This window comes from Rattus rattus, chromosome X (genome assembly GCF_011064425.1).
Source record: "Rattus rattus isolate New Zealand chromosome X, Rrattus_CSIRO_v1, whole genome shotgun sequence".
NCBI classification, from domain to species: Eukaryota; Metazoa; Chordata; class Mammalia; order Rodentia; family Muridae; genus Rattus; species Rattus rattus.
The window spans coordinates 24634460-24778638 of record NC_046172.1 but is presented as its reverse complement, the minus strand read 5'-3'; the positions used below and the strand labels follow the sequence as shown (position 1 = coordinate 24778638).

Genomic DNA, 144179 nt, shown 5'->3' with positions numbered 1-144179 from the left:
GTTAATTAATTTTATATAGTTTTAATCAATCCTTGGGTATATATTATTGTTATATTTAATAACGGCAGGGTGTTGGTTCCTAACTTCTCAGTGCATACAATCTGAGCACCAATCGTTTGAACAGATTTTATAATTTCTTGGTCCAAGATGACAAATTTGTCCATACAATGAAAGCCAGAAACAACAGACACATTGGCACACATAAGACCAGAGGAGAGTACAAATCTAATAAGTTTTTATTGAGGTCTGCTTTGTGTTCACCATTGCTCAGACCCTGTGAGAGAATACAAACAATTTCAGAGACTGGGCTCCCATTTCACAGGGTGAGCATTCAGCTGGAATTTTCCCTTACTCCACAGTGAGAGAATAATGGAAGCAAGTTTCTGTCAGGCATGCTCTGGGTTCATGGAGTTTCCTGTGCTAGCTGTGTCCTGTTAGAGAGATGTTGTTCAAGCAGTTTGAAAGAGAAAAAGGTCATGTTATCTACCTGATGTCCGACTTCTTTCTCCTTTGAAGCTGTACCTCCAAAGAAGGGACAGTCCATTTCAAGTATAACTGTCTACAGATCCCTACAGTATTTGAAGTGAATTAATGCAGAAGCCACAGAGCGTGATGCCACACTTGGAGTCAAGTGAACAGCGAGCACCATTCTCAACCTCAGCAGTCCCACCAGTTCACAGGCCAGATGCCAACACCTCCTCCCAAGATACATCACTTCATCTTCTAACTCCAGTTGCCCGACAGTATCTCCCTGGATGGACTGTGAGGCCAAAGGCACATTTCCCTCTTTTACTCTAAGATAAACATCCCTATTAATAAACAGAAGAGATGTCAAGTCCTAAGGTAGAAATAAATACTGAAAGCAATGTCAGTGAAGATGTCCACTCAAGTCTGATGCTCTTTGGACAACTTTTACTGAACAGATCATAGTTTTGATGGCTAAGGACATGGATATAATCTCATATTTTGGGTACTATGAAGTTAGCATTTGCATACAGTAAAATGACGAGTGCTTTTCTAGAATGAAGTCTGAGCATCATCACTGTTTTGGAATCCTGCGTTACTTTCTCCTTTGCCAATGTCCACGGAGTCATAAGGATTCTCTTCTCTTTTTGTTTCATTTTTCCTGTCGAATAAAACAAAGCCACCTTAATAAAGTGATGTTAGAAAGACACTTACACTGACCCAACGGATGACTATCAAAAAGTCTGATGGTCCCCTGTGCTAAGGATGCTGAGTTGTAGAAACTTTCATAAGCTGGTGCTATGTTTATACATACATTCTGCCCCTATGAGAACAGTTCAGAAGTTTGGATTAAAATTAAAAGTTCATGTTGATCTCAACCTTTCAACCTTTCAAGTTGAGCAGCCTTTCACCTGCTGGGATTTATCTTGCACAAACATTAGCATGCACAGGAAATTGTCTATTTGAAATCAATGCATTTTTTTAAAAATAGACACAAACATTTGGTAACCATGGGAGAGGTCATTGCTATAAAATAGGAACGTACCCGGCAAAAGAAGTGCTTTACACAGCCAATCTGAAAGAATCTCTAAAATATATTGCTTGGGAAATTTTTTTAAAATCTCAAAATATCTCTAAAACATACTAGGTGGTAAATAATATGTGGCCCATAGTTCCTATATATTAAAAACTAATAACTTTGGTTAAAACAAAACTCAGGAAAAAAAAGGAACTCTATGACTCCCTTGTATTTTTGAGAATTTTAATCACATTGACTTCACTGCCTAGAAAGTGTTTTGTGCCCATCTGTGTATGTGTGCACATGTGCATGTGTGTAAGTGTGTATGCTCCATCACCCGTGTGGAGATCAGACAACCTCCGGCACTGATTCTCAACACCCACTGTGAATGAGATGGGATCCGTTTGTTGTCTCTGCTGTGTACACCAGGCTAAGTGGCCAAGTGACCTACAAACTTCTGGGGATTTTCCCGCCTCGGACTCCCATCTCCCTGGAAGAGTTCTGGGATTACAGATGCTTGCATCCTGTATCTGGTTTCTATATTGGCTATGTGGATTCAAACTCAGGTCCTCATACCTGTGTGGCAGTGATTTTACCCATCTCCACAGCATTGCTTTTTCAAATGAAGTTATTCAGTAGAATTGAGAGCTCTCTATAGTAAAGAAAATTAAATAAAATAGACTAATTTGTGTAAAGATTCAACTGAGGGCTGGAGAGATAGCTCAGTGGTTAAGAGCACTGACTGCTCTTCCAGACGTCCTGAGTTCAATTCCCAGCAACCACATGTTGGCTCACACCCATCTGTAGTGGAATCTGATGCCCTCTTCTGGTGTGTCTGAAGACACACACAGTGTGCTCCCATATATAAAATAAATATTTGTTTTAAAAGATTCAACTGAGAGTATGTTTAAACAACTGGAAACATGCATATAATGTTGTCAGGTGATACAAAATACTAACTTATTTGATAAATCCAACAAGAGTCAATACTTTCTCAAGTCAGGAACTAGAAGTCAGGTCTCTGGTGATTAAAACCCTCAATCAACTCAGCTCTAGAACAAATTAGAGAGTGCCTGGCCATGAGCTCAAATGATAAATTTGAGTTTCCCAAAGAGGAATAAACGTAACTGAAGAGTAGTAGTTTGGGTGACATTATGCTTCATGCTCCATGACAGCCAGTCCTCTGTGGATGAAGCAAGACTCATCGGTTAGAACAATGCTTTACTGAGTTTGCAGTCAGAATGTGACACTGTGGAGAGAATGCATTTGACTACAGCATTCCAATAAACCTCAGGCTAGACATCTAATATGTGAGCTTGCTAGGGTGGCAAAGTACTGCTAACATCTGCTAAGTTTCTAAAGGATATATTAGAATATTTAGGTAGACGAGTGTACAAATAAGTAATTGTCCTGTGTGTATAGAGTGCTATTTGCTGAAATTTTTCCAATTCATGCATTCTAAAAAGACAGATACATCTAGGAAAGGACACTTACTTCTTTCGACCTTTGATCCCAGTGACGATCAGGATAACAATGCCAACCACTACCATTCCCATCACGACACCAAAAATAATCAGCCATATGGTGACAGGAGGCTCGTAAGGTGGCTTAAGTGTTGGGTAGATCCCCAGAAACTCCAGGCTGTTATCATTCAGACCAAAAATATCATTGATACGGCCCCGAGACATCCTATTTGCAAAAGAGAATGTAGTAAAGGGGATGCTTAGATCAAATAAAATTCTGCACCGTTATTTTCTCCTTATATCCGGGTTCCCAAAGGGAATCTTGTCATAAGAATGTACAACAGAACTTTGTGCAATGGCGCATGCCTGTAAAGCCAGTGTTTTAGAATAAGGACTACACGAATTTGAGGTCAACCAGGTCTGCATAGCGAGATCCAGGACAGCCAGGGGAACATAGCAAGCCAGTCTTTTTCAAAGCCACAAAAATATACACCTAAAATAACAATAAAATTGAAGTAGATTGGGTCAACGAAGACATATAAAGATTTGACAGTGACATTTCTTTCATACCTGGTAACCCGAATTAGGTTTATCAACAGCCTCATTTGAAGTTTGAGTTAAAAATGTATAAAGGGGTTGAGGGAAGGAGGCCTAGAGAGATGACTCAGCGGTTAAGAGTTTTTGCATGGCTCTTCCAGAGGACCTGGGCTTGGGCAGCTCACAAAAGTGCCTGTAACTCCAGCCCCAGGGGATGCAAAGCCCTCTTCTTATTGCCTCCCAGGCACTGCTCACATGCACTACACATACAAACATGTAGGCTCACACACTAAAACGTTAAGAGAATAAAGTTATCATACAAATGAATAGGTTTCATTATAAAAAGAAAATTTTAGAATGGACAAATAGCTTAGTATTTATCATATATAGGTTCTGCATTTTAAAGGTAAAGGTAGCATGTTCCGAAAGAATTTCTCGGCCTTCAGCGTACATCTAAAGTAAGTACAGACAGCCAAGCAGTGGCGGTGCAGGCCTTTAATCCCAACATTCAGGAGGCAGAGGCAGATAGATCTCTGTAAGTCTGAGGCCAGCCTGGTCTACAGAGTGAGTTGTAGGACAGCCAAGGCTACACAGAGAAACCCTGTCTCAAAAAAAATGAATTGTTTTTTTCTAAATGACCTTACAGCAAACAGCGGAAAAGCATAATTGACTAAGCCCTCTTTATAAATGAATCTTATCCTTTACTCAAATCACTGAAGGAGCTGTCCAAGTAAAAGGAACTGACATTTGAAAGCAGCATCGCAGCTGAACATGAGGAAGAGACCTCTGCATTTCTCAAGCACTAAGATGATAAGTAGGTGAAGTTGACAGACTAGGAAGGATGAAGATGATTTACAACAAAAACAATATAATGGAGGGACATTTTGGTTCATAGACTAAAGTGTCTAGCGCCACAGCTTCCTATTGAAGGGTGTAGCTCAGGTGACAAGGTCAGATTCCATCAGAGAGGACAAATAGCCACACAGAATTAGCCACAAGCTCTGGCAACCTCAAGAGTTTCTCAAGTCATTTTACAAGAGTCATTTCCTGAAGAAAAAAAAAAAGTCTGAGATTCCCAGTAGCTTATACCTTGGAATCCAGGAAAAGACGGCACTTTTATGACAATCTCAGCCAGCATTTTGTCTAAGACTGATATTACCCTTTTTGGAGGAGGAGAATGAATCTTTGGGCACAATTCACACACCTCAATCAGGCCAAATTTTCTAGGCACACCCTATTCAGCAGCTCTGCAATCTGGTCTGAAGGGTAAATAGAATTCCTGGTATAGCACAATATCGCCATCTAGTGAGCTGTCAGGTACAGGAAATTCATTAAGCCTCCTTCCTCCAACCCCCTCCTTTTTAAGTGAGAAAGAGAACCGTCCATCTTCCATTCCTACTATCTTGTTTAAAAGAGCCGAGGAAGTCTGAACAGGTTATTTCTTATGAGTGATCACTGCTCCATGGTAAATTCCTCTCTTGGTGTAAAAAGAACCTAATATTTACCTTCCTTATTTCCTGCTTTGGGCGGTTCAATAACTCTTTCATAACGTCCCCGTAAAAATGGTGGCAGTGTGTGCCCATTTCTTGTCTGCACTTCAAGCATGCTAGTCAAGCTTCCTTTAACCAAAGATGATTTCCCTTGCTTTATCTGAGACCAATGTCGAACTAGAGAGGCTAGGGAATGGGTATCACCAGAAAGACCTCTTGGCCAGTGACTAGTGAGAAGTGGTCAAACTCTGACCTCCCTCAGTTCTCTGCTGAGACATTTCAGGTGCACATTCTGCCATATGCCAGAGTTGTCTGACAGGACTGCCTAGCAGAGACTCTAGCTGCTGACGATGATAGCTTGTTTGAGATCTTGGAATCTGTCACCATCCACCAGGTCTTTGTTTTCTGTCCACAGTTTCGGTAGGAAAAAGTCCACGCTTCTCAGCACGGCCTCCCAAATCAAGTGCTTATGCTGAAACCGTTGTCTAAAGGCCTCCACGCAGGCAGTCCCCAATGAAAAGCAGTTTCCTGCTGTTGAATTGTAATAGAATTAAAATCCAAGTTTGTGCAGCCCAAGAGAGGGTTCTGCCAGTAAAATGCCCGCTGTCCAAGCATGAGGACCTGAGTTTTGATGCCCAGCACACGTATAAAAAAGCTGGGTGTCGTAGCACCTAGCACGTCTCCCCTCCAATGCTGCAAGTTGGGGGAGATGGGCAGATCCCAGAAGTTCACTTGCCAGCCCAGCTGAATTGATTAGCATTGGGTTTAGTAAGACACCATGTCTCTAAAAACAAGGTGGTGATGAATCAAAAAAGACAGCTATGTCAACCTCTGGCTTCTACAGGTATAACCATGTCGCAGGTACACACCCATACGCAAATCCATACATATACCACACATACCACTCATCACCTCAGCCACAAGAATAACCCATGTTTTGAGATGAGGTAAAAGACATAAATGACTTTGGACAATGTCCAGCACACAAAAATATTGCAGGGAATGTAAGCTATTGGGGCATTAGCTAACCCCTTCATCTTTATATGGTTTGTTTGAAAGTAAAATGTCACCTGATGGCCTCTTCAACTTCACTTCTGGGAATGATGTCAGACACATTTTTGGGTGAAGTGACGAAGAAGTTGAAGGAGACTCTTGGTTTCAAATCACTCACCCATACGTCTGCCTCCCTGTGGGGGGAAAACAAAAGAAACATTTTTCTTCTTTCCTAATGAGAGAACACAGTAAAGAAAGGAAGTACTCCCCCTGCCAGTGGAATGGAGAGTAAAACAAAGTTCCTGAATGAGGAGACACAGGATAGGGAAAACAGTAGAAGGATAGAATTGACTAAAAGTCTTTACACTATCCAAAGCACAAAGAATCAATTGCCTAAGAGTTGTAGTAGCCCACGTCCCAGGCATGGTGATGCATGCTTTAATTCCAGCACTGAGGAGACAAAGCTACAAATCAAACTCCAGGACAGCCAGGGCTGTTACAAGAGAAATTCTGTCTTAAAAACAGAACCAGTGCGAGCAAGAGAGAGAGAGAGAGAGAGAGAGAGAGAGAGAGAGAGAGATCACCTTTTGATATCGTTTTTTCCCCAACTACCACATAAAACCTACATCTGTTCAATTCTTTATAATGTCAACCTAAAACACTAAGAGAATCAAGAATGCTAGGCAGTGGCGGCACATGTCTTTAATCCCAGCACTCAGGAGGCAGAGGCAGAGAGATGTCTATGAGTTCAAGGCCAGCCTGGTTCATAGAGTAAGTTCCAGAATAACCAGCAATACACAGAGAAACCCTGTCTCAACAAATGAGAGGGGGGGGAAGGGAGTCATTGATGATCTAGGAATATGAGAGCATGGTGGACAGTAATGTTTCAGTGTCATAGTCAGAGATAGAATGTTAACATTCTCTGCCTTGACTCTATCCAGCAAGTGTTGTGTAGCATCTACAGATACAGGTAAAAGTAGGGATCACTACCCAGTGTGACAAAGCAATGCTCACATAGCTCCTGGAGTGATCCTAGTAAAAACTAAGGTAGATCATGTGGAGATCTATAGTCTTTGAATAACTACTTGACCGTCTCAAAGGCCTACGTCTTGAGGCCACAATGAACTTTCTGTGCTCACTTTTACCCACCTATCCCGCCCTAACACTGTCCTGACCCCCATCATCTATTTGCCCTCTAGTAGGTGCTTTCCCACCCACAATGGCCTTGCTGTTCCTTTGGCATGCAATGGCTATTACCTCATTGGACTTTGTGCCTGTTGCTGCCCTGCCTGAACACTTTCTCCCATTGTCCGCACTGTTGACTTTTCTGCTTCTCTCCCTACTTCTTAATGTTAGTGGTGTCCTTTCTAATTGCTAACTCACTTAAAGTTAAACATTCCCCCAGCCTCATTCCTCTTTCTGTCCTATTGTGTGTTTTCCTCTATAGCAAACATTTATCTCTCTCTCTCTCTCTCTCTCTCTCTCACTCTCTCTCTCTCTCTCTCCCTACTTTACTTCTAATGGTGGGATGAGAGTGTATGGAGGGAGAGACAAAGAGAGACGGACAGAGAGATACAGAGACAGAGAGACAGAGAGATAGATAAATAGAGACAGAGAGAAAGAGAGAGATGTTTAATAACAAAAATGTTGATGCCATCTACAAGTTAAACCGCAAACATCTTAAAAGGAAGGGACCCAAATTCCAGGATGCCAAATAAAATTCTAGACTATGCTTATGCCAACAACCCTAGTTTAGATCAGTAGATCCCAAATAAACAAGACAACAATAGAAAAAGAGGTACAAGGCAGCAGCCTCTGCCCCCCAGACCCCATGGGAGACAGACCTCCTGGTCCACCCTGAGGCTGCAGAGCCCACCAACACTGCTCACCCCTGCCCACATCCCTGGCCTCCAAGAGGAAACTGTATAAGGCCTCTGGGCTCCCCGTGGAGAAGGGCCCAGGAGCCGCAGGAGCCCTGCCTGAGACACCGCCCGAACCTGAAGGAAACAGACGAGGATAAACAGTTCTCTGCACCCAAATCCCCGTGGGAGGGAGAGAGCTAAACCTTCAGAGAGCAGACACGCCTGCGAAACCAGAAGAGACTGCTCTCTGCACACATTACTGATTCCAGAGGAAAACACCAAACCCATCTGGAACCCTGGTGCATGGAGGCTCCCGGAAAGGGCAGCGCAGATCTTCTTGGTTGCTGCCGCCGCAGAGAGCCCGTGGGCAGCACCCTGCGAGCGAACTTGAGCCTCTGGACCACAGGTAAGATCAACTTTTCTGCTGCAAGTGACCTGCCTGGTGAACTCAAGACACAGGCCCACAGGAACAGCTGAAGACCTGTAGAGAGGAAAAACTACAGGCCCGAAAGCAGAACACTCTGTCCCCATAACTGGCTGAAAGAGAGGAAAACAGGTCTACAGCACTCCTGACACACAGGCCTATAGGACAGTCTAGCCACTGTCAGAAATAGCAGAACAAAGTAACACTAGAGATAATCTGATGGCGAGAGGCAAGCGCAGGAACCCAAGCAACAGAAACCAAGACTACATGGCACCATCGGAGCCCAATTCTCCCATCAAAACAAACATGGAATATCCAAACACACCAGAAAAGCAAGATCTAGTTTCAAGAAAAAGAGGTACAAGAGTAGGAGGAAGAAGAAGGGTTCAGTGGGAGTCCCATGAGAGCACTACAAAATGCAGTATGCAGTATATAAATTTATGAAATCATCATTCAAAAAATATAGAAACTAAAGTCTTCTTGAATAGACTCCTTGATTTGATTTGAAGAAAGTTTAAGCATGTCTCCTCAGGCTCTAGAGTAGTGAAGCAGAGAGTTATGTATAGAACCTATCAAATTGCCTAGTCCTGAAATGACTTGACAAGTCTGGAACAAGGTGATACCCATGGGGGGATCCCCCCTTCTCAAGAAAGAAGGGGAGGGAGGAGTCGGGGAAAACCTGTGTGACAGGATACTTGGAGGAGAGGGGCTGATATTGGGGTGTAAAGTGAATAAATTAATAAATAATAATAATAATCACCATCACCGTCACTACCACCACCACCACTATCATCATCATCACCATCACCACCACCACCACCACCACCAACATCATCATCGTCGTCATCATCTAGCAAATCAACTTACCCAAAAGGAACTGTCTGGTTCTTTTCCCTTGAAAAATACTCTCTCATGGCATAGGCAACAGATGATCGGAATAGGTACATTTCGTTGTCGGTCCATTCATACTGCAAATTAAGAGGAAAGACAACACTCAATGGGGGGCATAGAACAGAGGGAAATGGGAAAGTCCTCATCACTATTCCAAGGATTCTGGCCATCAAGTCTTTGCCCTCCAATGTGAGCAGGCATCAGCATTTGGTGGTTGGAATGGATTAAATTGATTATTAACTTTATATGAAAAGTTTCTGATTTTGACAATCTAGGATAAGAACCAAGAATTTGCATATCTACTACCCCATGCGGTGCTAGTGCTGCTGGTCAGGCAACCATCCCTGCTTCAGGAACCAAGGGGTCCATCGGTCCTTTCACTTTGGTTTACATGGATTGAAATACGAACCCTGAGGATAGATTTATAGATAGGAGACAACCCAAAGCTGCATGGTTTGCATGGACTGTCTGTATTTTGTAGGCAGCTCACCCTAGCTTTTACTGTTTCCATAGAAGTTCTCAGGTATTTGAACCATACATGGACGTGCATGTTGCACTACCACCATCATTAGAGGTAAAGGCATTCGCTATTTCTTCCAGTGGATGGCAGTAGAGATCAATAAATGACAAAGGAGTTTCCTTTCTCCTTTCCCTTTCTGAGAAAAAGCAATACTAAAGCTTAGGAATACACTGTTTTCACTCAAGCTTGGTTTTGCCCATATGTAAAATATAGGGTTTTTAATAACAATAGTCATATATAAATGTTGTTCCTAGTAATTTTCTGGCTAGGACTTCCATATTCTAAAACACTGAAAAGCTAAATTCTTAAGATGATGCTATAGTTCCAGTTGATGTCTAACCCTAAAATGACTTGAGTTGGGCAGACACTCTGGCCCTGATGCACATGGGCACAGAAAGTACATCTCATCAATGATCAACTTTGTCACACCATCAAATTTGCCTGGAAAGGGAACATGGATGCAAATGCCAGACAAGAGACTCGAGAAGTTTCCTGATCTACCAGGAGTAATCTCAATGTGTTAAGCCAAAGAAGAGCTAATCAAAGTATAATGAAGATAATGACGAAGATAAACATTCTTGTGAGCCTGCAGTGCACATTAAGAAATGCGAATTTGAACTTGGAGTTGAGAAGCAATGGACTTGTGTTTCTATAATTGCTGTCGGATAGCCTGCACTTCTCTAATGAGAGACAGAAAAGGAGTGGATCCTGATGGGAGGGGTAGCGGGAGAACAGTGAGGAGAAACTCTAATCAGAATATAATGTATGAGAAAAGACTATTGTCAATAAGAGGGGGAAATTGCTTTCTTGTATTTTCACTTTGAAATGCTTGTGTTATGTATATTGGTATCTTATTTATCTATAAAATATAGCAAAATTTGTCAAGTCTTGGGAACTATTTAACTTTTCAGGAAATGGAGAGGTAGTAACTGAGTCTTTGGATCTATACACTGACACGTCACTCTTCTGTAGCACATTGGACTGTTTTATCTGATTGTCCCAGGGTTCCAGAACACACCCAAGCTGTTCATCCAATCTCCCCGAGGCAACATGTCCTCTCCCCTTTCCTAATCAAAGCTGCCATTGAAAAGGAGACTATTTGGAAAGAGAAAGAGAAAAAGTGAAGGTGGGGTGGGGAAGAGAGTACATGAAGGGACGAATTATCATCAAAGTAAATTATGTAAATGTATGAAAATCTCCCAATGAATCCCACTTTGAACAATTATTACATACTAATAAAATTGTCTTTCTTAAAGGCTTGTGCTTTCCAGGGCTAGATCAAGTGAGATAGATGTTCGGGGGAGAATGGTAACTAAATCTATAAATAATAAGATTTTCTATTAAATATTTTGTTACTGGGGGAGGGGATGGGCCAGGAAAACTGGGAAAGGGAATAACATTTGAAATGCAAATAAAGGAATATATCCAATAAAAAATAAAATAAATAAAATGAAAAATTATATTTTGTTACACAAAAGTGTACAAATCTTTAAGTCAATGATTCTCAAATGTGCCTGTACTTAGAACTTCTGGGAAAATTTAAAACTCCTTACATTTTAAAAATGCACTTATTTTTAGGTGTATGAGTGTTTTGCTCATACCATGTGCGTGCCTGGTGTCTGTGGAGATCAAAATAGGGCACAAGAACCCCTGTAACTGGGGTTACAAATAGTTGTGAGCCACCATGGGGGTGCAGCAAACCGGGATTCTCTGCTAAAGCCACAAGTGCTCTTAACTGCCAAGTCATCACCCTAGCTCCAGATTTAAAAACTCTTAATGAGGCTGGGGGATGGTGGTGCATGCCTTTAATCTCAGCACTCAGAAGTCTTTCTGGGAGTTCGAGGTCAATCTCATCTACATAGTGTTCCAGGCCAGCTGTAACTACACAGTGAGACTCAAACGAAAAGAAAACTCTGAATGCTCAAATCACGATGCCACACTTCAGAACAATTAAACCAGCATCTCTGGAGGTGTAGCCATGCTCTCAGATTCTGAAGACTTCCCATGTGGTTCCAATGTTGAGCCAAGTTTGAGACTCTGAGTTTCCCAGTCACTCCAATGCATGCAAACCACATGGAGGGCTTACAAAAGTAGGAATCCTGATTAAGCAAGTCCAGGGCTGGGACCTGAGATGCTACACTTTTAAAATAAGCTCCAAGATTTGAAATTTTTTTCCAAAACCAGACAGTTAATAAAACAAGAATGTAAATGATTAAGGAAACAAAATCAACCAAAAACCTAAGAAAAGAAACAACCCCTCATCCTATAACCATGACCTTGTCTTTCAATACAAGTCATGGTGATGAGTCAATTGGGGAGGGGGCTGTTTGACAATTACAGTACAGATGTTTCAGTGCAGATCTTCACAACGCACTCGAGTGAACAGTAGATATTGCCTATTCAATGAGAGATAGATTACAAAGAAAAGATGGAAGGGAGGAGAGAGGAAGAAGGGAGTCAGTCGGCGAAGGGTGAGTCTACAGTTTTAGTGAACCATGTGGCCTTCTTCTTAAAAGTAAGGCCACACACTGGAATGAGATTTCCAAGGAAGAGAATGCACTGAGGAAAATAAAATCAATTATATAGAACAATACCACCGCATTTTCCCTAAGAGCTGATTTAGGCTTATCCTCACTTTAATGCTTTGGTCGGCATCTGGTTAAAGAGAAATTTCAGACAGCTGGTTTAGATGACAGACTGACCACACATTGATTTTTCTCCCTTTTCAAGATTGCAGTAAGGTAATAGCAATGGGGTCTTTTAAAGGGTACAGACACCGCTTTTACAAAATGAGGAATGACGAGAAATGATGAGAAACTGGCAACTGCTTTCTGAGAGATTCATAAGTCACTGCTTAATGTGTACACAGAGATTACTGGTCAAAATAGAGAGAACCCCAGAGAAAGCTTGGGATTCTGATGCAGCTGAGGTGGAAAGAGAATGGGAAATTGGTACTGAGATTTTGGTTAAAGCCACTTTGGAGATGGCATGGTTCTGCACACCATCATCGCTTACTCAGAAAGCCAATTGGAACTTGTTCTTCAACAGAACAAGACGTAAACCTGGAAAGAAGATATGGAACCCAGGAAACGGGATTCAACCCAGAAGAACCAGGAGGTGATTCTGAAGGATGGTTATGGTCAATGCTAAGATAAAAGTATGTAATACTCAAGGGGAAGTTGGGGGAAAAATGGAGCTGAAAAATAGATAAAATTCTACTAGTTATTGCACAAAGAAAATGCCTTTTGCATGCCAAAACCCGGAGGAGAAAACTCCTGATACAGACAAACCACTTAAGGAAAGGATACAGCATAGTCACGTTACTTGGCTGTGCAGGTGGCCAGACATAAATGTTGATAACTGCCTTACTAAACATCCCATGATTGAACAGTGGAGGTGGAAGAGGAGCTGGGAGAGGCATTCTAACGTTGGTCATAAGACAGCAAAAGAAACAAGGTTTAAGAGTTATGAAAGTGACTGTCAGAAACACCTGGTCTAACTGATGACAGCGTTTGTCTTACAAGAGCGTCTTAGTTAGGTTTTGTTGTTGTTATTATTGTTTTTGTTTTGTTTTTTGGTCAACTTGACACAGAGTTAGCTGGGAAGATAAACCTTAATTTTAAAAAATGCCTCCATTCGATGGGCTTGTGGGACATTTTCCCGAATCATTGATGTGTGAGGTCCCAGCACACTGTGGGAAATGACATCCCTGGGAAAAATCAAGCTGAGCAAACCATGGAGAGCAAGCCAGTTAGTCTTCCTCCATGGCTCCTCTTCAATTCCAATCTCCAGATTACTGCTTTGAGTGCCTGACGATGAACTGTAATCTATAAGCTGAAATAGACCCATTCCTCATGTTGCTTTTGGTTATAGTGTCATCATCACAGCAATGGAAAGCAATCTAGGGCAAAGAGCCAGGTTCAAAGGCAGTAGGAAAGTGCTAGACTCTTAATGTGAAGGTGAAACTAATAAGAACACTTGGCAGAGTTTGTGACACAGTCTAAAGAACACAGATTGAGCGGTGCCACAACCCCTGCCAGGCTATAGCTAAATGACACTAAGAGAAGCAAACAAGGAACAATGCACAACGTGTGTGCAGTCAGTGAAGTCACATGGGCTCCAGTCAGTGTTCCACCCCACAGTAGAATTGCTGTTCTGCTCTTTCAGCCAGACAAACAATGGTTGGAAGTAATTGAGCAGTGGTTTTACATCCATATTCCTTGATCCTACCACATTTTCCAAGGCTAGGGTCCAGGGCCCTGAGTTTCCAAGACTCAGCATATTGCTACATGCAAAAAGAAAACAGAATGTGGGTCATTTTTAAGGGTTCCAGGTGGGCACACCTTTGCACTTATACTCTTTATACTTCTGTTGGAATTGCCTGAAGTTTCTTCTGGCAGACTGTGAAAATAAGGCATATTTTCAGAGGGATTCAAAATTGCTTCCAATTGTTCAAAAGAGAGCCCTGAAGTTATCACATAGAGACAAGAGGTGGCCCATCCAGGTATCTCATGACCAAGATTCCTGTCTCATTCCAAATTGAACATTTATTTAAATGATTGGTGGGGAGGGAATTCAAAGTTCTAATTTTTTGGAGTTGAGGGATAGAGAGGCAAATAATTTAAATCAGGGCATGGAAATTAGTAATATAGGGTGCTAAGAGTTCAGCATTTTGAGGCATTTCTTACAGCAACTTCTGCCCAGCTTCAGTGGAATTTGAGATGTCACATTTGTGTAGAGGGCCATCATGTTTAGCTGCTTGACAAAGAGCTTCTTGAAACTGGAATTGATAAATGGTCCTTGTGTAATATCTGTGCAAGTCACAAAGAAACAAACACAAAGAAGGCTCATGTTTTATGGCTGTAGTAGAGTCATGGATCCAGGGAAATCCCTGACCTAAGTAATTAACACAGGTATCGGCTAAAAGTCTTTCTCCGCCATGAACTTTTCAGATGCAGCACACAATATTTGTATTGCATATATTTAGTGATAGAGCAGTTTTTCTACTATGTCACAGGTTATTCACATTTGGATTGCTATGCCGGAGTTATTTATAGCCCTTTCCTATAAAGTGGTATCAAGCTAGTCCTCACGCCAGGTAAATACATCCCCATTTCTACAGATCCAGAAGGTGAGGCCTGCACATGCCTGCATTCCAGCATTCAGGAATTTAAGGCCAGCCTGGGGCATATAGTATGTCTCTGCCTCAAACAGACAAAGTCAACGATAATAAAAACACTCCTTAGATGCATAATAAACGCTGCTAGCAATAAGATAGACTGAAAGGTTTTGTTTGTTTGTTTGTTTGTGTTTATTGTTTTTTTGTCAACTTGCTATAAGCTGGAGTCATCTAGGAAGAAGGAACCTCAATTGAGAAAATGCTTTATTTAGATTGGCCTCTAAGCCAGTTTGTGAAATATTTTCTGGATAAATGATTGGTGTCGGAGGGCCCAGGGAGGCCCCAGCCCACTGGACGAGGTACTACCCCGTGAGCAGGTGGTCCTTTAAGGTACAAGAAGACAAGGTAAGCCAGCCATGAAGAGCAAGACAATAAGCAGGGTTCCTCCCCAGTTTCTGCTTCAGTTCCTGCCACTAGGTTCCTACCCTGCTTGAATTCCTGTCTTGGCTTCCCTCAATGACAGACTGTGATTGGGACAAAAACGTCTTCTCCCAAGTTACTTTTTTTTGATCATAGTATGTATCACAGCTTAAGGCAAAGCAAAAGTGGGACAATCCTTAAAACAATGGGCAAAAAGATCTCCCACATCAGTTTATTTAAACCCGGATAACTGATAGTCTACATTAAACTTTGGGTAGGAGGGAGATAGAAAAGCCTTGTAATGGTCACTTCATTGACCCCTATTTAAGTTTCTGTTATTAGTTACAGCTATCCTTTAAGCCCTAGATAGTAAATAGAGAGGAGAAAATTGTCATTTACCGAATGAATGAGTAATCATTAGAAACATGGAACAGAGATGCAGGGTCACAGTATGTTTCATCATGAGGCAGAGGCTCCACCACACCAACGATCTCCCGCCTTGGGAAGAAAAGGGAAGTATGCATTAGTTAGGGGTGGACCATCATGAGACGGGAGATCTCAGCTCAACTACAGCAGTTTCACCTGGCAATAGTATTTATATTGGAACTGACTATCAGTTAAAACAAAATCATTGTAAAACCCAGAAAGCAAAGTGTTTTGTGCACTTGCCTCATCTTGCCTTAATTCAACCAAAACCCACCATTGGAAATTATATATCTCTTCTAAAACACTAAGTTAAGAAAGTCCATAAAGTACATTGTATACCTATAAATATGCGGTGAGAAACCTATAAATTCCTCTCAGGCATCATATGTTATGTACTCCTGTTGGACAGAATTTTGTAAAATTGAACTCTTACTCTTTTGGAAAGCCTACCAACCACTTTCCAATGGAGTTAATTCCTTAAGCTCCCTCAGCATCTGGGTCTTCTTTTAGTAATGCTTTATTCTCTTACATTTTATTAGTTATATAAAATAATGGTTTTTGTGACATCATACCTCTATGTACTATACTTTGTCATCTTCAACTCCTTATTATCAGATCCTGTCATCCTTTCCACTGTTCCCCTTCCTGTCCCTCGGAGGCCTCCTATTTATATACACTGCTTTCATTAATTCTTTACCATTTCTCTCCCTGAGCTGTGTGGCTTTTCACATGTAAACTCTTCCTTGTCACTGACACAAGAGCTCTGAGAGGAAGCAACTGTGTCTTAGTCATCTTTCGAGTTCTAGTAATAAGTCTGTGCAAGAATACTAAGGAGAAACTTCTCTTCTGATTGATAAGTGACCAAATGAGCAATCAATACATTGATGGATTACTTTAAAGATCTGATTCTATGATAATTAAATAAATTAGCAGGGACCCAGTCAGAAAATAGGTAGAAAAGCCACATAAGACTTTTTGGACTTTAGGTAAAAGGAATATAGTTTTGTCCTTTATTGTTGATATTTTTGTAGGCAACTTTAGCTCTTTGTGGACAGCTTTGCTTATACACAAACATTAGAAACACCCCTAGTTAATTCCACAATTCTTGTCTTACCTCTTGGAAAATGACTCTTGAGATAGTATCCTAGGAAACTATTTTAGGAACCATAAGCAAAGGGCTGAGAAAGGAAAGTAGGCCTCCTCCTCAAAGGATATGTTATCAAAACATATCCGCATTCTAAACCCAATGTGAATGATCCCCGAAGTCTGGGACTCCGTGGACATGACTCAGGAAAGCAGAGGAGCCAAGGATTTATCCACCAACAGGCCCATCTGTCATTGATTGAGACCCTGATAGGGATGACTTAGTATGTTAGCCTCCTGCCGATGTGTGTGTGTGTGTGTGTGTGTGTGTGTGTGTGTGTGTGTGTGTGTGTGTGTGTGTGTGTGTGTGTGTAGGCTAGCAATGTGTTTTAAGCTTTTAATTAAACACTAAACCCACGAGGAAACATTTTGCAGATTGCAAAGTCATTGACTTACTTCATCTCCCACCACTTTTGGGTCCACTGTTCTCTGGGAATTTTATCCTGAAAGACCATCCACCTCCACTTCTCTAACATGTAAGTAAATGGCAGCGTTCCAACAATTATCAACGCCTGTTTGAGTAGGAAGTTTATTTCTGTTTCTGAAAGTAAAATGGAAAAGACCAAATATTAGGATGGAAATAAAAGCATGAGTTTTATAAGAGAACTTTCCCAATCCTAAGCTATTATTCCTCCCCAAAATAGACTTACTACAGGATAATTACATGAAAAATATTGGCAGGGGACATTAATAGTGTGTGTTATATGTTTATCTTCTCGGATGATGGATTTGGAATAGGCGAAAGCCCTATTCCAAGTAAGTAAACCCAAGTAAGTTAACTAATCCTTACTTTTTACTAGTTACAACTGCCTTCTTTAAATATCCCCTTATCAGAGTTAATTAGGGCAATTTCATCTCTTTTCCAAGGCATACTGTTTATTCTTGAGAGCTGCATGTAGCCAGTGTCTGTTAATGTCTTATTCAAGACTGTATACCCAGTCCAGTGTCTGCTCTGTAATGCTCTTTTGTGAGTCCTTAGTAAATAAGCAAACATTAAACAGATGTGGTTAAACCTTGTAAACCAGGGCGGGGAGATTTTTTTTAAAATAGTGTTCTTTTGCACAATAGACTGGCTACATAAATGACGACAATGTCTCGTACATTTCAGAAAGATGTCTATCAGTGACAGAGTGCCAGAAAGATGTCTATCAGTGACAGAGTGCTTTCTTAACAAGTATGAGGCCCTCAATTCCTTCTCCAGCACTGAAAACTAAAGAAAATAAGCTAGAAGAAAGGACCCTTCAAAGTTTCACTCTTGGTCAATGATATTTGTAGAGGTAAATGAGTTTGCTGTAATATAAACAGTACATGGTTTATACATGTATCATAGCATCATGATACTCCATTAACATTGACTGGTGTGTGTGTGTGTGTGTGTGTGTGTGTGTGTGTGTGTGTGTGTATGTGTGTGTATGCCAAAATAAATTTAACCACACAAAAATCAAATGGACACCTCTAGAGTGTACCATCCACTGGATAATCAAAAGTACAATGTACTTCAAATGGATGCTTTTACAAGGTATGTATGTTCATTGGCCTAAAGAGGAAGTAGGGCTGCGTCCAACACAACACAGAAGCTCAATATGAATGCAGAGTTTATTATCTACTCTGTGTATCTAAGAAAAAATGCCTCACACATGGTAGATGCTCATTAAATTTGTTTAGAAAAATAAAGAGACAGGCTGTGGCTCATCCCTAGAATCCCCAAACTCAAGAGGCTGTGGAAGAAAGATGGCTGTGAGTTCCAGGACATCCATGGCTACGGAGGAAGACCCTTGTCTTCAAACAACAAAACATACAAACTCCACAAGAGAGGGACAAGATGAAGGGAAAGAGAAGAATGAAAGATTCTATTTGATCTAACATCATTTACAAATCAAAGCCAGAGGCAAGAAAAAAATTTTTCAAGCTAGTGCTTTCATTGTGTGACATCATGAGAAATGTAACGATTTCATCATCTTTGCACATTCTCAAGGCAGATGTAAAAAAAAAAACATAAAACAAATCATTGTCTGTTCATTGGCATGAAGGAATTATATTTTAAAATTACGAAGTAAGTAAGGTTACCATAAACTGCCTTTCCCATCAATGCTTTCTTCATCAAAAAGCACCACTAAATACTGTCTTGCTAATAGTGACTATTTCAGACATGACGATGAGTCTCTACTTGGCTGCTACTAGGCCTTTGTCAGATCACTAAGAGCAAGAGATCAAGACAAAGAGAATTGTGCACACGAGGATGGAACTTATGACCTTGACTTCACTGACGAGATGTTTCCTACAGGAGAATCAAGGCTTGGATCAAATGCTAAATAAATGCAGTGGGCTACAAACAAACAAAAAGACACAAAATGGGAGGGACATTTGTTGGAAAGCCTGAGTTTGGAGAGAGGAGACAGGAATAAGAAAGAAAATGATGGAGAATAAGAATGAAATGCATGCCATACATATACATATATATACATACATATATATACATATATATGATAAATAAATAAAAATATTTATTTTTTGAAATAAATAAATTATAGAAGCTTTTTAAAAACTAGTAAAAAGAGGGGTGATAAATTCACAAAAGAAGCAAAAGCCATGGCAACCTCACTGGATAATCTGGGCCTCTTGAAAAGTTGTACTGTTTCCTCAAATCCACCATCCCCCCCAAAAAAAAGATGGGCGCTGGTGTTAAGGGATAGGATGGGTCTTCTGTTCACATTTCTTCTCTGTACAAATAGTTTCAGAATGACAGGTTCCTACTCTAACATTCTGGGAAAATTGTTTGTTTGTTTGTTTGTTTGTTTGTTTGTTTTTAACCTAAAATGATAGCCAACTATTTAAAATCCAAGAATTGATTAGCTTCATGCCCTTTAACAAACCATCTAAGTTCTGTGGGTTATTTCCGCATCTTTCAAAAACCCACCAAGCTTCTGTTAGATCATTTGTAGGGCATTCCTTCATATATCACTTAATTCCTGTTTAAACCACAGTTGGCAGACTCCGACCCACACTTAAAATAAGAAAGGAAGAAAAGGAAAGGAAAGCTTTTTACCAGTAGCAAGTCCCATAAGCATTTTTTACCTAGGTAGCATAGAGTAAAATAAGCATTTTTCTATAGATGATATTAAATATATTTCTCCATATCAGATTACCGACAAAACAAGCCAAAGGAAAGCGTACCATCGTCTTCTTGAAAATTGGATGGCAGAAGACCAATAGATTTCAGATGTTTGGGGGTAGCTGCAGAAAGTGACATGATTTCTCCAACGGCTTCATGGAACCCTTCATTGGCTCCGTTTCTTAGCAGGAAAGGTTGCTTGGCATATGCCATGTCATATTGGATGTGTCCCATCTCATGATGGGCTGTCAAGAAGTTGTCCATTGTGACCTTTGTGCACATCTTGATTCTGCATAGAAGTGAACAAGATTAAAGCGAATCTTAATTTCCTTTTATCCCTCTAGAAGAGTTTTGTGAGGATAGGCTACATGAAGACTTATTCATCACTGAAGTTTTACTTTTTTGCCCCTTATGAACCATTCACTCAATATAAAGGGCTAAGTTCTGTTTTTGTGCTCTTACACTAACAGAATGTGATAGAGTTCTATGCTACATACTTCTGACATGAGTAGTGAGGAGGTGAATACAGACATGATCTTCTCTAAGGACTATGTACAGCCAGGATAAAGAAGGGGCTAGACATTTAGAATTGAATATCCAATGTACATCACAAAGGTAGACATGATGGCCCAAGAAGCAGGAGCAGGGTAGCAAGAAAGAAATCAAAGCCAAAACCGGAGGAGGTTCAAGTACCTAAAATTTTGGAAAGACTGGGGGTACATAGAGGAAGTGCTATTAGAGACATCATAGAAGTCTAGAAGACCATGACCACCTGAGATGAGTCACCAGAGTCAATGAGGAATGGTGTTTACGGACAAAAGGTAAATGTTGTCTGTGTACCACAGTGCTGTGACCCAGTGAGAACAGAACTTCCTTATGCAAACACGTGGTGGTCCTTCTCCACTTGACACGCACATGCTCACTTAGAAAGGAGTATTATATTTTCAAAGATTTCCAAATAGATTTCCCTACCGTTCTGTTTGTGTGACCCTCATATACTGATAAACACTCTTTAGAGACTCCCCACAGTTTAGAATAAGGTCAACCTCCATTATCCACCCCAATGTGACCACAACTTACTTTCTCAATTTGTTTCTCTCTGTCTTTTTTTTCCTAACAGCTATAAGAGTTGTTATATATCTACTCTCTATTTTATAGAAGATTCTGGACTAGGAAACACAAATATGCTCTCATTATTTCTCACAGATAAGCCTCACTGGAGGATTTGGACTGACCACCTACAGACTGCTGCCTGTTTTGGGGGATTCTGTTTGTCTGTTTTTAAGCTTAATTAGCACACAGCACCAGTCATTTGTTTACATATCATTTATGGCTTTTTAATGCTACAAGTACAGAGCTGCTTGATTGCAACAGAGGTTTTCAAAGCCTGAACTTTTTACTATCATTACAGGAAACGACTACTGGCCTCGACTCTTATAGGCATTTTGGAACCAGTTCTCAATCCCCAGGTAGATCTACTGTCTGTCAGATGCCCAAGTGATAGCTATTAAAAATCAAAAGCTTGGATTTCATTGCTTTGGCCAAGTGGGTGGTGCCTCGAGGAGGGGTTTTCTTTTCTTGTCTTAAAATACTTTGATTTTATTTTACGTACATTGTTGTTTTGCCTGCATGTGGCTGTGTGGCTGTAGGATCCTCATGAATAGTAGTTACAAACAATTCTGAGCTGCCATGTGGGTGCTGGGAATTGAACCCGTTATCTCTGAAAGAGCAACTGGTGCTCTTAACCACTGATCCATCTCTCTAGTGCAAGGAGAGGTTTTCTTAATATTTTGGTGCAATCTACACCCAATGGCTGACTAACACAGGGTAGATATAAATGGCCAGCCCCTTGCCTCAAGGTACGACCAGTCCTGACTCAAATCAGGCTTCAGAGTGGTTCAAGAGATCAGGCTGGAGTCAAATCTCTATCACAGGTTGCATTCTTACCTGCTTTGCTTGTCCTGAGCTATTCACTCACTTGCCTTCGCCCGAGAGGGTCTCCTTTTACATAAAATTGCCAGTTCAAGCCAGGGAACAAACCCAAGATACAAACTTGCAACCTGGGTATTAGGGTTCTGCTTTATAGATAAGGAAACTGAAACCCAAGATACTTTGCTCAAGGTTGCCTGATTGTTCAGTGACAAACCTAGGATTCCAAAGCCTATGATCATTCTGTCACGTCAGAGACTCACACTATCCTGCACATATTTTTTGTTGTTGTTGTTCCAATCTAAATCTGCCAACGTCAGCACCCACACCAAGTCCTGTCTCTCTGCACCTAATCCCTCTGTTCTTCCAACTTGCTGTCCTCCCAGGAGTCCGTCCAACCTCTTCTTGCCATTCAAGCTCAATTCCTAAGCCACATACAAAGCTCCTGTCTGACCCTATCTCCTTAGTCAAGGAGCTGTCCATTCCCTTCTCTCAATTCCTAATAGAGCATACTCTGTGTCTCTCCTATGGCATGTACTGTTTTCTCCTTTTTCCCCCCAACTTGTTATTCATTTGTCCTATCTCACCAAAGTGAGAGACAGTGTGTGAGTGCTAGGTTCAATTGTCATAGTTCTCAGCACTAAACTTTTCCTAACAGAGAATTCACCAACCCTGTGATCATGAGACTCTAATGAACATACAAATTTTCAAGTAAGCTATGTTCTTTAAAAGTGCAGGTAGGGAACCATGGACCATCTTCTTCTCCCAAATGAGAGAAATGTACTCCTGTGGACTTCTGATCTTTGTTTGCAGATCCTTAAATCATATGCTCAAAGAAGCATAATGGATCCTTCATTCATTGTTTCTCATTCAGTACCTTCACTGTATGTAGTACAAGCCCAACTACCTGAAGTCTCCATGTCCCAGATCCCAAGCTGTGGGGTGGCAGACAACTTTCCGGTCATCTCCTGGCTCAGTCAGCATGGAGTTTGTCCAGAATCCCGGAGTCATTTGAGGAAGGCCAACAGAAACAAAGAACTTCTCTGCCTCTTTAAATATTCTTTCTGCATCCCAGCTCTGGGGGAGAAGAAAAGAATACTGAATCCCTGTACTATAACAGCGATTCTCCCTGTTGAACATATCCATTTACAACTTTTTAACAGAGAGGCGGTCTTTTGTATGTTTATCGTCTATCTTCACAAAACTGCCTCTAGGGAATTAATCTAGGAGGTTATCAAAAATTATGTCAAAGAATTACATTGAATATGATCTTTGTATAATCAAAGAGGAAAAAGCCATCAAAATGATCAACCAATGAGACTTTTGTAGAATGGAAATTGTGCAGACACATAAATTATATTCAAAGAAATTATGGGGGTATATTAAAAGAATAAGTGAAGAAATAAAAAATATAAATCACTTAGTTGGTATTGATCGATCTTAATGAAGAAAAAACAAAAAATGTTAACAACAGACTGAATTATATGTAGGATTTTTGTCCTTATTCTTGAGGTTTTGGTGCTATGGACTTTTCTGTATAGTGATGTAAGGCAATACAAAAGCCTTACATATGTCATACAAACACTCTACCTCCAAGCTACATCCCTGATCATCTTTCTTTATATTCCAAAGACAAACAAGACAAAACAAGACAAAAAATAGTGACCCAATTGCTAAAGACTATTCAACCCAAGCCAGCAGTTGTTGATTGGACTTCTTTAAGGGTCAAGACCCCCTGCTAGACTCAATGGAAGAAATGAACTAATATAGATGACTTGAAGGCATAGACCTTTGGAATAAAAAAAGCTTAGTTTTGGCCTAACATGCAAAGAGTATTTTAGCTTCACCATAGCATCTGAACTTTCAGAATGTTTTGAAACTATACAGAGATAGAAATAGGCATGTGTTGTCAGTAAATTCCTTTATAACCATGTTTTAGGAGACAATGAAGCCTGCCGAGGCAATGAAGCCCATATCAGACAAACAAAGCCATCATATTTATTATATGATATCATGAATCATTTTTAGTAACAGAAGAATTCTTCTTGTCTTAAATATCAGTCATGTTTAGTGTTTCTCCTGTGTCGGTCATAGCAATAAGAAATTGAATATGATAGTAAATTCCATTATATTGTTACTATGACTGACTTCTAAAGACTTAATGTCAAAATATTGTTACTAATTGGTATGGCAGCCTTTTGATTTAAACTCATAGTTTACTGATACACAAGATACACAAGAACACAAAAGTAACACGTTTGGGGGGTATAATGTGTGTTGTCATATACATATACATTGTATGATGTTCAGATGAGGATACACATATCTTTTTTTCTCATTTGTCCTTTGTGGAGAAAAAAAATTCTTTCTTTCTTCAGAGTTATTGAAATACGCAGCATATCATCACTATCTGCGGTCACTCTGCTTTGCACCAGCGCATCTAAATGTTCCCATTGAATGATAACTTAGTCCCTCTCCTTCCCCTCCTTCTTGCATGCTTCAGCCTCAGGCAGTTTCCCTTCTCATAGCTTCCATGAGATCAGCCCATGCACTCCCACATGTGAGTGAGATCACAGGTACTTGTCTTTGTATGTCCAACTTATTTCACTTACTACAACACCCTTCAGTTGCACCCATGCTGTTATGAATAACCGTTCATTCTTTTATGACTGAAAAGCATCCCACTATGTTCAGGTGTCATGCTTTCTTTTATTCATCCCCATACAAAGACGGAGTTTGTTTCCATTTCTAGGCTATTATGAATGGCATTCCCATAAATGTAGTAGTCTTGTTAGCACTTCAACATACTCATTTTATTTCCGTTGCATATACACCCATGGATGGGGTTGCTGGACTATATAGCGGTTGCATTTTTAATTTCATGAGGAAGTGACTGTCTGTTTTCTCTCATGAATGTACTAAGTTGCATTCCCAAGTTAGTGTGGAAGGTTCTCTTTACTCTGTGTCCTCACCAGCACTCTGTGGGATTTTTGTCTTTTTTAAATTAGCCATTTTAACTGGACTGAGGTTGTCTTCCATTTGGTTTTCGCTTCCATTTTCATGATCATTGATGGCATTGAGCAATTTTATTGAACAACTAACCATTTATGTGCCTTCTTCAAAGAAATATCTATTGCTCGTGTTTTAATCAGTTTAGATGGAGTTTTGCTGTTGTACCCTTTATACATTGTAGACATTAAGTCTCATCACATACGCACATTTTAAACATTTTCTTATGTTCTGTATGTTGTTTTCTCTCCTGTGCAGGAGCCTTTTACCTTCATGCAATCTGTTTGTCTATTTTAGTTTTGGATTACTGCATTTGGGGAGTTTTGCCCAAAAATTTCTTATCTATTCCAATGTCTGGGATGATTCCCGTTTCATAGTCTCAGGTCTTACAGCTACATCTTTTGTCCATGTTGAATTAATTTTTGGAACTGGTAAGAGGCAAAGGTCCTAGTTGGTTCTACATGTGGACATCCAATTTTCCCAGCACTGAGTAATTATTAAATAGACTCTCCTTGCTCTAATGTAGTGCCTCACATGTTGACATTTTAGCGCCTTTGTTGAAAATCGGTTGGTTATGAATGCGTGGGCTTGCTTCTAGGCTTTCGATTCTGTTCCAATGGTCTGTGTATCTATTTTTAATGTTTCTTCTTCTTATCATGTTTTGAAGTCAGAGACTGTCACATCTCTTTGTTCCTTATGGTCAAAATTGCTTTGGTTATTAAGGGCGGGAGCTTTCAATGTCATATAAGTCTCTAGGCTGTTTAATAAGGTATTGCTTAAGTTGAATGAACAAAACAGCACAGACTGGTAAGCATTGTCGACATATCTTGAAGAGTAAACAAATAAAAAACAAAAGTAGGGGGGGAATCATTAGAGGAGTTAGTTACCCCAACTATCTTTGTGACTTCAGGTGCCTCATCCATCTAAGCCTTGTGTCTTATAGCATGGAGCTATCACGATACCAAGCCTAACACTTTCAGAGTTAACATTAAGGAAAGCAGCAACTATGTAGCCAGTTTGGAAGACAGCAAATGGAAGTATGGTCACTCACTATAATCAGAAATGTAGAATTTAATTAAATTTAAAAAATATCTAAGACGGCAATATGATTTCATTGATGGAAGGAAGCACAGTTTAAACAATTATATCAAGATGGTAAAAAGGGTTTAATACTAAGAGTAACAAAATTAATATTAATAAAATTAAAGCAACATTTAATAATATTTCAAGGACAGTGATTTTTAATATCTAAAATAGGATGTTTCTGTTCATCACTATCCATAGAGATTCCACACTGATTACTTAGTAAAAATGACTTTGAAAAATGTGATGGCAAACAATTGATAAATCCATGTCTTATTGTTTATAGGGGAAAAGGTCATCTCTATTTCAAATGCCTCTCAACAAAGCAGAGTTTCTGTTAAGGTACTTGAGATCACTGATATTATAAACTACTTTTCATGAAAAATACGTAAGAACTAAGTTGAAATTAGCTTGGAGTTTTATCAACAGGATTTCACACAGAAGATCAGAACAGAAAGATGCAGAAATGAAAACTGCAGTTGAAACATCTCATTATTTTTAGGCTCCTTTGTCCTACCTGATTCACCATTGCATCAGTAACATCTATGTTTGGTTTCTGAAGAAAGGGAGTAGTCAAAGGGTACAGATTTGTCCAAAACCTACCCCACATATCACCTGTTTACAAAGAGAATATATTAATATTTGGATAAAGCAATGAAAACACAGATCCAGTCTTTCATAGCATATGAGGTTGGCTGGGCAAAGCAGCCACTCAGTATTTATAATCAGTCTAAATTCTGCATTGCCTTTTCACCCTACTCTCGCTTCTCTTTGGTCCTTCTCTTATGTTAACTTTGCAGATAAGCACTTTTACCCACCACACCATTTTGCTAACATTGGTGGAATAAAGATTTTTTTTAAAACCTTAATTTTTAAAGGATTCAATTTAATAGAAGTAAATGTGAAGTTCTAAAATTAAACTTATAAGCATTCACCACAAAAGTGAAGCCCATCCAGTACATACTGTCCTTCTCAGTGTCCCACTGAGCTGTTTCCCTTCGACCACATAATACCAAAATCCCAGGCTTAGTCAACCAACTTGAATAAATACATTTTAAGCTAGAATTCTTTCTCTAGGTCTCTTCACAGAGAATAGGTTTTAGAGACTACATTCATTTTAAATAGAATAGATAAGATAATGATTTTAAATGGACTTTCTGCTGAAAATGTGCTTTTAAAAATATTTCTGTAATGATAGTAATGTTATTTTCAAACATTCTCAAATGCTTTAGATTGAGCCTCGCTTCAAAAGACAGCTTTAGTCATGGAAATAAAACAACAAAGAGCACAAAGAACTCCTACAATTCCTTACCAAGCAAATGAGCAGGGAGGCATCCAGTAGGGCTGATGTAAGAAGGGTACACGTCCATCAACTTCGTTCTCACATAGGCATGAAGTTGCTCATACAACGGTTTGATCTGAAAAGCCCAGGAAAAAAGTTTTAGAGCAAGAATACTTCAGCCTCCAATACGCAATTCTAGAAATAAGAATGTCTTCGTACAGGCCAGTTTCTTCTCCTCTCAAATATTCTGGACAGTTTGGGAGCATTCCTTCTTCACTGATATTGACTCTGACTAGCCCCACTGCATAAATCAATAGGCGCACTCGGAGGAATGCAAGGCCCCAGAGGAAAACTGATGCCAAAAAATAAGTCATTCTGGGATGTTACTGACTTTTTTTGTCATAGGACTCTTTCTAGTAATCTAGTAAAGAGAGAAAAAAGAAAGAGAAAAAAAGAGAGAGAGAGAGAGAGAGAGAGAGAGGAGAGAGAGAGAGAGAGAGAGGGGAGGGGAGAGAGGAGAGAGAGGGAAAGGAGGGAGAAAAGGAGGGAAGGAAGGAAGGAATAAAGGGGAGAGGCAGAAACAAACAAACACACTTCCATTGTCAAAGACTGATGAAACCATAGTCTTAATAATTAGAGGAAGGAAAAAGCCATGGTCTTTCTGCTAAGAAAAGCAAGACCAGGCTGACTGCTCAAATCCCCTAATCTTTTCTTTTATAGTCTCCCTATTGGTAATTACGAGTCAGTGAGCAAAAGAGGGAAGCTTCGCACTTCTGATTGTCTGAGGGAACTCTACAGATTATCTCAAAAACATTCTCCACAAACTGAGGATGTGGCTCAGTTAGCAGGGCACTTGCCAAGCATGCACCAAAGCTGAGTTTGATCCCTAGCCCTGTATAAATCAGGTACGGTGTTGCACACCTGTAATCCCAAAGGAGGTAAAGACAGAAGGGGTCAGGAGTTCAAGGTCATGCTTAGCTTCATAGCAACTTAGAGGCTAGCCTGAGTTGCATAAAACCCTGTCTCAAAAAAAAAAAAGAAAGAAAGAAAGAAAGAAAAAGAAGAGAAAAGGAAAGAAAAAAAAAGAGAGAAACAGAGAGAGAGAGGCTTTACAAACACTAATATACTATAGAGTTCTGTGAGAACTGGGAATGGCCAACTTGCATATTTAAAACAATAGCCCTCACTGGGCATGGTCCTTTGATCCCAGCATCTGGGAGGCAGAAGCAGACAGATATTTGAGTTCGAAGTCAGCCCAGTCTACACAGTGAGTTCCAGGACAGCAGGACTATGTATGGAAAATCTGTCTCTTTTGAAAAGCTACTTTTGTTGCTGGTGTTTAGTTGATGTCCCTGAGAAGCCTGCACTTTTCTAAGGGGGAGGTGGATCTGGGGGAGAAGGGAGATGTGGGGGAAACTGGGACAGGGGAGGGAGGGGAAACTGCAGTTGGGATGTAAGATATGATAGAACTAAAACAGAAAAGAAAAAGAAGTCTTCATCCATTGCTATTATGGCCCCTGTTTATTGCCCTGCAGCCTCTCTATTACCTCTTTGAAGGTATTTTCTACGTCTTCGATCAACTGGTTTCGGTTGTAGTTGTAACCTTCTACTCCCTCTGCTTCATAATCCCCTCGCCAATAATCCCCATAGTCTTCATAATCTGTTTTTAAGGGAAAAATAAACAAGGGAATACAGTTTATACAAATTAATCTTAATGGAAATATTTTTAAAATGGCCTTAAGGATTTTTTGCCCTTCTACCTGTCAACTCAAAAGAATGCAAATGAAAGGCAAGACTTGCTAATTCTGTTAAGCCATTGCTCTTCATCATCTTCCTCAGGAGTTCAAAGAAATTATGTAGCTGAATAAGCACAGAAACCATGGCGTACTGCAACAAGGGTAAAGCCCTTTGTGCTGATTGACAGCCTGTGCTATTTAAATATATTCTCTATTAATTCTTGAAACTTTTACACAATGTATTTTTATCATATCCACACTCCTGCTCCTTTCCCTAAGTCCTCCCAGATCAGAAGGTTGGGTAGAAATACATTTTAAGAGTCAGAGTTAGGGAGGGTTATGATTTCTGGACATTCTCGACATAAGATTGCTGTACTTGTGAACCTACAACAGCTGTAGCTCTCTGCATGAGACCTGCACAGCCTGTGGTTTTTCAGATAATACGTGTTACATATGTAGCATAAAGCTTATTATAGGGAAGTACATCAATGTCTCACAGAGTTACCCTTTTTTGCCTTATGACAAGAGCCATGATAATGCGCACATTTGGGGAAAATCCTGAATACAGTAGGGTATTTTTCACAGTAGTCCTCATATTGTACATGTGATCTTTAATCTTGTCCATCCTGTTAAGTGTAAAGCTCCCCTTTTCCCCAAAATGGCAGTGTTGGTGACATTGTCCTAAACACAAGGACTTCAGCCAGGTACACAGGATTGTTACCCTAACCCTAATCCTAACCCTAACCCTGACCCTAACCCTAACCCTAACCCATCATTAAGCAAATGATGTTAGTATAGGGGAATCCAAATAGTACAGGTGCAAGCTTGGTCATAAATGAGAACTAGTCCCATAACCACCCCCATGGAGAGCATCAGAGCCTAGAGAGAGCAGACTTACTGTTTGCTCTTGCCATCTCATTTTTCAGGACCACATACTCTTCATATAACGGCCTCAGCTGCTTGCCGACCTCAGCCCTCCAGCCCTCCCAAGCCCAGAGCCTACGGTTGTAGTCTGTGCTTGTTGCCATTATTTCGTCCAATCCTGTTGTTCCAAAGGAAAATAAACACAAAGGTGAAACATTTGTATCGACCATACAAATAATCTGTATTTACAATTATATGAACTTTAAAGAACTCAAAGGTTGGCAGGCATCCTTGTCATTTACCAACATGTCACAGTTAGTATCCTTGGACTTATAAGGTCCACATACGTCTGCAAAGGGGGAGAAAGCACTGAAGCAATTTAGTTACAGGCTTAATCAATTACTTGAATGTAATAAGATTTACAGTGTGTGAGCTTTTCTTTTTTTCAGTTAGAAGGATATCTATGAAAGACTGTAGATAGGGCTCAGGGAATAAAGAGTGCTTGCTCATAAACACAAGGACCTGAGTCTAAATTCCCAGAAGCCATGTAAAAGAGGAGACTGAGGAGGATTTAAAGGGAGGAAAGAGAAAGGAGAAATGTAAGTTATAGTCTCAAAAACAAATCAGGTTGGGTATGGCCATGCATGCAACTGTCACCCCCTGCTGTGAGGACAAACACAGCAGGATTGTTGGGGTTCATTGGCTGCCAGGTTAACTCCAAAGTCAGTGAGAGACTTGTCTAAAGGGAATAAAGGCAGAAAGTGATGGAGTGGGGCACCTTCCTTTGTCTTCCTACATGGGCATACACACTTGCACATACACATGTACATATACCACACACACACACACACACACACACACACACACACACACACACACACAGTGAAAAATAAGTACAGATCTTTCAGAAGGAGAACCTGTGAGCTGCAACACTTTGGAACAGTACCACTGTGTTGTTGTCAAAGGTCTGTCTCAGGCTGAGGAAATGGCTCAGTCCAGGAAGTGCTTGTCGTACAAGCGTGAGGACCTGAGTTCAGTTTTCAGATCTCACACTCAAAATCAGGCGTGGTGGTATACACTTCTAATTCCAGCCCTGAGGAAACAGCCTTGAAAATCCCTTGGGCTTGCTGACCAACAATAATATCTACTTGGTGAGTTTCCATCTAGGAGTGACACTGCCTCAAAGAAAACTGTTAATGGTTTCTGAAGAGGGAGGAATTGCGGTTGTCCTCTGACTTCTGTATCCATGTGCACTTGCACAAACATGTATATCTGCACATACATGAGCATGTATGTAGATACACACAAACATGCACATATATCACACATTTAAAAAGTCTATCCAATTCTTACAATTTGGAAGAAAATATAATTTTTATAACTCCTAGTGAAAACAATACCTACTGAAACCTACCTGGTTCAAGTACAAAACATTCTTGTGGATTCATTGAGTTGCAAACTTTTCCAGTACTGTAAATGGTGCTCATGGTGTTTAGAATTGTGTTCAACTGCAAATCAAACATAATGAATATGGGTAAGCATGTAAAATGTACCATAACAGGTAGTGGCATAAAGATATCCTTTTAGTTATGGGATTTTTTTTAAGTAATTTATTTAATTTTAATTTCACGAGCATTGGTGTAGGGGTATCAGATCCTCTGGAACTAGAATTACACACAGTTGTGAGCTGCTGTGTGTTGGGGATTGAACCCGGGACCTCTGGAAGAGCAGCCAGTGCTCTTAACCACTGAGCCATCTCTTCAGCTCCATGGAATATTTTTTACTCTTGTTTTCCTTTTACCTAAAATAAATTCTTTTCTTATACAATATATATACTGATTATAGTTTCCCCTTCTACTTTTCCAAGTTCTTCCCCACCTCCCCTCCCCACTGGAATCATGCCCTTTTGTGTCTCTCATTAGAAAAAGAGCAGGCTTCTTAGAAATAACAGCCAAGCAAGACAAACTAAGATATAGTAATAGGAAGCAAGTCTCTCATACTGAAGTTGAACGTGGCAATCCGACAGGAGGGAAAGAGTCCCGACACCAGACACCAGAGTCAGAGAGGCACTGATTCTCATAGTCAGGGTTCCCATAAAAACAGTAAGCTAAAAGATGACCTGTGTAGGCCCTATGCTTGCTGCTTCATTCTCTATGAGTTCGTATGGTCATGGAATTTTTAAATACCTCAAAATATAGCAATTCATATCTTCTTTGCCAAGTATGTTCCTATGCATAATTGTCTCTGCTGTCAACTATCCCAGAATCTTGAGGACTTGGAATAAATACATATAGATTAACATATAAATAAATATGTCTGCCCAAAGTCCCAGGGTCATTTCTCATATAGGCACAGAGATCGCACTTCTGTTTTATTTAAAATTTACTAAGCTGCTACTATGTTCTACAGCCTGATAACTTTGAAATACACAAACCTCTAATCTTCAAAGACCCCACAGTCACGAAATAATAAGGCAGCCACGAAATAGATCTCAACACAAAGGAGTGACGGGTACTAGTAACCATCATCAATGCATGATGTAGCAGGACTAGCTATGGAGAGTGGGAGGGTAGACGAAGGGGCACTTATAACCTGGAATTTTAGAAATGGCTTCAGAAAGAAAGTGCTCCTAGAGCTGCATGTTCCAGAAGTAGAAATTGGTCAGGTAAAGGGAAGGAAATGGTGGACCCTAAGAACGGACAAAGGTGTGAAAGGGAAGCCATTTTTATTTTTATTTATTTTTGGATATTTTTTATTTACATTTCAAATGCTATCCCCTTTCCCGGTTTCCACTGAAATGACTAAAACTCCAGCGACCGTGCTCACCGAAGGAATGGAGACCATGATAACAGAGAGATAAGTGGGCTCCAGATCACAAGCGGCAATCCATGCCACCATAAAGAATCTAAACTTTACCCTGTAGGTAAAGGGGGTGAAGATAACCTGGTACAGCCACGCTGCTCAAGGATATCAGTAGGTACAGCTCAGCAAAAGGTTTACTTCGACTCCAAGATAAATACAGGGGTGAAAAGAGTTAAGTGTCTGGACACCGTTTTTGGAAAACTCAATAGAAACCAATAAACTTACCCACATGTCCATCTGTGATGGTTTGGAAACAGAAGAAGAAAGGATAGAAAAGGAGGAAGGCACAGAGAAAGGCTGGTTCTTTCATACAAATCATTTAAATGCTCGATTTCTACTAACACCCTCATGTAATTATTTATTATTACCATCATCATTGTTATTATCATTATTTCACCCTGTAGCATCTTATGTTTAGAAAACATAAGCTAAATCCCATGCATAAAACTTCCACAAGATCTCATATGCTAATCCAATACATCTACCTTGGCACAAAATCCTTCAGGGTCTCTCTCTACCTGCTATTCAATCTCCCCTCTTTCCTCTCCAGGCATCCTGAACTCCCTTCTGTTCTTAAACAAATTAAGCTTTCACTCGCATTTAAGTGGATTTCGATCACAGTTACACATTAGAATTATTTGGAGAATTTTTTTAAAACTAGGATGTCCAGGATTTCTCATGGAGTCCTCATTTAAAAAAAACAAAACAAAACAAACAACAAACGAAGAAATATGGACGAGATAAGGTAGATTAATAACTTAGTGGAATAATTAAATCCAAGGAATGTACAATAATAAAATATCAACTTGTAGAAACAAACACCATATGGCTTTATCTGTGTTCTTATCGTGTGCTCTTATTTTTATAAATGCAGATTGAGACATATAGAGTTCCAGAGGCTGAGCAACTGAGAAAGAAAACTTTGATGTGAAAGAGCTGAATGTTTTAGATAAAAATATTTCAAAAGGCTATATCGGGGATGTGCTGTGTGCTTTTATAAAGCCTTGTTGGAAGACAGCCACATCCATTCATCTATGTATTATCCATGGCTGACTTCCTGCTCTGATGGCAGACCTGCCTTGGTGTGACACAGACAATATGGCCTGCAAAACCTAAGATATTTATTTTATGTCTCTTTTCAGCTCCCTTTCAACTTTGCTGGCCCCTGGACTGGGGGGCATGGGATGAGAGATGGTGTTTTAACAGGATAAATATAAGAATTCTTAAAATTATCTCAGCATAGGAAGTTTTTTTTAAGTGTCCTTTTACAGCTGTGTTGGCACAATAACCTTGGGGTATAACAGTGAGGTTAATATGAACTAACCATGGGATTTAGCAATAAGAACGAACAAAAGTGAAAATTGCTCCAGCACACATACTCCTAGCCTGCTTCAGTCAGTACTGACCATGGTGTAGCAAATGTCATATTCCTGCTCACTTTTGTGCAGATCAGAACCCAAGTGTCTTCTTTCACCCTCAAAATGATTCCAATTTGAATTATAAATTTTATAGTCACTCTACCTAGGCCCAGAGCTGGTATTACTAACTTTGCAAAGAAAGGAGTCATCCACATGGACTATAAATGTGTATTCCCTCTCAAACATTTCAACGCCTTGAGATCAGGACCAAAATGTTTACAAACATACCTGTTTGTTCTTGTCTGGTGACAGCGCTGAAGACCCGCTCTGCTGAAGGGCCTTCAGTTGACGCTTGATGGTCGCATCCTGAATTTCTTGTAGTGAGAAATTTTGGGCGATCTTGGACTGTTCTTCATAAAAGGCAGACCATTTGGCCGCAGCCTCGTTCTGAAAAATAAATAAAATAAATTGAAGCTGGACAGAAGATATAGTCCAAAGAACATCTGGTGAAACATCTACTACTTCCTGCATGGCTGAGTCCTTTACTGTGCTGAGGGTCAAGGTTTAGGTTAAAAGTAACCAGGCCACTCTTGGGCCACTTTCTTTCTGGCCCAGTGCCTAGTTTTCCCAAGGGTCCTGTCCCAAGAACTGGAAGTAAATTCTCACAGATAATTCACACTGTGAGGCCCTGGAACTTATGCCCTCAGTGCTGTGACGTGGGTAAGTTGGCTAAAGATTCAGGGATGAGTGGTCTAAAAGGAGAACCTTGCAGATCTGAGTCGACAGACACAATGGGAATACAGTCCCTTGTGACCCCCGGAACCATGAGAAATGAGAAGCCGATCAAGCAAAGCTCCTGGGTGCCATGGTTTAGGGCAAGAATTTTGACCATAAATTGTTATCTCTAAGGAAGGCTTCCTGGGACCAGGTCACTTGGTAGCGTGATGATTTCCAGACAGCAGCAACAACAGAAGTTGACAAACAGGTGAAGATGCTGGGATACGCCTGCCTCCCTGCAGCCCCATATTGATAATATGTAGAAAGATAGACTTCTCCTGACTTTTCTAGAACAGACTTCTCTCAACACACAAGTTCACTTCCACTTCTCAAAGTATAAAAGGAACGACTGTCTTGTACATAGCATTGTTTGGGGGCCAAGCAGCAGAGGTGGCATGTGAGCTCCAGTCCTGGAGTCAGACACTTCTGGCTAGTTGTGTGACTTTGAACACCCAATCTCTCCGAGCTGTGCTTACAAGATTAAAGGATACTAACACTGTGACTTGGGACTAAAGAATTCTTGTGAGGATTAGGACAAGAAACAGACAGGAAATGCTCAACAGCAGGCCTGACACATTGTAAGCATTCAATAGATGTTCTTTATTTGTGTAGAGAGAACGAATGTTTGTTATTAAGTTGCTCAGAATTGTATCAAAGGAGTAGGATACATGTCTGAAATCTTTCTCAATGCAACACAAATATATAATAACATAGGTACCACAAATGAGTCAATAAGTTACCATACTAAGAAAGTAAAAAATCCAAGGGGTTCCAAATGTGTTCAAGTGTTCACAGAGGAGATGAGACTTAAGTAATCCTGAACTAGCTTGGAGTTAGGATGACTGTAGATTGCTTTGAAAAACAATTTGCCTCCTTTGGACTTTAAACAACCCCATGTGATGGAAAATCACTGTCACCCATTTTATGTATTAATCAAGGGACTTGAGAAGGTAGTGGAGCTGGTAGTCAATCCAGCACTCTCTATCCTAGAACCTATGGCAGATGGATGCTGTGATGGTTGCACGATGCAAGGTCAAAGCCCTGTGTGATATCCTCTCCAATTACATGGAACAAAAGTAGGCAGACTGTCATTTTTATCTTGTTAGCAGGCTCTCTCTTTTGTGAAATAGAATGCAGCAAGATACCAAGTTATGAACTATCCCATGGATAGGGCTGCATGGCAAGAAACCAAGGCTAACCACCAACTAATATGATGCAACAAACCAAGAACCAAAGGGCAGCAGGATGCAAAGATCTCAATGTTAACCTTGGCCATATCTGACTGAGCAGTGCAATTGGCTCCATTACTAGTCAGGCCTCAGATGAGAACACAGCTTCAGTTAGCACGTCAAAGCATCCTGATGAGACCTAGAAACAAAAGGAGCATGCTTGGATCCCTGGCCCACAGAAACAGTGGAACAAATGTGTATAGACTGTGTGTGTGTGTGTGTGTGTGTGTGTGTGTGTGTGTGTTACACATTATGAGACTTAAAAAAATTACTTTACCTTGATTTGCATTTTACCCCCTGAATAATGCTCTCCCCCCAAGCTATTCTTTTGCATTTATTTTACAGTTTATTCCAAATCCTCAAGGCTCCCAAGCCTAAATAAAATAGCCTAGCTATTACACAGAGATTCAAAGCCGGTTCATATACACCCAGTTCATATAGGCCCAGAGAGTGGCTGATGGCTCCATGTAAATTGTGGACCTGACCGATTTATGAAGTAAAACATAGCAGCTTACACAGCTCCTTATCTTAAAGGAGCAAACTCGGATGAAGTAAGTAGCTTTGCCCACTTCCTTTGTGTAAAGGCAAACCAGAAGCAACGAAAACGCCAACTTTTCCACAGCCGCCCATAGAGGTTTGGGGACAAGACACATAATTTTTAGGACAACCAGGAAGACGTCCACTCTCTGACATCTATCTATAACTGTAGAGAATACTGTATGTCTATTCCATGGCCAATCTTCCTGGCCAATCCAAGGAGTGCAAGTATGAACTAATAAATTCTACTTTTAAATGTTCAAAAACAAAATTCCAACTATGCGTGTAAAATACATCCAATAATTTCTTTATGTTCTTAAATGTGTTCATGAGAGCTTTGTCTTAGACTTTAGGTCTAGTAGCCCCTATCCAAATTGAGGTTATTTTATTTAAACAATAATTTTGATAAATACACATATTTTCTTTTGTATAAACACCTAAATCTCTCTGTGTCTTTGTTTCTCTATCTCTCTGTCTCTGTCTATTTCTCTCTGTGTGTCTCTGTCTCTCTGTCTCTCTCTCTCTCTCTCTGTGTGTGTGTGTGTGTGTGTGTGTGTGTAAACTAGAAAGATGATCGTGACAGAGGAAAAACCATTTTTTTCTTTTTTCTTTTTTTTTCACAGCTGGGGACCGAACCCAGGGCCTTGCGCTTGCTAGACAAGCGCTCTACCACTGAGCTAAATCCCCAACCCTGGAAAAACCATTTTAAGGGAGGAGAAAAAGAGAGAGGTTACGACATGAAGGCAGAAGGCTGCCCTCTAGGGGCGGGGAGGATGGGGGTAAGACAGACACCAGCAAGAAGGAACAGGAGAACGGGGAAGAGAGTGGGTGCTGACTATGAGCAAAGTACACGTGAAAACACCACCATGAACCTCCTAACTTTGCATGTTCTCATTTTAAAAATTAAAAGATAGTGAAGAAAACACTATGTTGTAGAGTGATGAAAAACAAATCTAGTTATCCATGCCATTAATATAATTATATAGAATTACAGCTATATAAACTTCTTATTTCCTAGGCAACTCTTTATGACCTATATTTATTTCTTTTCAAAACTGTAAATCAGGGCTTCTTCCTTTAATCAGGGCTGATAAATTATAGCCCTTGGGCCAAGCTCAGATATCACCTGCTCTTTCTTAAATACGGTTTTATTGGTCAGCCACACATCCATTTATACCACACTGTTTATGGCTGCGTGCGCTACACAACTGCAGGGCTCGGTGGTTCTGAAGGAACCATAAGACCTTCAAAGACAAGACCAAGTGCTCAACACTTAACTAAAAAGATTGTTGATCCCTGCCTTTGATGGCTATCATACTTTTTAAGGCCCGTGAAGTATTTATATGCTAAAATATGCAACCATTCCATTGAATACACATTGCCACATGAATGAGTGGCATTTCTTCATGTGATAGTTTGCTTGAGATATAAAGTGCTGGCATTTTGTTGTCTCTTTTTCTAGAGCTCATCATCCCCCAAAAGAAGCAAAACCATCTGTAACCTCCTGGCCCTAAACCTGTGGCGAATCTCTGAAGACAAAAAAGGAAAAGCTGAGAGAACCTGAGCATCCATCAGATGCTGCTACAACCTCTGAGGCAAGCTCTACCTTCAAGCTCCATTAGCTGCTCTGGTTTCCTGATACGGCCCTCAAGGCTACATGATGCTCAGAGGATAAAGCTGCCTTGGTCACTTTTTCAACATATTCAGAGATTTGCAAATGAAAAAGAAGTGCATTCTATTCAACGGAGTACGTAACCCAAGTTATATGAATCCTGTCACTCCATCCTAGAACTCCAAAACCTTTCTACATTTTGCATGAGAGGGTTGACATTTTAAGCTTTTAAACTTCTGAAAGCATTTTTGTTTTTTCCTGTCTCTTAGCATCTGGGAAAAAAACTACTCAGCCCTGAGTTCTGGTATCCTTGTATCATGGAGATGTTCCTCTACTCGTGTGCTCAGATAAGGGTGTAGCTACGCATGTGCTGAAGTATGGTATGGAACCATTAGAGACAGGGATTAAATCGACTTCCTTTCCTTGAATGGAGATTATCAGTTTATTTAGCATCACAAGCCCTGAGTTCCCCTGGGGCAGGAATAGGAAAGGGTAATGGGTTTGCCCAGAGATGCTGAAAGACCCAGCAAAATACTGAAGGGGCTCAGAGATCACCAAGAGAATAAGCACTGGTTTCCTACTGTCTCTAAACAACTTATGATTTAAAAAAAATAGTTGTAAGTCAATCTTCCAAATGCTGTTCAGGGACATGGACAAGAGTAAAGGGGTGGTTGCCATAGTTATTGCTAAATACTTGGATCCTCTTGCTCTCTCTAGGATTAAAATGATCCAGAGACACTCTATGCTGCCGGAGAGCTACTGAGCTTTTTGTTCAAAACCAACCGTGACTGTTTTGAAATTGTTGTTCGGAAGTCTTGATTTTTCCCTAAAACATCTTTGCGTGTGGGAAAGTCAGGATGAGTTGAACTACAAATAAAAAGGATTTGTCAGGGCCTAGGACATGGCTTAGAAAGCAAAGAGCTTGACTGTGCAAGCATCAGGACCTGACTGTAATTCCCAGAACCCACGCCAAGAAGTCAGGCACAATGGCGCTCACCTGTAATTTCAGAACAGGAGTGATGTAGCCAGGAAGATCCCTGAGCATTTTAGCCAACTCGTTTAATCAAAGGGTGAGTTCCAGGTTCGGCAAAAGACTCTGTCTCCAAACTAAGGTGGCTAGACTCTGGGCAATGATACCCAGGGTTAACCTCTGGACACGCACACACAAACTCACACAAGCACACTCCTACTCATAACTACACCTGTGCCCTCGAGGAAGACCTACAAAGAACCCTATCTCAAAAATCAAACCACCATAAACCACAAGGAAAGAGTAATGCCTTACTGAGGACGTTAATTACACTTTAGCTGCTGGATACTCAGTCTACATTTCTTGTGAAGTTTGGTTGTGCAGCCCATTACAAGAGTTTGTCATGAATTTTCACTGAATTTCTGAACTACCTGAAAACCTCTTTTGTTTTTTTTAAGACAAAAGTTTTTACATGTCAACTGCTGGACTAACTAACCTACTAGTAGAGAGGCATAGGTGCAAATAGAAAAATCATCTTTTCTGGGAAACAGTTCCAATTGTGCAGATAGTGATGAAGTTTTCAGCTAGAGATGTTCAGTGATCGTGAGTTGAATATAGCTAAAATATGTGTGCCATGCTTCATTATTGTCCTGGTTAGATTTTTGTCAACTTTTGTCAGCTAGGGTTATATAGGAAGAAGGAAAATCAACTGAGTATACGCCTCCATCAGACTGGCCTATAGTAAGTCTGTGAGTGCTGCTGTCCTGTCTCTGGGTAGGTGGTCCTGGGGTTTCTAAGAAAGCAACCTTAGCAAGACACCGGAAAGAAGCCAGTAAACAACATTCGTGGCTTCTGCTTCAGTTCCTGCTTCCAGCTTCCTGCCTTGAGTTCCCCTGCCCTGACTTGCCTCGATGATGGACTGTTACCCAAACAAGTAAGATGAAATAAACTCTTTCCTCCCCAAGCTGGTTTTGGTCAGTGTTTTTATCATAGCCAGAGAATCTAACTAAGAATCTTACAGACCCAGCGTGGTTATTCTCCAATAACTCCCATTAGAATTATATATGATTTTTTTAAACCAGTTTTCATCCAAATCCATTGAGGAATAAAGTGATCCTTGATTTTATTTTTTGGCTAGAAATAATATAATCTCAAAAGCCTCATCAGAAGACAAGAGTACAGTTGGAGTTAGCCATGCATACCACTATGGCAGAGAAAAGGAGGGAGCTCTAAAAAGCTGTTGTGAGCCAAGTTTTTTTCTTATCCCTGCTTCCTTGTTTCTGTCTCACTTTGGGTAAGCATCTTTTAGGACATCATATGGAATAAATGTATGGCTTTCTTTTATTTTCAGGCATGCTCTCACAACTTTAAGGAACATCCTGACTTCTGAAACTTACCTCAGGGGACAATAGAAAATAGCAGGCTGCCCTCAGTAATGTTACCACGATAGGACACGAACACAGAAATGTCATACAGTCTAAATTCCTGTTCTGTATCAATTATCGGTTACAATAATAATACTATCTAAGAAACAACAAAAAACGTCAATAGCATTAATGTTTATTGTTTATGTGCCTAAAATAACTTGGAGTTGGCAGACACCTCTGTTGATCTTGGCTGCATTTGCATCCAACTCTGGAAGTTGGCTTCTGTTTGGGCAACTACTCCAAGTCTCTCACTCGCTCGCTTGCTCCATTAGAGTTGGCTAGTCCGAGCAGGTTCTCTTGGCAAATTCCTAGGTGTGAAGGCTGAGCCCCATTGTTCAGATCCATTAAGCCACTGTTTTCCTCAGCCTTGCTTCACAGAGATCGGGACAAATAATGAAGGACACGCTCCCCAAACCTGCACTAGGATGGCACTGCACCGTGACTTGACCTTAGATATCATTATAGGAAAGGATGAAGACTCCAGTCCATCAGTGCAATGGACCATACTTCCTTAACTCACCGTAGAGCTGCCAGCCACGTGTGTGTTTGTTTAAATGCTTTGAAAGCCTGCTTGGAGTTGTCCATGTCTCACATTTTTTAGATTAAAGTTTTACAGGTCTTATCAGCTTCACCACCTGTGGTGCAAAGAGCGCTTCCCTCTATTTACTCTGAATTTATCTCCGTGGAGCTTTCAGCTCTATTGCCTTTCAGGTGGAAAAAGACGAGCCAACCCAACTGTCAACATCCTCTCCTTTCTTGTTCTAGGTCACACTTTTCCCAGCCCTCTCTGACTCCGTTAACTCATTCCGACTATCCTTTGGGGGTGGGAAAAAGCAAGAATCCATTTCTGACTGGTTTCCCCCCCTTTTCTTCTTCACATCTTTACTCCGGCATTATGGTTTTAAGGGCTTAGAACAGTGTTCTCTCTTTATCGTCCAGACCATCTGAAAAATGGCAATCACTGTCATCACAAAAATGTATGTAGTTATTCTCTTCAGGAGACACTCCTAACTGACTTCTAGGTTCTCTTCTGATCTGAAACTACTCCTTATGGCTCATGTGCTCCTTAGAATTTGGATTTTCCAGACTAATTCCAATTTACATCTTTCAATAATATATGACAACTTTTGGTGGTAAGTGTTTTTGTTATAGTTAAGATTAGTCTTATCAAATACTTGCCTATATGCTAGTGATCTTTTAAAAACTTTCTTTGGGCATTCTATAAACATTTATTTTATGGGAGAACTCTTTTTCAACACTTGTATAAGCTCCCTGAAGCAATAAATGCATCATGAAACTAAGATCAGAAAAACCTAAGACCTCAAACACATCGGTGGTAATAGCAAGTCTTTAACTTGTTTTCAATTAAGGGCCAGTTACTGCTGAGCACACATTGAACTCCGGGAATTCCAGAACTTTTTCTTTTATCTGTTCAAGAAGTTCATTTTCCATTAACTCCTGAAGAGATAAACTAGATCCTCAGATAATCTCATTCAAGCAAACTCAGTCTAATTCTGCAAGTCAGTGCATATCTAAGAACAAGTGTTGATCTACAATAAAACTGAGTAAGGTCACTATAACGCAAATTTATGGGGACACAATCTCCCCTTTGCCCAGTGAAGGCTTACTGTGAAAATATACAGACAAAGGTTGATATTTCTTAATTCTTGACCCTGAATTCTCCACTGACAAGGCCAAGAGGCAGGCAAAGGAAGGAACACGATGGCTTTTTCCCAGAAACCTTTTTCCCAGCAGCTGTTCTGTGAATATCGGAAGAGCCTGAGAGCTTCCTCCAAGTCTGACCTTTCCAGGGAAATCTTTATTCAAAAGCACCTGGGCGCAGCATGAAGCTCAGCGCTGAGCACTTCCCTGGCATTCTCAAGGTTCTGGGTTAGATCACTGTGCCATACACCAAAAAGTCTACAAATAAAAACTGCACACTCGAGACACCAGTGAGACAGTTGGACTTTTCAAAATGCAAGCCCACTGAATAATATGTTAGATGAAGGTCAAACTAATGCCAGCTACAGTATCCAACTACACACACACACACACACACACACACACACACACACACACACACAAACACACACACACTGTGTGTTTTCTAAATCCAGCATTCCCTTATAGTGCATGCTATGTTATTAATACTGTGACCATAACTTTATTCAGTTTACATCTGACTTAAATGGGTCTGAAGGAAGTGAAAAGCAGGCTTCCACTTGCTCAGGCAGATGGGAACAAATACAGAGACACACAGCCAGACATTATTCAGAGAATGAGAGACCTTGGAACTCTCAGCCCTAATTGAGATGTCTCCATCAAACCCCTTCCTCCAGAGCCCAGGGAACCCCGTGGAAGAGGAGGCAGAAAGAGGGTAAGAGCCAGAGAGGATGGAGGACACCAAGGAAACAAGGCCCAATAAATCGTGTGAATCAAAGCTCACAGGAACTCACAGAGACCGAGGTAGCATGGGCAGGGCCTGCACAGGTCTGCACCAGACGGGGTCCTAGAGATGAAAGAAGTCCACACGTGGCCCCGTCCCTAACCTAGCAACATTTCCAGTTGATAACCACTTGCGGGTGTAAATTTACTCTCCTCCAAGGGAGTCACACTGGGGAAATAAACTACTCTTCAGGGTAGGCGGCACGTTCAGCAGTAGATGACCAAAGGGGTTGGGGGGGAACACAACAGCATTTTTGTAGGGTTTTATCTCTTAATGTAGAGTACGGGCGTTTCCTTTTCTGTTTTGTTTTGCTTGTTCGTTTGTATTTTGATTTCATTTTCTTTTTATTTTAAATACATCCTCCCTGCCTCCTAAAGGCCCTTTGAGTATAGATTACAGCTTCCAAGTTAGTGTTTTCATGAGATTGCTGAGTGTACGAATGAGTGACTTTCTGCAGCTCTATCTGGGGTTTGTCCCTTTTCTTGGGCTCTTTCTTTGTTTGTTTTGTTCTACTCCAATATGTTAGTTTTTGTTCTATCTTATTGCATTTCATTTTATTATTTTCTTTTCGAAGTCTGTTTGTTTTCTAATGAGAGACAGAATGCGGGTGGATCCGGACGAGTCGGGGAATGGGGAGGAACTGGGAGAAATGGAGGGCGAACTGCAATCGGGATATAGTCTGTGAAACAAGAAAATCATCTATTTTCAATAAGACACTTAATCGAGATCATCAGTTTCTAACATTCAAAGGAGGGGCTGAACCCAGGTTGTTTGCCCCAACTTTGTACTTACTATGTGATGGTCACATCCCTGGTCAACTTATTGCCCTTATAGCACAGCGTATGTCAGTAACCTCCTCTAATGCCACTGCCTAGTGTATAAGAGAATCTCAACACATAAAACTAGGAGAGAATGGAGAGAGGGGCCGTTTCCCTCCCCCACAACTGCCTCCCTCCTCAGGCCAACCCACAGCAGTTCACCTGAGTGCTTTGGCACACCTTTTACCACATAAATGTTCTTTTCCCCCCTTTTCCTTTAAAGGCTGCACACTTTTCTCAGGTTTAAAGCATCAGGTCATTTATACTCTTCCATTTCTAGTTTTTGCTCTAATAAACCTGTCTGATTAAAAATAACTTTTTTTACACTGAGCCAAACCCCAGCGCCATAATAATCTCAGAGATGGTTTCAGCAAACAGCGTTGCATCTCCCTCTATAATAGGCCTTCTGCATATGTAAGCCCTTGAAAGAACTTTTATGTACCTTTTGAAAAAACCCTAACTCCCTCCTACACGAATAACAATGATATCTTCATTTTCTCCTAAGCCCATAAGCATCATGCATTATTCTGGTATCTTTGTGTACCTGACGAAGCATATGTAAGTGTCATTTTTAAACTGGGGTGGTAAGATGGCTCAGTGGTCAAGGTTGTGTACTTCCCTTGCAAAGATTGTACGTTCCCAGCATCTAAGTCTGGTGGTACACAATAGCTTGTAACTCCACTCCGTGGGTATCTATAATTATATGCATGTGCACACACACACAGAAGCACACCACACACACACACACACACACACACACACACACAATTTTAAAATAATAAAAATACATCTTAAAACAAAAAGTAACTAAGACCCAGATTGTTCATTTAATGAACTCAAGTTTACCCGGCTAAAAAGTAGTTCAGTCAGGATTTGGATCTCAGTAGTTAAGCTCCAGGCTCGCGCTGGCTTTTAAGTATAACATTAGTCTCACTATGAACCATTCAGCTGAGAAAAATCTACAGTACACATCAGTGACCTCCAACAGAAATCAAATAAAAACTGAGGTTTAAAAATAATTACACTAAAAGACCAAACTGTGAGATCAGATAAAAGCAAGTCTTTCGGCAACTGCATTGTCAAAATCTCTGTGGTTTTCTTGAACTTTAGAAAAATGGGGAGCGGGCAGGTAGGATTTCAAAGGAGACAGGTATCCTCAGACTATATTCTATGAATGGCAATAATTTAAACACACAGCACCCTGATCACTTGAAAGAAAGGACACTTCAAGCTACAGTTTTGAAGGAAAGCATTGCTGGAAGAAAAAAAAAAAAAGACACAAAAGTCTTATCTTAAATGGTTGCTCAATTTTCCACCACTTAACTATACTTAAAAGGTACTTTAGGATCTGTGAGAAAAAAAGTTCTAAGTCCTTGCACTTGTCAAACAAAATATGTTGCTTTCCCAGAGTAGGCTGGGATTTTTTGGGGACTGGTTTAATTATAGCTTTTCTTCTGTGACCTTTGGAAATTCCTCAGAGCTCTGGGACAATGAAAGAAGGAATTCCTAGGTCCAGTTTCACCTAAGCCATGGTTACCTTAATTACTAACCTGCTGCCTTCAGTAAAGCCCACTTGCATTTTTCAGTTACTATGTCATTTGTAATCCTCGGATAGTCTGGTTGGCATTATAAGCTAAAGAAAATTATTGCATCAATAACGACTTACAACATTTCCATGAATGCTTTTCATACCAAATATAATGGGAATAGTGATGGCAACTTTATCAAACATTTTCCCTCATCTCTGGAGTCTGGGCAAAGAATTCATTCATAACTATTTTCCCGATGAACTCCAAGGTCAACTGAATTTAGTCATCTGGGAGACTAGGATCAGAGCTACAGAGGCAGTCATTCATCCTCACACTCTAGAGATCTCTGATTTCCTTATCCAGTTTTATAGATAGTAATTCTAATCTTTAAGAAGCAAACAATAACCCCCCTAGGTAGCCTGAAGAACTTACCATCTTTTGGGCATTCTCCTCCGTAATGTTGGTATTATAATTCCAAGAAGCAAGCGAACTTTGATAAGACAGGTCTTCAGCTTCCTGGTTAAACTTGTTTAAAAAGCTCTCGGCCTTTTCCTCGATGAGGGACTGAGCAGTAGCAACAGCAACAAGGCTGAGAAGGAGCCAGGGGGAGCGTGACATCTTTCCCCGTGCGCCAAGATCCCATCCACTGAGCAACTTTCCCTAGAGTAAAATCTCTTCATGAGTTTTTCTCTCGCATCAGCCTTTGAACTTGGGTTGGGCACTGAGAAGGGAAGAAAAAAAAATGCTGAAGAAGAAACAGAAGAGAACAGTAAACAAGCTGCTGGACCAATATGAAGTTAATCCTGGAGAGGACAGATATGTAAACAGATATTTCAGAATGATTTTTTTTTAAGTAAACTAAATAAAGACATGTTATTCATTAATCCTAGAAAACCTTAGCTCTGCTAACATTTTATGGCCAAATCAAAACTTGGACATTTGGTTAATATGTTCCTTAAAAGCTGATAAAGATACACCGCAGGGTATACTATGATTTTACAGTAACAAAAAAAAAAGGCCAGAATTAGAAATCATGGACACACATTGGAACTTATAACGTTTTCTGACAAGTCTCTCAATAAGCAACCCATCCTCTTCCTCTCCTCTTTCTCTCTTCCTTAGGGTTTTTAGACAGAGTTTCTCTCTATAGCCTTGGCTGTCCTGGAACTACCTCTGTAGATGAGGCTAGCCTCTAACTCAGAGATCTGCTTGTCTCTGCCTCCTGAGTGCTGGGATCAAAGGTGTACACCACCACCACCTGGCTGAATCTTTTTTTTTTATAAAAATCCGATAAAAGTAGAGGCAAAGTTGCTTACTTGTAAAGGAAGCTGTTAGCCAAGAAATGAGCTTTTAAAGCATTCACTTAAAATTAATGGAGAATGGGGCTAGGTGCCTTTAATCCCAGCACTCAGGGGACAGAGGAAAGCAGTTTGAGGACAGCCTGGTCTATCAATCAAGGACAGCTAGGGCTATACAAAGAAACCCTGTCTCTAAAAACTAAAAAAAAAAAAAATGATTTCTCCACCCATTTAAGAAACTGTAAGACTATTCTCCACATATCGGACTGACACTCCCCATTTGGCTGGGGTGAAGTTTCAAGCTGTCAATTTCTGTTTCTCAGGAGACGTGGTAAACTCCAGTTCTGTGGCTGACTTCATCGGGTACCTCTTTCCCTTTCACTTACCTGCTTACAACTAAGCTGAGACCTCAAGGAAGTAATAATGACTCCGCATTATGAAATCCAAAGCGTATCCATGTCAAGTCCTTGGCATCCATAGGCATGAGATCGTGGCACTATGAACTCCGAAGAGATTTTAATGGTTATCCTGGTGAAGTTCAGCAGCTGGCCCCGTGTCCTCATTCCCAGAGTGGAAGAGAGGAGCCACTTTAAATGGCAAGGCTCATAGGCCTGCTTGATTATGATTATGAAACCTTCACACAGAGCAAACATTTCTCCATCCAGAAAAACGAGTCTTCCAGGTTCAGAAGAAATGCTAATAACCAAGCCTGGAAAATAATTCCACTACTTCACTTTATTCTAAAGCTGGGCAGACAATTGTAGAATAAGAAAAAGTGGTAATTGCTCAAAGTGCTTTGTGTGGTAACATTTTATTTAAGCATCCCAACATACCTGTGGGCAAACATTTACATCACCATTTTATGGAGTGTGAAATTGAGCTTAACTAGCTAAACCTCACTAGGCTAATGAGTGGAAGCAAGCCATGGATCCAGGCTGTCCGGCTCTAGAACACAGGCTCCGAGCTAAGTTGTATGGTACAGGAGTATAAGAACAGGTTTGGAGCCATACATAGCCAAAGGAGAAGGACCTACTTCTTTAATGAAGATGATGGATCTGGTTCGATAACATCCATGAGAGTCAAGATAAAGCAGGGGCTAAATTTCAAAAATTGAAAAGAAAATGGCAGGAGAGAAGAATTGGTACAGATGTGGCTGTGATGCTTTTTCATGCACAGGATATGCAACCTCCTTGCTTCCCACGGGCTTAAGGGGAAAATAAATCGGAGAACACAGTGGGGCACAGCATGTGAGTCCCTGAATTCGAACATTGAATGCAAAAAAGGCAAGCTAAGAACACCTCCTGAATGAATTGCTTGGGGTTAAGACAGAAAATAGGACAGTTCAAATTCAGTTTACTGAGACAGAAAATGAGATTCACAAAATCAAGTTAAAATGTAGAAAACAAGATACAAAATCCAAGCTAAGAGTAGATGGACAAGAAGACTAAACTAGAGATGAGGCAGGAAAATGGCGGAAGCCAAGAAACTGAGGAGGCAGGGAAATAAATGGTGGAATTGCAGAGAGTGATGCTTTACAAAAACTGGCCTGCGATGGCCAGTAGCGAGTACTCAATGAACTGCTGGGATTTTAATTCACTCTTCATTGGGAAGATAATCTCAACACCTAGAAGTATTATCTTCGAGCCCATTCTGAGAATAGAAAGGACTTTCCAGAGATGGAGGACATATGACCCGGAAAACAAGTGGCCTCAAGGAACATATTATCTTTAAGGAAAGAGAACCAGAAAAAAAAAAGATGAAATGATTAGACAGGCAAGAAGCTATTCTAACTTTTAAAAATGTTGCAGTCGGGGTGTGTTTGATAAAAAGCAAAGAGTTTGACCTCGATGTTTAACAAAATTGTAAAATATAATTTTTATTATATGACTAATAAGCACTTGGAAAGTGTCTATCTGGTCCATAAGGGATTTTCTAAGAAGTCAGGTGCTGCCTCCCTGATTACCCCTCTAATGAAAACATACAGACTATTTCTTATATAAGAAAGATTCCAAAGATAAAGGTTTTCATCTCAATAAAGGATGTATGTATGTATGTATGTATGTATGTATGTATGTATGTATGTGTAAACTGTGTGTGTGTGTGTGTGTGTGTGTGAGAGAGAGAGAGAGAGAGAGAGAGAGAGAGAGAGAGAGAGAGACTAAAATTGAATGTCCCTGAAACAACCACATATTACAGGATTGGGCAGTTGCCTGATGCACAATCAACAAGAATTCGTCTGGTATTTATTGGTGGCCTAGTATGGGCTCCGTGGTACTCTAAATATTATATACAAGCATTAATGCATAAGGCAGCAAAGATTCCCATAGGTGTTGTATTATCTGATATTAGGGTATAGAGCACAATTGAGTAGTCTGTGATAAATACTATGGCTTCCATTAATCAGAAAATAGAAGAAAGGAAGGAAGAGGATGATGAAATAGGGAAAGGGGTTTTCTGTTAAAAAGGGGGAGTGTCTCTGAAAAGGTGTCAGCTGAGCGGAGGTCCAAAAGGTTGTGTGAAAGCCATCTGGGAGAAGACTTTTCCGGATAAAGGTGGTAGCCATGCACAAAGAGTATAGGCAGATCTCAAAACCATCAAAGGCCTATGTGACTAGCCATGAAGCTGAGAGAAAGCTTTGTCTCACACCAGGAGGGCCTTCAAGAAAATGCCCTCTTTGGATTTTTACCCTTAGGCATGCAGGAGGAGAATGGAAGCCTTCAAGTAGAGAAGTTATATGACAGAAGTCTTTACGTGCTCTGACTGCTGCTTAGCGAGCATACTAAGGAGATTGAGCTGTGTGGCTTTAGGCCTTTGATATACTAGTACTTTGTATGCAATTCCTTTACTGAGAAGCTACTGGTCTCAGGGAGATGGTGTATTTTATGAATTCATACCTGCATAGTAATAAAAGCTACTCACAATGAAAGCAGCAGTGTAATAACTTATAAATTTCCATACTGAGATATTTAAGCAAACTGTCGGACAATCCTTCATCGACAGTCATCACATCAGTGCTTGACTAAGGGCTTGATTCCAGGGTCTATTTGGACGGCAGGATCCTGATTTGTTGGTTTTTTTAAACTGACCTATGCTAAAATAGGAGGGGAAAAACACCTGTGGAGGAAGCAGGCTCATTTGTGAAAGTAAAGAATTCAAAGAGAGAAAGTCTGAGCCCCGCCATGGAAAACAAGCCAGGTGCTTTGATAGCCTAATAATCACGTGCAGATACAACACTTCCTCCATACACAAAGAAGAATAGTGAGTGCTTCTTGAGAGAAGAAGGGAAAACAAATCATAAACATGATGGCCTCCTCCTGATATTTCCAGATACTATCTCTGTGGTTATGCTTGCTTTTGCACCAGGCCTCGCACAGAAACTCTTCACCATAACATTTATAAATGGGAGACCCTGTTACTACAATTAAGGAAACAACTTCCTAGTGATCTCAGGACTGATCTAAATTCCCATGGACTGACAGGAGTGGGTTGCAGGCTGTTGAGATAGATGCCTACTGTCTGTTGCATTGTAGCTTCAGTCACCTAGGAACTTCAAGTATCTGGTAAGTCCTCATCGGTCTGGCACGTTCTCAGAACAAGCAAGCCCACACAAGCAAAGCAGAAATGCGATACTTTGACTACACCAATTTTAGGCTTTAAACCTATTTAAAGTAGAAAGTGCTCTAGGGCAGATTCCATACTGATTCTGATTTGCTTGGGTATTGCTTTGTGTGGTATTATTTTGCTGTTTTCTTTCTTTTGTGAATACTAGTTACTGGCTAGTCCAGACCGTGGACCTGAGGGCTTACAGTAAATGGCTCCAAGTACTTTTATTGCTAATAATTCTGCTGTCTCTGCACACATGGCTTCTTGGAGTATCAGCTCTTAGTAGCCCCACCCACAGCAAGTCTCCCTGCTTTTGATCTGCTGTCTGCTGAGACCTTAGTGGAAACTACATAATCATGAGGTTCTGTCAGGAAGCTCCCCTTGCATAGGTTCATACCTGTGGGTGGGTCTCCAATCTTCTAGAACAAAGTACATAGACTTTGAGATCCAGGTTTCCCTTACTGATCAACTTTTGATGTGCTTCCCACTGAGTCACAAGCAGTAAGGTTGCCAAACAGCTAGAGCAAAGCCATCTTCTACTTCCCCACACTGAGAGAGAGGGGGGAGAGAGAGAGAGAGAGAGAGAGAGAGAGAGAGAGAGAGAGAGAGAGAGAGAGAGAGAATGAATATTTCTGATAACACTTTATCTTAAAATCGATTGACGCTTCTGACAGAAACAAAAAGGGTGATATTAGGAATACAAAACAGAGAGAGATTTAAAGTTTACATGACCAGGAATGATTTATGCTTAGTACAATTGTTTTTAGCTACACATTGGTCACATACAGTAAGTTCATACATTCTTTAGAAAACGGACAAGTTGGTTTCTGTCCCACTATCTCCTTTTTCTGTATTTAATTTCACAGTAGACCATTCCTCTTACAGATAATCTCCATTAACCAACTTGACAAATCTTTCCAACAGAAGTCAAATTTGTAGGAATAGTGTGTTTTTCTGGGAAGTTATATCGATTATGAGTTCCTGAAATTTATGGTTCTGTCTTACTTGACACAGTAACACTAATGTATCTTCACATATAAACTATAAAATATCACACAGCACTGGATCAGGGGAACCACTAATCAATTTGTCTAGGACCGTAACAACCCTAAGTTTCTACAATTTAGAGCTTTCTAAAATACTGAGGCTTTATCCTACATGGAACAGAATACATGACAAGGGTAAAATAGAAACGTGACATGATCTTTTTTATATTTTAGAGAAATCACTTTGGCTGATATTCCAAGAGTATACTCTACATTAGGTAAGGTTATGTGCAGAAATCAACAAGGACTGCCTTCATCCAAGTAAGGTATGATAGGGCCTTGGTGGTAGCAGTATTGGTAAAGTATGGTTAGGTTCTGAATGCACTTTGTAATTTTTTTTTTTAAGGATTCTTATAAGTTGAAGGATCATCAGAGTCTTTGGAGGATAAACAAATAAAAAGGTCAAAGGTGAAACAAATAAAAGGGTCAAAGTTGAGATCGATTTAGAAGGAGAAGATTGCTAATAAACAGTTTTGGAGGTATGATTAAGAGTCTGGTGGAGCTTGTGAGAAGATGCTGAGAAGGCAAATATGAAGTTTGGCAGAGAGTTCAGGGACAGGAATTTAAATCTGATAATTGCCAACTAAAGATGGTAAATTAAACTCATCCTGACAATTAAGACCAAGTGATCCCAGTGTACTGAAAGTTATTACTTAGTCCAGACTGAAGAAAAATAAGATACACAAATAAGATCCAGGTGTGGTGGTATCTGTCCTCGGGAGGCAGAGGCAGGTGGAGCTCTGAGTGCAAGACCAGCCTGGTTTACAGAAACAACCAAAGTTACACAGAGAAACCCTGTCTCAACAAACAAACAAACAAACAAACAGACAAATAATAAGAAAAAAATCACAATGTCCCTAGAGGAGTCATCTGAGCAATACGAGTGGTGATGATGCAGGGGACTTTTAGGAACTTGAGCACTAGTTTTCAGCCACATTACAACTGTCTCAGAAGCACAGAGATATTGAGCTGACATAAGATGAATATCCAGGAAAGGCAACTAATATCAAAGATAATCGAAGTTAAGTGACTTAGAGCCAATGCAAAGAAAGCCTTCAACTTTGGTGGGCATTCAAAACATAGTACAAACAAACAAAATAAAAAACAACAACAAAAGAAAACTCATTCGAGAGCCAGATCCTGTCTCAGCTAAAGTTTAAAGTTGACTGAAGAATTTTCCATGTTTGTTAATGCTCCCAATTTTCTCGAAATATCTTAGAAAAGCCTTCGCTTTTGTTGGCTTCTATCCCAGGCTACGAGTCATGCTTTCTGCTCCAACTGGAAATGTTCAATGGTAGTTGTCTTCTTGACAGACTGTGCCTGGAGACCTCATTGTGCTCCTCCTCATTCATCTAAGGGAAGTGTCTGTTCTAGGTCATCAGGGGGATCCTAGTCAAGACCAGTTACTAACTTTCCCCCCTATCTCCATCTATTCAGAGTCCCTCTTATCAATCTGAAAGCTGGATCCCCCTGCAGTACCTAGTAATACCAGATGTCTCCCATCCAAGAACTAAACAAGCCTGACCCTGCTTAGCTTCTGAGATCAGATGAAATCAGGTGTGAGAGTCAGGGTGGTGTGACTATAGACAGGATGAGACTCCTTTAAAGCTAATAAAATATTGTGTAGCATGGTGGTTTAAACTTTGTCAACTTAAGTAAGCTTTGAATCACCCAAGAGACACAAGGTTTGACTGTAAGCATACCATCCCATGGAACCTGAAACCTTATAGAAGGAGGAAGTCAGCTACATAAATGCCATCCTCTGTCTCTCTCTAATTCTAGACTGTGGATGCCATGTGACCAGCTGCCTCATGTTCCCACTACCTTGCATTCTCCGCCATGATGGATCGCATCCCCCACAACAGTGGCCCAAATTAAACCCTTCCTCTCTAAACTGTTCCTTGTCAGGTCTTTTGCCACAACTATGAGAAGAGTAACTAATATACCTAGATTTTCCCAAATGTACTAACTTCCAGAAGAAGTGATGTCCAGCGGAAATGCTGATAAAGGCTGTGATGAATTGATTTTCTTTTTTGCAATTTGCCAATCTGACAATTTGAAATTTTTCAATGTCATAATCTTCTTTTTAATGAATCAAGAGATAGAACTCCACCTACACAGCCACATTATTAAAACTGCTCCTCACCATCACCACATACACATATATTAGCAGTATTTAGACAATTTCTATCCTTTATTTTCTCCCACATCACTTACCACCACATGTGGATAATTACATTCTATTAGTTTATCTTTAATGTCGCCTGCCCCACTAGAACATCAACTCAAAGAGGTTAGAGAGTTTTCTGCTTGGTTCACTACTTATTAGCTTCAGCTGCTTTGAAAACTGGACGTCACATAATAGACACGCCAGAATAAGGTAGAGGGCGGTATCAACTGAAAAGGGGCAGGTAATCATACAAGATGAAATTTGGATGAAAATTGTAATTTGAATTAATGTGCTGAATGACATGAGAAGAAAAATAGCACGATTATTCTAAGCTAGATGCCTTATATGTGTTAAGTCACTAAAGACAAATAAGTGATCCTATGAGAAAGAAATCGGCACCAGCTTTTGTAAATGAAGACCTATGTCCATCAAACTACCACTTCGAAGATCATAATATTAATTTGGGAAGTTGCAAGTGTAAATGCTGAAAATAGGACTTGACCCAGATATCTCAGTCACCAAACAGTGAATTAGGCAGCAAAAGGAGTAAGGACACGCTGACATTGTATGAGACAAAATATTTTTCTGTCACAATTACCACGATACCAAACTCATTGCTGTCTATGAAATTGGGATGTCAAGGAATGATATAACACATATGGAAATCTTGACAATTCATCCCATTAATAACTTTTATTTGAAAAAACATTATTAAATTTACTCATTCATTTTAAGTTTTTAATATTACATGTATTCTTCAGTCCTCTTTAGCACTGTCCCATCTGTAGGCATAAACTTGAATTCATTTTCCCACAACTACATTTATCAGAATCCTTAGATGAGGTAGAAAGTACTTTTCTAATAGTGATAGCAAAATGAAACACTCACTAAAATAATAGAATTGCAGAGTGTAAATATAAAATTGTCTCATATGCTATAAAATAAATGTTGTAGAAAAGTCATCAGGATATGCTCTTAAAATTCAGTCAGCAAGACATAGGACTAGTAATTATAACAGTGCTAATTTATTTATTCCATAATCTAAGAGTACTATGAACTCAGAATGTTAGAATTCCATTAAGAGTCCATACCATTGTGAACAAAATGATGGCTCAGCAGTTAAGAGCACTTGCTGCTCTTCTAGAGGACCAAAATTGGTTCCCAGATCACATGTTGGAAAACTTACAAGCGACTTTAACTCCAACTCCAGGGGACTGACACCCTCTTCTGGACCCTCAAAGGCACACACAGTCACATAAATAAAAATAAATCTTTAAAGTGGGTTTTCAGAAACAAAAACAACAAAAAAATGAGTGCCTCCCAGAGAGGTCATTATGTTAAGGGAAATACTCTAGGATGCAGGAGAGGGGGGAGGGAGGGAGGGAGGGAAGGAAAGAGGGGAGGAAGAGAAGGAGGAAGGGGGGAGGGAGAGGGAGAAAGAGGTGGAGGAGGAGGGAGGAGGAGGAGGAGGAGGAGGAGGAGGAGGAGGAGAAGAAGAAGAAGAAGAAGAAGAAGAAGAAGAAGAAGAAGAAGAAGAAGAAGAAGAAGAAGAAGAAGAAGAAGAAGAAGAAGAAGCCATATTTTCATTCATTTGTAAAGACCAATAAATCAACTCAATTTTGCAGAACAGGATGGAGTAGTGGTCACAAGAGACTGGGGGTAGGGCAGAGATGGAGAGCCAATAAAGTTAATGAGGACCACTGAAACAGAATGGGGAAATTACTCCCAGTTCTTTAACATGGTAAGACAATTATTAGTTAAAGCAAACTATGCTATCTTTTAAAATGACTAAAAGAGGAAGAGTTTCCCCAAACATAATGATGATTCCGATTTGAGTTAAAAAATAGTGTTTCTCACCATGATTTGATAATTACACAGTGTATATATGCATTGGATTGTCATAATGTACCGTATAAACATGTACAAATATTCCGACTCCATAAAAGATAAGGAGTCCCGGTCATTGTTTTAGAAAAGATGAGATAGCTAAATAACTGTGGCACAAATAAGCTAGAATGCTGGTTAAACTTAAAGGCTTCTGTAGCAGCCATGTTGGATGTACTCATTCCTACACTCAGTTTGTGAGAACAGGATGTAATAGTTATGACTGCAGCTGTGAGAGGCGCCACACCTGCTAACAACAATTGTGTCATTGGAATGGGTGTATTTACTTCATAATAAATAGCTGACATAAATTATAGAAGCATAGGTAACCATATGAATCACGAGGTCTTTGGGATTCTCTGACACGTATGACCCAGATGTCTGCTCATCCTCTGAAGTACCATTTCTTCCTGTAGTGCATGGGATAATTACATCACCACAGCTCTTTTATATTATGTGGTTGAGTAGTCGGTTTAAAGTAAAATATGTGATTAATATAGGGGAAACCCAAATAAAGTCAAGATACTTCATGACTTCATAGTTTAGTCCATTATGAAAATATTAATCCTAAAGTTCTGAAAGAGAAGAGAAGTCAGAGTGTGTGGCTGACTCTACAATGCATAGAATTCTCTCCATTTGTGTCCCTCACACACGATATCTCAGCTAAGAGCATCAGTGATGCTGTAACAATTATAAGCTTCAAGGACATGAGACTTCTGGAGAGCTAACACAAGCAGGGTGAGGTTTGTCTATAGGGCCAGTGAAAGAAGCTTCATCAGATCTCCAAAATTTTATCCTGTAAAACTAGTACTGTGCCCAAGGGTGCTAAATCGGAGAGATGTGAGGGAAAGTGTGGGTGATTATAGAACCACCCCATTTCCCAATATCATCGAGATGGTACCTAGATATGTCACGTTGTAACTCTTCAGCATCATAATAGTCTAACTTCAAGGAGGACTAGTCTAAAAGTCGTAAGTTGAAGGTGTGGGCTTCAATGCCCACTCAAATACTTGAACTTGGAATTATAAGAAGGTGCTGATGTTTTATGTCTTCTTATGTTTTAAGTCAATATCTCTTGGCTTCTCCAGTGCTGGAGATGTGATGTCACCATGTATATTATATATATTAAACACAGGAAGTTGGGGAGCGTTGGCATTCGATTTAATACCCAAAACTGTCCATTGAAAGATATGCCACCCTGTCTTCGATCCTATCAGAAAAGAGTCTTTGTAAGTCACAAGTAATGATTAACATTTACATGCAGGAATTCTTTGTGAGGCATTTTACAATCATGCATATTTTAATATATTTTTTAAAAACAAATTACATCATCCCACCCCCTTCCTTTTCCTCCTCCCTGATCCTCATCTCCTTCTCAAATTGTCGGAGTGTTTTCCTTTGATTGTGTTGTACTTTGGATGCATAGAGTCACTCCACGAATGAGGAGTCCTGATTTTCATTTTGGGGGAGTATAAATGAAGACTGAAAAGAGGTTAGCTAAAGAGCCTAAGTCCAACTAACAAGTGAAGGTGCCTGGATTTGAGTCTATAAGTTCGCCATGAAGGTCAACTAATTAGAGAGGGGGCTGTGTGGATATGTACTGGAAAGCATTGGTGTTCATTGAAAAACTCCTTCTTTGCTTCTTCCTATATTTGTGCCCTTGTACAGCATGACTTGGAGATCTCTCCAAGCATCATTGAGTATAGTTGATTTCTCCTCTTTGGAATGCTTTGGTCAATAGAATACAGTAAAATTGTGATATGTCAGTTCTGAGTTTAGGCCGTAAGACGTCTAACATATCCTCCCCTCCCCTCACTAGGTTCTGCCCCTAGTCATCAAACCTAAGCTGAATTCCAGGAATGTAATGGACCACTGGAGCAGAGATGAAATATCCAAGCTGAGACCATTCTGGACCAGCTAGCCCCTAGTCTTCTTACACTGACCACAGCTGCATAGAAGAAGCCCTTCTTCTAGAACTTCTCAGTTAATTTCAGACCAAGTCATCAACCCCACAGAATTCGTGAACTAAATTTACAACTGTTGTTTCAAGCCACAGAATTTTGCGGTGACAAGCTACATAGAAAAAGCTAACTGATGATATGTGAATAACTTCATTAAGCTGTTGCTTTTTTGTGTTTGAGGCAGGGTCTCATTATATATTATTCGATTATATATTATTGAATTCTGATAAATCCACTTGCCTCTGCCTCCCAAGTGCTAGGATTAAGCCATGGGCCACCACATTTTGCTCACTAAGCCCTTTTTAATGAAGTATTCAGTTTGGATATCTTTTATATTTTTATTGAAAAATTTCTATACATTATATTCTGATTATGCTTTACCCTCCTGCAACTCTCCCTGGATCTTTCCTATCTTCCTACCCACTCAACTCTAGGCCCTTTCTTTCTCTATCTCCTTAGAAAATAAACAAGCAAACAAATAAGGCAAACAAGCCAGAATTTAAAAAATTAAAATAAACACACAAAGACACAAAAAGAAAACCCATAAAAACCTAAAATCAGAAACCGTGATATATAAACAACAACAAAAAATATGGTGAGACCCAAAAAATGTCCAAAGAAAGTAATATGAGACAAAATTTCTGCAAAAGTACCATTGAGTTCATTTTGTGTTGACTGTCTACTACTGGCATGGTGTCTCCCCTCAAGTTAATATAATGAGTGAGACTCCACTGAAAAAAATATTTTTCTTTTCCAAGCAGATATCAATTGGAGATAGTGTATTAGTTAGGGATGGGAGTAGTGCTTCTTTAAGGCTTTTTTTTATTTACATGTTTGTGTGCCTGGGTGGATTTATGTGTGCCATGTGTATGAAGGTCTTCATGGAAGCCAAGAAAAGTTGTCAGATGCCCTGGAACTGGAGTTACAGGCAGTTCTGAGCTTCCAGGTGGGTTCTGGAAACTGAGCCTACATCCTCTTCAAGAACTGTGAGTGATCTTAACTACTGAGCCATCTCTCTAGACACTACCTTGGTTCTGTCTTAAGGAAATAGGAAAGGATACCTTTCATACAGGTCATTATAAATACTTATTCCACCCTCTGTAGGAATATTCTGAGGAACAGTTTCTATAGAGTCTTCATCCCAACTTTGATGTTACCGTTCTTGAGAACTTCAGACACCAAAGGGAAAGCTTGCAAGGTCACGTCTGTGACCTTCACCTCTGTCCAGTAGCCCTTCCACCTTAACATCAACAACTTCTTCGTATTAATTAAATCTGATATAATCAGCAAAGAATGCCCAATAAGACAAAGCTCTGGTTAGAGAGGAGAGAGAGTTCCTAAAAACACTATCGAAATGTTTTCCATGGCTACAAACCCCCCCCCATGTGGTGTTAACAAGCACTACTATTAGAAGTAGACTTGAGAGTGGACATCACATAGACCACACTGATTCTGTTGCTGGCAACTTGTTCTCAGATGATGTAGATAAACTATGATGTGGGTGAGATATGATCTGTACAGTTACAAGACCTTCCCTGATGGGATGTCATTAGGAGTCCAGTGGGTTTTCTATGGGAGACAAAGAGTTGAGCCACAGGAACTGCTTGCTACTGTTGCTGCTGAGAACTTAGGTTCCAAAAGCCACTGAGTGCTTGCTGGCACCCAGACCCTTTTCCTGCTTTATTGGGGTATGTCAGTCACTGTTACCTTTCTGAGTGCACCAAACCCATATCTTAAAGTTCAGTGTTTTGCTTAGTGCCTAGTCTGTGTCGCCCGGTATGAGAAATGGGCTTTAACCTATGAGTGTGTTTTACAATTCAACCCCCACCTCTTTCTATGGAAGGTGGGAAGAGGATCAGAAAAATGAAAAGGATTTCGGAAGGAGAAAATAATTATAATTTTTAAAAATGGACAGAAATAGCAGAGCACTTTTGCCTTGGAGCTTGTTGACGTCAACACGCAAAAGACATTGACCAGATACCGAAGCATCTCTTGAGACAGGAACAAGAGGAAATGACTGAGAGGGCACTGCACAAGCTCATGTTTAGCCCTAAGGGAGAATCGCCTGACAGTTGTAAACACTGATACACATTTCTAAAACTGCATCTCTGGAAGGTTCCGTTGGATCGATCCCCAGCTCAGAAGTTTAAGTATAGTCCTGACTATAGTGAAGGGACATGGAGAACCAGAGTTCCAGATAAACAATGCTCTGATACAAGCCACGAATACCTCCCCTTACCACTTGTGCCACTTCTATTGCTGGTATAAGGACATCAGTTCCCTAGGCAACAAAGCTTATCCCCACTTTATCTATAATGTGAGAAGAATTAAACCCCCTGTCCCTGGATCCCAGCACTCTCAGAATACAGACTCCCCTTAATCCTCATTCAGGTTCAGTAACGACAGTAGAAAGGCACATGTTTGTTTGTTGCACTGATTTTCTACCTTTGCTACATGTATGAGCATGTTTTATGATCTAGAGAGGTGGAGGGTTTATAGGGAGCTAAGGACGGGGGGGGGGTGGCGCTTCCTACCCTGGAGACACCTGGGCTTCTCTCCTAGAAGAAATTAGTAGATGCTTGAGAACGAGGAATGGTGTAGCCTAATTTTCTGTTGTAACAGGAAACACTGGGATTTTCTTTCTCTAAATTGGTCTTGGTATTCAGATGAAGAGAGTTACAGTTCTGAATGCAGCTCTTTCTAGATCCCCTGAAGCACACTCTGCACCACAGACAAGAAAAACACAAGGGAAACAGAGCTCCCCTCAGCTCATGGCATAGGAATTTGCAGCAGGCAGTTATCCACACAGCCATCTAAATTGGAGAACAGAGTAATAGCTCTCTTTTTTTTGACTTCTCCAGCTCTGAAACACAGCCCAACTGCCCACGATTCTGCTTTTGCTCTGCACCACTGTGCATGGCACCCAGTGTTGTGTCCCGCAGTCCTCTAGCAACCACCTCAAACACTCTCCAGCCATGGGGTTCCAGACACCCCTCCCAGTTCCTGCCCTCTGTCAAGTGCGCACCTGGCATGATATGCTCCAGTTACTCCAGGAAGAGAAACTGATGATGAAGCACTTTTTTTTTTTTAACTAGAATAAGATAAAGGTAGAACAAAGGGAATCAAAACAGAAACAAGACCGGACAAGCTGACTTCTGCTTGCAACGTTAGTCTTGGGCAAGGCTAGCCTCGGCTACACAGGAAGTTCAAGGACAGTTTGGACTATAGGAGTTCCTTTCTCAAAACATCAAAATGATAGTTGTTGGGATGGCTGATCTCTGATGGCAGAGAATTAGTTGCTGCCAAGTCTGATGAACCGAGTTCAATCCCCAAGTCCCTTATTATGGTAAGACAGAACCTACTTCTGGAAGTTGTCCTCTGGCCATTACATGTCCACCATCATACTCGCCCCTCCCCTGAATGCAATTTTATAGATTTTTATTTAATTTTATGGATTTAAATATATTTAAAATATATTTAAATATTTGTGTGCTGTGTGAGTACAGGAACCTACAGAGGTCAGAAGAGGTATTGAGTTGCCTCAATAAAACAAGACAAGACAAAACAAAACAAACGAAAGAACAGTAAACCCAAATGAAAAAAAATAAGACCAATAAATGACATTTTTATATGATTTATAAGACGTGACATGGAAACTTCCTAACTCAAATTCACAAAGAAAAACAAGGAAGGGCTTATTTAAGGAAATGGGTTAATCTTCATATCCACAATGACTAAATCTTAGGGGTAAGATAAGTCCCTGATGGGAAAGATAGGGAGATATGTCAGAAAGGTGGCAGAAGGGAATGCACAGCTAGGAATCTATTTCACTTCTTAATGCAGGCAAAAATTACGCAACTCAGAAAAAGTGCCATTGTGATGGTTCCTGGCCCTTCGCATGACTGTCAAGCCTCCACCTGCCCTGTAGAAACAAAACTGTCTTCTAGTCCTCAACCAAGTTTCCTGTGACGTATTTAGTGGACTGCTTTACTGGAATGTACGTGTCCAAGCACTCCCTTCTGCAATCATGGCACTTACATAAGCCTCGCTATTCTCTCACTGTAGCTGCCCAGGTGATAATCCAGCAAGCAAACAATGTATGATAGGAATTAAATCGAAAGCCCCACTCACTCAAAATGATGGCAAACGTATTAATTAACATTGGCCACCTTTTGCCACTTTCGAGTCAGTAGATTCTAAGTCCTCTACTCATTGGTTTAAATTTCTTTAGCTATTCAGAGAGCAAGTTGGGCCACCTGGGATCATCCCACACGGAAGCCCCAAAGGCTTATCCTGTCTGTAAAAACCTATTCCTCCTTTTGCAGGGCCCTGTCCTCACAGGGACCATTGAAACCTTGCTCATAGGAGTTACAAGTGACGAAATAAGACGGGTGAGTCATCCCCAGGTATCTGGCAAGCAAGACAAAGTAAAAGAGACAAAGTGTCATTTGCCTTTGACCTGGTGCAATGCTTGACTACTTAATCACGAAACAATTTGTCCAGTTACTGGGTAAAACTTTCAAATTGGATTGGTGACGAGGAAGACAATTTATTCAATAAATGAAAAAATGGAATGATTCTAATCAGAAGCCGGGATGGGGAGAGCAGTAGAAAGGAAAAGAAGAAATGTTGGTTAAAATCTAAATGAAGGCCACTGTAGCTGGACATGATAATGCAGGTCTGTCGTCCGTGCTGTTCTGGAAGCTGGCACAGGTTGATCCCAAATCCAAGGACTTCCCAGCCTACAGAGTGAAGTCAAGGCCTAGCCAAACGCCTCAGTGAGACCCTGTCTCAAATATAAAGTAAAAAACAAACTGAGGTCCTAGCTCATTAGTGGAGGAGTTGGCCAGATGGGGACTGAGGAGAGAGAATCCTGAGCTATATTTATGGGTGTTGGCGCTGTGACACCAACCTCACAGAGGCTCAGGAGAGGTGAAGACAAGGAAGGTTGTGATCTTAGCAAACAAAACTCCAGTGACCTTTAAGGGATCAGCCTCGTCAGAGTGCAGAATGGACGTCAGCAAGCAGAGCTGCAGAGAAAGTGGAAGGCAATAAAGGCAAATATGAACTGGACTGACTCTTTTCATGAAAAAGGTCTTGCGTGTTGCCTTAACTGCTCTTAAACTCCTGAGATCAAGCCATCCTCCCACCTCAGCCCCTGCTGTAGCTGAGGTCACCAGCAGCCACCACTGCAGCTGGCTGATAGGCCTACTTTTTAATGTTCTGAGATCAGTGTCTGCGGAAGGTCTTCATGCCTGTCCTTGTTAGTATTTCGTGGGTCTCACATGATTTCATGAATGGAGTGAAAAGCATCAGGCACATGAAAGAGAATAAAGAAATAGAGAAAATAGAAAAGAAGCAAAAAAGAGTTTTGTATGTGCTCATCTAAGGAGAGAACAGAATATAAAGTATAATACAGAATCTTATGGAGATTCATGGGTTTTTAAATAGAGCTCAATAGAGTAGATGCTTAATTTCTTCTTCTTTTCCTTTTTTTTTTCTTCCAAACTTGTTTAAATCGATTGCAGACTGCTCCAGCAACTTGTTGGCTCCGCATGTTCCCTCTGAATCTGCGCTCCAGGTTTTGGCACCAGATGAATGAAAGAAAGAAAAAGGCAGGATATGCGTGCTCTTAGGTAAGCTGGAGGAGGTTCATTGTAGATAAGAGAGAGCGTACTCAGAAGCACAGGTGTCTTGGCGAGCCCAGAGTAAACATGACTCTGAGTTGAGCCATGTAAGGAGACAGGGAATGGAAGAGGAGCTGCTGACCAAGATGGGGGGCGTGGGCCAAGAGACTGGCATAGCCAAAATGGCTGAGTTTCACAGGAAGCAGGGGAGCGGTTGAGGATGGAAGTTCAGCCCAATACTTGGGAAGGAGAGTTCAGGGTAGTGGGCAAGGGTATGCAGCTAGGAGGACACTGTAACAGGTAGAGACCGAAGGATGATGGGAGAATCTGGCTACCAGATCTGCTTTGGTATGTTAATGGTACCTCAGCCATTCGCTCTGGTTTTAAGACATAACACTCTTATTCCGTGATACCCAGGAGTGACAATAAATGTTCCCAGTTCACAATATTATATATGTAATTATATATAAAATATGGTAATTGTTCTAAATGCCAGAACTCCTGAACTCACTATTCCCCACTGTGTGTGTGTGTGTGTGTGTGTGTGTGTGTGTGTGTGTGTGTGTGTGTGTGTTTTGCTGAGGGTGGAACTTAGAACCTTAAGCCACCCATACATTAGGCAAGCACTGTACCACTGAGATATACCCCACCCCACTCTTTCCTTCTATGATCATTTATCTTAGTTGCTTTTTACGAGAAACATGTATGTTAAAAAATATTTTCAAAGGCCAAGGTAGCAAGCAGCATTTCTACTTCTTCTATGAAATAGGTCCAGATGTCACCATCCCTGCTAAGTGCTTCTATGTTGTGTTGATTTTCAGGTGCACCGTTTCCCCAGTTTCACTGAGGAGTTTGCGCTAAGGACAGAGAGTAGAAAAGCAGTTCCATTTCCACCAGCTTTACATTTGCTTTCCAGTACATATCACCTCTCAGTAGTTTCCTACATAGTGCATTACGTGATCATTACATTAAAAAGAAGAAGCGGGGTTGATGATTGACTCCTCTCTCTTAGCCAGGGTGTTTGTCAAGGCAGGAGGCAGAAGCTTCATTTTGCTGTTCTGGTGATTGTCAAGGTTACGGCACATTTCTGTTAGCATAAAAATCTTTTCAAACAAGGCGTTTAATGGAGCAGACCTTTTCCAGAGGGAGAAAACCCTCCCTGTCAGGATAAACAGTAGAGAAAATGGGCTAGTGACCAAAATGAGCTCATGTCTGTCTTTCAAATAAAACACATACCGGTATTAATGTCACTTAATCTCTTTCTATAACTAAGACATTTTCCTAACAGCTGTATATTATATATTATGTATAATATATGTATTATATTGTATATAATATACAGCTGTAATATTACAATTATGTAATATGTAATATGCATAATGTTCTATAATTTTTTGGATGGCTGTAAACCATTGTAACATTGTAATATCTCAAATTTCACCACTACACCACCCCTAATTAAAGACACTGCATACCTTGTTACAAACTCACCTCTTGGGTTCTGCTTGCTAACACACTCTGAGTAACATTCGGATGATGTTTCACTGTTAAAGACTTTTTTATATAAAGCCACACTAGAGTGTTTCTAGAGTGTCAAGCTCAAGAGAGTGAAAGATATAAAATTGCTCTTTCGGGGACTGGAGAAATGGCTCAGCAGTGCTGAGTACTGGCTGCTGTTCCAGAAGAACTTAGTTCATTCCCATCAGCCATGATTATCTCTAACTCTGGTTCTAGGAGACCTGAGGCGCTTTTCTGGCCTCCTCAGGTACTGCATGCAAGTGGTGCACAGACTCATACTCGGGCAAAGCACCCACACACACAAAATATAAGAAAAGCTTTAAAAATTTAATAAAATAAAAAAAATTGTACTTTAGTAAGTCAAATGTTGCTAACCGAATGATTAAATCTGTTCCTCTCATAGAAGTTGTGAGTTGAGTGTTGGGGACCTAGTTCAGTGGTATGGTGGTTTCCTAGTCTATGCAAGGCCTGGTTTCAATACCTTATACCACATACCAAAAAAGAAAAAAGAAGTTGAGAACACAATAATTTTTAATTAAAAATTTTAATTTATTTTTATTGGATTTTTTATTTATTTACATTTCAAATGTTATCCCCTTTCCCAGTTTGCCCTCTGGAAACCCCTTATCCCATCCTCTCTCCCCCTGCTTCCTTGAGGATGCTCTCCCACCCACCTACCCACTCCCGCCTCACCGCCCTGGCACTCCCTACACTGGGGCATTGAACCTTCCCAGGACCCAGGGCCTCCCCTCCCATCATGCCTGACAAAGTCATCCTCTGCTACATATGTGGATGGAGCCATGGGTCACTCCATGTGTACGCTTTGGTCCCTGGAAGCTCTTTGGTGTCTGGTTGGTTGGTATTGTTGTTCTTCCTATGGGGTTGCAAACCCCTGCAGCTCCTTCACTCCTTTCCCCAACTCCTCCATTGGGGACCCCATGATCAACCCAATGGTTGGCTGAGAGCATCTGCATCTATTTGTCATGCTCTAGCAGAGCCTCTCAGGAGACAGCTATATCAGGTTCCTGTCAGCATGCACTTCTTGGCATCCGCAAGTGTCTGGGTTTGGTGGCTGTATATGGGATGGATCCCCAGGTGGTAATTATTATGAGAGTAGCAGGGAGGGAGGAACAGAGGAGGGTCAATCAGTGGGATTAACCTAATAGTTGGCCAGGAACATGCAGTTCTGGTATGCCATTGCACAGTGGGGTAACTACAGATAATGCTGTGTTTTATATTCTAAAAACACAGAAGAAAATGTTTTGAATGTTTTCAACAAAAAGAAATGATGTTTTTCAAGAAGATGGGTATGCTAAATCTGCATTAAGCATCACATAGTTGCATACAGATAACAGAGCATCATGCTGGGTGTTCCAGGATGCCTCTAATCCCAACACTCTGAAAGCAGAGATAGGTGGGTCTCTGGGAATTCATGAGGTCAGTGTGGTCTACACAGTGAGTTCTAGGCCAGCTAGAGTTACATAGTGAGATCCTGCCTTAAAAATCATGCTGTATATAATGTAGTGTTATGAATATGTTGTAGATATGCATCACCATGCCTGTATTTTACATACATAAAAATATATACAAGTAGATGGATTCGTGGGTAAGGCTGCTCACTGCAAACCCAGGCAACCTGAGTTCCATCCTTGAAGCCCATATGGTGGAAGGAGAGAGTGATACCCCAAAACTGTCCTCTGGCCTTCACATACCATATACATGCTATGACACTTGTGGGCATGCACACACACACACACACACACACACACACACACACACACACATTATGCACACTAAAATAAATGTTAGAATTTTAAAATATACAGTTTTCTGTTTTATGCATGAACTTAAAGATTAGTTTAAATTTTAAAAATGTGTGTGAAAATAAAGTGTCTGCAAGCAAGGATGTACACAAATAACGCCAGGCAGTGTCGACACACTCCTTTAAACCCAACACTCAGGAAGTAGAGGCAGGCAGATCTCTGTGAGTTTGAGGCCAGCCTAGTCTACAACGTGAGTTCCGGGACAACCAGGGCTACACAGAGAAACCCTGTCTTGAAAATAAAACAAAACAAAATGGGTGTATACCCATAAGACCAACACAAATTTCTAGGGCTTTAGATCAAATTAAATATAAATAATAAAGTTAGACTCAGTATGTTCCACCATGTGAAAATGTCTCAAAGCATAGTCAGCCACACAATCAAAGTGAGATGATCACTACTTTTATTATATCAGCGTAGATAGGACTTGTACAAATTGCAAATAGCGAACAACAAAAAGATCCGCTTGCCCTACTAAAGGCTAAAATGTATAAAATATACAAGCAACTGTTTGTGTGAGAACAGAATAAAATTCCATTGCCATTTTCATCCATCTCACGTTTACTTTTCCTTGCCTATCATGTACAGACTAATACAAACAGTATTCAAAAAGATCCGTTTTTAATTATTTCTGTGCCATGCTATAGTCATTCTCCAGTGGTAAGAATTTTTCCTTAGGTCTTCAAAATATGAAATATAGTTATAGCCCTGACTTAATTTCTAAAGATGCTCAAATCAGTAACTACAAACACGTGTAACTACATTTACATATTTGGTTATCAAAAAGAAAATTCTAGAATATTTTGAGAAGCCAACTAACTCCTTATGATTTCAGTGGCCTATTGCTGTCTATCACATTCAAGCATCTTGAAAATTTCTTACAAGACTGTCACTCTCAGAGAGGGGTGAGGCGCTCATCTTCTGTCAAGAAGCCATCATTAATGTGCCCTCCCTTCATGTCCAAGGGATCACAAGGGATGCCATTTTCAATTGTGATGATGTTTTCACACTTGTCTTCTGCATCCTCCACTCCAGGTGGTCCTTTCTTGTTCCTGAAAGAACATGAAAAGAGAGAGTGGAATCTAGGATGAGGAAGCTGTGGATGAATATGGTGTTGTTTGCAAACGTGACAAATAGAAAGGGGCATAAGAGGATATGAATGCTGAAATAATTGCTGTGTGCTTTCCAGGACTATAACAGTTAATGGGGGTAAAAAGACTACCAAGATAAAGATTCCACATTAATGACATGTACATACTAGTTAGAACAAGTAGTCTTATTTAAAACACCAGCCTAAGAAGCGTAAGAATAGGTATATTTAATATACGACACACATATTAATTCATTTGCAAATAACTCCATGCAAACAAGTTGCATGAAGAAATATATAGTGCACTGGCAACTTTTTAAAAATTAGTTCAGCCATGCAGTGGCGGTGCATGCCTTTAATCCTAGCACTTGGGAGGCAGAGACAGGTGGATCTTTGTGAATTCAAAGCCAGCCTGGTCTCCAGAGACAACCAAGGCTATATAAAGAAAAACCCTGTCTCAAAAAAAAAACCAAAATATAAAAAACTGAGCTCTAACCTAATTATGTAACATATGGAATTTCAAAAGGCAATAAATTCCTCTCATGGAATTTGACAAAGTAATGTTGAGTGAAGCTCAAATTAATGAAATATCAGAAAGCCAGTTCACCTGACTTTGAAGAAATGAATTGCTACAAACTGGCTGGTTTTACTCATTACCAAATAGTTGTGTTCATTGGTAAGTCTGGGTTTATAGTTCAAAATTCACTTTGCTAATTATATTAGAGCACTCAGCTGCAACTACAAGCCATTCCTATTCTACATGACAGAGTTGAGTGTTGGAGTTTCTGATGTTCTGACGCCCCATGTACTTGCTATTCATATCCTTAATGTTTCTTCAGAGTGTCGAAAGCTATATACCACTGGGGCCTTGAGATATCATTAGGGACTCCCAACAATGGTGGCAGTAACTCAGGTATCTGACAAATAAGGAGACGGCAAAAATTCTTTGATGATGATCAGAAGGGGATTTCCCGAAAAGTCCTACAAGAGAGTAAAATTTCGTGTGTTTTAAGGACTATTTGGTACACAAAGGGGGAAAGAAAAACAAGCTCTTATTTACAGGAGAATTCTAGCTAATAAAGAGCAATGGAAAGTCGCTACTGCTCTAACAGTCGATTCTGCAGAGGCTCACCGATGAAGACAAAACAGTTGAGTAAGTGATACTCAAATAGGCTTTACACATGATCTCAGAATACCCTCATAAACCACATATGAGATACAAAAGACTACCCATAGGTGGAAAAAACGTCAAGTGTTTTCAGATGAACACTGAGAAGATCCCAAATATTATTTGTTTTTCTGCATTCTTTCTCCTTCTAATTTTTTCATCTGACACTCATAATTAAGAAGGCAAGTTTAAAGACATTTTATAAAAATAACTGTCCTGACAGGGTGGTGGTAACGCACACTTTTAATCCCAGTACTCTGGAGGCAGAGGCATGCAGATCTCTGAGTTTGAGGCCAGTCTGGTCTACAGAGCAAATTTCAAGACACCCAGGGATACATAGAGAAATCCTGCCTCAGAAAGACAAAAACAAACAAACAAACAAACAAAAAAACAAACAAACACACCTGTTCTGAACTCACTCAAAGGTAATCATTCAATTCAGGGGGATAGATAAATCAACGAATGTAGAACAATGGTTGCGTGGATAGACAAAAAAGTTTTGGATGGTCAGATGGATGGAGGGATGGATGGATGGACAAGTGGATGAATAGATGTACAAACTAACATTGTAGGCTAAGGTACTCAAACACTAATCCAGTGTAATTGTTGAATGAAATCTATCATAAATAGAAGAAAAGAAGAGAGGGAAACAAGAAGAAAGAGAGGAGAGGAGGAAGACATATATATTTAGGAAAATTTATGAATCTCTTGTGTCTTCTTTTAATGGATGAAGAAGATACTTATATTCCAATCTTAGGAATTAGGAGTTAGTATCGTTTTACCGGGTTTTGCTGATGCTGTACTAAATAACATTAAATAGTTGACATTCAGAATGAAAACTAAAGTAGCATTCCAATTCTGTCAATCTTGATGTTATCATTTGATAGTACTTTGCCATTGTATATGCCATTATAAAATGGCACAAGTAACTCTCTGGGCAATCACTAAATAGGAGTCGTTGGGTTTTCAACATCAACTCATAAAGGTTCTGGCTTAATGCAGGGTTGGAAGTGTGGAGTTGTCTTTGCAGGTAGGCTATTGTGTTGCCTCTTTCTTGGGATGAAGACACAACACTGGCCATTCAAATCTCAACAACCAGCACAGACATGCATTGAGACTTTAATATGATGAGAGCATCCTCCCACCAGGCTAACTCATCCACTGAAAGACCTAAAATACTCTTTTTAATGTAGGGATGCCACCATTTTCTATGTCCTCCAAAAAGTCTAAGTAACTAATGTCTGTAATAGTGAATCACACCACTTCCTCTCATAGTAGACAGCATTTACTAACAAGTATGACTTAAGTTGGGAGACAGTCCATCACTTTAAAAGGAGGGGGCTTCAACAAAAGGGAAAAAAGATTAAAGATAATTTTTAAAAGCAAAAAAATAAAAACAAATCCCCCATAAAATTGTTCTTTGGCTTGGAGTGAATAATGACTTTCTCTAACAATAGATTTTAAAGTTTGCTCTGAATTATGTCGGTCCATATGACAAAAACCTTTCGGTAGTGGTGGTTCACATCACTAAATTTCAGCCCTCAGAAGGCGAGACAGATGACATCTGTGAATTCATGGCCAGCATGGAATACAGAGTGTGTTTGAGGCCAATCTGGGCCACATAGTAAGACTTTGTCTCAAAAAAAAAATATTGGTGAATTTTTGTAATGTGGGACATACACACATGCTGGCATATACTTACATACGTATACACACAATCTGTGATATGGCATATATATGCACTGGTACATATATGTATATAAACAGAGGAATATGCAATGCAAAGGTAGTCTGAGAAACAATGGCAAGTGTCTACTGGCCAGCCAGCTTCTTCTGTAAAACATAGTTTTGTGGGGTTAGAAAAATAATAACAGAGAGCTGGATATGTGTGGATCAATGCAAGGGATCTGACATCCCCTCTTCCAACTACAAAGGAAAGACAATCAGGCACCACAGTGAACAGGGAATAAATAAAAAAAAAAATACAAACAGGAAATGACCAGAAAGAGTCAGAGGGAAATCCTTATGGAAACATCAAATTGATCTGTGTTGGAGACAACTCAGGGACATCTTGTTTAGTGTGACCTTGGATCCAGTTGTTCAGAGTCTTGGTTCTCCTGGGCTTCACAAACTGCGGCGTCAGGAACTTGCTAGTTGGTAGACATGATAAGCAGCTCAAAGGTTATCTAACAACTTTATAGCACTTCGTCACATTGCATACCTTGTGCCATAATAAACCAATCCAGTACCCATGGGTTGCTCTTACTGAGCATAATAAAACTTAACTGTCTTTCTGGATTATTCTCATTTGATGTTCTGCTAAAAGCATGAATTCTTTCTTCTTGAAGGGTCTAAGAAGGAAAGCTGTGCTACCTCCTAAGAGATTGGAGGAGCTTATCCCCCATACATTCAGAGAGAGGTGGTCTAAAAAGGGAGGACATGAGATATCTCAGGAGGCCTTTGAGGATTCAGTGTGTTGTTGACCAAAATATGCTCTGTTCTGATATATGAGTAAAAGCAAAAGGAGTATTCGTGTCTCTCTTAAAACTATGGCCCAGTAGGTAAGTCCCAAGAATGGCCAGGAAAACAACAGTTAGACCAAATACATTTTTCAAATAAGACAGAAATAATTATTGGCAATTAGAGCAGTCCTAATGATCCATCTAAACAATTCCTAAGGAAAATGTCATTGTTGCTGGAATGACTTAGTGGACATTGCAGTATGGTGCCTGGCTTCTCTGGCAACTTTCTAATTATCCAACACAGTAGGCAAGTTCTTTAATATTGGTCAATAACCAGTATTATTCCAATAGCTAATTATTTCAATCATATCAGGATAATAATGGTGATAAGAATTTCTCCATGGCATGAATTTTACTAGATACCTTCTATGTGTTTTTGTCTTTTGAGTTCCTGCTACAATGCAGTACAGATTGTATTGTCCTTGTTTTTCAGATGATGAAAACTGAGTTTCAGATATATGTAATGACCTTTCTTTCAGAATGGAATATGATTCATGAAAGTCCTAGAACACTATTTTAGATACATCAGCCTCTACACTTGGCACAATGATTTACTACTGCATGTGTACTTTTTATTTGATTATTGATGATTCATTCCATGATAGGAGCTTTCGTGCAGATCACAGAAGACACAATCATAGATAATAGAGATGGGCCCTGCCTACAAGAAGATCATAGTCTTGTTACTAGTAATGCAGCAAGGCCAAGGACTTAAGACATAGAACCCTAGCTAATGTTCACACCTGAGCAGAGTCATTAGTAAATTTTCTTGGTTTGTTACTAGTTATTCTTCTTTTCCTGTAAGGTCAGTGGCAAATCAAAGTGTATTTGGGTTTCTTTATATCCTCCTTCTTGTACAAAGCTGTAATTCTCTCAATCGTTTCACACATTACAACTTGACATTCAAGTCAGATGTAGTGGCTCTCACTTTAATCCCAACACTCAGGAGGCAGAGGCAGACAGAGCTCTGTGAGTCGGAGGCCATCCTGGTCTACATAATGAGTTCCAGTACAGCCAAGGCTACATAGTGAGACCCTGTCTCAAAAAAAACAGACAAACTTTATATTCTTATAAATTGTATTACAAATAAAAGTGTAAGTCAAATGAGAAATTTCTTGATAATTTTTTTCCCTTGCTGTGTTTAGAAATGTACCCCTCTAAAGGGACCTCAGAATGACCTCTCTCCCTCCCTGAGAAGATTTACATACAATTAAGGATTGGTACAGGAAAGAAAGATAATTTCCTTAGTGGTGTGACCATTGGCAAGTTGCTGATGCCCCTGTGAATAACCCTCACCCGTGCTCCTGTAAGCAATCCCAGTGAAACTCATTGGGTCACCTTCCCCTAATAGAAAGGACATCAAAGTAAAGGGGGGGACAAGTTGTGAGGTATTACATCCTCATTATAGGCAGGAAAATTGAGACACATGGAAATTAGGTAACGTGACCAAGTAAGTTCACATATGTAAGTTTGAGTTTACCTAGTTTGAACTCAAGCCTCTCATCCCCACAGTTTGAGTGCTCAGTGTAACGTTGTCATTAACAAAACTAACAGATTAATGCCTTGCCTGAGACATTTCCTCAGTGGTAAGTCAACTATGCATCCGCCTTAGTCAACTTTAGCATGCCTCTCCATAGACTCAGAACAGTAGCACAAAGGACCACATAGCCCCTTCAGGTCTTCTCAGTCTGTGATTTTGGAACACAAAACTCTGTTCACTATTATTTAACACATAGATGGGATGGTTAAACATTTCTCAAAAAAACTTTCATTACATTTATTTATTTATTTATTTATTTATTTATTTATTTATTTATTTAGTGTAAGCATGTGTGAATGGGTGTTTGCGAGCCATGGCATGTGTGGAAGTCAAAAGGTAATTGGCAGGAATCTGTTCTCTTCTTCTAGCATGTGGGTTCTAGGGGTCAAACTTAGATCATTTCCTTTGACCTTTTGACCTTTCCCTGCTGGGCCAAGTTGAACATTTCATTAGCTTTCTTCCTCAAGGCTTGAAAAGATATACCTTCTGTATGATTATAACAAGTTTTCAGACGAGGCACGGTACACAGACCTGTGATCTCACTATATTGGAGGCAAAGGCAGGATGATCAATAGTTCAAGGTCATCCTCAGCCGTATGATTAATTCTAGACAGGTCTGGGCTACATGAGACCCTGTCTCTAGAAAATGGAGTCATAGGCTTTCCCCCACTTCAAACTGTACCCTCTCCTATTCTTTGAAACAATACTTTGCCAAGGAGAAAAATCACTACAGATAGTATCAAACTTAAAACAGAAATCATTTTGCTTGGGGAGATTGCCATAATGGTCCTGACTATATTTGATCATTGTTGATGCTGTGCGGGTTTCCACAAAACATTTGCCCATCTGTTTTCCTAGTTTGGATGTGAAATGAATTTGTGAAGGCAGCATTGTAACAACAGCCTCGCTTCTCCTAGGCAACAGATTATGATACTATGCAGCCAATTATTATATTACTGCAGAATCTGTTTGGAAGGAGATAGCTGATCCCATCACAAACTAGCTGAAAGACCAGCAAATGGCAAGAAGATAAAATAACACTAAGAGCTAACACTTGCCGAGCACTCACTGTATGCCAGATAGCATCCTAAGCACTCTCTTGTACTGAGTCTTTTAACCTATCAGGTTAATTATTTCCAGTACACTTAGCTTATCAGTGAAGAAAAGTTATCTACATGCAACCAGCAAAGGTAAATTTAAGCAGAATGACTAAGACCACAAAGCCATATTCTCCTCCCAAACTCCCGTTTCCCTGCCTCTTTGTTTGTACTGGAATACAGGTAATGGGTTCTGTGTGAGAGCATAATGTACGAGATCAATACTTCCAACCTAAGCACTTTATCTCCTGAATCTAGTGTTGTTTTAAAAAAAAAGTCCTGCATTATATTGTACTAGTAAGGAAATTGGGAATCAAGCAAATGATGTCAATTCACAAACGTTTTCAAATCATTTGGACCCACGAAGTATAAACATCTCAGAAGAAATACAACTTTAAAGTGCCAAGTGTGGATTTTCAAATATTGCAAGAAAATGTATCTTGATATTCTAAAACCTAAAACAAATGCATGCGCCAGAGCAAATAAGTCAGCACATCATGTCACAATCACCCAGAAAAGTCAAGCAAGTACCACTTGATCCTAGTCTTGGGGCTTAGTTTAAAGCATAAACAAATAGCACGTTTGTACCACAGTGTTACCATTTGTGGGAAAAATGGAGGTATTTGAAACTTAAAATGCTTCTGTTAGTAATTAGGGAAGTACACAGTAAAAGCGATAAGTGTGAGGAGAGGTGTTTAATTCAACACATATTTGATCAAACACACCCCACAGGTCCCAACTGGATATCAAGCCTTTCACAAACCATGTCCCTGTGGTTTTAGGATGCATATCCCCAGAGTGCCCCTTCACTGAATTTTTTTCTGTCTTTATCAGAAAGGAAGGTTTAGACAGGAGTAGATAGGTTTAGGGAAGGATTAATGGGGGGCAGGGGGAGTGCTGGAAAAATGCCTCTACTTTTAAGAGCGTATACTGCTCTAATGGAGGACTAGAGTTTGGTCTCTAACATCACAGCAGGTGGTTCAGAATCACTTTTAACTTCAACCCTAGGGGGACCCATCTCTAGTTTCTTCAGCCTTCTGTGCTCATGTGTACACACACCCTTATACACATGCACATAATTTACAATCATATTTTTTTCAATTGAGGAAGTTCTCATTTTCCTCTCTGAATTAGAGATACTTATAAACAAAAATATATTCTCCTTCTATCATGCTGACAAATTTTGTCTCCCCTCCTTGCTGCTACTCCAATAACTGCCACTGATCTGGAATTTCCCTTTGAAGAAATATTAATAATTTAGACATTAATTCAGCTTGTCTCACTGAATGCAAGAAAATGAACTCAAGAAACTGGACCCTGCATGTGAGCTGGTAAATTGAATATTTGAAAACTAAAGAAATTAAGACAACGTGGACAATATCAAAATGTATTTCTTTCAAGTACCCTAATTTAGCGAATCTGAGAGTCGGATAAAAAAACTACACTTTCTAAACAAGTGTTCCAGTAGATCCTGATTCAGGGAGTTGGTTCAAAAGCCACAAGCAACAGCAACTTTTTACAATGACAAACACACAAGGGACCAGTATCCACTAGTAGAAGAGAAGATTGGCGCAGGAGTTTGGCCTACAGGCCCCAGGCCAGCAATGGTAGGGAGACCTTAAAACATTTGTACTACTATGGACATTTGCGTGTGAATTACTACCAAAAGCTTAACTCCGCCCATGCAAAAAGTATGCTTTTCTCCGTGTAGCCAGCATACAAAATTACAACCTAGAACTTTACACAGCCTAGAGTAATCTGAGAGGCTAAACCTCAAGGAGCTGCCTCTCTCAGGTTTATCTGTGGGTATTCATGTCTGTGAGGGACTGACTGTCTTGATTATTAATTCATGTGAGGAGAAGACTCGGCCCACTCTGGCCAGCACTGTTCGTGCGGCAGGTAGTTCTGCGCTGTCTAAGAAAGCTAGCGAAGCTCGAGCCTGTGAATGAAGCACAGTGTGAGGCAGCAAACAGCATTCCTCCGTGGTCCCTCCCTGTTAGTTTGTACCCTGACCCTGACTTCCCTCAGTGATGGACTGTAACCTGTAAGAGGAAATGTTTGCCTCCCCTATGTTGCTTTTGGTCAGTGTTCTGGCACAGCAACAGAAAAGAAACTAGAACATAGATGTTAAACTCAAGCCTGGATACAAAACGGTCTCATAGGATACAGTGGAAGAAAAACAGTGGGGTGGCTTATGGGGTAGAGGTGTTCATTATGCAAAACTGAAGAGCTGAGTTTGAGAGCTTGGCCAGTGTATAGGGGAGAAGAGAAAACTGACTGCATAAAGTTGTCCTCTAAAACGCGCGTGCGCGCGCACACACACACACATACACACACACACACACACACACACACACACACACACACAGAGAGAGAGAGAGAGAGAGAATCATATATACACAGAGAATAATAAAGAGAATAGAATAGAGTACAATACAAAACAACAGAGGAAAATATTAATAAAAAGGAACCTCATTAAATAAGAGACACGGGATTTTAAAACCATCAAAAGGGATAAAATTAAAATAGCTATATTGTAAGTCATGACTTAGGTAAGTTTTAGGCATTACCTTGAACCAGTCAGAAGAAAGTAGAAAATATTCCTTAACCCATTTATCCCCAGGGGACTGGAGAGATGGCTCAGAGGTTAAGAATATTGACTGTTCTCCCAGAGGTTCTGAGTTCAAATCCCAGCATCCACATGACGTCTCACCACCATCTGTAATGGAATCCGATGCCCTCCTCTGGTGTGTGTGTGTGAAGACAGTGTGCTCACGTACATAAAATAAATAAATCTTTTTATAAAAAATTCATTCTGAACATCGTACCTTCTTCGTTGCCGGATTCCGGATAAAACCAGTAGTGCAATTGCAACTGTAACAATGCAAAATATCACACCAAATACAATAATCCAGACGGGCACAGATGGATCCAGTGGGGGAGCAAGAGTGGAAGGAATTTTTAAAAATTCCAGAGTATGATCATCCAAAAAGAATGCACTGTTGATCCGGTTCCTGTTCATTCTAAAAGGCAATATAATTTCTTTTTAAGGCAATATAATTTTAGAGAAGGAAGTAAGACCGGAGTGAAACCATTTAGATACCAAGTTCATACCTATCTCTCAAGGCCTTTGAGTTCTGCCCCTACCCCATTTTATTTCTTAATATTTGAATGAATAACAAAACTTTAAGGTGACTTACATAAAGATCACCTGTTTCTTTAAATTAAAATATTTTAAAAAGTGCTTCTGTGTAACTACACAATTACTGCTCAGGGGCCCAAAACTCTAAAGACACATGAAGGCAAATGTTTTTGTTTTCCTGTGGGTAGGGAAATCTAGGTGTTGGTAAGAGTCAGACAGTCAGGTTGGTGGTGAAGAGTTCTTTTGCTTTGTTTTGTTTTTGTTTGGAGACAGGGTTTCTCTGTGTAGACATGGATATCCTGGAACTCACTATGTAGATCAAGCTGGTCAGAACTGAGATCTGCCTGCTTCAGCTGCCTTCCAAGTGCTAGGATCAAAGGCGTGTACCACCTTCACCAGTCTGCAGATTTTGTTTGATAATTGGTGTGTTTTATACTTGGCATGCACCTGATTGACTAGCTGCAATTCAAATGCTCGGTAGGCACATTTGGCTGGTAGCATTGGGACTGGGCAATCATGGTCTAAAGCCGTGGCTTGAGAATCTCTGCAGCCCAGCATCAGCCATCAGGAAAGATCTCCATCAGCCAAGAAAAGTCTATGCTAAGGTCAGAGGATGTTGCTCAGTGATACATCTCCACTCAGTATGTACGAGCTGAGTTACATCCTCAGAATCACATAAACTCACAACTCTATGCACTGACATGACCATTCATTGACAGGAAAGAAAAACTCCAGTGGCAAAAGGATAGTTTATATGTAATTTTAGCAAATTGTAGAACATTTCCTCTATTAATCATCTAATCTTTTAAAATAACTGTGTGTGTGTGTGTGTGTGTGTGTGTGTGTGTGTGTGTGTCACATGGAAGTCATTGAAAACAACCTTAGATGTCAGTTCTCACCTTCCATCTTCTTTGAAACACGGTTACTTTCTTGCCATAGGCCAGGCCAGTTCCCCATGAACTTCCCTAGGTTCTGCCTCCCATCTTGATGTAGGAGCCCTGGGATGACTGACATGGGTCACCATACTAACTCTGGGGATCCAAATTCAGATCCTTATGCTTTGTGGCAAGAGCTTTACTCACAGAACCATCTCCCCAACCCTCATAATTGAATCCTATTTAAGTATGAGAATGAAAACCTTTTGCCAAAATAGTGAGTATCATTACTGAGCTATGACTGTGAGGAAAACAAAACTTGTTCCGTGCCCTCACTCCATCTCCCTGCCTTATTTGGTTTTTGCTGCTATTTTGGTCCACACCAGGAACATATTCTGACTCCTCTCAGGTAGACTGGAAGTTCTAGTCAGATTCAAACAATATCACCTCCACCACTGAACTCCCTCCCCTATGGATCACACAAGATTTAGCTAAGACCTCGGTTTAATTACTTCAGTTTTCACAATAGAGCTGTAACAGACACTTTACAACCAGTTGTTCATGTCCACACCTCAGTCCATACATATGACTACCTAGTGCAGATTTTAAAATTAGAATAAATTTGATCATTAAATGTGTCATCTGCATGTATAAAAATGTCCAGTGAGACTCATTATTTTGTACAATTAATATATGCTAATAAGTTTAATTCAGCTTTTAAAAATCACTGTAGATGGGGTAGCAGCAAGGGTGAACAACTGACCTTTGAAGTCTAATAATTTTAAGGGAGGTTCTGTCCTGTGCATAGTAGGGTGGATAGCAACATCCCTCATTTCTGCCTGCTTAGCATGGGTGGTGCCTCCTTCTCCTCCAGTTGTAACAAGAAAAACGTGTCCAAACATTGCCAAACATTTGTTTCCCTGAAGGCAAATTGCTACAGGAGGAAAATTACCAATCTACACCAATCTCTTTTGGAAACGAAGTGAATGGAATACTTGACACATTAATCAGTGCATCATGTGTGGAGTGGAGTGAGATCTCTTCAGTATCTATGGAAACAGATATGCCCATCAGGGAGTTGATAGATGGATCAGTGAACACCATACCCGGGGAGGATTACCTTATGGCCGACTGTACTTCAGCTGCAGGAAGAGTATGGTTTTTCAAAGGGTCTGTGACCACAAACCAGAATGACACTCTCTGGGTTACATTGCAAAGCAGGACGTGGGAAATTCTGCAGAGATGGGAGAAATGTGTTATAAAAATATCATCATAAATCACATGAAACTATTCACTCTGATCTGATCACTGTCACACGAGGGAATCTTAGATATATGTGAGAAGTCATTTCTACCATTGAAAAGAATATCTTAATGCCTTTAATCCCAGTACTTGGGAGGCAGAGACAGGTGGATCTCTGTGAGTGTGATGCCAGCCTAGTCTACAGAGTGAGCTCCAGGACAGCCAGGGCTATACAGAGAAACCCTGTCTTGGGGGAAATAAAGAAGATAAAAATTCAGTTTATGGATGGATTTAAGGTCTGCTCCAAAGGAGGAAACGCATGCCTAGGACTGCAAATCTGACAAAGAACCCTTGGTGGGGAAGTTCGCAAGCCTCAGGGGAGAAGCAAGTCCTATTATTTTGCTAAATAGACACAGTACCGATTGTTCTCTAAATTTGTAGCCCTACACCCATGGATCATAGCCAGAGAGTATACCCATAGATTAGTGCAGCTCTCAGACCTCAAGAGAAGTTTCTTTGTGCGATGCAGAAACTTACAACTGGAGAAAAGTACAGAGAACGCATGTCAGTAGAATGCTTAACCACAAGGGGATATCTGCATCACCCTCACCCTGGGGCTCAGCAACTATAGAGGAAGAAGGGGCAGAAAGACTGTAAGAGGGAATCGGGGTCTGGAATGAAACAGTATCTTCTGGACATGACAGGACTACTGTGCTCAAGAATTCACGATAGCTGTGTTTGCCTGCACAAGACTGTACAAGATGGAGCCAGTCAGACTTCTAGCACAGATTGGGAGAAGCTCACAGACCCCTACTTCTAATAGAGGAGCCATTGATAAGTTTATAGCTTCTGGGAGAGGGAGAGTCAGTGTTTTTTAATGCTATGGCCTTCGGTAGATTAACCACATAGTATGGAAAACTGTCTCTTCTTCCTTTCTCTGTCACAAACAAAAGTAGAAGCAAGTGGCCCTCTGCATGGAGCTAAGTGTCTGGGACCATCAGTTGAAAGCAGAAGGGATAAGTTCCTGTATCTTCCATGCAGCGTCAGTTCCAGCTGCAGCTGCTATATCCCAAGATGGCCTCCTGCCAGTAGACGCCAATCTGGAGGGTGGGGAGCTAAGGTCAAAGGTTCAAAGTGGGCCCCTTGCCATTCAGAGAGCAGTCGCCTAGTATCAGCTAGCTCAGATATGGTCCATGCAGGTCCTAACAGTATAGGGTTGTGTGTTCCCTTTATCATCTAAGCCAGTGTTTCTCAACCTGTGGGGTGTGACCCTTTGGAGGAGTTGAATGACCCCTTCGCAGAGGTTGCATATCAGATATTTACATTACAATTCATATCAGTAGCAAAATTACAGGTATTCAGTAGCCACAAAAATAATTTCATGGTTGTGGGTCACCACAACGTGAGGAACTGTATTAAGGGGTTGCAGCATTAGGAAGGGTGAGAATCACTGACAAGCAGTAGCAGCCCCTAATAACGTTGTCTATGGTCACAGGCCTGCCAGTTGGGTAAGCAGAGGATCCCTAGCCCCCTTCGTGCTTGGCTTAAGCCCTAAGCCCCAACCATCAGTCTCTCTAGTCCTCTGTGCTTCATTAACCAAGTCCTCAGTTGTGGGAAAGGAGACCACCCTCTCAAGAGCTCCCATCCATCTGCCTGCCTCCTAGAAGGGCATCTAAGTAGAACTGTCTCAGGCACCTTGACGCAAATCCAGGTGGGCAGAAGGTCTCAGTGGCACTTTGCCAGAACGCAGGGACCATTCTCAGACCCACAGCCGAATTCTGCAATCAGGACCTGAATTCAAGCTGCACTTGCCTCAACTTCACCAGAGCCCTCAGAAAGCGAACCACTCTGCTCCAAGTCCAAGCTAAGGTCCCCAGAAGTTACCTCTGCAGCTTCACCAAAGGATTGATAGTGCTCGCCTCTGAGAAAGAAACAGAAGCTCGAGACCAGGCCATCTGCCTTCACACTGATTACCAGAAATAAAGTAGTAAGAGTTTCTCTTTTTTTTTTCTGCGACTATAATTTCTTTCTTTCTAGGACTACAGCATGGTTTTCCACAAGAGGTACTGTTACGGTTTGGGGCCAGATTACATCGTGTGCCTTAAGAGAAGCAGCATGCTTGGGATCTTAAGCAGCAAACAACAATAGAGACAACTAACAAGGGCTTCAGGCAGTTCAGTATTCACTGGGATAAGAAGCCAAAAAAGGAATAAGAAGGAAGGAAGGAAGGAAGGAAGGAAGGAAGGAAGGAAGGAAGGAAGGAAGGAAGGAAGGAAAGGAAGGAAGGAAGGAAGGAAGGAGAGAGAGAGAGAGAGAGAGAGAGAGAGAGAGAGAGAGAGAGAGAGAGAGAGAAGAGAGAAGCAAGCACTGGTTGAGAACCACAAACCAATTCTGACCTCTACTGGTAAGAAACTGTCAAGCTTAGTCTTCCAAAATGTGTGGCTCTGCAAAAGTAACAAAGACACAAATATGACCAGAATGGTGTGTGTGTGTGTGTGTGTGTGTGTGTGTGTGTGTGTGTGTGTGTGTGTGTGTGTGTGTGTGTGTGTGTTTCCATTTTAGGGAGGTGAAGACTAAGGAAACAGAGGTCTACATTTTGGAGCCTGTATTAGGTTGAGAATAATTTCTGTTATTTGGCCTCATTGATAAGCAAAATATGTAAAATGAATTTTAAGTGAGAGACTTTAAACTTTTTAATTGGCTTATTTTTGAAAGATGTGTTTAACTCTTATTTATGTGTATGAATGAACGTATGCACTTGTGAACAGGTACCTTCAAATGTCAGAAGTGTGCGTCCAATCACCCGGAACTAGAGTTACAGGCCACTGTCAGCTGCAGGGACACTGAACTTGGGTCCTCTGGAAGAACAGGAAATGCTAATAACTGCTGAATCATCCCTCCAGCCTCCTTCCCAAATTTAAATTTAAATAATACCAAGTACTGGCAAAGTGCACAAGAAATGGAATTCAAAGAAGGTATTAAAAAGCCAATGGGTCAAGTCTCTCTGGAACATTAATTAGAAGTATTTTCCAGAAGATGGAGCATGGCTACCTCAAATTCCTGCATCTGCACACCTGTACCCAGAGACACTGATGAGGAGAGTCTTTGTAGCAGTTTTCACTGAAGCATTGGAACAACATAACTGTCTATCAATAAAGGGGAATGGATAAAGTAACTATGACACATGCCATAGAAATAGTACTCCAATACTACTAGAGAAAAACAACGAAGCGCAATCAAGCCAGATAATTCTGTTGTGGGGAAAAGAGTACATACATATTCTCTTAGCAGCACATTTGACTTCTACTCGGCCTCCAGCTTTGAGAATCAAAAATGTTTCCAGGTATTGCAAAACATCCTCTGAAGGACAAAATAGTCACTTGATAGAAAGTGCTGACGTAGAACTGCGAATCTTTAACACATAGATAGGGGCTGGAGAAATGGATCAGCAGCGAAGATACTTACAGCTCTCGCAAATGCCTAGAACTCAGTTCCCAGCGCCCACCCCAGGCAGCTTGTAACCACATATGGTCCAGATCCAAGGAATCTGATGCCCTTTCTGGCCACTGAAGGCATTCACACACACACACACACACACACACACACACACACACACACACACACACACACACACACACACGGCACACACATACACCACTAAATAATAAATAAATACATAAATAAAAATAAACCTTAAAAAAAGATGCAGTGGGAGGCAGAGGCAGGCCTCTGTGAGTTCAAGGGTAGCCTGGTCTACAGAGTGAGTTCCAGGACAGACAAAGCTATACAGAGAAACCCTGTCTCAAAAAACTAATAAAATAAAATAAAATTGAAAATACTTTTCACAACTGAATACAAATCCTCTATTTTCCAAATTTTATATATGGATGGGTCTAATGGAACCATGTAAGTTTATTTTAGCAACCACTGTGAACAATGATGGATTGATTTTTCTTTTGAGTGTTTTACAATCATGTACGTGTGTGTGTACTGAAGAACCAGCCTGCCTCCATCTTAAATAAAGGCCATCTTATAGTAAAGACAACTAGGTTCATTCCTGTTTATGATTAAGCCCCTGTGTCTGAAGGATTGGGCTATGCCCACCTGTACCCTTAACTACAAAAGGTTCTGTACTGCCTGTTCCAGGAATGGCCATCATGTCTGTGTTTCCTAAAGTCGGTGATAACCATCTTGCAGCCCTACCTTTGTTTCAGAGGGTTATATGAGCATCTCTGACCACCTTGTTATGGCTACCTGTTGTTATGACTACCTTGTTCTGCCCTCCTCCGACCATGTCTTTGTGTCAGGAGGGGTTAACTTGTTATCCTTACATTCTGCACCTATTTTGCCTGCCAAATCTGCCATTTGGAAATCTCCTATCCCTGGCTATAAAAAGTCTTGTGTTCCTCACATACAATGCTGACCTCTGGAACCCTGCCTTAGGGAGAGGCAGCCCATGTACGTGAATAAAAGAGCTGGCTTTAGTTAATTTGTTCATGATGATTTGGGTGGTCTCTCTCCATCCATCTTTGGGATTAGCAGTACCATGCACATGCTGGTGCCTGTGGAGGTTAGGAGAAGGCACTGGGCTCCCTGGAACTGGAGTTATGAAGAGTTGCGAACCACGCTTTTGGTGCTGGGAACTGAGCCTGGATTCTCTGCAAATGCAGTAAGTGCTCTTAACCATGCTTTTAAGCACTGAGTCATGTCTTCAGCCCTTGACCAATGATTTGTTTTTTATCAAAAAATTGTATTAACATCTACATGAATGGCTTCTTTCAGCGACTCACTAAAAAATAAGCCGCAAATGTTCCCTCTGCCTCCTTAGATGTATGAAGCACTGACCTAAGGCAATTCTCTGCAAACTGGCTCCATATTTAGTTCTCATCGATGAGGCCAGACAAAGCCAAGGGTAGTAAGAATTAGGCTTTTGTTTCTGAAAATGAGGACTAAAAATGAGCTGGTCTGCAAGCATGAGACGTGTAATCCCCTTACCTTTCCATGGGCACAAGAACACATTGTTCATTTTAGGTCACAAGACTTATCCTTGGATAATTAAGTAGAGCGAGAAATCCATTACATGTTCTATGCTACTTAGAAAGAGAAAGCAACACTGGCAATAGACTTCTACCTATCTTACAAAAAGTGACGCATTATCTTAAAAGCCAGCATTTGTATAACACGCAGTTAAATGTCTGCTTGCCTGAAAACTAAACTAGACTTCTAACTAGCTGACAGTTTCCTTGACAACAACTAAGAATGCTTTGGAATTCCGGTTGCAGTAAATCCAGTTTAAATCATTTGGAACCTGTGTCCCAAGCCCAAACATCTACCCTCAATAAACCAACTAAAAGAGTCAAATTAAAGTGGCAGCAGAAAAGGAGATTTATTTAATGTGACCACACTGGAAGAGAGACTATGGGATCCAGGGAAGCCCCAAAGTCCATCTTGGAGGCCCTAAAGTGAGATCAATGTTTAAATGGAGGGCCAAGGATATGCACATCTAACAGCTCTGTCAAGGTGTGGCCCTGCCCATTACTGGCTCCCCCATGTCTGGGCTTTAGTCTCATTCTGAAATCTCTTTTCAGAAGACAATTTCCTGCTTGATGGGTACCTGCATTTTCCTTCTCACAGCATGAGATTTCTGGGGAAATTCTCATTTCTTGGAGGTCACTGTTTTGGTAACAAGTAGTCAAATTGACAGGCAGGGATATGTTAGAATATTTTTACATCTGTCGGGCCTGTTCAAGTACACAGCAGGCTTTCAGAAGGGCATTTATTTCTGTGGCTACCACTACAGCAATATACTTCCTTAGGCTGACACCACAGTCCAACTGAAGGAAAATGTGTTCTTCGCAATGTCATCATCGTTGACCTTCACAGAAAAACATTTCACTGATTTAGTTTTATACTTTGTTAGATTTATGATAAGCAACAAAACTTCTATAAGCCCTGGGTGTCCATTGAAAGTTGAATCACCTTTCAAGATCACCACAATGTCCGAGGTTCTGAAGGAAAACATTCCAAAGGTGAATTCCTCAAATTCTGAAACGTTACATAGCTCATCACCTTTGCCCAAGAACAGAACATTTGGTTGAACAAAACCATGAACCAGGGAAAATGTAGGCATGTGGGGGAAATCACAGTGCCAGTGACAGAGCGAAGTACAGCATTTGCTGACAAGAAGAGCTAGTACACAGAAGAGACCCTTACTGTTATCCCCAAGAGATAAGTGCTCTCTTTCCTTTTGAATTTTTCTAATTCGATCACCTTGTTTGTATTTAGATTGATTTTCCTCTAATTACATGTATGTGTCTGTGTGATTATTGTTTCATGCCCACAGAGGCCAGAAGACATCATCGGATCGTCTAGAGCTGGAGTTACAGGAAGTTCTGGGCTGCCCTACATGGGAGCTGGAACTGAATTCATGTATTCTGCAAGACACTGTACTTCTTTCACTGCTATGCTTCTCCCTTATTTGTATTTCTAAAAATTACAATGCTAGGGGAGATGGAAGGGAGGTAATAATGGATGGATATGATCAAAATATACTGCATAAATATGTGGAATTTTCAAAGGATAAATTTAAATGTCATTAATATTTTTTCTTTAAAATTTGATAAAGCATGAGGAGAATTTAGGGTAAATTTTTCTTGTTTCTCTATATACTTTCTTTTATAAAACTTTTGTCATTGTATAATACATTATTATTATTATTATTATTATTATTATTATTATTATACATGTATACATGTGTAGAATTTGTGGAGCTAGCTCAGTTGTTGAAGTATCTGACACATGACCATGAAGACCCTTCAAGTCACCGCCACTAAGAGAACAAAGGAGGCAGAGACAAGTGGATCTTGGAGCTTGCTGGCCAGCCTATCTAGCCAATTCTTCATCATACATGCAAGCACGTGCGTTCGCACGTGCGCGCATGCGCGCGCACGCACGCACACACACACACACACACACACACACACACACACACACACACACACACACAAACTGAAATAGGGTTTCACTATGTAGGCCTAGTTGACATAGAACTCACTTTGTAGACCAGGCTAGCCTCAGACACTCACCCTCTACCCCTGGAATCCTGGCATTAAAGGTGTGTACCATCACACCCCAGCTTCCTTTCCTGTTTTTTAACTTTTTTTGCTTACATCAGATATTGGGAATCTGAAAGAAATCAATTGATAGTTATCCTATTCTCTGGGTTCTGAATTACTGCAAAAGTCATTCTTTAGTAAAGCACTTAGGGCTTGGAGATGAAAGGACTCCTTGGAGACTATTTAGTTCCTAGGCAATGTTTCCTTCCTAATCTTAAAAAATCCTGAAATTAAACCATGCCTGTGGTTCCCAGTCCTCAGGATGCTGAGACAGAAGGACCAGAATTTCAACACCATCGTAGCTACATAATGAATTGAAGGCCACCTTAGACCACATGAGACTGTCTCAAACCAACAACAACAGCAACAAAAATTCTGAAATGAAACAAGTTCAACCGTAACAGTCTTTGGTAGAGCTAAGTTGAGACCCATCTCATGTGGTAATACATGGCAGGCTGTACGACATGGAAACTTCTAATCTAAATGCTCCTTAACAATACCCAGAAAATACAGCCAGACACGTCTACCAGAAAGCAGCACCGGGAAAGCTGGGAGCATACAGGGCAAGTTTGCTCCCAGATGCTTTATCCAGCCCACCTGAAGGTTCAGGAGAGGGAGTAGAGAGCCGAGTGGTAGCAAAATCACAAATAGAAAAGGAAAGAATCTCTACAAATAGAGAAGATTCATCCAGAAGAGTAGGGAAACAAATGTAAAACTATTAAAGCTGCACAGGCATAGTGGAAAGCACATTAATCACAGAGACTGGGCAGGGAGTTCTCTGTGAGTTCCACACCAGCCTGGTCTACATAGCTCCAGGAGAGCCAAGGCTATATCATGAGACCCTATCTCAAAAAACAAAAACAAACAAAAAAGCCACCATCACAAAATCTATTTTTTAAAAGTTTGTACTAAGTACTTTTAAGAAAATTAACAAGATATATATGTGATATATACCAATGTGGGGATCCATATTTAGGTTACGTTTTAGAAGAGAATAGATTTCTTTGATATTACCTAGCTCTCTGCAAGAAAAATGATATTGTATAATAGAAACATGGAAAGCTTGGGACATAAAAATGCAAATATAATTTTGCTCATGGCCATTGACAGTCATGTTACCCATTGAACGAAGGGAATATGATAGAAATTGTAAGCTGAGCCCCGTCGGAACATTAAGTATTCTATAAAAATGCAGGTTCCAGGTGTCTCATGCCTGTTACCCCAGCACTCGAATGGCTGAGGCAGAAGGATCACAAGTTCCAAACCAGCTTGGGCTCCACAACAAGTTCCAGGCAAGTTTACAGAGAAAGTTACAAAGCCAAGTAAGGGATGCAGAGATGGTTCCGTGGGTAAAGATAGTTGCTGCCAAACCTGAGGGCCTGGGTTTCATCCCCCAAACCCACATCATAGAAGGAAAGAACCAACTCCCACAAGATGTCCTGACTTCTACTTGCGTGTCATGATGTGTATGCTCTCAAAGGGATTGGGCAAGGCATTTCTGGTGCCCAGGAGCAGTTAACAAGCTACACACACACACACACACACACACACACACACACACACACACACACACACACACACACACACACACACTAAATATGTAAATAAATAATAAATTTTATAAAAAGAAAATTGCTGGCCCCTTACATCAGGGGAGGGTACTAGAGCATGTTCAACATGGAAATTGGAATCTCAAACAGGCATTTGAGATTCCATGCTGTTGGCTTACTCTGTTCCTTCTCTGTTGGGAACTTTTCTCATGGAGAATGCCACCATTGCTCTGAAGAGATATTCTTCATCTGTGTCCCAGACATACTGAAAGAAAAGGGAAAGTAGAGGTGAATGAGATGGGAAAGAGTCCGTTGGGTGGGAAGTTCCATCACTCTCCTTTTCTTCTTTCCTCACCCACTTCCATGTTTCTCTTGCAGTGGCGATCATGACAACTCACATTCTTATGAAGTCTATAATTCCAAGTTTGGCCTTTCCTGTTGCACAGTTTTAGACTCTGCACTGTCATTAGCCTGTCAACAAACTTGATATTTGGATAGTTCATCCTAGCATATCATGAGGGTGTTGTTAAGATCTGGGGTCATACCGAGATGGAAACACATATTTTCTTATCACTGCTCTTGCTTTCTTAGTGTGCTGAGGAAGGAACAGTAAGAAAAGTAGGCGACCCTAAACAACAGCAGAAAATGTATCCTCTGGTTACCTTCTCTATACACAAAGGGTATATTCTTTCCTAAATATCTTTAGGGTCCAGCAGTGGTACAGGCTTACAATAAGTAACCTTAGCACCCAGGAGGGTGGTGCAAGCAACTCAGGCCAGCCTGGTCTATATAAAGAGTTCCAGGCCAGCCACAACTGCATATTGAGAGTTTGTCTAATAAAAATTATATGTATAAGGCTAGAGAGACGGCTCCGCATTTAAGCACACATACTGATATTCCAGAGGACCTGAGTTGAGTTCCCGGAATCCACATCAGGTGACTCATAATCAGCTGTAACTCCAACTCTGGGGGATCTGACACCCTCTTCTGATCTCTATGGATACACATTGTTTTAATTTTTAAAAACAAGTATACAGATATACCATATGTATATATAATTTTATATAAACATTACAAATAGGTATACACATGCACATTCTTGTGTGTGCTCGCACATAGGGAAGCCTTGTTGTGAGGATGGAGCCTGCTCAAATATAAATGAGACTGTCAGGGTAGCAAACAAAACTGACAATGCCTGCCAGAACTTGCCAGAGCATGGCTTTAAATTGCATTTCGGATCTTGGAAAGGACACCTTAGTTCCTCTTACAAAATGAGCATGCACTCTGCCAGCAGGAGTGCAGCTTAGGTCATGGAGTAAAGCTCACAGCTCCTGAGATCTGGAAAAGACTAACTAGTGCTGCTTTGTCTTGGGGCTTGAACAGAGAGAGCCAACTTGAGTCGAGGGGAAGACTAAAATAGCCTGTGTGTCTCCCAGTCATGTCACCTTTCTACTATGACTTTCAAAGTGTTTCTGAGTGGTTTCCAGGCAAAGCAAGTGACACATACAGTAATAAAAAATGTACGACTGAAGGAGAATAAAGAAAGAGTTACTTAGGGTTACAGTCCTGGCTTAACACCCACAGACCAAAATAGCGCCTGAAGAGACATACGCAAGAAGGCTCCTAGTACTTTATGTACCTGTTGTCCAGATACCTGGCATACAGACAGTGACTTCATGGACCACACAGTGCATATTAGTTGCATGTATTTATCTGTCATCAACCATTACTTGCTTCCTCATTTGAATAATACTTCTACCAAGCCCTCAAGTCTCCCTGGTCACTTTACCTTCTGCCTATATCTAAGAACACTGAACCCTCACATTTTAGTTGAATAGTCAAAAGTAACAAAGTCACAGAAATGGGCTTGTTTAATTTTAAGTTCATGATACCCTACTCTCAAATTCCCTGCTCACCTCTTAGCATTCTCCAGAAATTATTTGTCTCAAAACAATTGTCTGTCCCAAGACTGCTTCAAACTTCCTACATGTCCCCCGCAATCATAACATTTTCCCTTCCACCTTGGATCTCACTTGATTTTTTTTTTAATGGTCCCTCCAACAGCCAGAGCTGAAGACTGAACCTGGGACTTTCACTTGCTAGGCAAAAGCTCTCCACTGAGCTTAATCCCTAACCCCTGAGTTTGTAATTTAGAGATAATGTCTCAATTTAGCAATTTAAACTCCCTTGACCTCCTAAGGCAAAGAAACGAACCTTCCACCACTGACATATATCCTAACCACTTCCTCTCCTGAAGTGGCAGACATTTCTCTCCTGATAATGGCTAATCCCCACAAGTGTGCTAGGAATGCCTCTGCTCCTCCCTTCTCAGACTTGAAACAACATCAGTTTCTTCTGTGTACTCAAGTCTGGCTGACTGGAGCCTGTCCTCTGACTTTTACTCATGCTCAACTGAACCAATAGTAAGAACCTGTGGCCCTGCTTGATCTTCCCACTGCTAGCGCTAGCTCTCTCCAACCTTTCACAGCCAGATTTCCCTCTCCCTCCCCTCTCCCTTTCCTTTCCTTTCCCTCCCCCTCCCTCCCTCCTCCCCTCTCCCTCTCTCTCCCTCTCCCGTTTCTCCTCCCCTTTTCCTCCTCCCTTTTCCCCCCCAGGGTCTTATGTATTTCAGGCTAACTGAGTAATGCAGAATGATGGTGAACTTCTGATCTTTCTGCTTCCATCTCCTAAGTGCTAGCAGGCCTGGTTTATGGGGTGCTAGAGATGGAACTCAGGGCCTCCCACATGCTAAGCAAGCACTCTACCAGCTGATGTACAAGCCCCAGCCTCCTGAAGCAGCCGAGTCCAAGCCAAAATTCTTATAGGAGTGACCTATATTTCTGCATGTTCACACCCAACTTATTCTGCTTATTTTATCCTCCTCTCCAATATCTGACTTTTCGGCTCTACATCTTTCCAAAGATAGCTCCCGCTAAACTCCTCGACCTTCATATTGCTTCACAGAATGAGCTTGGCCTCTCAACAGCTCCTCTGTCTTGAAACAAACCCCCTCCCACCCACTGTCAGCATGGCACACATACCCCATGCGCTCTCCTTTTTTCAAGGCCCTTAAATGCCATGTTCTTCCTCACAGCTTCAGTTGCAGACATCCTGGTCTTCCTTCCATCCTTCCCGTTCACTAAGCTTGTGATTATTGCTGTGTTCACCTGTGACAGCCCTCTGCCATCCCTCTCTTCTCCGCTCTGTGTCTGTTCATGGTTACGTTAGACATTGTGGAAGTGCCTGGCACAGAGGCTCCTGCTGAGGCCAGAGCCCAGTATACTCCTCCCTGTATTACTTCCCAAGACTGCACATTTGCATTTGCTTTACTGACTATTTGATGGACAACTGACTCTCTCACTACTATAAGCTCCACAGAGACTAGACAAGCCCAGTGTTAGCTGCCATTGCGTCCCTAACATGCAGTCAAGTCTAAAGATCCTGGGATAGGAGGGCTTATACACTCGCTGGGAGCTGGGTCTCTGCAGTCAAACTCCCTAGGTTTGACTCTCCTGCCATTTACAGCTTGAGATCTTCAGAGTCGCACATGACTCTGGGCAGTGTTTTTTCACTCATCCAATCAGAATCAATGTACCTGTACTCAAAGGGGTACGGGCTCAGAAGCTGATAGTTCAGTGCTTTGAAGAGCCCCCACTACAAAGTAAAATAATGTCTTAATAAATGCTTATTTCTTATGCTATTATAACAACTATTACTTATCAGACGAATAACGAAAACTCAGGCAGCCAATGATTGGTCAGCAAATAGAATACCTCCAAATCCCTTTAGCAATCCGGGTTTCATTTGCTTGTTTGCTTGTTTGTTTTTTGTAGTACGAGGCACTAATATCATCTACTAGGTTTTTGTTTTTTTTTAATGCAGAGCTGGGAAACTGACACTAAAATTCAACAGTAACATCTTCTTAATTCAATGATCTTTCCTACTCTTCCACCCCCTATAGACTCTGAGGATTTTAAACTTCTATTATCTCAAGCACAATTTCCATACTGTCACCTTCATAGATGGGACAAAGCTTCATGTAGAACTGGACGATTCTGTACTGTGAAATAGATTGGTAGCACTAGTCTTTCTTTCTGATGACTAGAAAACAGACTGATACCATTTAGATGCCCACATAGTGAAGGGCAGACAACCTAAATAAATGCATCTATATCAGACCAGACAGTCCCCTTTGCTCTATATTCCTGGACTGAAGGTTTCAAGTTTTCAAAACTGTTTTCTGTAACATGATTTCCCCATGTATATTCAATCATTCACTACTGATAATGTACTTTAAGCAAACTCCTTCTATCAGTGACTCCTGTGTTACTGTAATCTGGCTTTGGCAATCAGACTTGAAGACTCAGAGAAGCCATTTATTTGAAAAAAACCAAAGCTATTAGAAAACAAAACAATGAGACAGCAGGTGTTTTACTTACCGCTTTATCTCCAAGAGCTGCCTTGATGCTAAGTCTTACTTTAAAGGCATTTTCTGCATCTGCCAGAGGGAGGGGAAAAAGAAAAGGAAAAAAAAAAAAAAAAACAACAAAGAGCAGTAAATTAGGAAAAACCGTGAGAAAATGGAGCCTGATAAATCCTGATGTTTAACACAGCCCAGATGAACGTAACAAAGAACTACAATTGATCTGTACCAGTGCCCCTGTAACTTGAACAAAAAGCCTATGAAATCACTTACATTTCCCTTCAGATTCCTAAAAGTCATTGGTTCACCTTTCAAGCCACATGTCCAAAGACTTAGGGGAAAAATCATTCTTTTTTTTCTTCACTTTATAACTTCTCAAGCATTTAGGAAACTTTTACTATATTTTTTAAGCTTCAAGGCTACGTACCTGGACGGCAGAGTTCAGCGTGAATAGTAGTCACCAGGAAAAAGAGTGCCCACAGCATTCTTTCAGAGTCGCAAACAGAAGACAAACTGAGACAAAAATCCACTCTCTACTTAAAGCTGCTTTAACCATTCTGTGACCCGGATTAGGGTATCGGAGAAATCAGCGAGCCACCATCTAAAAGGTTTAATAATTAACGCCCATCAGTTGGGTTAATACGTCCATAGAAGCGAACCATCTCCTGTCAGTTATTTACGAAAATCTATTTGAGAAACAGGTTAGTCGTTTCTTCCTCGAACTGTACCCCAGAAGAATGTTTCCTAGGCTGACATAATCAGAAGCCTCCCTCACGCCTCCTACATGTAATTGTCTGGTTTTAGCTCAAGGTGGAGAGCACGGAATCCTCCCTGGAGGTTTTCTTTGTGCCCTTTCAGGCTAATCTATCTGATTCAAAGATGGGCTATCATACTTGGGAAACAAATATAATTCCTTTTTCATCTCTGGTGAGCAAAGGGAACACTTCCTAAAATGCTGGTTGGTAAACAAGTCCCAACTAGAGGATGGTTGGGCTGAACTCTAAGACCTTGCTGCTGTCTAAAACCCAACAGTAATGATATGAAGTGTCGCTTCTGGATATGATGATCCTTAGATGGTAATGATGGTGATGATGATGATGACAATGATGATGATGGAATCTCCCCTGAACAACACTCTGTACTGGTGACACTAGGTACAAGTAAATGCTAACCCCTTAAAAGGGGTTGGAACTGCTAAGAAACTGTAATTTAGTTAAGTTGCTACACGGTACTAGTGACAAGATGGTTCAGTGCAACTATTTAACAGTGACTAAGAGCTGCTTACTGTGAACTAAACTCCCTGGATTATTTCTCAAATCCTCACAGTGGTTACAATCGTCTCACATATGAGGTATCCAAGGATTGGGAGTTAAAGTCACTGGGAGCAATGGCATGAGGAGAATGTCCCTTTCCCAGCTACCCTGACTTACCTGGAACCTTGCTACCAAAACTGAAATCACAACCAACCCCTGAGCTGCTCTGAGGTCTAAGATAGTGGGATTACGAGCTCTCCCCCAGTGGGCATTCCATCCCCCCTGGGCTTTCCTCCCTCCCCCATGGCACGTCCTTTCTGGAAAGTCGTGAGTGGGGAGATGAGCTTGGATGGCTCTGAGGTTAAGTAGGACATTTGGGTTTTGAAGCAACAAGGAGGAAGCCATGAGCAGGGACACATCTGTTCCACTTTGAGAGACATGGTGGGGACAGGATATTGTTGGAGACGGCTCTTTCTCCACCCACCGAGGAAGGCTTTTACCATCTCCTCCACCTTGGCACCGAGGACACTGAGAGAAGAGGAAGAGGCAGCCAAGCCAGCCCAGCCATTCTAGCAATGACACTGTTAAATGCAATGGAAATTTCCCAAAGGAAAGAGCTGACCTAATTCCCGGGAAAAAAAGAGACTAGATGAGCTTATCTTGAGAAGGAAAAGTCAATACACACAGGGAGATAGAGGTTCAATCAGGGCACAGTGGCGTGTTAGAGACACAGACATCTGATTCAATTTGCTTGTAGTCTTTAATTTCATAAAAGTAATAAATTCCCATATGCTCTCACACGGCTGTAACTGGGATTGCAGGAAAAGCAACACTAAAATACCGAGTCTTAGCGGGTAAGCAACATTCATTTCCAAAGAGGAAAAAAAGTCTTCTCTGAATAGTTCTTGTTTCCCAGTCATCTGTCTGTGTCTGTATCTCTCTCTCTCTCTCTCTCTCTCTCTCTCTCTCTCCCCCCCTCTCTCTCACACACACACACACACACACACACACATATACATATTCCCATACACTCCCCCCCACACACACACACCACACACACACATACACACTTGAGGGCACTGCATTGCATTCATGTTGTGCACAAACATACATGTAGGGAAAACACTAATATACATAAAATAAAAAGAAGAAAATCTGGAGAAGTAAAAAAAGGTTTTAAATACACCTAATACCACCAGTATGAATGACTAATGTGGACATATTTTAATAAGTAACGCACATTTTTGGAAACTTTTTTCTTTCTTTTTTTGTTTGTTTAATTCACTTTATTAATTTTACATATATGGACATTAAATTTATATGCATAAAAATTAATAAATAATATCCATGTTGGTTATGTCACTCTATTCGTTTTGTTAATTACATATATTTTTCTTCCATTTTTATTAAATTGGGTATTTTTTGTTTACATTTCAAATGTTATTCCTTCAAATGCTTCCTGTCCATCAGCCCCCTAACCTCTCCCCCTCCCCTTCTTTATGAATGTGGAACCTTTTTTCTTTTCATTTTGATTTTCTTTTCCTTCCTTCCTTTCTGCCTGCCATTCTTCCTTTCTTCCTTCCTTTCTTTCCTTTTTAACAGGTAGCCCAGGTTGCCCTCTAACTCACTGAAAAGGCACGTGTGACCTTTGAACTCTTGATTCTCTGCGTCATCCACCTCTCAAGTGCTACAATGATAAGCATGCTTCGTTATACCGGACAGCTCTGGGTCTTCTGGTCTGTTCTTAGGAAATACTGTTGTGGCTCATATAGTGACACACTCAGAACAAGAGGGATGTTGGAACTTATGGACCCTTGTCTTCTCTTCTTAAAGGAATTCTAAAGAATCTAGTGAGTTAGTTTAAAAATGATACTTAGGGAGAAAGGTAACTTTTTACTTCTAAATACCAAAGAATATATTTTATGTATGTCTGTGGTGTATGTGGCTGTATGAGTGCATTCACATGTGTGAGTGGGGGCATGTGTGTGGTTTCATGAATATCAGAAAACAATGTTCTGTTCTGTCACTCTCTGCCTTACCACTTGAGACAAGGTCTCACTCTGGCCTAGGAGATAGACTGGGGACTCAGGAAACCCCAATGATCCACCTGTCTTTGCCCCACTACAATTTTGGGGTGCCAGGTTGAGTCCACATAAGTCCTCATGCTCAGGCAGTAAGTGCTCTAACACACCAAGTCATCTACTCAGACTTCAACTTACTGTGTTTACTTGTGAGTGTGTGTGTGTGTGTGTGAGTGTGTGTGTGTGTGTGTGTGTGCGCGCGCATATGTGCCTGTGCCTGTTGACCCAACTTTGATATTTAGAACCCATTTAAAGGTAGAATTGGCTCCACAAAGTTAACACCACGGCAGTGCACACATGTGCTTCTACACATATGGTGGGTCTTCAGGCTTAACAAGCGCCTTCACCTGCTGAGAGCCATCTCACTGCCCCCCAAGGAGTTTTGTTTGTATATCTGTTTTTTTTTTTTTTAGTTCTTATTCATTATTTGTGTGTGGTGGTAGTGTTTTGTGCTTGAGAGTGCCTGTGCAAGAGAGAGAGAAAGAGGGGAGGGAGGGAGGGAGGGGGGGATGGAGGGAGAGGGGAGAGAGGGAGAGAGAGAGAGAGCGTGGGCCTTGGCTCTTGTGTGGAGATCAGAGAAAAGCTTTCAGTGTACTTTTTTTTTTTTTTCCAATCTAGGACCAAATTCAGGCCTTTGGGCTCACACAGTCTTTAACTGCTGTGCCATTTTGCCTGCCTATTAGTAACTGACTGTGCATTTTAACCAGCTGCCTTTTCATTATCTATAAGCTAATTATGATCATGGGATTGAGCCAGCTGCTGCATTAATATATTTCATTCATTATTTAAACTCTTTGTTGTATGTTTGGCTAGGTCGTTGTTTGTTTTTTGTTTTTGCTTTTGTTTATTTTTGAGACAGGGTCTCACTATGTAGCATTGTCTGTCCTGGAAATTCACTAAGTAGCCCAGGCTGGCCTCAAATTCACAGTGAGACCCTCCCAAGTGCATAAAGGTGTGAGTCATCACACCCAAGTAAATGAGTCCTTTTTTTAAAGATAGGGTCTCTCTACCTACCACTCTCTGACATGGAACTCACAGTGTAGACCAGGCTGGCCTTGACCTCACAGAGATCCACCTGCTTGTGCCTTGTGAGTGCTGGGGTTAAAGGCTTGTGCCACCACACCTGGCACATTATTCTCTTAAACAAACTTGGTTCTCAACTTTAATTTTAACATTAATAATTTGTCCTATAGTATTTATAAAAAAAGATTTCTTTGAAATTATGTTCATGTACGTGTTTGAGTGTTGGTATATGAAAGCAGGTACCCAAGGAAAACAAATTATGGCATTAGATCTCCCTTGGAGTGGAGTTACAGGGGCATTTTAAGTATGCAGTTCTGGGTGCTAGAATCAAACTCATCCTCTCTACGTACAACAGTCACTCTTTTTTTTTTTTTTTTGGTTCTTTTTTTCGGAGCTGGGAACCGAACCCAGGGCCTTGCGCTTCCTAGGTAAGCGCTCTACCACTGAGCTAAATCCCAGCCCCTCAACAGTCACTCTTAACTGCTAAGCTACCTCTTCACCTGCCTCGCTGGCAGGAGCTGTGTTCAGCTTATTTTATTTGTACGGTATCATGTTCTAAACCAACACTTAAAATTCTGCCCCCTCCCCTTACAGCATCATTTCGAAAGTGATAAGAAAGGCTCCTAACCATTTCTATGTCCATGCCACTGGACTCTATTCTATCACCTCTTTTCCTTCATATTTTATTATTTATTTAACAGGTTCTCACTATGTACCTCTGGCTGGCCTGGAACTCACTCTGTAGACTGTGAACCTTGAACTCACAGAGATCCACCTGCCTCTGCCTCTTGAGTGCTTGGGTGAACGTGGCATGCCCCCCCGCCATTTTTTTTTTTGTCTTTTTTTTTTTCATTTTTCACTAGCTTGTCCAAGATGACCTTCAACTCATTCTGTAACCCATTCAGTCCTTGAGCTTTCATTCCTCCGGCCAAAGCTTCCCAAGTAGCTGAAATTACAGCCTGGCATCTGCAAGCTCAGCTACTACATTCTGTTTATACTTTTTCATATGTGTATTCATTTCTCTCATTTTTCCACTGAACTTGCCAGAGACTTGCCTATTCATGTAATTTGAGAAAGAACAAGATCATGGGTCTAGTTTCTCCTTCTGTTCGGATTCCTGACTTATTAGCAGTTTATAATTTCTTGAGCCCTTATTTCTATGGCCATTAGATGTTTCTTGTCTTATTTTTCTAATTCTTGACTTTGTTAATGGGTTAACTGTACAGTATAATAATACTATACAAATAAAATAAGCTAAAAACAACTCCTAGAAGCGAGGCAGGTGAAGAGGTAGCCTAGCAGTTAAGAATGCTTTATTTTTAATCTTTTTCAGTTCATAATGATTGCAAAAATCTAAGATTAGCAATATACTTGGAGAATTGTTCTAGCTATATGACCTAAGACAAAATGATTACATTTTTTTTATTTGTTTTTATTTTACCAGATTATTTTATGTGTACGGGTATTGTGCCTGAATGCACATTTGTGTGCCGTGTGTCTGTAGAGGTCAAAAGCAGGTGACAGCTCTCCTAGAACTGGAGCTCTACATAGGTGGGAGACATGGGTCTTCTGGAAGAGAAGCCTATGTTCTTACATGATCAGCAAACTCTGTAGTCCCTACTGATCTTATTTTTATTTTCTAAAACTTTAAAGTTGGGGCTGGAGAGATGGCTTATCAATTAAGACACTGGTTGCAGCTAGTGGCGATGGTGAACACCTTTAATCCCAGCACTGGAAGGCAGAGGCAGGCAGATCTCTACAGCACCCAAGTTCAGTTCCCAGCATCCACCTGGCAGCTCATACCATGTCCTCTCTTTGCCTCCTCAGAGTACATGGTACACTTACATGCAGGTAGGTGGAATATTCATACACCTAAAATAAAAATGAATACCTTTTTAAAAGTTTACAAGTACAGTTTTAACTTTTCTCTCTATCCCAGTAATTATCTAAAAACGAGTTCTCTGCAGAAAAACAAAAACAGCAATGGAAAATAGGCATTTGTAATATAGACTTGTATAGGTCCTTTCACACAAAGAAAGAGACACAAGTACAAGTGTCAGCCAGGAGACTCTGCCAATAATGTGAGTTGACATTTGAAGGTACCACAAGTGACTTGTCCCTAAGACAATACTGAAAACACTCATTGTTAAGTAGATTGATAAAGATCTCAACAAAATACACGTAATGCAGAGTTACATATCAAAGTTCTCGCTCATCAGGGTACCTCCTGCAGTTTTCCAAACTCTGCCCAGATTTAGTGTTCAGTTCAATTGCAAGTATTCTACTTGATACATTTATTTTCTTGAATTGTGCCTAACTGTGCACAAGTGTATTGCCATGGGGTGCATATAGAGGTCAGAGAACAACTTTCGGGAATGGCTGTCTTCTTCTCACTTCCTTGATAATTTAGGTCTGTCTGCCTGTCTGTCTACACTCCACTCCCACCCCGTGTGTGTGTGTGTGTCTGTGTGTGTGTGTGTGTGTGTGTGTGTGTGTGTCTGTCTGTCTGTCTGTCTGTCTGTCTGTCTGTCAATTTTGCGGTACTGGGGATCAAACCCAGGAACTTATACATGCGAGGCAAGTACTCTGCCACGTACATATCTACTTCCCATTTTCTTTTTTAGTTTGAAACAGGTCTCATTACGTTGCCCAGGCTGACTTTGAACTTGCTCTGTCGCCAGGCAGTCCTTTAACTTTGATCTTCCTGCCTCAGCCTCCCACATAGCTAAGATCCCAGGCCTGCACCACGTGATCCAGTTTCATGTACAAATTTTAAGTAGCAAATTTCCAGAGGATTCTTATCTGTTTAACTAGCTTCACAAAGGTACTGCTCATTTTGGTGGTAACTTCTTAGTCACTGTGGTCAGGATGGCAAAGAAAAGAATTTCAACCATGGAATATCACAATTTACTTCCAAATGTTCAGAGTATAGAGCATCAAGAAGATGTTTAGATTATTGTTGCCATAAGCATTCAAAGGGGTAGCCAATATCCTGAGGCAGGAAATAGACATTGATCTCTGCATGTTTTTAATATCCTTGCTGTTTCTGGGCACATAACTATTGATCTCCTGCTCAGACAGAAGTCAGTAAAATATGAGATGACGCAAAATGGAAATGTGTCTCTCGTCCTACTGACTCATGTAGGATGCTATTTTGTTTAGTTGGTTTATCTTTTTGTTTGTTTGTCTTGAGACAGGGTCTCTGTACTGAGCCCTGGGCTATGCAGATCAGACTGGCCTCTGCCTCCTGGATGATGGCCTTAAAGGTGTATCCCACCACACCCAGGGTAAGATGTTTTTAAAGCTCACTAAACTACTAAAAGCACATTTACCAATCAAAAAGCAAGAAGTAGGAAGGACCGATGTCCCTTTTAAATTTGAACCTGTTCTGTTTCATTGTCACAACTGGAATGATTTTATTCTCTTTATACATGGGAAACCAAGATATTTCTGTCCATTCTGCAAAATATTCTATTTTAGCTTAACCATTTTCTCTTTTCTTTTTGAGACAGGGTCTCACTATGTAGCCCTGGCTGGCCTGGAACTTACTATGCAGAGCAGGCAGATCTCTGTGAAAATTCACAGAGATCTGCCTGCTTCTGTTTCTAAAGTACTGGGTATAAAGGTAGGTGTCACATGGCAAGTCGATTGTTTTCAGTCACAGCGATTTTCTCCTCTGTAGGATAGATATTGTCAGTGCATGAAGTCATTTTTGATTATCCCAAATGGGAGAAAAGAAGCAAGCTATTGATAGCAAATGAAGAGGCCACTGATGCTGCTAAGTCTTCTAGAAATTTTAGGAACATCATTTGGGTCACTGCCTAGCAACTTGTTCTTGTCTGTAGTAAAGTTAATAGAAATAGCCCACTCATGAAAAGCAGGAGTTAATAGGGAACCAAATGTGTATGGCAGGGGTAGGTCTGTAAAATTACTCACGTGGGAAATATGGTGTACTAGATGCTGGACAGATGGGGCAGTCGTTAAGAGCCCTTGCTGCTACTGCCGAGGGCCTGGGTTCCGTTTACAGAATCTACATGGACACGTTACCCCACAACTGGAGATAACTACAGTTCCAAAGGACCCAACTCTCTCTTTTTATCTCCTTGGGCACTGCACGAATATGGTTCACAGACAGACATGGAGGCCAAACACACACGTAAAAATAAATAACACTTTTTAAAAAGATTGTAGAACTTCATTTGTGGGGTTTTGTCTTTGAGAATAGTTTTTTTTACACAGTGTATTTTACACATTTTAAATAATTCATTTATTTTTATTTTATGTGCATTGGCATTCTGTCTTCTCGTATTTGTGTGTATGTAGGGGTGTCAGACCCCCTGAAACTGGAGTTACACATAGTTGTGAGCTGCCATGTCATGTGGGTACTGGGATTGAACCTGCGTTGGAAGAACAGCCAGGGCTCTTAGCTGCTGAGCCATCTTTCCAGCCCCGATACAGTATATTTTAATCTCAGTTTCCCCTCTCTTGTCTCCTCCCAGATCCTCTCTACCTTCCCTCCCATCCAAATCTATGCCTTCTTTCTCTCTCTTTAGAAAATAAACAGGCAAACAAAACAAACAAACCAAAATAGAGAAAAGGGGGAAAAAGCACAAAGAAGTGCACACACACACACACACACACACACACACACATCACAAACACACACATACACATATACGCCTAGACAAACCACTATGAGACAAAAAGATCTCCCCAAATATCCATGTTTGTTCTGTTTGGCACGTGTTGCCAAGCCTGGGCCTCCCTTAAGTGTGGTTTGTATATCCAGTGAGACTCCTTTAAAATAAACTATTTTTTCCTTCATGAGTGTTTGTCATTTGGAGATGGCTTCTTAGTTAGGGATAGGAGATATGTCCACTTTCCCCTCTCAGTGCTGGGACCCCATCTGGCTTCAACCTGTGCAGGTCCTGTGCATGCTGCTACCATTCCTGTGAGTTTGTATGTGTGCCAGTTCTGAATTTACTACTAATATAAGTTCATTTGTCTTTTTGTTAACATGGATAATGAGAAAACGTAATTTCCTGGTGATCAGACCATGAGCATACACATGCCAGTGATTCAAAAATCCATGATTATTTACATTAGTGTGTGCACACTGGAGATCTGCTGACTTGAAAGCCCCTTCCTCTCCCCCCTTGTCCTTGACATTTGCACTCAAACCATTTCCACATTCAAATGTTCAGAAGTGTTACAGTGTGCATGTGAGAGAATCTCAATTCTTTGTGCCCTAAAAGCTGAACACACCTAGCTTTCCAGAGCATCTGTACTGAGTCATATCCTCTATTCTTTTTGGAAGGGGTCTCCCAGTTGTTGTTTCTCTACTTGATCATGGTCTCACCTCTGTCTTTGTGTATTTGTTTCCACAAGATTTCCTGAAACAGAGCCCTGAGAGCTTTTATTTGCCTTTAATTGCAGGCACTATTCCAAGTCTGTCTTATTACCATCTCTCTTAAGGAACCATTCCTTTGTTTTGTTTTGTTTTGTTTTGTTCTTCTTACAGATTTGTAAGTGGTTCCTGCAACCCAGTCACTTTTTGTTCTGTCCTTTATCCAGTGTTCTCAAAGCACTTGGTTCACACTTGTACATCCATTTCTTCCCACATTTAGGTTTTGGTTCTACAAAAGTCAGGTTTCTCCTCTATGGCTCAGTTTTGCATGCCATAACCCAAGAGTGAATCAAAGTTGCACATAACTGAACTGACTTCTTTGAGGCAAAAGCTGAAATTCTAATAGCTTGACACCTGGGCGGTGAAGGGCATTCACATGAGTAACATTGTCAGTTCATTCTTTACATCTCTACTCAGAGTAAAACAGTTTCCAGGATCCTTGAGTAACAAGGAACACTATACATTTAAAGTGGTGTCTCTACTCCATCTATTCCAATTTTTTATTTAAAAATTTATACAAATGTTTTCATCATATACTTTCTTCTCTCCCCAAGTCCTTGAAGATTCTCCCCACATCCAATTTCATATTCTCTCTCTCTCTCTCTCTCTCTCTCTCTCTCTCTCTCTCTCTCTCTCTCCTCTCTCCCAAAAAAAAAAAAAGAAAAGAAAGCAACCAGAAAATGAAAATCAAAAACAAATAACCTCAAGCCAAACAAAAACAAAAAGCTTGGAATCCATTTTGTGCTGGCCAATTACTCCTGGGCACCAGACCTGCCTGAAGTATGGCCCTATGCTCATTTTAAGGTGAGGAAGTCAGATACAAGGACATTTAAAAGCTCATCAAATTTTGTAAGTTAATCAATAGCTGTAATCATGATGAACTTTGTCTTATTTTTTCACAGGTTAACATTTTTTGTTAGTCAGAGAAAGTTAATCACTACTGCTAGGGAATAAAAATTAATTCAGAGAAGCCATTAAGTAAATGAAATTCTGCCAACTTTTCTAAGGCAGGATTTTTTGAAAGCAAGGTCTCTCTATGTAGCCTTGGCTATCCTGGAACTTACTATGTAGACTAGGCTGGCCATCCAAGTGCTGGGATTCAAGGTGTGTGCCACCATATCTGGCTTTAAGATAAGATTTTAAAGGTCAATTTATTCAATGAGCTTGTGTCTCACCTTGGGCATGGAGATGTTATAATGAATTCCATCTACTAAAAGCAAGACTTAACTGGCAGTCTATCCTATAGGTGTATCTGTTTCCACTGTTGCTCAGGTGTGGTATGCGAGGATTATAGAGGGACATTATTTTGGATTTACAATCTACATGAAGCCCAAAGAGCCATGTCATAGCAAAATGGAATCATTCCTTTGAAATGCCATTGACTAACCTGGAACTTTAAGGAAGCAGATAGAGCTCAACGGACCAGCTTTTTCTTCTAAAAAGTACTGTAATGGTGCTAGAGGGCCCTGGTACTCAGTTGAAGTGGAAAGTTTAGGCAGTTGCTAAATTTCACTTATTGTCAATGTAGCAACAGTGGATCACTTTATATGATGCTTTCTTCCACTTACTCACAAATCCTCATGAGTTACAGTCTAGAGGTCTCTTGAATAGGTTTGTTTTCCCAGTCAGTTAAGGAGTTAAAAGACAAGGAAAATCTCCAGGGCGACAGGTAGCGCTGGGAGAAATCTCAGACACAGCAGCCAGACGCACACAAAATCAGCAGTAAAGAAAAGACTTTTAGTTGGGGTAAGGAGAAACACACACACACACACACACACACACACACACACACACACACACACACACACACACACACACACAAAGAGCACAGTAAAAAGACCCTCAACAATATAGCCCTCCATAAGAGCTGGGGATTTTAAAGATCTTTTGAGGTGGGTCTTACCCCCAACTTAAGGTTGATCAATTTGAACGAAGTTGGGGAGGTTGAGAGCTCCACAAGTCTGGGGTAAACAGGGTCTGTTTTGGCCTTAAACTTGTTGGACAGAAAGTCGGTTCTTACTAGTAAGAGAAAAAAGCCCAACAGGCTGTATCTTTTTTCCCCAGACAGAGTCTATCTATTTGGCTCTTCTGGGCTCACTTCATAGACCAGGTTGGGCCCGAACTCACAGAGATCTACCTTGGGCCTTTGTTTTAAACTGCCTGCCTTTTGTTTCTAGTCAGAGGATGAGGAAGAAGCTCTTGGAAACCCGCCATCATTATTGTCTAGTCATGGCCCCTCTCCCTACTCATTTGCCTATCAGGGAGTCTGTCTAGCTCCTTCCAGCAAAGAATCCCAAGTTTCCCTCAGGACAAGAGTTAAGAAGTATGCTTTACCAAACCTAAATCTCCATCAGCTTTTAGGAATACTGTCAAACCTTAAAATATTCGTCATTTCCTCTGTTCTGTGGCCTTCTTAAAAACTTAGAACTGCATCTACTTCCCACCTTCAAGTACTGCTGTGAATCTGATGGTTTGCAATTAGATGTCTATTTACTCTCCTCACTGATTTTCCCCTTCAATTCTTTAAAGTATTTCTCTTGTAGAACGTTGTGTACATTTTAATAGGCTGCTTCAAGTCATTTCTGAAAGATGAAGGATAAATAATGTTATCAAACTTAAAGCAGCCATTTTTACAAGGGAAAGCAAAAACAAACAAACAACATGTCTGGCATTTTGAAAAATAAATGAGAGTTCTTAGGGCCAAGGTGAACTTAATAAAAAAAATGTTTTTCTTAAAAAACATATTCTTTAAAACCAGCGGTTGTGGCGTATACCCACGACCCAGCACTTGGAAGGGAGAGGAATAGCTGAGGTTGAAGTCTGGCTACACTGGGAAACCCTGTCTCGAAAGCCAATCAAACACTTGTTCTTTGCTCTGTGCTCCTTCTAGGTCAGGATTGTTACCACACACATACACACACTATCTTTAAGTCACAAGAGGGTGGAAAGTGGGAAGAAACTCATATTTTAAAGTGATCGCAAAATCTTGACTGCTGACACATGGAGCTAATCTTTGTACTACGGAGGTTGTAACACCCCACACATATGAAAAGGGAATATTTTCAGTGAATGTTTGTTGAGAATTTTATTGTGTAAGGTACTGTAATAACTACTATGGAAATGGCCAGCTGGTTTATACTCCCAGCTACTCCTGCTGATTGGCTCAACGGACCAGCACTTCTCAAGCACCCGGTCAACCTATCCAGTCTCTTACCACATCTTTTTATTTATCTTGTCCTAGAAGGAAGGAACTTCAAGATTCTTTCAGGCTTCTTGTACATTCAGAATATACTCATAGATGAATCCATTTTGAATATAGGAACGACGAGTGAATGAATTTTTTTTTTCCTCCCAGCATGCCCATTCAGAGCTTTGTGGACAGGGAGGAACTCCAGTTGGTTAGCATTGTCTCTGTGGGACCGAAATTATAAATGAAGTAAGAAAGAGTAATATCAGAGAATGAGGGACTTCAAGCAGAGATGAAAGTGTGGGGCAAACTGCCCCATAGTATGAGGGAGAACTGGCGTCTACAAAAAGTCATAAGGGGAAATACATCATACTTTACACACTCTACATATCTTTCTAGCATTTAAAGCCTGCAGAGCGAGAGGCTGGAAAAAAAGTTTCAGTTGGTTTCCCAGTTGCGAGGTCACAGTTCCACCACTGAACCTCATCATTGGGCAAGAGTTTTGTTTCTTCTCGGTTTCTGCTCATAAATTACCATTATACTTTGGTTTGACGGAAACACGAAAAAAAGTATTATTACTTGGTTTTTTTTAGTGGAGCATCTAGGATTTGGACTGTTTTCAAGAGGAACTTTTGGGTGTCCCTTTATAAGAGAGGTACTCGATCTGGCGAGAGAAGACGGCCAATGTGGAGCCCACAGTAGGTGATTTGGGAACTTATGAGGTCCCTTAGACATAAAACAGGAAAACGTGCATGTAGGGGAAAGGGGGTCTCTTTGAGAGATCTGCCCAGAGGTTGCTCTCAAGCCAAGCTCGGATAAGCCAGTAGGAGAGTCTAACGCAGGAGGGGACGTGACATGAAGTGATCTAGCCAGGCTTGGGCACCATGGGAACGGTCCAACCCGTAAGAAGAAGAAGCAGGTGGTACAGTCCAGAGGAAAAGGCGTGGCCTAGGCGCCGGATGGAGTCAGGCTGGTGACAAGGCCTTATGCTCAATAGTGATAGCACGCCGCTGTCTGAGGGCAAAGGCCTGGGCAAGTTAGCTCCGGCTCTTATCAGGATCCTGCCAGTGGTTTACTTATAGAGCTATGGTAGAAAGCCGGAGCCGGAGCGAGCCGGAGCAAACCGGAACCGGAGCTGCCGCTAGCCGGGCAAGCGCCTCCAGGGCGGGACTTCCGGTTTATGGACCAAAAAGCGGGCGGGTCAGAGGTCAAGATCTCGCGTAGCGGCGTGACGTAGGGGGGCGTAACCAAGATACCTTCGCGCCGGAAACAGCGTGTCAGGAGCCAGCCCACCGGGATCGAGCGCGGAAATTGAAATCGGTAAATATAGGCGACTCTATGTAGTTTTAGCAACATGGTAGCATGGCCTGTCTGAGAGGACAAGGACTACCCCTTGGCCTTTACACACACTATCTTGCGATACCTTGGTCCGGGGAGACCCATAAGATGTAGGTCCAATAAGCGGAGGTCCAACCCAAACTTCCCCATGGAACCGGTGGGGTGTCAAACAGCTGGTACCCAGTGCGTTCTCGTTTATAAAGGGGCACTAAATGACCTCTGAGGATTTGATCCATTTAGGAGATGAGGAGACTGCATTTCTAGAAACCGAGGCTGAAGAAGCTGGAACTCATCCGGATCTGCGTTATTGCTATAGAGAAATGGATAACGCCATCGGTAGCACAGTTGTGTCTGAACACAAGTCTGACCCTTCCCAACTTCTCGATTTCTTAATATCTTTTTTCTTTTGTGCCCTACTCCAGATTGAGAGAAGAGGAAGTTCCAAGATAGTGAATGGCTGGGATCCGGTGAATACTTGGATGTGTACACCTTAGTTTGGATAAACTCTTCTAAAAACCCCTGTTGCCTTTTCTTCTGCTTTCTGTACTGTAAGTCTACTGATCTCCCCTTTGCTATTCAAAAGTTTTGTTGGTATGCGTAAAACAATCAGTGGGATTACATGTATGCCTGAAGAACTGTAAGTGTGTCTAGTAAAAAGCTTTTCTTTTTGAAAGTTTTAGCATGCTAAAACTACGCAGAAACTGGTAAAGAATTGCAACCAATTTCAACTATCTCAGAGTCTAGAACTGCCTTTTTTGATAAGGCCAGTCCCTACACTGCTTTTTATTTCTGTAGATTTCAACCTGCCCAGAGGTTAAATTTTAAAATTTGCAAGCAGTTCAGGGTTAATTCTAGCTGGCCAGTGTAAGTGGGTGCATTGCTGTGAACATAGAAAATCTGGTGAATTAGTAGATGGTTTTTCTCACATCCCTCCCCATTCCTTTTCTGTAAGTTATATCTGTTGAGGTCTGTCCTCGTAACATAGCTGTAGCCATTTTGTTCCATGCCTGCCAGCTATTTCATATTGTTGCTGTAATATGGCTACTAGTCATTGATGAAGAAAAATAACTTGGCTCATAGCAGGATCATGCTGACCACATATCTTGTTGTGTTCTGAGGTTATGAAGTTTGTTAATCTTAAGAAATTCTACAACTATAAGCTTCACCAGTAGGAACCATCAAATTAAGGCTCAATATGAACAGTTGTGTCTAAAATGGCTTGAGTCAGGGCCAACCACCAGGCCCACTTCCAGAACCTGCATATGAGCTCATTGTGGCTTTTAGTAGTTTTAGCCTTTATAAGCTGGCCCTGAGAAATGTTTGGGGTTGTAGCTCCTAAAGTCTGAGCTGTGTCCCTGACTGATCAGTCCTAGGGTGTGTTCAATAAACCATCCACGTCTGACTGAAATCGGCACTCATGTGATTTGTGGGGCGCCTCCTGAATCCCAACAATGTTCAGGTCCTGATAATGCCAAGCAGAAGGGAGTAATTATAATAGGAGATAATAATTTTATCTTTAATTATGGGTATGTGTGTAGGCTTCTGCATGAGTCCACTGAGGTGAGAAGAGGCTACTAGGTCACCTGGAGCTGGAGTTATGAGCCACGTGTCACGGTACTGAGGCCTGAACTCACTCGGGTCCTCTGGAAGAGCTTTTGACCATGGAGCCACATCAACCCTAGGAGGTAATTATTCGACATTGTGTGCATCTTCCTGAGCACTGTAACTATTACGGGACATTTCTGACTTCCCAAAATGATCACATTCAAAAAGTTCTCAAGACATGTCCAAATCTCCCCTGAGAAGGAGAGCAAAATGATGCTGTTAGAAAACCACGGAGATAAAAGGGTACACACTCAGACTTGTGTATATGTGAATCTTGATGAGTTTAATGAAATGGCTAATATCTTTTAAATGATTGATACATGTCCACTATTAACAAGGAATTAGTGTTTTCGAACATTGCTTTGCTCTAAGAGTCCAGGTTTCTCAACTTCTTTGCAGTTTATTAATTAATGTAGGAAAAGGAATTCGTTACTAATGCTAGTTTAGTTACACCTGATGGCTTGAAAAGTAGATCATGAACATACTGCCACTGTCAGTTTGTTTTCTCCAACATTGATTGTGGCTTCACTGACAGAAATTAGCACTGACCAAAATCAATTTCTGGCTGCTGGTTATGCCTCCACCCTACCTAGCCTGGTTTATTCAGAACACTGGCACTTCATATGCTTAGACATAAAATTGGAAAGGTCATGTTTATCTAGTTACTAATGGTTATGTGAGTGAGACTTTTCTTTCTGTGGTTTATTATTATTATTTGTTTTTATGTAGGGAAGTTAAAAACTGAGGGCCTGAAATCGGAATGTTCCTATTAGAATTGTTTGATGGTTTAGTCCTAACCAAGAAAACAAAAATAGTAGCCCACAGATGTAGAATTTTATTTGATTAACTTTCCACATTGTAAGTCATGTTCATATTGCTAAGATGCTTTGAAAAAAAATTAATGTACAATAGGCCTTGATTGGACTTTCAGGATGCTACACTGTCTCAACCTATTTTTCTTCCTCCATCTTTATTAAATTGGGTATGTCTTATTTACATCTCAATTGTTATTCCCTTTCCTGGCCTCCAGGCCAACATCCCCCTAACCCCTCCCCCTCCCATTCTATATGGGTGTTCCCCTCCCCATCCTCCCCCCATTACCGCCCTCCCCCCAACAATCCCGTTCACTGGGGGTTCAGTCTTGGCAGGACCAAGGGCTTCACCTTCCACCGGTGCTCTTACTAGGTTATTCATTGCTACGTATGAGGTTGGAGCCCAGGGTCAGTCCATGTATAGTCTTTGGGTAGTGGCTTAGTCCTTGGAAGCTCTGGTTGATTGGCATTTCAACCTATTTTTACCCAGGAAATATTATGGTCTTTGCTGTACCACTGAGCATATGTCCTCTTGTGATAATGCACCCTTCCCCTGCTTAGTTAAAAAGACAGTACTGATTGTTTCTGCCAACTTCACTGGCAGGGGAAGACCTGCTGTATGTACACTCAGGACCTAGAATGACCGAGAACGTGGAATCTTAAAGAAAGGTAAAGTGCAAAACTCTTTGCTAGTTCCCACAGTAAGAGGATTGCTAACATATCTTTAACATTCTTCTTCTGATGTTTCAGTCTGATTTGTCAGAAGCAGCATTACTGAGAGGTAGTAGCTCATTCAGACACCAGCATTTCAGGGCATCCCTGAGTACCGAACTTGTATTTTTGCTTGCTGAAGTCATCTATGATTGTGAACTAAGACTGATGCCTGCTGTCTTATAAGATAAGAGACTGAAACTGGTGACTATTATGACTTGTAATTTAACAGCTCGCATATGTTAGTCAATAATGAAATTCCCAGTCACTAGAAAAGAAATGAGGTGGAAGGTCCTAAACTTAGTGAGAGAAATTTTCCTTTGCTATTAATGAGATGTGACAAATATGAGCTAGAGTGGGATAGTACAAATGTAATGTTACTCCAGTGATTGGTAATGCTCATGGTCTCTGTACCTTTAGAAAGAAGTCACTTCACACCTGGGATACTAGGGAGGCCAAGGCAGGAGTTCCAAGACATTCTGGGCTTTGTAGCTGTACAACAGTATCTTACACAAAACCAAACAGACTTGAGTGTAGTATGAGTCTCTAAAATATAGTAGTGTGAGTCTCTAAAATATAGCCACAAGTCACTTGTTATTTACAAGTAAATTTTAATTTCATTAAACTTTTATAATTGTGCCTATTCCTTGCTATATTTATACCATACATTTCCATCTTCAGAGAAAATTTTATCAGACGATACTGCTCGGTGTTATGACTGCATTACTAAGTTCTCCCAGTTTTCCAATTTTGAAGGCCATCGGACTTGGAGAGCAGTAGTACTAGCAGGCTTGTTTTATGAAGTCTTCAGGAAGATTTCTAGTGGAGGATGGAATGCCCATTCATCAGCCTTCCAATAACCTTGAGAAACAGTGGCTGGATTAAGAATTTCTTGAGTTTAAAGTTATCTGCGGCTCCCTGGAACTAACAGGAAGCCCTGGAGCTAGGCACAGGGAATGCAGGCTTTATTTTCTGAGGTAGCAATGCCATGTGATTCCACTGGTTGGTCAGTTCAGCTTCTGGGTTTCCCCCATAAGCCTGATAGTCCAGCAAAGCCATTTGTGCTTCTGTGACTGTCGGTAAAGCCTTAATGAGAGCCTGTGTACTCCATCATAAGACCAAAGCCTACTAAGAAGGTCTTTGGTTCCATGGGAAAAGCACAGCCCTCATGAAAAAGACAGGATAGAGAGGCAGTGTGGCAGGTGGGAGTAAACCACAATGGTCATTCTCATTTTCCTAAGAGGTTAGAAAAGAGGAAAGGAAAATCATTCTGGTAATTTGTTGTTTGATTTTTTTTTTTTGAGCCAGGGTCTTACTGTATAACTCATGCTAGCTTAGAACTCATACAGATTTGCTTGCCACTGCCTTCTGAATGATGGGTTAAAGACGTGCACCACGATGCCTGGTAATAAATTTTATGTAAGCCTGTGTAGTCAGGATGTTGAACTCTTTAAGAATTATTTCTAAGTGAATTTTAGAAGCAAGTCTTCATAGCTGGTGGGTGTGTTCCATTTCTAGCACCTCGTGCTTTGGACTGACCAAGGAAGGCAGCAGGAAGAAAGCCGGCCTTGAGAAGGAAGGACAGATGGGGTGAGATAAGGTGGACTTTAATACAACAGTCTGTAGCATGAGCACACTGGGTATTTCAGGAATCTGCTGAGAGTCAGGACACAGATATAGAGGGGTGAGAATGGAACTTTCATAGGATGTTTGGGATCTAGAGGCCTGAGCTGGTTGGCTGTCGTGGGCAAGGGGAGGAAGTGATGAACCTGAAAGGTCCTTAAGGAAGAAGTAATGTAGTAGTCGTCATGGTAATGGGAAATAAAGAACAATCAAATGACTGTAGTAATGCTCTTACTTGGTCAGTCTACAAGTTGGGGTGTTTGTTTTTCAGAGTAGAAAAAGGACATGACTAACAGATCTATCATGGCGCTGCACCTTTGCTCACTCCATGACTGACAAAAATCACGCTCTCCTTTTCTTTTCCCACCTATGTGAAAAAGTCCTTGGTTAGACCGAAGGGAAATGAACAAATTCCAGGAGATTGTTCCAGACTGCTTTTTGTTTAAGAGAAGAAAGGAGGAGACGAGAGTTTTTTTTCTTTTTAGAAAAACAAGCTATTGGCAAAAAGCTAGTGAAGAACCAGCCTGCCTCCATCTTAAATAAAGGCCATCTTATAGTAAAGACAACTAGGCTCACTCCTGTTTATGATTAAGCCCCTGTGTCTGAAGGATTGGGCTATGCCCACCTGTACCCTTAACTACAAAAGGTTCTGTACTGCCTGTTCCAGGAATGGCCATCATGTCTGTGTTTCCTAAAGTCGGTGATAACCATCTTGCAGCCTTACCTTTGTTTCAGAGGGTTATATGAGCATCTCTGACTACCTTGTTATGGCTACCTGTTGTTATGACTACCTTGTTCTGCCCTCCTCCGACCATGTCTTTGTGTCAGGAGGGCTTAACTTGTTATCCTTACATTCTGCACCTATTTTGCCTGCCAAATCTGCCATTTGGAAATCTCCTATCCCTGAGCTATAAATAAAAGTGTTGTGTTCCTCACATACAATGCTGACCTCTGGAACCCTGCCTTAGGGAGAGGCAGCCCATGTACGTGAATAAAAGAGCTGGCTTTAGGTAATTTGGACATGATTTGGGTCTATGGTCTCTCTCCTCCCATCTTTGGGACTGACACTGGATCCACCAGGAAGTTGGTAAGGAAGTCTTGCTGTCAGTGTCTTAAGCTAGTAAAAGGGCAGGTGAGTATGGGGAAAGAAAGTACAAATGAAACTGCACTTGGAAGCCAGAAGAGGCCAGTTGAAAGGGTAGGCCCAGGTCTCTGCAGCCAATGAGTGTGAGTGAGAGAGTAGACAGTTTCCCTTCCCCCTACCACCTTTCTGTTGTTTTTTTTTTTTTCTCAAGATGGTTTCTCTGTGTAGCCGTGGCTGTCCTGGAACTTGCTCTGTATACTGGGCTGGCCTTGAATTCAGAAATCCATCTTCCTCTGCCTCCCAGTATCCCACTGCCCAACTCAGCTTCCGTTTCCTGAAATGGTAAACGATTATGGCTGACTTATGAGTATCATCACAGGGAGTTCTTGACTAGTCCCCTTCTTTCCCAGTTTTAACAGAGACCTTATTCATTAGCTTTGAAGAAGATGAATTCGGTGGCTATCACTTAGTATGCCAGAGGGGAAGATATAGTCTCTGTGACAGATGTTCAGGTGGCTGTAGTGGCACTAGAGAGACAGCCTGGGATACAGAGAGAGACCCTGTGTCAAAGGATCAGAGCCATTTAAGGAATTTCTAGAAAGATGTCCATTCTGATCAGGCTATACTATTAAAATAGTATGTCATTTAAAATTTGTATTCTAGTTGGTTTCTAAAGGACATAGGCTTCAGGTATCTCCAGAGATAAAAAGACAACTGTATTATACAGGGAGTAATAAAAAGCATCCTGTTTTCAGAAGCTTCTTACAGAGCCTTCCTGTGCCCACTTTGCCAAGTTCTAACTCGAAAAAGTAAAGTTTTCCTTTCTTTCTCTTTTTTGGATGCTGACCAGAAGCCTGGGCATGCTTTCTCCCGTACTCTTTCTGTAAGGTTGCTTTCCTCATTTCCTGTGACAGGCCTCTGCTATTCAGTAGCCCTGCCGTTGTCGGATGTTCCCATCTATAGTCATATAATACAACTTTCTAAACTTAAAAAAAGACCTAAGTTTTCATAGAACAGGAGTTCTCAACTGTGGCACTCAAGATTTTGGGCTGAAAAATTAGGGGAGTACACTTATATTCTAGGGCAGTGCTTTTCAACCTGTGGGTGATGGGTGACCCCTTTGCAGGTTACAATCCTTTTATGGGGGTAGCATATCAAATATTTACATTATGACTCATAACAGTAGCAAAATCATTACAGTTATGAAGTAGCAGCAAGATGATTTTATGCTTTGGGCTCACCACCGCATGAGGAACTCAGGAGCTTTTTATTATTCCCCTGTATTAAAAGGTTTGCAGCTTTAGGAAGGCTAAGAACTAGGGGTATTGAGAACATCTCTGTCATTTGTCCGCTAGATGGCACTGCTGCACCTTGTGATAGTATGACCATCCTGAGGGGACAGAATCACTGGTCTAGACAGACTCTAGACAGTTCCCTGTCATTGTTGCTGTGACACTTGTGCCCACCCCCACCCCCAATACACACATACCTGGAAAGAAGAATGAATATATATTTTTGAATTTCTACTTTTAGCAATCGAAGGAAAGGAGCTGTCTTTTCTGTGAAGGTGAGTGAGAATATGCAGATTTCTGTTTGTGTGGAACTAGGAGCCTTCCCAGGCACTTAGGTCCATAAGTTCTTTGTCTTAGTTTACCTGAATTTCAGATGAAACCAGGAAACAGAAATTGACAAAGGGAAACGATTTATTTGTAGATTGGGCGAATATTGAGTAGTTGGCTTATTAATTTTAAGTGTGTTTACAAACTAGAAGACAGAAATTTGTGGAGGTGGTAATTTTATTCAACTCTGAGCTTGGAGAACTGAGTTCTAGGCCACAGGCCTCATAGGAAAGCACTCCCCATTTTCCCAGGGAGCCTCAGATCTTGGGTTTTTCTAGGGCAGTGGGTAGAAAACTTCTGCTCTTACAGTCCTTTGTTCTCCCATAGAGAGATTTATTCTAACTCTTCTGCAGTTTTGGAGCCCTGGGGACATCCTGAAGTCCTATTAACATACTAATAAGGGAAGGAAAGAAGTTTGAGCCCAAGTGTGAAGGATTAGTCTGCCAGTGAATATGGTGATAATCAAGTCTTACCGGCTTTGTTTATTTTGCATATTAATGCATACTTTGTAGTCTGTTCTGTTACATACTCATTTAATTTCTTTCCTACCCGGACAAGGCCATCTTAACAATTTATAGGATGGCAGGAGACCCGCTAGAACATGGGCGGATTTAGCTTTGAGGTGCGTTGTCTAGTCCATCACTGGGTGGAAGGGAGCCGAACTCCAGGTCGCTTCTGTTCTCTCTTAATGGAGATAGGTTTTTCTTTAAGTCTGGGCTGAGGAAAATGGAGTTGTAATGATACCATCCTCCAGTTTTAAAAAGGAAAACAACCACCTTTTATTTTTTTAAGTGAGTGTGGGGGTGGAGGGGCACGGTACAATTCCCACTCATAGTCCTTGCCAAGTTCTTTGTGCCTATGTATGGAAGTGGAAGCCTTTTGTATTTTGTCTTGTGTGTGAGCTTCCTTGTGAATTCCTTTCCTGTAAGGATTCAAATTCTCTGAGTGAAAAAAGATGAGTGTGATCTCTGCAGGGACCTGCTGTCTCTCATTAGCAGTAGTTCTCACCCTTCCTAAGTGCTATGACCCTTTAATACAGTTCCTCATGTTGTGGTGATACCCAAACAAAATTATTTTGTCCCTACTTCAAAACTGTAATTTTGCTTCTGTTACTGAAAGACGCCTCCCTCTCGAAAGAAAATTACATGAGTTTAAGGTCCACAAATATAAAGTAAAAGTTTTAAGATTCACAGACTCAGAGCTGAAGCAGGCCTGGGCGAGCCCAGACACGCCCAGGCGCATAGGGCCTGGGTCGCCGTTAGAACTAACAGACCATAAAAGGAAAAAGAATGCAGAACAAGCCCGGGGTATCGGATCTGACTCAGGGGCCATCTGGCAGGAAGAGATAAGCCCCTAGCCCCTGACATTCCAGACGCCCCAGCCTGCACGTACTCTTTTACCATGTTGTAACCTCATTTGAATGTGTTTAAAACAGCCAATTGTGTGTAGCTATACATTTGTACTTCATTTGAATATCGTATGGAATAGCCAATTATGTGTGACCATGCTTCTGCGCCTCATTTGAATCCACCAATCCCTGTAACCATGCATCTGCTTCTGTATGCCCGCTTCTGCTCCCCAGAACCCTATAAAAGCCCCCTGCTGGATCTGCGCGGCGCGCAAGTCTTCTGAAGAGACTGTGTGCCCGCAGGTACCTGTGTTAATAAACCCTCGTGCTGATTGCATCAGTGGTCTCAGCTCGGTCTTTGGGTGCGTGGGTCTCCTCCTGAGGGAAGGTCCTCTCACGAGGTCTTTCATTACAAATCATAATGTAAATATCTGATATACAGGAAATCTGTGATAGGTTATTTCTCTGCCTCCGGTGAAATAAGCCAATTCAAGCCAGATTAGATTATATTAAAGGCAGGTTTATTAGAAAGTTGCTCTTGAGTGAGTTTACTGGTCCCAAGGATTGAGGCCGGGGGAGTCACCATGGGGAAGCAGGGAGGGGGAAGAGAAAGAAAAAGTGTGCACAGAGAGAACCTTGGAGAAGGAGAGATGGGGAGAGAGACTAAAATGTCTAGATTATATAGGAAGGGCTTCTGGAGGAAGGGTGGCCCAGTCCCTGGGCTGGAAAGTTCAAGGTTAGTGGCAGGGTATGCCAGGTAGGAACTGGGAGATGTTGGGAGAACCTGGAAGTCGGCTCTGGTATGTAAAATATGTGCCTCAGTCCCTTGTCCAAGGTCCAAAACCAAACATCCCGGCCTTTTGTTGATCATAAATGAATAAGGGATGTCATAATTGTCCATGACTACTTCCTGCTGACATTGCAGTACATTTTGGGGTGGGGGCCAAAAGCTGGACTGTCAGCCAAGTCCAGGAAGAGCTGGTCAATTCACTGCTATCCAGGTTGTGGGAGCATTTTGGGGAAGGAATGTATAGGCCCAGTTGAAGCAGTCTGTGAGGCTGGGCCAGAACTCTTGTAGGTTAGATAATCTATGTCTGTTTCTAGTTATCTCTTCTAAATTGTACCTCTAGTAAACAAAGCAGGAAGCTAGGTAGAACTTAATAATTAACTGGATCAGTTTGTAACATGACTTTAAATATAATTCTGAACACACTAAAGGATATGATCATTTACAAGGTTACTGACTATCAACCTCTAGGTTTTAGTTTTTAAACCTTTTATGAGACTAAAACCAATAACTTACCTCAATTTAAAAATAACTTTTGGAGACCTGCTTCCTTGCTCATGTTGTTGCCCTTAAGAAAGATGTCAGTGAAGCCATAATTCGACCATCTTTATTCCAAAGTCAAGATGGTGACCAGTCACAGCCTCTTTACTGAGTATATATACTTTGCTCCTTCAGCAAGGTAGGTAATTTAAGATGAGCAGGCTCATGATTTAAAATCATCATTTTTGCCTTCAAAGCTGCTGGTGCTGCTGCTACCCCCTGGGCCACACAAGGACAGGAAGGAGGTAGGAATGGGAGGTGGGGGAGGGAGGGGCTATGTGGCATCTGGAGCCCTGTGCTCTGAAGGGAGAGTCGGAGAGCACAGATTCAAAAAAAACAAAACAAAAAACTGGACATAGCAAGTTCAGATCAATTTGAATAATTTTTTGTTTTAGAACTCATGGCACCCATATTCCCAGCATTTGCCAGAGATCCTAACACTGTTGAATTGATGTCCCAGTTCATAGTCTGGGATCAAATATCAAATGGTGTTTATGTGGGAGCAGTACTCTGGGGTATCCCGAGTATCTGGAAGGAAGGGGATCAGGGTCAAGAGAGGCTACTTAAGAGAGTGTAGATAGAGAGAAAGGGAAGAGGAACAGCTTACGTGGGATAGTTGTACACAGACGGGTTTCAGAGAGAGGACAAGCTAGACATAGGTAAAGACAGAATGAGCCAGAGAATCAATCAGCAGGACCCAGAAGATTAGATTTCGAGAGTTAGTGTAAGGCCAACCAGAACAACTCAAGAGAAGCTGAAGGAGAGAAGCCAGATTGAATCAGTCACTGTGGAAAGGAGTTTTGAGCCAGAACAGGTAGGTTGACCAGCCGGCTGGAGTTCAGAAAGAGCTAGAAATGGTAAAGTTACTCAGCAATAAGTCTCAAAGACTGAAGCATTCTAGGGCTAGATTAGATTGTACTGAGGCTAGAAGCTTCCAGGACTATGCCTAGGTTAGTAGACAGTGGCAGATGACAATTTAACTGAATAAAAGTTACTTTTACAGACGGTGTTTTGTTGTTAGGGCTTGATCCGGATATGACAAGGTGGTATGCTGGTCCAGTTGATTGGCCTGGTTGTCAAAGAAGAGAGATATTATTTGTCTTCTTAATGTCAACTATAGAGAAGATGGTCACTTGGGTGGGGAAGAGACCACTTCAAGGAGTCCCGTAACAAAAGGCAGTTCATAGTTGGTGTTCACTTTTGCATCAGGAAGCCCCTTTCTCTCCATGTTAAGATGTTAGGGTGTATTATGTTGTAGATGTTTTTGGAGTGAGTATACATATTGACCATGAAGTTGGAAGCAAGCATGAGTATTTAGGTGAAAGCTGTTCATTTTATCTGTTGGCAAATTTTGTGAGGGGTAGGGATTTGGCTTCAGTTATGTGTGGACTTGTGGGAGTAGCCATGTATCCTTGAAATACAGCATATCCTGCTCCCTAAAGATTTGGTTTAGGGGCTGGAGAGATGGCTCAGTGGTTGGAGCACTGACTGCTCTTCAAGAGGTCCTGAGTTCAATTCCCAGCAACCACATGGTGGCTCACAGCCATCTGTAATGGGATCTGATGTCTTCTGCTGGTGTGTCTAAAGATAGGCAGTATACCCACATACATAAAATAAATACATCTTTTAAAAAAGACTTGGTTTAGGGTGTTACCAGCCGTAAACTGTGATGGCTCAGGAGACTCCATTCCCTATCAGGTACCCTCTGAGTAGCCCCAGCCTCTACCCTAAGTTCCTGAAAGACTAGTTCCTAGAAGCCTGTACTTTCCCTAGAATGATGTAACTGTTGTGAGATGATTGACCACTTGCTCCAGCTTCTGTAATCCCACTTATTGCTATGTACTGGGGGAGCGAGACAGCTCTTGACATAGCTGAGGGGATTGAAGTTTCTCATCAGCTGCAGATTGATTCCACAGAAACAAGGTAATTGTGGTCTCCACCTTTAAAAACCCCTTGGCCCCTGCTGGACAGCACATCTTCAATTTGATTTTAAAGCTGTTGCCCTGCTAGCAAGTTTTAATAAATTCAGCTAATTACAATTTGAATTGAAGCTGAGTTTATTTCCTGGTGTCTCAAACTCCATAACATTTTTAGATGCTCCAAAAAGATTCCTGGATGACCCCAGACTCAAGGACAGGTGTTGGAATAATTCCCAAGTGAGAACAAGACTGAGGTGGAATTGGAAGCCCAGGGAGCCCAAGACAACTGCTGCCACAAATTTAAGGTTGCTAATAGGAGATTGACCCTAGGCGGGAGTGAGTTTCATAACTTGGAGACCTGGGAACATATAGCCCTAGACAGGAGTGAACACACTTGCAGTGAAGGGGCAGCATAAACCCCATTGTCTCCATTTAAGGACCAGGTCTGATTTTAAAAAGTCCATAAGGTATCAGCTCCAGGAATAGACCATAAGTACCAGAAACTAAGTCATAAGACACCAGCTCTAGGAATAGACCATAAAATCCAGAACAAGATCATAAACCCCCTCCCAAAGAATAGTCTTGGGATAACCACAAAAGTGGGGAAATATCTCAGGATGGGCCATCTGTGATGGGCAGCCCTATTTTATATGATTCAACATTAATGACATAGGAATGCAGACCTGTGACCCCCTAGCACCCACCAATGAAATTTTACATTACATAATTCTACAGAGTTCCCCAGGTTCCCTATAAGAAGACTTGCATGTCTTTGTCTGGAGTTGCCATTTCAAAGGATGGTTGACCCCTGCATGCTGCTTGTTTCTCTAGAATAAACTCTGTTTTGTATATTATCCCCTGCAGTCTGGGGTCTTCCTTTAGCGATTTTCAGGCCCTTACAACACACTTGAGAGGCCTGGGGAGCCCAGACTACAACTACCACAAATGTATAAATTGAAAATAAAATGAAAGTAAATTGCTGGCCATTTAGAGAGACATGGGGGAGATTGGATGCAATTATAGACCTAATCTCTGGGACAGAAGAGATGTTCTTGTCCTGGTTCTGGTGTATGCGAGAAGGTATCTACCATGTCTGAGTTTGTTTGGTCTTCTCTGACTGTTGACATACGGTATTTTTCTGTTGGCCTTGTATTTTCAAGTTTTGTTACAGGGATGGAAGTCGGACCTCTCACAGCCAGACTACCCCGAGCTGTATGCTGTAATACTCTCAAGAGTCCTGTGAGGCGGACGATGGGGCTAAATCGTCACCACAGAAGTTCTGCTAGAGTGCCCCACTCTTGATGTGGAGTGGCCAGACACAGGATCATTCGACCCTCACACTGCCAAGAGAGTCTGGCAAGTGGGTACAGGGAATCCTGGCCCTCCTGATCAGTTTCCTTACATTGACCCCTGGTTCTTCCTCCTCCATGGCTAAAATGTACCCTTAAAGGAGCTCCTCTGTTTTAGTCTCAAAGTCAATGAGGCAGAGGCTGAGTAAACCTGAGTTTACTCCATTATAGATAGCCCCTGCAGAGGAGGACAATATTCCATCTTACAACCCACACATTGAGCCAGTCAGAACCCTCCCGTTCTCCCTCAGCCTCCTCTGCAGGAAGGGGTCAACAGAGAACCTTTTTTCACCAGCGGTTTGTATAATTGGAAGACCCAGGGAACACTCCCTTTTGTGAGAAACCTCAGGCTCTCGTCAGCCTGTTAGAAAGTGTTTTCTTATCAACCCACCTGAGCGATTGTAAGTAGCCTTTAGGTATCCTTTTTACTACTGAGGAAAGGGACCAGATAATGATAGGACAGGAACTGACTGCAATGGGTCCAGGGCCCCCAGGGTTCAATGCAGAAAGTTAATCTATGTGAATATTTTCCTCAACCTTACCAAACTGGGATCCCAACACTGACTAAGGTAAGGGGGCATTCAACACCCACCGCCAGGCCCTACCAACCGTAATGAGATGAGCTTCTTGAAAGTCAGCTAATCTCTGAGAAGTCAAGAATCTCTTGCTGAGTTCCTGGAGTGATCCTGATACCCCAGGAAAACAGTCAGCTACTAATATTGCTATTGTCACCCACTCAGCCCCGGGTATTGACAGAAAGTTACAAAGATTAGAAGGGTTTGAAGGAATGAACAGGTCATACCTATTAGAGATAGCTCAGAAGACTTAACAATAGAGATCCAGAGGGGAAGAAACCCAGGAGGCTCTCCAGGATAATGGTAGCCATGTTCAGAGAAGGATCCAAGGAAAGCCAAAAGTACCTTAGGCACCCAAATCAGCACCGTACCATGGTGGAGAAGGACCAATATGCCTATTGTTGAGAGAAAGGGCACTGGAAAAGCGAATGCCCAGAAATTTATAGACAAGGAAAAAATTCAGTCCGACTGTATCAGATTGACAAGACTGAGGCTCCATACCAATGAGCCTCCAGGAGCCCATGGTCACAGGAAAAATAGCGGGTCAGATATGCAGGAGCAGCTGTAGTGACGTAGAGGTAATCTGGGCTCAATTCTGCCTCTAGACATTAGCTCAAAAGGCAGAACTGATAGCCATGACCCAGGAACTAAAATGGGGAAATAGCCACATTGTCAACGTATATACCAGTAACCCGGTATGCTTTTGCCACTGCATATCTTGATATATTGCAGTGTATCAAGAATGGGACCTGCTGACCTCTGTGGGAAAAGAGGTAAAAACAGATCACAGCCTTTCTAGCAGCTGTTTGGTTGCCGGAGAGGCTTGCTATTAATCATTGTCAGGACACCAAAAAGGGTACTTGGTTGAAGCCCAAGGCAGAGATTCACTGAAGCCACAGCAAAAAGCAACCACAGAGCCAGTTGAGCTACTTATTACAAATGTTAGGCCCTTCCTTGGTCCTCACCTTCCTGCCTGAGCCAGGCTTGCTGGAGTGTCCCACATGCACCAGTGAGGAAGAAAATTGATCCAGACAGCAGGAGTCTACCAAGAATGCTGGTGAGTTCTTCCAAATGGATCTTCTATCCTACCAGAAGCCCTGAAAGCCCTCTTCTCACAGATTCATCAGAGCACACCCCTGGCATCAATGAAACTAAAGGAATTAATCAGGAACTGGTATTCCCTAATCCATCTAGATGAAAGGGTTGAGTATATTACCCACCACTGTGCTATCTGTGCCCAGGATTAAAATCTGTGTTTGTTCAAAAAAAAGGACATAATGCCAGTGAACACTATGAAGTTACCCTGACAAAGTTTAGGTACCAGTAGTGGCTAGTTTTTGTAGATACTTTTTCAGGATGGGTAGACGCCTATCTTCTACTAAGTCAGAAACAGTAATGTTGTTACTAAGAAGCTACTAATGGAGATCATTCTCCCATTCGGTCTTCCTTCTGACAATTCAGTCTGACAGTGGTATGGCCTTCATGGCCAGTGTCTAAGCAAATGGCTAACGGTCTAGGGATATATTAGAAATTATACTGTGTCTATAGGCTCCAAAGCTCAGGACAGGTAGAAAGAGCTAACAGGACTGTTAAAGGAAATTACATTCAGGGCAGCAACTGAAGAGCAGTGGACCAAATCAATCTCTACTTTTTCTAGGATCAGGTCTTCCCATACTGAGACAAGCTGACACCATTTGAAATAATGTTTGGCTGACTGTCTCTACTTACCCCCACCAAGGGAAGACCGCAGATTGAAATGTCTAATCATGGGCTGGAGAGATGGCTCAATGGTTAAGAGCACTGACTGCTCTTCCAGAAGTCCTGAGTTCAATTCCCAGCAACCCCATGGTGACTCACACCCATCTGTAATGAGATCTGATGGCCTCTTCTGGTGTGCCTGAAGACACCTACAGTATACTTATATATAATAAATATTTTTTTTAAAAAAAAGATGTCTAATAATTCCTTCCTCAAGACCTTAAGGCACAATAGACAACAAAAGACATTCTGAGTTGTTGATCATCTCTCCCACCTGCTCACCCTTGACTGAGCCAGCAAACAAGGGGAAACCAGTTCCACCCTAGGGATTTGCTGTGGGTCTGCCACTTGCACAGCAGAACTCTGGAACCCTCCTGAAAAGGACTGTATCTCATGATTCTGAGAATATCAGTGACCCACTGTAGGGGCACCACAACTTGAATCCACCATTCCCTTCTAAAAGTGGACTCAACTGACCAGAGATAGGTGAAAATCTATAGGATAGGATAATGTGAGATTCCCCAGCATCCTCTAAAGGTGGGACTCATCCATAGCTTGAATTCAGATTGACACTAATATTGGGAACCTTGGTAGGTAACTCCCATATGTGGCCAACTAAAAACGATTGGGGTTGGAGATTTTCTTGAACCACAGATGGAAAAGTAATAGGCATTTTCTGGAACACGACCTCCCAACCTGTGTTTAGATTCCACCTGTGCAGTTTCTTTGACAACAATGAACTCAGAGCTGAATGGTGAAGTTACCTTCCAGTTAATCTAAAGTTTGGAACGAAAATGCAGGAAATATCCTTCTGGTTCTTACCATTTTATGCATGCCCAGCTGACAGACTTACACATCATAAGTGGAACAGATTTTTATTGTTGCACCCAGAACTGTGAGATTGATTCTGACCAGAGTGGACATTGAGACCTGTATCTCTACATTCAATAAGCATATCCTTCCAGAGATTACAAACCTAGGACCTGCAACCCCTTCACTTTAAAGACATTGGTCTTGAGTACCGAATAATTGGCTTACATGCTGGATCCGGGGATTCATGATTAAATTTAAAAATGAGGGGAGTAGAAGTATAGAATTCACTATAAAGAGAAAGGTACCACCCACCAAGCCAACCCTATAGGTCCCAGATAAAGCTACCTCAGCCAAAGACTATGGTGTCTCTTTTCCCCATTACACCCCTGGTAATAAAGCAATCCACAGTCACAATCAAAGGGCCTATAGTAACAGGTTCAACCTTAACCCCATTCCAGAACAGAGTCAAAGTGTCAGTGATGACCTTAAAGTTATTTTATAATTGGACACATATTTCTCAGCCTGGAAAGAGATTACTGGTTTTGTCTAGGCCCCAGGTCTCCTTTTTATGTGGGGGTAGTGACCATCACCCCAACTATTACCGAACCAGAAAATTTAAATTATACCCAGATGAAACTAAACTCACCATAGGAGGCCTTTACAGAAACCTCTTCAATTTACAATCAATCACTCAGCTTCCCTTTACAACCAAGCTCGTAATGGCCATCTATATGCCAGCAGGTCTGAACACATTAAAGTACACTTCCTGACTCCTTGAGTGGCATGACAGCCCTGTACATTCAGCCTTGTTAGATATGTAACAACTGAACATCTTCAGTTAGGAGCACAGGAAGGAAATCTATTGTAACCCACATTCTCCCCCAAGTACACATGCATACTAGAGAGGAAGGTAGAAAACTGCATTTAAAGGGATCTCTCACTATGAGGTACAGCAGGGCCTTAGACAGACACTAGTAATCTCAGCTATAGCTATAACACCTCCTTTGTGACAGCCGGAATCACTGGTACAGGTGCCTTGGAAATGTCATTCTTAATTATTCAAAAACCAAAATTTTAAAGCACCGAGGAGTAAAAATATACAGCACCCAAAGGATTACATGGGACAACTGGAAATCAAGTAGATTTCCCAGCAGAACTGGTGTTACAAAATCAGTGAGGACTCTTGAAAGGGGGACTTTAAACTGTCTTAGGTGAAAAATGCCATTTTATGTCAATAACTCAAGAGTTATACATGAAACACTAGCTATGGTTCAGAAAACCTTAGATACAAGGGCAACTGATAGGACTGAGGCTTCTAACTGGTAATGGTCTCTTAGTCCCCATGGCTCAGCCCTTCCCCTTTACCTGCCAGAGCAGGCTTATTTCATTCCTTTACTACCACTCTTCAGTGTTAAAATTGGCCCTCGTACATTTTAAATTGTTGCTAACGTACATTAAAAGAAGAATTAGCTGTGTTAAAAGAGTAGCCCTGCAGGCTCAGCATCAATCTGACCTCAAAATGAGTCAGTGATCTTGATTCATAAGACGGAGAGGGGAATGTGCCGGCTAAGGGTACTCCATTCTGCTAGGAGGGTGCCTGGTACAGAATGGTTGAAAACATGTTCCTTAGCCCCTTCTGTAGCACGCCTGTATTTGGCATTAAGGCTGATACCAGTTTTTAATAAAATTGGCAATTACAATTCCAAGTCAGTCTGTGGTCTTAAATTCCATAACAAAACCAACTGGGGACCTCCTGGAGGGGAAGGTCAAAGATATGGGCATTGAGGTTGGAGAAAGGTTGAGTGCCTCAGAGGAAGAGTAATGAAGACCTGCTGATGCTGAGTGTTACTAGGGAGAAGTGGCATGGGTTTGGGGTATGAACATGGAAAAGCTGCGCCTTGGATGGGAGTGTTAAGAAAGTATGGTGACTGAGGTTCTTGAGTGAGTGTGTAATGAAGATGGGTAGGGGCTATGAGGTGAGATTTGTTTACCTCAGTGACAAGCAGGGCCACAGTGGTTAGGGTCTGGAGTCAAGGTAACCAGCTTCTGGTGACCACGTTTAGCTCTCTAGTAATATGTGTCACACCTTTGACAGAGCCTGCCTCTGGTTGGTTTGTAAGAAGAGAGAGCCAGGTGGTGGTGACACACCCCTTTAATCCCAGCACCAGACAGGCAGACACAGGTGGATCACTGTGAGTTTGCCAGCCTGGTCTACAAAGCGAGTTCCAGCATGGCCAGGGCTACACAGAGAAACACTGTCTGGAAAAACCAAAAGTAAGCAAGTAAGTAAATAAGTAAATAAATGGGAAGGGGGAGCTACGAGGGTTTGTGTAGATGTGGAAAGGGTAGAGGTGCAGGAGCGAGTGGACTCCGGGTGGATTTGAGTAGGTCTATAGAAGAAAGAGGGGAATGGAGATAGGAGTGGTTCTTCCAGAGGCCTTTAGTAGCCTCGTAGAGAGGGCTGAGCATCAAGAGAGAAGTTGGTGATCCAGATGAAGAAGAAGCAAAAACAGGTCCTAATAATGCACACAGTTCACATTAAGCTTCGGGAAGGGGACAGGCAAAGACTTCCTGCTTCCTTGCCTGGGGTATAGTTCTTGCTATTTGTGAGATTGAGAGGTCCAGGTAGTTCGAGGGTCGACAGATCTGGGCCTTCTTTGGGGAAACCAAGATTCCAGATAGTTGAGAAAGGTTATGCAGGGTTAGAAATTGGTCTGTAGGGGACTGGATTATAAGAGAAGATTATCTATATATTGGAGAGGGAAACTAAGGGACAAATCTACATTGGTGAGATCCTGTTCTAGGTCTACCCCAAGTAATAAGGGGTGTCTCACAATCCCTGGTGCAAGATTACTGTTAGGAACATGTGAGACCATTTGTGTGACTTAATGTAATGCCTGCAAGGAGCCTGCCAAGAGGCAGCTCAGATCAGACCTAGACACTAGGGCTAGTTCTGATATGTTAAGATGCCAACAGCCAAGCTGTTCTTGTGTACCCAAGTCCAAGATGGGCCTTGATATGCTAATGAACTAACGCAAAGATGGCCATGATAGTGAACTGCCCCTAAGCTGTGAGTCTCTCCTCATACAAATGAAATGATACTGGAAAATTGGGACTATGGGACTAGCACCTATAGTTGCACTGCTCTATATAGGATCTCCACCAATGCCAACCTCTTGGCCTGCCCCAGCAAAAGGACTTCATGGCAGACATGGGATGAGCATGCACAGCTCCTGAAACATCCAAATCAGAGAGGAATTCCCCAGTAGAACTTTGCATCAGCAGATTTCTGCCAGGCCAACTGTTTCCCATTTGGTGAGATATCTGTTTAACTTTTATATTAATTAGCATGGTATTAGAAGGAATGATTGTGTAAATAAACTGAGCATATTCAAAAAGTATTTTGTGTGGACATCCTGTCAAGTTTCCCACCAATCATGCTGTCTTCAACTGCAACCATCCAGACAAGATGCTGGGTGTGCAGAGTGTTTGGGTCTTCCCAGGTGAAGGCAAAAAAAGGGGGGGGGGCTTGGGAGAACGGGTGCTGGGTGATAGTAAAGAAGGCATTGCTAAGATTGAACACGGAAAAGAAGGCAGTCAGGGAGAGCATGGGAGAGTGCTGCTTGTGTAGGTTAGTGACCATGGGAAAAGTGGGAATGGTAGCCGGTTGATTTTCTGAGGTCCCGGACCAATTGATTAGTACTGCTTTGATTCTTGTTATTGTTGTTTTGTTGTTTTTGGGTTTTGACACATAGAATATGAGTGTTGTGAGGGGGCGTTGATGGGAGTTAAAAGGATTATTTGTAGTAACTACTCAAAGATGATTCAGAGTCCATGACACATGGTTGGAGTGAGAGAAAACTGGTCCTGAACCACGAAGCTAGAAGGATTTCTCAAGGTTATGAGAACAGAATTGTGATGGGCAGCTATTGAAGGGTTCAAGGTGTCTCAAACTCAAGAGTTGACTAAAGTCAAGAGGCTATTTGAGGAGTTTTGGGTTTAGGCATGCTAGCCATGGCTTAGAAGAGCCCAGCCGCTGAGCCATTAAGCAGGTTTGTGTGTGTGTGTGTGTGTGTGTGTGTGTGTGTGTGTCTGTCTGTCTGTCTGTCTGTCTGTCTCTCTGTGTGTCTGTCTGTCTGTCTCTCTGTGTGTCTGTCTGTCTCTCTGTGTGTCTGTGTCTGTCTCTCTGTCTGTGTATCCGTGTATCTGTTTGTCTCTGTGTGTGTCTGTGTGTCTGCGTGTCTGTCTCTGTGTCTGTCTGTCTGTGTGTCTGTGTCTGTCTCTGTGTGTGTCTGTGTGTCTGTGTGTCTTTCGTCGGCAAATCTACTCAGTCTGCCCAGAGCTTAAAGCAGGGTAGTAGAAACTACACGCTACAGTCCTGCTATACACGTACTATACCCCTAACCTCTAGAGATGGATCTGTAGTCTTTCTAGTCTAATTCATCAGGTAGTTACCAGTTCGTGTATCTGACCTAGCATTTATATGGATTACTAGGTAAAATTCTCAGAATGTGTGCTACGCTTCACAGCCCTATGGTTTCTACCAACCTTAAAGATGAACCCTGCAAGAGAGTCCCCTACCTAAGATAACATCTGAGTTCTGTGGAGGACCTGTTAGGTCAAACTCAATATATACAGCTAACTGAGGTGCCAAGTTGATATGCCAAAGATCTGACTGCCAGGTTCTCCCAGCATCCCTCTGTTCCCACCTGTTGTAAGGTATGGCCAGCATATTCAACCCCTACTCTAGACTCCTCCAGCCCAGAGATGGGCTGTTCTTTTCCCACATGCCCTTTCCAATATAATCCAGTCATATTGGTACCCGGGCTTTTTTCTATCCTTTACTCTCTTACTTTTCCCCTCCCCTTTTCACATGGCCCAGCTTAGGGTCCTGTTCACCCTGGACTTTCCCAGATGTCTCTGCTTCTGGCAGGGCTCTCCCTTTTATCTACAGTACATTTTTTTTCTCTACCATGCCCAGGAGTGGAGTGGTCCCATCCTTCCTTTTTGATTTATCTTTTTCATTCAAAGAATACTTGATAAAGCCATGTCCTTTTGCACTGTGAGTATCAAAGTTCCTATAACCTCCTCCCTGAGAGATCATGGCATTCAAAAATAAACACGTTGTTCTGGGTGTCTTGGGTTCATTTACTAGGGAATGGAAACTTGTATTTGCCTGGGAATAAAGTGTTTCTTTACTTCATAGTTGCATTTTTATGGATACACCGTGTGCTGAAAAGGGCATTTTGTGTATTTTGTTTCAGTTTCCATAAATCCTATGCCATCTATGGCTTAAATGATGAGAAAACACTGGACTGAATCAGATTAAAGAGACTTTAGCTAGAGGCACACACTGCTTTTTCAACCTCAGTTCACTTCCCCCTACCCATAACCACCTGGAAACTCCAGCTCCAGGGGACCTGATACCGCTCCTCTGTGGACACTTGCACTCCCCTTGTATGCACACACACAGGCACTCACAATAAAAAAATAATAAAATTACATTTAAAAAATTCATAGCCAGCCTTTCAAAGCAGCATGATCACAGACATAATAGAAAGACTGAGATAGTGTCACAGGGCGGGGAAAATTAAGGAGTAAATCCTAGGACAAAAACTAGGGAAATCCAAGTCTGATCTGGAATTTACTTAATTGTTCTCATCCAAGTTAATGCCTTCATTTTGGTGGCTGTGTTGTAGCTAGCCTTGGGGAACCAAAGTGAAGGGGCAGGGTGGGCTTTTTCAACTTTGGCACTACTGACATAGCATATTGCTCTGGTGGTCACTGCCTGTCTTGACCTCTGTTTGCTCGGAGTCAACAGTGTTTTCGTTTTCAAAGGGCCTTCCAGCCAAGAACTGAAATCAAAATGCTTCTATGCAGTTTTAAAAGTCCATTAGTAGGGCTGAACACTAAGATGCCTCAAGTCTGATGTGCTCTGTATAGGGCTACTCTTCAAAGGACTGGAGTTTGGTTCCCAGCACCCAAATAAGGAGGCTCAGAACTGCCTATAGCTCAAGGGGCTCTGGCGCCCTCTTCCGGCACCTTCACACACCAGCATGCATATATACACACAGGTTTTTAAATGTAGTAAAGTGATTCAAGTTAAGAACCATTGTTGCACAGTAACTCTGTGTACCCCTGCTACATTTTGTGACATCTAAAATTTCAAATTATAACATGTGTATGTAGAGAATTAATTTTCAATCGGTATGTTTTATCAATAACTAAAGCATTATTGGAAAAGCCACCTACATGTTAGAAAACAAACTAGATATATTTTAGGAAACCATAGGTGATAAATTCTTGTGATAATACACTCCCAAAAGTTGTCCCCTGACTTCCATACAAGCACAGTGGCAACCCAACCCCCAATCCACAAGTCATGAAACATCAAATTTTGTTTGAAAAAGAACAAGTTCTAGTTGTCATCATTGATGACTCGATACAGAATTTTGTTTTCGAAATCATGTTGCCGGACTCGGTGGCTCGGGTCTTTAATGCCAACCCTAGGGAGGCAGAAGCAGACAACTTCGTGTGTTGAAGAGCAGCCTTTTCTGCATAGTGAGTTCCAGGGCTATATACTGGGACTATCACAAGAAATAAGTACAACTGTGATTTGAATGAGGATGCTCCCCATAGTCGCATAGACTTGAATACTTGATCACCAGGGAGTGCCACTATTTGAAAGGTTTAGGAGGTTGGCCTTGTTGAAGAGGTGGGGGCATGGAGAAGCTCTGCTGCCTGCAGATGTGGACATAAACCTCAGCTCCTTCTCAGCACTGTGTCTGCCTGCATGCTGCCGTGACGAGAGTGGATTAACTCTTTAAAACTCTAATCAAGCCCCAATTCAATGCATTTCTTTATAAGAGTTGCTGTGACCATGGTGTCTCTTCACAGCAATGGAATAGTGACTAAGACACAAGCAAAACAGACAGCAACAACAACAGTAAAACAAAACTCATAAGCTATATCTGTTTGACTTTGGTTTCTATTGCTGTGGTAAAACAATGACAAAAATAAAAACAAAATCTCAACAACAACACAAACCATGACTTGGGGAGAAGAATTTATCAAATCTTACAGATTATAGTCCTATCATGAAAGGAAGTTAGGGCAGAAGCTCAAGCAGGTACTTGGAGGCAGGAACTGAAGCAGAAATTATGCTTACTGGCTTACCCAATCCATTTTCTTATTCAGCTCAAGAATGATTGCCCAGGGCTTGCACTGCCCAAGGAGACCTTACCACATCAATCATTAATTTTAAAAAATGCCCCTGGGGAGGGGGGAAGGGGATGTTTGCCCGGAAACCGGGAAAGGGAATAACACTCGAAATCTCGAAATGTATATAAGAAATATTCAAGTTAATAAAAAAAAATGCCCCTGAACATTTGCCTATAGTTCAATCTGATGAAGGCACTGTCTCAATTGAAGGTCCCTTTGTGCAGATGACTTATATCTAGTTTACAAAGAAAACAGCGCAGTATTCAAATCCAAGGTATAAATATTCCGTCTTAATAATTATCCAAAAACATTTAAATGCAAGTCATAGGAAGTATGGTCTAACTTGAACTATGGCCTCTCCATGCTCTGTCTATCATGGGAACATCCTCTTATTGGGAAGGGGAGAAGGGAAGAAGACAACAATGAAGAACAGCTAGAAGAGAAGAAATGGTTGGTAACAGTGATGCAGAGACCCTTGAAAACCAAAGCCAATGTCTCAAGTCTACCAGAACATGAAGACGTGAAGTAAAAGCCCATAATTCTTTTTTTTAAAGCGATGAGTGCTTTATTGAAAAGGAATTCCACAAGCACTAAGGAATAACAGTAAAAGGGGAAGAAAAAGATCATCTGTGGATGGAAGGGGCATGACAGGTTCCTTATTCCAGGCCAAGCAATATTATAGTTGGCATTTCTTGATCAGTATTTGCCAGAAACTACAATATACATTCTATGCATGTGACATTTACTTTTGACTCTAGGAGGCAGGAACTATTATATCATCTCTGTGTTGTAGATTAGGAAAGTGATGTTAGTTTGCCAGAAGTCTCAGAGCCAGGAGGTGCTGGAGACCAGAAAGGCCCAAGGCCTCTGTATGACTGTGCAACATCTCCCATGTATAGCAGAGAAGCTGAACCCACGGTCCTTTGTTGAAAAAAAGAGAAACTACAAACAATCATGCATTAGTTAGTAGGAACTGAGTAACATGCACTGGGGAATGAATACAGGGACATCAGAAATGTGTAAACAATAAGACTGAGAACCCGGAGAGCAATTTGGATAACAATAAGAAAATGAGAATGTACTTCATTGACAGCAGGGACTTGTCCCAAAGGAACCTGGGAGGTCTTCTGCAGAGGACCTCACTGCAGCAAGAGTTTCTGGAAATTTCCTAGCACAGGATGTGAGACGGGAATGTATGGGGGATGATTTGGTCTTCCAATCCAAAAACACAACACCAACACAAGTTTTACATTAAAATATTTTAGGAGAGAATTTGTTCCTCACAACAGTTTTTCATTTGAAAGAGAAGTCACCGTGGTTCCTGAAATGTTATTTAAAGCCATTTTACATGTCAGCTAATTGGAGCACGTTATTACTTTTTTTTTTCATCTTTATTAACTTGAGTATTTCTTATTTACATTTCGATTTTTATTCCCCTTCCCGGTTTCCGGGCCAACATCCCCTAACCTCCCTCCCCTTCTATAAGGGCCCCTCCCATCCTCCCCCATTACCAGCCTCCCCAACAATCACGTTCACTGGGGTTCAGTCTTTAGCAGGAACAAGGGCTTCCCTTCCACTGGTGCTCTTACTGAGCTATTCATCGCTACCTATGAGGTTGGGCCCAGGTCAGTCCATGTATAGTCTTTGGGTAGTGGCTTAGTCCCTGGAAGCTCTGTTGGTTGGCATTGTTGTTCATGGGGTCTCCTTCAAGCTCTTCGAGTTCTTTCTTCTGATTCCTTCAACGGGGGTCCTGCTCTCAGTTCAGTGGTTTTGCTGCTGGCATTCACCTATGTATTTGCTGTATTCTGGCTGTGTCTCTCAGGAGAGATCTACATCCAGTTCTGTCGGTCTGCACTTTTGCTTCATCCATCTTGTCTGGTTGGGTGGCTGTATATGTGGGGCCACATGTGGGGCAGGCTCTGAATGGGTGTTCCTTCTGCCTCTGTTCAAACTTTGCCTCCTTATTCCTGCCAAGGGGTATTCTTGGTCCCTTTAAAGAAGGAGTGAAGCGATCTGTGATTTTGGTCATCCCTCTTGAGTTTCATGTGTTCTGTGCATCTAGGGTAATTCAAGCATTTGGGCTAATAGCCACTTATCAATGAATACATACCATGTGTGTTTTTCTGTGATTGAAAGCCCATAATTCTTAAGATGCCAGAATCCTCACAAAGTTTATGTCCTTATCTTCGAATGGACCCAGACCACAGGGAGGGCTAAAGTCTTCTAGTTCTTACATGCCTTGTCCAAAGCCTTTGTCAGGAGGATTTCCAATCCCTTCTCTGTCTTGAACTACATGACTTGTGAGCAGAAAACACCCTCTTTAAATTTTATCAGCCATAGAATCACCAAGAGAACCATCAAATAGTTTGTCTACTGTCAATAGAACAAACTTTATCTTATAAAAAGATAAAGAGAGAAGCAATCTTTTGGTGGATGTGTGGTGAGGTTTGGGGAAGAGGGTGCCTCAGCAGGCCCATACTGAAGTGTCACTTCCCCCTGAGGGACCAGCCACACTAATGGTATAGTATAGAGTTTATTCAGGGTAGACAGTGGAGTCAGGAGGGTAGTAGAGGCAGAGAAAGGCAGAGAGAAGGAGAGGGAGAGGGATAGGATAGAGGCTGGCCACATGTTCACGTGGAGTGGGGGGGGATGATGGGGAGAGGGAGCAGGAAGGTAAGAGCAAGGGGAAGAGGCAAGCAGCCCCTTTTACAGTGAATCAGCACGCCTGACTGTTGCCAGGTAACTGTGGGGGCGGAGCATACCTGGCTGTTGCCAAGTAACTGTGGAGTGGAGCTTAGACAAAATACTAACAACTAGTCTGTGGGGCAAGTGGAATGGTGTCACCAGAGAGAAAAACTGGTAAGGTTGAGCAGATTAGGGGACCCTGGTAATTCTCATAATTGAGAACGGTAGACATTTATCCTACTCCCCCGACCTGGTTCCTGTTCTGAAGCACGTGACCACAACCACCGGTCACTTATCATAAGCCTAGAGTTCTCCATGCTAATAAGGTATCCAGATAGGCCCCAAGAGTTTAGCCAATAAGCTTCCTTTTCTAGGCATCCCTTCCTGAAAAAGGTATTTATTCTCTGGTTCACCCTGAGTAAATCGCATGTGTCCTTTTCTGCCATGAATGAACAGTTTGAAGCAAGGACTGCCTAAGTCTCTCACAGAAGGCCTCTCCACACTCCTGCACTCCTTCTGAGCTAAGCTAGATCTCCCCACTCCCGATTTTCAATTCTTCACAGTTCCCAGCAACTTCTCGGTGCCCAGGAGTTTCAGAACCACAGCCTCTGTCCCAACCAACGCCATTTCTCACCCAGAGAAACACTGGCTGGGACTCCATCTTAGGCTGCGTTTCGTCTCCCCTGAGTAGCGAGTCGGTGTCTCATGAGCCCCGCACTCCAACAGACGAAAGGAACATAGCCTAGCGCCTCTGTGTTTCGCCTCCCCGAGTGGTGTTCTGACACTCCAGCAGCGAAGCGAAATGCAGAACCACGCTAGTCCACTCTGCTGTCAGGTTCTGTAGTCCTGAGAGGTGGTGCAAGTGGGCACCCTGTGAAATGGATGGGTAGATGAAGTAAAATTGACAGCTCATGGCTTTTGGTATTTTTAAAATTTGTGTTTATTTGGGCTTAGGGGTTACCACATATATGGAGGTCAAAACACTTGAGGGAATTGGTTCTCTCCTTCTACCATACAGGTTCTGGGGAACTAACAACTTGTCAGGCTTGGTGGCAAGGGCCTTACCACTGAACCATCTTGATGACCCCAAGATTCTCTCTTTTCTACAAGACCCTAAAGAAGCAAAATTGACTAGAGGCTAAAGAAATAAGAAAGACTACTTACTGAAACTTCTGTCCAGACACATTCTGGAGACACATAACACAAAAACTATGAAGAAGAACCTGCAGATTGGAGTTGCTCAATGGGAATGTATGTGTGATGACAGGAAGTCAGTGCCAAAAAGTAAGAATATAAGTAAGAAATAAGAAAAATAGCTATAAGACAGTTATAGCTGTGAACACCTGTAATCTCGGCCCTCAGGAGGCAAAGGCAGGAGGATTGTGAATTCATCGTTAGCTAGGACTAAAGAGCAAGCTCCAGGCCTTTATAAAATATATAGTGAGACTCAGTTTCCCCTGTTACAAAATATGAAAGAATGATTGTAGAAGTTAAGTACTTGGGGTTGGAGAGATGCCTCAGTGGTTAAAAGTACTGGCTGCTTCCAGAGGACCCAAGTTCAATTCCCAGTACCCACATACCTGTTTGTCCCTCCAGATCCAGGGCTTCTGACAACCTTACAGACCTAAATGGCAAAACACCAATGAATATAGAAATAAGTTTTATATTTTAAAAAAAGAAGCCCATACAAATGGTTAATTGTTCAGGAACCAATTGTGTGAGGTGCAGATATGCTGGGCTCACAAATGAGTACCAGGGGAAACCAGAATGTTAAATACACAGGCATTTCAGAGTATCTGATTATTGTTCATAGAGCAAAATAATGCAAACTTAGAAAGATACTACAAATGCCAGATGCAGTTAGGTGTGTCCTGTAGAGATGCACTTTGGGTGTGCCTGTATAACCCTCCTTAAATAAGAGTGCTAAAAAATGGCACGTTCTTGACTATTTAAGGTAAGGTGCTTGGGAAAGGCCTGTGGTCTTTGCTCTAACACCAGGCAAAGCCAACTGGATGGCCTTGAGCTGCCCTACCTTACAAGGGAAATGGGTCAGCCTCTACCATGATGGTGACTTGGCTCAGCCTGCCAAGGGTGTAAGGTAGCAACTGGACCTTGGAGAGAGTGGGCTCTTGCTTTGGACTGTCTCTTTTGGCTCGGAAGAGCTTCATGGAAGAAGCTCCCAGGTAAGAGATCGGGATTTTCCTTGGGCTTGCAGGAACAAGAGAGAAGCATCTGGCAGGACACAGGCGAAACAGGATTCAAGGAAAGACAGCTAAGGAGCCCTCTTGGGTTTGGATGAGCTCAAGAGAAAGGTAGACTAGCTCAGTAGAATACCACTGAAAGATTTCTAAAGAGCTAGCACATTAGTTCTAGAATCAGGCTTGTAAATAGATATGTTGTATATAGTTAAGAAAATAGTTACCTTGCTGAGCTAGCAGAATTTTACTATGGCTCCTTTTTCACGTGTCATTTATTGGTATAAATATTATACAAAATGAAGAAGTTAAGTCTTACACACAGGGTTTTCCCATCAAAGGAGAGTTGTACAACCTGTTGTCTGCCCAGAAGGCTAGAAGTGGACATGGTTAATAGTCTGGTGATCTCTGTATTATCTGTGTGTCCCAGACCACATCAGCTCCTCCCCAAGGCCCTTATTGAGAGCTTGTCAATCTATAGAAACTATCTTTATGGAAGGTGTCACATGTGGCAAATCTATAAAGACCAATTTTATGGAAGATGTCGCATGTACTTACAGAGTCTCAATGTAGCCATGTCTTAAGATTTATTACACACATAGGATTGAGTTAATTATCACCAAGAAAATTTTTCACCAAATCGTGCTGTGCTTAAGTATGCCTAAATAATATATACTCAGGGTCAGACTCTTGAAGTTTGAACCAACACCAGCTACTGAATTGTGCTGAACCAAACTACCTTTATGTCTCCTGCAGATTGCTGCTAGCTGTGGCGGTGGCAGAGACCCCTACAATCAACAAACAATAATAGAAATAATTAGAAACAAAAGAATAATATATAGTTCTTCTAGTTATATATTATGTGAACGGTGCTTTAAATGAGCAATGTCCATTATAGTCTCAGATATTTGATCACTTGGCCCTAGGTATGGTGCATTCGTGGAGGTATATAGAAACTTTAAGAGGGGCAGCCTTTTTGGAGGAAATAGGGTCACTGAGTGGGCTTTGAGCTTTAAACCCTTGCCCTCTTCTAGTTCTCTCTCAGCTTCCTGTGTGACCAGAAATTCTCCTGATTCCACTGCGCACTGCTATGCCTCCTCTGCAATTACGAATTCTCTCACAGGACCTGGAAGCCAAAATAAACTCTTCCTTCTATAAGCTGCTTTTGATCATGATATTTTATCCTAGCAACACAAAAGTAACTAATACAATGTGCAACTATGACATTTCCATGCTGTTTCTTCTATTGTGAGTACTCAGAGTAGCTCCAAGATTTTCACAAAAAGCAATTTGTTGTCATTTGATATACAGTGTGATGGTTTGATTAGGAATGGCCCCTGTAGGTTCATATGTTTGAATGTTTGGACATTATCGAATAGTGCTACTTGAGAGGGATTAATAGTTGTGACCTTGTTGTAGGAAGCATGTGACTGGCACTGGGCTTTGAAGTTTCAGAAGCTCAAGCTGTAAGGCTCAAAGTGAGTCTTAACTACTGGGAGATTCCACACCCCCTCCCAAGTGAGACATGAGAAAGGAGTTCGATGCAAACACTAGAGCACTAGAGGTTTATTTTCCGGTGCATCGGGGTCGACCTTCAATCAGCCCCTCATGGCGAGTGACTAGAAGGTGACTCTGAATGGCTATAACAAGCAGTTTTCATACTTTTTAGAGGTACAGGTTACTTCAGCAAGGTTACAGTTTAAATTTATTGGCTAGCAAGCATATGATATGCATTCGAACTCTTATCTGGGACCAGAGGGTCAGGTGACAGTCAGTACATTCTGTGGTTTTTCAAGAATGTCCCTGCTACTTCTGAGGACAATGTGGAGAATGGAACTTGGCCTAGCCTTGACCTGAGGCAGGAAGCTGGTACTTGGCCTAATCTTGACCTAAGGCAGTGGATGTAAAGCTGGTGAAAGCCCCTAGGGTCCTTCACAGGAACCCCATAACCTACCTACTTTCTATCAGGCCAAGCCTCTTAATAGCTCTTACACTTTAGTAAGGTCTAGGGTCCTTCAAAGCCAGGCCCAATGTCTCTCTTCCTGTTGTGTGCAGATCCAGATTGAAATATAAACTCTAGTCTCCTTCTTCAGCACCATGTCTACCTGTGTGCCACCATGCTTCCTCCCATGCTTTCCCATCATTCTTCCTCCCATGCTTTCCCACCATGCTTCCTCCCATGCTGATAAACCTCTGAAACTATAAGTAAACCCAGGTTAAATGCTTTCCTTTATAAGAGGTGCCATGATGGGGTTGGGGATTTAGCTCAGCGGTAGAGCGCTTGCCTAGCATGCACAAGGCCCTGGGTTCGGTCCCCAGCCCCGAAAAAAAGAAAAAAGAAAAAAAAAAAGAGGTGCCATGATCATGGTATCTCTTTACAATGACAGAACGCTAAGACATATGCTTTCATGTAATTCAGGCAGCCCTGAAGTTACTATGTAAGGAGAATAATCTCTGAGTTCTTTCATCCACCGCTGCTGGGATTACAGCCGTACATTCCGTCATTTATTTTATACCAGTGCTGACGATTAAACCCAAAGCCTCATGCATACTAAGAGAACACTCTTAGCAACTAAGCCACACTTCCAGCTCCTGAGATTTTGTTGTTTTGTTTCCATGTAATAAAGTGCAATGTTAACAACGTAAGCAAATACAAAATTTTTATTTTCAAGATGTTAAATATGTATGGCGCAGATGGAGCCACTAGTTGTTTTGTCCAATTACTTTTTAGTCAGTAAGTCATATTAACATATACAAATGGCTTCTTTAAGGAGATAAGTAAAGAGAAGTCAAAGTGCTTATTCCCTTTCCTTAAGCGTGAGAAGCCTTGGCCTGAAGGTAATGCTCCACAAATTGGCTCCACTGCCATTTGTCATCGGTGGAGTCAGACAAAGCCAACACTATCCAAGAGATGCTAAGAATCAGGTTCTTGTTTCTGGAAATCAAAAGGACTGAATGGGAGCTGTTGCTGTTTACAAGCACAAGACTGTTAATTCCCTTAACTTGCTGTGGGTCCAAGAGCCTGTTGTTCCTTTGTAGATCACAAGACTCATCCCTAAGTAAATACAGGGGAAGCCCATTATGTGGCCCACCCCATTTAACTCGGAAAGAGTCTCCACTGCCTTACACTCTTCCCCTCTTACTGAATGGAGGAAATAGGGAAGTCAGTGAAAGTTTAAACTTATAGCTCCTACAGAAACCACCTTCAATGTTTTGAAATTCCCATGAAACAATTGTAGGAGATCTTGTTTAAATCTTAACTGTAAATAGGTGAAACAACCTATTTTCTATTGTCTATGTGTGTACACACATATGCAGAGGGTGGAGAGCAACCTCAGGCATCTACCATGTTTTGAGAGATGGTCTCTCATTTATCAGGTAAACTAGGCTAGCCAGTGAATGCCAGCAATCAACCTGTCCTTCTCCCATTGGCTCCTTAGTCCCAGAATTAGAAGGGATACCACTGTGACAGGCGTATGGTCATATGGGTTCTGGGAATCAAACTCAAGCTAAGCACATTACCAATTAAGCTACCACTCCAGTCCCCCTCCCACGTTGCTGTCTTTAATCTGAAACCTTAGCAAATGTTGAGTAACTGTGCTGCATGAAAATCAGGGACTTCTACCAAATGATTGTTTTTATCCAGCTTACATTCTGGTTTTAAGCAAATTGAGCAGATCCAACAAGATGACTCAGCTGGTAAGAGCATTTGCCACCAAGCCTGATGGCCAGAGTTCAATATCTATGGTCTACAAGGTAGAAGGAGAGAACCAACTCCCACTGGCTGTTTTCTAACCTCCACACGTGCACGTGCTGAAACACCCTCCTCACAGTAAATAACAAAAATAGCAATTGTGTTTTAAGAAAGAAATTGAGCAAATAAAAAGAAAACAATTGGATATGAAAATTTGTAAGCAAATGCAATGAGTAGAATTGCCAGTACTCCTTGGGATGCCAAAGGAGATCACTTGAGCCCATGTCTTCAAAGAGGGCACACTAGAGAGGAAAACACACACACACACACACACACACACACACACACACACACACACACACACACACAACACACTTTCCAGAGATTGCCTTATTTCATACTTCTTTACTTCCTTTGCCTTTCATTCCAAGCTAGGTTGTTTGAGACCTGGGCAGTCATGAATTTGTCTTCCCTCGAGGACCTTCAGTTTATAGTCTTGCTGTCACAGTCTTGAAATTCTATTTTTTTTTTTTAAAAAGAAGCTCTCACTTTTCATTCTACAATAGGCTTTGAAAATTACATTGTTTGTCCTAGGTTTGATCCTTAGCATTCATAAACAAAAGAAAGCATGGTGGTCCACAACTATAATCCCATCATTCAGGAGGCAGAGGCAGAAGGATACAAAGTTCATAGGCAGCCCTCATTTGGCTACTTATTGAATTCAAGGCTAATCTGAGCCATACACGATGCTATCTAAAAAATTTTAAACATATTACAAAGTGTTGTTAAAATGATCATTTCAACATATTCCCTTCCTAACTAAACTAGCTTCCTTTAGGATCCAGCTATGGTCATCGTAGAGGCCAATAGCTATCCTGAAACAGCCAGGAGCTAATGGTTTCAGACCGCACATATGGTCTCTGGACAACCAGATTCTGTAGGAAAGTCACCCTAGAAAATCAATAAGACAAATGCCTGAGATGGTATTCCAGCAAAACATTGAGTGTGAAGACTGAAATGAAATTCAGATACTTTACAGGTATTACATATCTCTTTGAGCCATTTAAAATATTAAACTATTGCTACCCAGTGAGCACTTGGCCCTCAGTCTGTGATACCTACCCATCATTTTAATCTGTGCTCAGTGGGTAGCATGGAGCTGTCTGGAAACAGGACAGATTGGTTACAACTGTGGTTCCAACGGCAGCATCACAACTGCCCAGGCTAACCCCCATGTACAGGTGTCTTCTTATGTTCACATATGTTTCTCTTCATATAAGGATAGCAGTTATATTGGACTTGAGTCCAGCCTACTTGAAGTGGAAACTTAAAGGTTCTTTGGAAAGTCAATTGTGTTGGTTGGTGTTTTGCTGGAGCAAATGCATGAAGGAGTGTTTTCCTGACGCAGGCACAGATGAAAGGATGTTTTGCTAAAGCAAGCACATGAAAGGACACGTGTTGAAGGATTCTTCCCTAAGAACATGCATGTATTGGTCCACTTTACATTGCATAGTTGAGCTCCATTTGTCAGGACTCCATAGAGAGAAACGCACCGAAAAACATCTGGTGCTGCGCTGGCAGCTTCTTGCCAATTGCAAGGCCTCCATCTGATTGATAGAGTGATGTCAGCTGATCCAGACTCTATTTGAGATTTGCTACTCGTGTACTGATGCACAACACATGGTAAGGCGAGACCCATGAAGGACACCTGATTTTTGGCGGAAGTATAGATAGGACTCAACAGGTTTCAAGAGGGACTTGTTGGTAGAGCTCACTCTGCTATGCTATGCTTCTGGTCTTGCCTCTTAGCTGACCTTCTCTTTGTTGAGAGAGGCACAGCGGAAAATGTCTCTTCGGCATCCCTGCTGGTACAGATCCCTCCTGCTGACTAGTGCCAATTCGGCTGAGGCCTGACTGTCTCTGTTAGGTAGTTCCACTGCTGCTATCCAGACAGTACTGAACTGGACTGCTAGTCTATCTGTTGAGTGTTTGTGAGTGGATCGAGCTGCCTCTACTGATTCCCGTGAACTGAACTGCTGATTTCAATTAAAGTGTTTAAGAACCGTTATTAAAAATAGGGTTTGAAAAAGTAAACCCTATACTACTGACCACAGTTTTACATTATCTACTCGAAGACCCCAACTTCAAATAATCGCATTCCACTGTACAGAGAATTAGGATTTCAACCTCTAAACTAGGAGGTGAAATAGCTCAGCCTGTAATAGATGCCATCCAGGATGAGTGCTGCCCAAAGGTACCAAAAAAAAAAAAAAAAAAAAAAAAAAATCTCTGAACCACATCTGTATTGGTCAGGCTCTGGCAGAGCCTCTCAGAGGACAGCTATACCAGGCTCCTGTCAGCAAGTATCTTGGCATCAGCAATAGTGTCTGGGTTTGGTGTCTGCAGATGGGATGGATCCCTAGGTGGGGCAGTCTCTGGATGGCCTTTCCTTCAGTCTCTGTTCCACTCTTTGTCCCTGCATTTCCTTTAGACAAGAGCAATTATTCTGGATTAATATTTCTGAGATGGGTGGGTGGCCCCATCCCTCAACTGAGGCCAGTGCCTCTCCACTCGATATGGTCTCCACAGGCTCTATCTCCCCTTTTGTTGGGTATTTCAGCTAATGTCATCCCTGTTGAGTCCTGGTAATTTCTTGGGTCCCCTGGCATCTGGGACTCTGTAGTGGCATCCTCAGTGGCCCCTGCCACAGTACTACACACTTTGTTCAATTCCTGACCCTCTATACTTCTCCCCCAACCCCTGTCTCCTCCCCCATCTGAACCTGCCCCCTTTCCTCCTCCTCCTCCTCTCTCCCTCCCACAGCCCTCCCTCCCTCTACTTCCCAAGATTATTTGCTTCTGAGTAGTACTGAAGCATCTGCACTTTGGTCTTCCTTCTTCTTGGGTTTTATATGATCTGTGAGTTGTATCCTGAATATTCCAAGCTTATTTTGGCTAATATCCACTTACCAGTGAGTACATACCATCTATGTTCTTTTGTGACTAGGTTACCTCATTCAGGATGATATTTTCAAGTTCCATCCATTTGTCTGCGAATTTCATGAAATGATTGTTTTTAATAAATGAGTAGCACTCCATTTTGTAAATGTACCACAATTTCTGTATCCATTCCTCTGTTGAGGGACATCTGGGTTGTTTCTAGCTTCTGGCTATTATAAATAAGGCTGCTATGAACATAGTGGAGCATGTGTCCTGGTTATATGTTGGAGCATCTTTAGGGTATATGCCCAGGAGTGGGATAGCTGGGTCCTTGGGTAGAACTATTTCCAGTTTCCTGAGGAACCACCAGACTGATTACCAGAGTGGTTGTATCAGCTTGCAATCCCACCAAAAACCAAGGAGTGTTCATCTTTCTCCACATCCTCTCCAGCATCTGTTGTCACCTGAGTTTTCGATCTTAGTCATTCTGACTGGTGTGAGGTGGAATCTCAGGGTTGTTTTGATTTGTATTTCCTGATGACTAAGGATGTTGAACATTTCTTTAGGTGTTTCTCAGCCATTCAGCATTCCTCAGCTGAGAATTCTTTGTTTAGCTCTGTACCCCAATTTTAATAGGATTATTTGGCTCTCTTGGAGTCTAACTTCATATATATATATATATATATATATATATATATATATATATATGATATTAGCCCTCTATTGGATGTAGGATTAGTAAAGATCTTTTCCCAATCTGTTGGTTGCCATTTTGTCCTAAAGATAATGTTGTTTGCCTTACAAAAGCTTTTCAGGTTTGTGAGGTCCTATTTGTTGATTCTTGATATTAGAGGATAAGCCACTGGTGTTCTGTTCAGGAAATTTTCACCTGTGCCAGTGTGTTTGAGGCTCTTTCCCACTTTCTCTTCTATTAATTTCAGTGTATCTTGATCCACTTGGACTTGAGCTTTGTACAAGGAAAAAAGAATGGGTCGATTTGCATTCTCCTATATGCTGACCTCTAGTTGAACCAGCACCATTTGTTGAAAATGCTATCTTTTTTCCTGACCATAGGTGTGTGGGTTCATTTCTGGGTTTTCAATTTTTTTCCTTTGTTTTTCTTGCCTGTTTTTGTACCAATGCCATGCAGTTTTTTTTTTTTTTAAATCACTATTGCTCTGTATTATTGTTTGAGGTCAGGAATGGTGATTCTCCAGAATTTCTTTTATTATTGAGAATGTTTTTTGCTATCCTGGGTTTTTTTTTTGTTATTCCAGATGAATTTGAGAATTGCTCTTTTTATCTCTGTGAAGTGCGTTGGTATTTTGATGGGGATTGCATTGACTCTGTAGATTGGTTTCAGTAAGATGGCCATTTTTACTATGTTACTCCTGCTGATCCATGAGCATGGAAGATCTTTCCATCTTCTGAGTTCTTCAGTTTCTTTCTTCAGAGACTTGAAGTTTTTGTCATACAGATTTTTCACATGCATGGTTAGAGTCACACCAAGGTATTTTATAATGTTTGTGACTATTGTGAAGGGTGTCATTTCCCTAATTTCTTTCTCAGCCTGTTTATCCTTTGAGTAGAGGAAGGCTACTGATTTGTTTGAGTTAATTTTATACCCAGACACTTTGCTGAATTTGTTTATCAGCTGGAGGAGTTCTCTCATGGATTTTTTTTTTGGTTGCTTATGTATGCTATCATATCATCTGCAAATAGTGATATCTTTACTTCCTCCTTTCCAATTTGTATCCCTTTGATCTTTTATTTCCTAATTACTTTTGATAGAACTTCAAGTACTATGTTGAATAGATAGGGGAAAAGTGGGCAGCTTTGTCCCTGATTTTAGTGAGATTGCTTCAAGTTTCTCTCCTTTTAGTTTGATGTTGGTTATTGGTTTGCTATATATCGCTTTTATTTTTATTAAATTTAGGTTTGGACTTGAATTCCTGATCTCTCTTATACTTTTAACATGAAGGGTTATTGTATGAGAACATTGAACCTCACAAAATAATAGTAGGAGACTTCAACACCCCACTCTTACCAATGGACAGATCATGGAAACAGAAACTAAACAGTTTCCAATGAGATGATTATGTGTTTGTTTTCTTTGAATTTGTTTATATAGTGGATTACAGTGATGGATTTTCATATATTGCACCATGTCTCCATCCCTGAGAGCTGGGTTCTGATGTTGCCAAGTACCATTGGTTTCTGTTGCTTATATTCTTGTGCTTGCATCTTGCCATCTGCTTGTCTCTAGTACTAACTGGCCTTGCTGTGTCTGACTGGAGCCTGTCCCTTCTGCGATTCTGGTTGTGTCAGAACTCCTGGGAGTCCAGGTGTCTCTGGGATCCTGTGATTCTGGGATCCTATGGGCCTATGATCCTGGGTATGTCAGAGCTCCCGGGAGTCAAGCTTCCTCTGGGTGTTGTAGGAGTAGGTGAGGAGCCAGAGCCCTGGGTCAGCTCTGGGCACAGGTGCAAACCTGAAGGAGGCACCTGTTCTTAAGAGACTTTCAATCTTCTTTTGCTTTATATAGGTACCTTTTCCACAGAAGAGGGC

The 144179-nt window shown here is 41.3% G+C and overlaps 2 protein-coding genes and 1 long non-coding RNA gene across 4 annotated transcripts; 1 reads left to right on the top strand and 2 right to left on the bottom strand.

The window, feature by feature from the left end:
• Positions 1-213: 213 nt before the first annotated feature.
• Ace2 (angiotensin I converting enzyme 2) lies at positions 214-46017 on the bottom strand. Its single transcript, XM_032890254.1, has 17 exons — positions 45784-46017; positions 34295-34453; positions 31201-31294; positions 29821-29964; positions 28734-28846; positions 27217-27322; positions 26422-26519; positions 22720-22889; positions 19946-20172; positions 17168-17312; positions 15602-15700; positions 14352-14474; positions 13753-13948; positions 9120-9220; positions 6044-6160; positions 2978-3172; positions 214-1126 (listed from the first exon to the last, which is right to left on the bottom strand). The coding sequence occupies exons 1-17, from the start codon at positions 45967-45969 to the stop codon at positions 1018-1020; spliced, it is 2382 nt and encodes a 793-aa protein (XP_032746145.1). The 5' UTR covers positions 45970-46017; the 3' UTR covers positions 214-1017.
• Positions 46018-66666: 20649 nt separating this feature from the next.
• On the bottom strand, positions 66667-92603 carry Cltrn (collectrin, amino acid transport regulator). Its single transcript, XM_032889920.1, has 6 exons — positions 92473-92603; positions 92062-92120; positions 87802-87887; positions 78836-78949; positions 76527-76721; positions 66667-67333 (listed from the first exon to the last, which is right to left on the bottom strand). Exons 1-6 carry the CDS (start codon positions 92528-92530, stop codon positions 67177-67179), a joined length of 669 nt encoding a protein of 222 aa, XP_032745811.1. The 5' UTR covers positions 92531-92603; the 3' UTR covers positions 66667-67176.
• Positions 92604-105964: 13361 nt separating this feature from the next.
• Positions 105965-115428, top strand: LOC116889104. 2 transcript variants are annotated; one of them, XR_004386365.1, is made up of 5 exons: positions 105965-106316; positions 106757-106882; positions 107873-108019; positions 113703-113736; positions 114116-115428. It is a non-coding gene; the product is annotated as an uncharacterized LOC116889104 (long non-coding RNA). The 2 variants fall into 2 exon arrangements; XR_004386364.1 differs by having other exon boundaries at positions 113703-115428.
• The last annotated feature ends 28751 nt before the right edge of the window (positions 115429-144179 follow it).

Bases quoted from the DNA above. Each gene is read 5' to 3' on its own strand.
- Ace2 (XM_032890254.1), bottom strand. From the start codon at position 45,969: ATGTCACGCTCCCCCTGGCTCCTTCTCAGCCTTGTTGCTGTTGCTACT. The intron at 29,965-31,200 runs GTAGGTTTCAGT...TTGGAACAACAG, and splicing joins ATGTTTTGTACTTGAACCAG to GATTGGACGAAATAATGGCA. The intron at 3,173-6,043 runs GTGACATTTTAC...TTTTGCAAATAG, and splicing joins GAAGTTGAAGAGGCCATCAG to GATGTCTCGGGGCCGTATCA.
- Cltrn (XM_032889920.1), bottom strand. From the start codon at position 92,530: ATGCTGTGGGCACTCTTTTTCCTGGTGACTACTATTCACGCTGAACTC. The intron at 78,950-87,801 runs GTAAGCCAACAG...CCATCTCTGCAG, and splicing joins CCCAACAGAGAAGGAACAGA to AATTTCCCACGTCCTGCTTT. The intron at 67,334-76,526 runs GTACGATGTTCA...ATGTTCTTTCAG, and splicing joins GGAATCCGGCAACGAAGAAG to GAACAAGAAAGGACCACCTG.